Source organism: Rissa tridactyla, chromosome 1 (assembly GCF_028500815.1).
Source record: "Rissa tridactyla isolate bRisTri1 chromosome 1, bRisTri1.patW.cur.20221130, whole genome shotgun sequence".
Classification (NCBI taxonomy): Eukaryota; Metazoa; Chordata; class Aves; order Charadriiformes; family Laridae; genus Rissa; species Rissa tridactyla.
This window is the reverse complement of record NC_071466.1, coordinates 10,770,803-10,877,975: the sequence shown is the minus strand read 5'-3', so window position 1 is coordinate 10,877,975 and position 107,173 is coordinate 10,770,803. Positions and strand designations below refer to the sequence as shown.

Here is a 107,173-nt window from a genome sequence, read left to right as displayed (position 1 = left end):
ACAAGGGGGGAAGAGAGACTTTCTTCATATCGCCGGAACCGGCCAGCCACCTCATCCACCGTTGGTCCCTCTTCACCTTTCCATTCCATTACTGCCAGGGAGTTGGCATATGACGATGGTGCGCTCCGTACAAACTTCCGCCATATGGGCCTTGTGCATCGCACCTCATCAGGGTCTGTGGGTAAGTCTGCATTGTCCAAGTCATAATAAATCATCTCCCGCACGGCTAATTCTCTCAGGTACTGGATACCTCTTTCCATGGTAGTCCACTTGCTTGGCTGACATACAACATCCTCGCTGAAGGGGTACCTCTCCCTCACGCCTAACAGGAGTCGTTTCCAGAGGCTGAGGGCTTGGGTCTTTTTCCTGATCGCCTTGTCAATGCCGCCTTCCCTAGACAGGGATCCCAGCTGCCTGGCTTCCCTACCCTCTAATTCCAGGCTACTGGCCCCATTATCCCAGCACCGGAGCAGCCAGGTGACAATGTGCTCGCCTGAAAGTCGGCTAAAATCTTTTCGCATATCCCGCAGCTCACTCAAGGATAGGGATCGAGTAATTATCTCTGGTTCTGCCTCTTCCTCCTGCTCTCGTGATGGCCCTGGTTCATCATCATCTCTTACTAAGCGAACTGATTTCTTTGTGTACTTCTTCTTCTGTATGGGGGCAACTGATACTGGCATGGGTTGGTTCCCTGGTTCAGTGGCAGTGGCTACCACGGGGGTTGCAGTAGCCGCAGTGTCTGTCGCAAGGATTGCAGTAGCCGCAGTGTCCGTCGCAAGGATTGCAGTAGCCGCAGGGGCTGCCGCAGGGGCTGCAGCAGCCGCAGGGGCTGCAGCAGCCGCAGGGGCCGCCGCAGGGGCTGCAGCAGCCACAGGGGCCGCAGGTCTGGTTTCCATCTCTTCCCCTTGAGGGTGCTGCATAATTCTGAGCAGTGCCTGGTAGATACTGGCCAGGGCCCAGCACAGCGCGGTGAGTTGTGCCTCTCTAGAATAGCCACAGCATTTTCCCTTCAAATATTCTACCACTTTATCAGGGTCCTGTAATTGTTCAGGGGTGAAGTCCCAGACCATTGGAGGTGAGTAGTTCTCTAGGTACCTGCCCATGCTCTCCCACATGCCATGCCACCCCTGACTATCCAGCCTCGGAGCAGATCTCCGGGTGGTAGTCTTAAATAGTCGCTTAACCCTAAACAAGACCTGGAACGTATTCAGGAGACATAGCACTACGAACACGCTAGTTTGAGTATCCCAAGGATATTCAAAATTCTCAAAAGCTGTCATACCTGACCCGAAGGAGAAAAGGGAGGCAAAAGGGCTGGGGAAATTATTAACAAATTCTGAGAGACGGTGTCCAATGTATGGACAGGACAGCAAAACCACATAAACACCCCAAAATAGCCGTCTGAACAGTGATGTTATCATATCATAAACAGATATCGCACAGGACAGCAGAATGATAATCCTCATCCCTGTTCCAGACATGGTAAACAGCATCGCAGGGAGTACATAAGCCATATAGGAATTTATGTAACACAGCCATGAGAACAAACCAAGCAACATGATGACCAGTGACTACTTACCTAATAAAATAAATGCATACAAAAAAAAACCCAAAACCGTTTTTTCCACGTTCTAGTTGGATTCTGTCGTTATCTCAACCCTTCGAGCCCCACGTTGGGCGCCAAAAAAGGACTGTCGTGGTTTAGCCTCAGACGGCAACAAAGAACCACGTGCCGCTCGCTCGTGCCTTCCAAATACAGGAAGAATCGTAAGAAAAGGCAAGACTCTTGGGTTGAGACAAAGGCAGTTTAACAGAACAGCAAAGGGAACAGGCAAACAACAACAACAACAACACGGATAGGGGAATATACAAACGCAATTACGGAACTGCCGCTCCCCCGCTGCTCGCTGCTCGCCGGCCGGACCCGGGCCGCCCCAGCCCGCTTTTAAGCAGCTACTTCCTGCCCCCTCCCCCGGCAGCTCAGGGTGGGCGTGGCTCACATGGCATGGAATACCAGGAAAAGTTAACCCTATCCCCACCGGAACCAGGACAGTTGTCCATCCCACTTCCTCATGTCCTCCCCGTGGTCACGCAGGTAGAAGCACCACAGGGTGCCTCGTGGTGTGTACCTGAGATGCTGGCCCGTATAGGTGGGGAGTAGGACATATTCTCTTCAAGTTGCTGGACCTTTCGGGACAGTTTCTCCACAGCTGGGACAAGGCGGGAAGAGAGACTTTCTTCATATCGCTGGAGCCGGCCAGCCACCTCATCCACCGTTGGTCCCTCTTCGCCTTTCCATTCCGTTACTGCCAGTGAGTTGGCATATGACGATGGTGCGCTTCGTACAAACTTCCGCCACATGGGCCTTGTGCATTGCACCTCATCAGGGTCTGTGGGTAAGTCTGCATTGTCCGAGTCATAATAAATCATCTCCCGCACGGCTAATTCTCTCAGGTACTGGATACCTCTTTCCATGGTAGTCCTCTTGCTTGGTTGACATACAACATCTTCACTGAAGGGGTACCTCTCCCTCACGCCTGACAGGAGTCGTTGGCAGAGGCTGAGGGCTTGGGTCTTCTTTCCAATTGCCTTGTCAATGCCGCCTTCCCTAGACAGGGATCCCAGCTGCCTGGCTTCCCTACCCTCTAATTCCAGGCTACTGGCCCCGTTATCCCAACACCGAAGCAGCCAGGTGACAATGTGCTCGCCTGAAAGTGGGCTAAAATCTTCTCGCATATCCCACGGCTCACTCAAGGATAGGGATCAGGTAATTATCTCTGGTTCTGCCCCTTCCTCCTCTTCTCATGATGGCCCTGGTTCATCATCATCTCTTACTAAGCGAACTGATTTCTTCGTGTACTTCTTCTGTATGGGGGCAACTGATACTGGCACGGGTTGGTTCCCTGGTTCAGTGGCAGTGTCTGCCACAGGGCTTGCAGTAGCCGCAGTGTCTGCCACAGGGCTTACAGTAGCCGCAGTGTCTGTCACGGAATCACGGAATCTTCAGAGTTGGAAGGGACCTCTAGAGATCATCTAGTCCAACTCCCCTGCTAGAGCAGGATTGCCTAAAGCACATCCCTCAGGGCTGCATCCAGGCGGGTCTTGAAAATCTCCAGAGAAGGGGACTCCACAACCTCCCTGGGCAGCCTGTTCCAGTGCTCTGTCACCCTCACCGTGAAGAAGTTTTTCCGTGTATTTGAACGGAACTTCCTATGTTCTAGCTTGTGCCCATTGCCCCTTGTCCTGTCACTGGGAACCATTGAAAAGAGCCTGGCTCCGTCCTCCTTAAACCCACCCTTTAGGTACTTGTAAACATTAATCAGGTCCCCCCTCAACCTTCTCTTCTCCAGGCTAAAGAGTCCCAGCTCTTTCAGCCTTTCCTCGTAAGGGAGATGCTCCAGTCCCATAATCATCTTGGTTGCCCTTCGCTGGACTCGCTCCGGTAGTTCCCTGTCCCTCTTGAACTGGGGAGCCCAAAACTGGACACAATACTCCAGTTGTGGCCTCCCCAGTGCAGAGTAGAGGGGGAGAATGACCTCCCTCGACCTACTGGCCACAGTCTTCAATATGCAGCCCAGGATGCCATTGGCCTTCTTGGCGACAAGGGCACACTGCTGGCTCATGGATAGTTTGCTGTCTACTAGGACCCCCAGGTCCTTCTCCTCAGAGCTGCTTCCCAGCATGTCCGCCCCTAACCTATACTGGTGCTGTCGGTCTGGTCTCCATCTCTTTCCCCTGAGGGTGCTGCATAACACTGAGCAGTGCCTGGTAGATAGTGGCCAGGGCCCAGCACAGTGCGGTGAGTTGTGCCTCTCTGGAAGAGCCCCAGTATTTCCCCTGCAGATATTCTACTCCTCTCTCAGGGTCCTGTAATTGTTCAGGGGTGAAGTCCCAGAGCATTGGAGGCGAGAAGTTCTCTAGGTACCTGCCCCTGTTCTCCCACATGCCATGCCACCCCTGCCTGTCCAGCCTCAGAGCCTCAGAGCTGGGGAGGGACTCTGGATGAGGGAGGGGAGCCATGGGACGAGGGGGAAGGGGTTTCCACTGCAAGAGGGGAGATTGAGCTGAGGTCTGAGGCAGAAATTCTTGGCTGTGAGGGCGGTGAGCCCCTGGCCCAGGTTGCCCAGAGAAGCTGTGGCTGCCCCATCCCTGGAGGGGTTCAAGGCCAGGTTGGCCGGGGCTTGGAGCAAGCTGGGCTGGTGGGAGGTGTGCCTGCCCAGGGCAGGGGGGTGGAATGAGATGATCTTTAAGGTCCCTTCCCACCCAAACCATTCTGTGGTTCTGTGATTCTATATCTATATTTCTCTACGTCACAACCCAGACAACTGCTTGGGGGGCCGTGACCCCTCAACCCTGCAGCTTTGGCAGCCCCGGCCGAGTCAGGTTCCCGCTCTCAGGCTCCTCTTCCCTGGCGCTGGTGGATCTTCCACCCTGCAGGTCCATGAAGGGCCAAGGGGGGCTCAGGACGAGCCACCCTCATGGGGCACCCGTGGCCACCACTGTCCCTGGGGGCAGTGAGTCCACAGGGCCATCAGGCAGCATTGCCCAGGACCAGCACACTCATGAGGAAGACCATGAGGAAGAAGACCCACATGAAGAAGCGGTCCATCACCTTGGCCACCTTCTTCCACTCGCCGGTCCGGCGCTGGGAGGCTTGGTGATGCCGGCAGCAGCCGGCGACGTAGCCCACGTTCCTCAGCAGGCCATCGTGGTGGCACAGGCAGCGGTCCTGGGGACAGCCCCCTGCCTCGGCACCCACCTCCCCCTCCATGGGGCTCTCCCCCGGCCCCCCAGTGTCCTCCCTGCCCGCCCGCCTGCCTGGCACCCGCCGGGGGCTCTTGCAGCTCTCGCCCACCTCGTAGACACAGCAGAGCCAGGCCATGTGGTGGAGGATGAGCCACCTGGCCCAGGGGGGCACGGGCCGGGCCCCCGGGCCGCAGTGGTGGACGTTCATGATGAAGATGGTCAGCGCGGTGGAGGCCGTGATCATGGTCATGGTGGCGATGTAGTACTTCCCTGCGTGGGTAATGGGTGGTGATGCCGCAGCGGGGTGGGGAGAGACCTGTGCCCACCTCCCCCCATCGAAACCCCCCCTGGCATGGGGGGGTGCCCACCACCCCGGTGCAGACGCCCTGGTCCCATGGGAGGGTCCTGGGTGCCATCAAGGCTCACCGATGAGCGGGACGCTCTCCGAGGGCTGCATGCTCTCCGCCACCAGCAGCTGGAAGACGGTGAGGGCCAGCAGCACTGTCACCCCCAGTGAGACCTTCTCCCCGGAGTCGGCCGGCAGGTAGAAGCCAAGGGGTGCCAGGAAGGAGACCATGATGCAGGGCAGGAGCAGGCTGAAGATGTGAACATAGTGACCAAGGATGAGGAAAAGGCTGAGGTACTTAATGCAGTCTTTGCCTCAGTCTTCAGCAGTAGGACCAGTTGTTCCCTGAGTACCCAGACCCCTGAGCTAGAAGACAGGGATGGGGAGCAGAATGAAGCCCCTGTAATCCAAAGGGAAACGGTGAGGGACCTGCTTCAGCACCTGGAGCTGCACAAATCTATGGGGCTGGATGGGATCCACCCAAGGGTATTGAAAGAGCTGGCGGAAGTGCTTGCCAGGCCACTTTGCATCATTTATGAGCAGTCCTGGACAACCGGGGAGGTCCCAGCTGACTGGAGGTTAGCAAATGTGACACCCATCCACAAGAAGGGTCGGAAGGAGGATCCGGGGAACTACAGGCCAGTCAGTCTGACCTCGGTGCCTGGGAAGGTCATGGAACAGATCCTCCTCAGTGCCATTACACGGCACATGCAGGAGAACAGGGTGATCAGGCCCAGTCAGCATGGGTTTGTGAAGGGCAGGTCATGCCTATCAAACCTAAGATCCTTCTACGATAAGGTGACCCACTTAGTGGATGAGGGAAAAGCTGTGGATGTTATCTACTTGGATTTTTGCAAAGCTTTTGACACCGTTTCCCACAGCATTCTCCTGGAGAAACTGGCTGCTCATGGCCTGGACAGGTGTACTCTTCGCTGGGTAAAAAACTGGCTGGATGGCCGTGCCCAGAGAGTGGTGGTAAATGGAGTTAAATCCAGTTGGTGTCCGGTCACAAGTGGTGTCCCCCAGGGCTCGGTGCTGGGGCCGGTTCTCTTTAATATCTTTATCAATGATCTGGATGAGGGGATCGAACGCACCCTCCGTAAGTTTGCAGATGACACTAAGCTGGGCGGGCGTGTTGATCTGCTTGAGGGGAGGTTGGCTCTGCAGAGGGATGTGGACAGGCTGGACCGATGGGCTGAGACCAATGGTATGAGGTTCAACAAGGCCAAGTGCCGGGTCCTGCACTTGGGTCACAACAACCCCATGCAGCGCTACAGGATTGGGGCGGAGTGGCTCGAAAGCAGCCCGTCAAAAAAGGACCTGGGGGTGTTGGTTGACAGCCGGTTGAATAGGAGCCAGCAGTGTGCCCAGGTGGCCAAGAAGGCCAACAGCATCCTAGCCTGTATCAGGAATAGCGTGGTGAGCCGGACTAGGGAAGTGATCATCCCCCTGTACTCGGCACTGGTGAGGCCCCACCTCGAGTACTGCGTTCAGTTTTGGGCCCCTCGCTACAAGAGGGACATTGAGGTGTTGGAGCGTGTCCAGAGAAGGGCTACAAAGCTGGTGAGGGGTCTGGAGGACAAACCTTATGAAGAACGACTGAGGGAGCTGGGGTTGTTTAGCCTGGAGAAGAGGAGGCTGAGGGGAGACCTTCTCGCTCTCTGCAACTCCCTGAAAGGAGGTTGGAGAGAGATGGGGGCTGACCTCTTCTCCCTGGTGACAAGTGATAGGATGAGAGGAAACGGGTTCAAGTTATGTCAGGGGAGGTTTAGATTGGATATTAGGAAACATTTTTTCACTGAAAGGGTTATTAAACATTGGAATAGGCTGCCCAGGGAGGTGGTGGATTCACCATCCCAGGAGGTGTTTAAAAAAAAGGGTAGATGGGGCACTTAGGGACATGTTTAGAAGTGGCTTTTGTCAGGGTAGGTTAAAGGTTGGACTTGATGATCTTAAAGGTCCCTTCCAACCTCAGCGATTCTATGATTCTATGTAGAAGGAGGCGCGGCGGCGGAGGAGCAGCGTGTAGGTGACATCAGGGTAGGGCTCAGAGCAGCAGCCATAGGTGATGACGTTCCTCGTGGCCGGTGTTATAGATTGTGGCCCAATAATTGACAGGAACCAGTCCGATTAATCAAATTAGTTTATTAAGCAAGCGGCAGCAAGCAAAACAGCGCTGGGCGGCCGGGGAGTCTTTGCTCCGCCAACGGCGCACACCCACTTCCCGAAAGTAGTTGATTATATACCCTTCTGGTTCCCGTATATGTGTCAATCCTGGTATATTCTGTGTCTGAGCGACGTGTTGCTAGGGGGTCGGTCTTGTCCCGCCTCCTGATGGTGGTGGGGCTGAAGGCTCCTCATCTTTATCAGTGTCCTTGGGGAGACTCTTTTCAGCTTATCTCACAACTTAGCTCTTCCCTTTGAAGTGTTAAAACACACCAGATGCCTGTGATTTAGGCCTTGAGGTGTCAAAGTGCACCAGATAGCACGCTGGATGCCTGCGATTTAAGTATGTGAAGAGTCGAAACAGTGTAAGTTTTCACCAGCCTTTAAGAAAGCCTGATTTGATTAACAAACATGATTCTATTTATTACAATCCCCCCCCCTCTTTTTTTTTTTTTTTTTTATTTACCATTTTGTTCATCAAATCTTTGGAGTTCAGCGTGACTTAAAGCTAATGTTTCTTCTATTGCTGGTTCCTGATCTAATGACTCGTATTTAGCCCTGAGAAGCATTAAATGGGCAGCTTCCAGTCTGCCCTTTACAATTTCAATTACTCTGTTCAATATACAAGGGCCAAATGTTAATCCCAAAATTAATAGTAGCATAGGTCCCGCAATGGTAGACAATAGCGTAGTCATCCATGGGGAATAATTGAACCAGGATTCATACCAACTTTGCTGTGCTTCTCTTTCTTTCTTTCTTTTTTCTAATCCTTCTCGTAGTTTTGTCATGGTGTCTCTAACTACTCCAGTGTGATCTGCATATACGCAGCATTCCTCATCCAGAGCAACACACAACCCCCCTTGCTGTGCAAACAATAAGACACCTACAAGATTTAGTAAAATTAAAATTAGAGTGTGGCGAGAAGGGTGGAAACCCGGCCGGCTAATAAGTTTAGTTTGAACACTCACTCCAATTACCCAGTCCTTTTCAGTGCTATCACTCCTCCCGGGGCATTTCGTGCGATTCCCTTGGTTAACACTGAGGCAGTCCTCCCAGTGTCTTTGTACAGTCCCACTCTTTGGGTTCTGTTCTCCACAGCTTTGTACTCCTCTGCCTCGCTCGTCAACTCGGTTGCTTTGAGCCACGAGGGGTATCATCTTCTCGGCAGCAGGGGTAGTCTTCAGGGACTGCATCGATTCCAAAATCCTTCCAACACTCATAACATGGGAATTCGTCTGATTCCTTTCCACAAGTTATACAGTCCTCCCGAGTTCTTTTAGTCTGGATCACCATTAATGCCGCTCTTTTTGCTTCTTGATCAGCAAGATTGTTTCCTCTGACTAATGGGCTTAATCCTTTTTGGTGTCCTTTTAAATGTACTACGGCTATTCCCGCTGGTCCTCGTAATGCTTGTAAGACCTGGATTATTAATTCCTGGTGTATTAATCCTTTTCCTTGAGAATTTATTAAACCCCTTTCTTCCCAAATTTTTCCAAAAGTATGCACTACGCCAAAGGCATATTTTGAATCCGTATATATGGTTCCAATTTTACCTTTTAAAAGTTGCAAGGCTCTTAATACAGCATGTAGTTCACAAGCCTGTGCAGACCAACTAGGACTCAGAGGTCCTGATTCTATTACACTAAATGTTTTCCCATCAATGATTGCAAATGCTGATTTTCTCTTTCCTTCAACTACCTGGGATGATCCATCTACAAATAGCTTTTCTCCTTCTCCAAGTTCTTCCTCATCTAAATCTGGTCTGATTTTTGTTTGCTCCTCAATGTTGTAAAGACAATCATGATTTATTTTGTCACTCGGCTCCCCATACAAAAACTGTGCTGGATTCTGCACGCTTGTTACCTCGAGTTCCAGTTTGGGAGAGGAAATTAGGATGCCTTTATATTTTAGGAGCCGGGGCATCTGTTATCCATTTGTCAGCTTTTTGTTGCAAAATTCCCCTGATGTTGTGAGGTGATAATACCCTCAATTCTCCTCCAAAGGTAATTTTATGGGCTTCCTCTACCAAAAGGGCTGCGGCTACTACCACTTGAAGGCAGGTAGGCCAACCCCTACTTACAGGGTCCAGGAGTTTAGATAAGTATCCCACAGGTTTCTTTCTTCCTGCCCATTCTTGTGCTAATACCCCAAATGCGGTCCCTTCATCAACATTGATAAATAGATAAAATGGTTTCTTTACATCTGGCAGGCTCAAAACTGGGGCATTTACTAAATCAGTTTTTAGTGTTTCTAATTGTTTATCATCATCCTCCGACCATTTCAATAATCCATCCTTAGTTAATTTGGTATAGAGGAACTTCACCTTTTTGCTATAGTTCTCAATCCATTGCCTGCAATAGCCAAAGAGACCTAATAATTGCCTAACCTGTCTTTTAGTTCTAGGAGCCGGTAATGACAATATGCCATTCACCCTTTCGGGGTCTAATTTCTTAGTTCCCTTGCTTAGTCTGTGTCCCAGATATTTTACTTCTTTCTCAACAAATTGTAGTTTTGATTTTGATACCTTCAATCCTTGTAAACTCAAAAAATTTAGTAACTTAATACTTTCCTGCCTCACTTTTTCTTCGCTATCACCAGCTAGGAGCAAATCATCCACAGATTGGACCAGTGTGACTCCTTCACTTAACTCATACCCCTTCAGGGTTTGTTCTAAGGCTTGTCCGAACAAGTTCGGAGATTCGGTAAACCCTTGGGGCAATACCGTCCGCCGTAATTGTTTCCGATGGTTATCTGGGTCTTCCCATTCAAAAGCAAAGTAATCTCGGCAATCTTCTTTGAGAGGGCATGCCCAGAATGCATCCTTCAGATCTATTACACTATACCATTGATTATCGGGCCCTATTTGACTCAGGAGGGTGTGTGGATTCGCCACCACCGGGAATCTAGCTATTGTTCTCTGGTTAATTTCTCATAAGTCATGTACTAACCTATATTTTCCATCCGGCTTTTTTTTTTTGTTTTTTTTTTTTTTTTTTTTTTTTTTTTCAGGCAGGATGGGAGTATTAAAAGGAGACATACAGGGTTCTAGCAACCCCTTTTCAAGTAATCTTTGGATCTCAGGTTTCAAACCTAGCCTCCCTTCTCTAGGAAGGGGGTATTGTTTTATTCTGACTGGTATTTCTGGGTTCCTTATTGTTACTGAAAAGGGTTCAATATCTAACTTACCTACTGTTTCCGGGGTGTACCAGACTTCAGGATTTATTTTCTCTTCATCTATTACTTGTAAGGGACACAGTTTAATTTTTTTTAGTGTTTCATTTTTTACTTCTAAGCCAATTCCTAATTCAATCATCAAATCTCGGCCCAATAAATTATAGTCTGCTTCAGGCATGAGTAGCAGGGACCCCACCCCTACCTTAGAATGGGTTTCAAAAAACACATCCTTTATTACGGGTATTCCAAAAGGTTCTCCTTTTGCTCCAATAACCTGTGTAGTCGCCGAGGATATTTTACATCCTTGGGGCAATTTTTGAACGGTAGATCTTTCTGCTCCCGAGTCCACTAGGAACTCAATTTCTTGTTGCTGGGGACCCACTTTTAGTTTTATCAAGGGCTCTCGTGTTTTTTTTTTTTGTTTTTTTTGTTTTTTTTTCCTCGGGTTCCCAGCAAATAGAGCCCCTGACACCCCTAGTCTTTGAACATTTTCTCATCCATCATTCTCTTTCTGCAGTCCTTTTTAACATGCCCTTTTCCTCCACAATAAAAACAAACCACAGTTCCCCATTCTCTCCCTCTTAAAGGTTTTCGGGTCTCCTGTCTTATCTGGCGAGCTTCAAACCCTTTTCCAGGGGTTGACGTCCTTTGCCCTTCTCTGACTGCAGCTACCAACATTCTGGCTTGTTTCTTATGTATTTCCTCCTCCCTGCGGACATACACTTTCTGGCTTCCCTTAACAATTCATCCAAACCCCTATCCTGCCAATCCTCCACTTTCTCCAGCTTCTTTCTAATGTCCGTCCATGATTTAGCTACAAATTGGTTTTTTTCCTACCCCCCTGTTTCTTCTCTCTCAAGTGATATAGATTTACTCTAGTCTCTGACCTTATCCACAAGTGTGCATATTCACTCTCCTCCAGGCTAAAGGGTTCCTTAGAATTAACATAAATATGTAAAGCCTGGCATATCCAATCTTCAAAGGACCCAAAACCGGGCCAATACAGGTGGTCACTTCTAATTTGTTTCCCACCCCAAACTTCCATACAATAACGTATCATTTTTGCTTTATCCTTACCCTGCCTAGAAGGGTAATCATCCCAATATTTAATCATTAATCCTAACAAACTGTCTGGCGGTATCTGGGGTAACCTAACCTTAGGCACCGACCCACCCATGGGATCAGAAGGCTTGCTTTTCTTCTGTCCCATCTTCCGGAGTGCCTTCACACACGCACACAATCTTTTCCCCCTGTTCGTGGCCCAGTCCCTTGCGGGAGATGGGAACCGCACTACTAAGGGGTCCGCACTTGCTTCGTCCTCAAGTGGACGTCTCACACAGGCACACTCCAGGATACCCAACCCCAACTGAACGGATCACCGGCCTATACTTACTCACTCCTGAGTCTTCGTTCGGGTCTTCGTGCACAAAGTTTACAGGGTTGCCGGCTTTTATTTGCTTGCTGCCGAATTTCGAGTTCGTCGGTAGAGGTTTTGGGTGTAAAAACCCCCAACAGGGGCCGCTTACTCAGCGGGGCGCCCCCCTGTGAGGTTTACAGCCAAATTGCCTCTATCCGAGTTACGGCACCAAATTTGTTATAGATTGTGGCCCAATAATTGACAGGAACCAGTCCAATTAATCAAATTAGTTTATTAAGCAAGCGGCAGCAAGCAAAACAGCGCTGGGCGGCCGGGGAGTCTTTGCTCCGCCAACAGCGCACAGCCACTTCCCGAAAGTAGTTGATTATATACTCTTCTGGTTCCCGTATATGTGTCAATCCTGGTATATTCTGTGTCTGAGCGACGTGTTGCTAGGGGGTCGGTCTTGTCCCGCCTCCTGATGGTGGTGGGGCTGAAGGCTCCTCATCTTTATCAGTGTCCTTGGGGAGACTCTTTTCAGCTTATCTCACAACTTAGCTCTTCCCTTTGAAGTGTTAAAACACACCAGATGCCTGTGATTTAGGCCTTGAGGTATCAAAGTGCACCAGATAGCACGCTGGATGCCTGCGATTTAAGTATGTGAAGAGTCGAAACAGTGTAAGTTTTCACCAGCCTTTAAGAAAGCCTGATTTGATTAACAAACATGATTCTATTTATTACAGCCGGCATGCCCAGCGCCTCCCACTCCACGTTCTCCACGAAGTCCGTCAGGTCCCCGGTGTCCAGCCGGTTGCGGAGGTCGATCTGGTTCCCGTTGTAGGTCCAGGAGCCGAAGGTGAGGCGGCACCGCTGCCCATCGAAGGGGAAGTAGGAGACATCCACCTTGCAGGAGCTCTTGGTGATGGCGGGCGAGTCCCACATGATGTGCCCCTCGGAGCGCAGCACCACGTTGGTCTCCACCGAGCCGCCAAAGCCGTCGTCGGCGCTGGGGGAGGGATCGCTGTGGGGCCAGGATGGCCCCGAGCCCCACGTGGGGCAAGGGTCTGCGGGGCCGGGGCCGAGCACTGGTCCCCAACCCCGTGTCCCCTCCCCACGTCACCCCCAGGAAGAGGGGGCTCGCTGCCCCTGGTCACCCCCGTGGTGGCACATCCCAGCTGCCAGGTGGGTGGCACACCAGGCTGATGCCAGCACCTCCTGCCGCCGCCTTCTCACCCAGTCGAGGTGACCGTCTCCCCACATCCCCCACACCAGGACCCCCCTGCTCCCCGTTGGCAACACCCCCAGCCCCAGCCTCAGCCCCCCCAGCTCCGGGAGCAGCCGGGGGGTGGGGGAGGGCGAGCAGCACCCACTCGTTGTAGAGGATGATGATGTGCGGCCGCCAGACGTAGCTGCTGGGGATGCGGATGCTGTCGATGCCGCCGTAAGCGTCCTTGTCCCAGGCGAGGTGGGCGTCCAGCCAGGCCTGACGGACCCACAGGTAGGAGGTGAGGACCTGGTTCACCTTGTCCTGCCGAGGGCAGAGGGTGGGGGAGGGGGACAGGGACAGACCTCGCTGCCCCCCTGTGGAATAAATACTACATTGGCTAAAAACACAAAAGTACAGCATTGTTCACACAGGAAGGAAAAGTAGAAAATCAAGAGGCTTCTGAGGGAGAAAACAGCCGCAGCTGGCATGAAGAATACAACACCTGTGGTTCCCTGATAAGCTACATGAGGTACGGGACGGGATGCAATTATTCCGCGGCTTTACCTTAGGATGTATAGCGGATACGGGAATGGGATGATACCAGGAAACAGATAAGCTGCCAATTAGCAAAACACATCTCCACCCCGAAGGCTACCCGCCTGCAAGGTGCAACCGCTCCTTCTTGAGCCTGCGCCCTGAGCTTCTCGTAAACTAGACCTTTAATTGTGAAGCGAGAAAAATTTACACCACTCATGATAAAAGTATGTATGACTAAAGTCACTCAAACTCCACCTCGAAGATAACAAATAGTAGAAAAATAGCCCGAGAGAGGGGGGATACCCAGGGAAGACACCATCGCAAAGAATTCCATCACTGGCTTCTGGGAGCAGGCGACGGGCTGAGCCTCTCTTCCCCCCATAGGGACGCCTTTGGGTAAGACTTAGATTGTACCGAGGGCTTCCTCGGGAAACTTAGAAATTTCTCTAGAGACTCTCTTTTCTGCATGTATAGCCAGGCTGTTTCGTTAGAACTTTGTCCCGCGTTTTGTAGATGTAACAATACTTTCATTTGCACGTGCTTTGCAGACAGTGTATTTATCACCGGCTGCCCTAAGAACCTATCTATCTGTTGCTTAAATAAACTGCACTTTTTGAAGTAGCTTGTCCTTTTGGTTTCTCACCGAACGCGACCAAAGACTCGAGAGTGGCCGTGCTAGTTCATGAGCACGACTGGACTGAAGGTGCAGTCCAGTAGTAGTGTATCCATCCATCCAGCCAGCCAGCCTGTCCAGGGCCCTCTGTAGAGCCTTCCTTCCCTCAAGCCAATCAACACTCCCACCTAGTTTGGTGTCGTCTGCAAACTTACTGAAGGTGCACACAATCCGCTCATCCAGATCATTGATAAAGATATTAAACAAAACTGGCCCCAAAACTGAGCCCTGAGGGACACCACTGGTGACCGGCTGCCAAGAGGATTTCACCCCACTAATCACAACTCTCTGGGCACGGCCATCCAGCCAGTTTTTAACCCAGCAAAGAGTACACTTGTCTATGCCACGATTCGCCAGCTTCTCCAGGAGAATGCTGTGGGGGACGGTGTCAAAGGCCTTACCAAAGTCCAGAGAGACAACGTCCACAGCCTTCCCCGCATCCAGCAGGCGGCTCACATGGTCATAGAGAGAGATCAGGTTGTTAAGCAGGACCTCCCTTTCCTAAACCCATGCTGGCTGGCCCTGATTCCGTGGCTGCCCTGCACTTGCCGTGAGAGCTCACTCAAGATGATCCTCTCCATGATCTTCCCTGGTACCGACGTCAGGCTCACAGGCCCGTAGTTCCCCGGATCCTCCTTCCGACCCTTCTTGTAGATGGGCGTCACATTAGCCACCCTCCAGTCATCTGGTACCTGCCCTGTTGACCAGGATTGTTGATAAATGATGGAGAGAGGCGTGGTGAGCTCTCTCGCCAGCTCCCTGAGTACTCTTGGGTGAATCAGTCGGGACGGACAAACGACAAGACTCTCCTTGAAGAGTTAAGTTAAGCTCTCTCTTTATTACAAACTTGGCTTTCTTATATATCTAATCTTTTGTTCATGTGTTCTTTCTACGCATTAGCGTAGCTTCCTCAAATAATGTCTGCCCTAGGTTTGTCCATTGCGTTACACTAAATGCCGTAACCGACGTTACTTCTACTCCCTCTTCCTTTCCCCACAATAGCATTTTTCGCAAGGTCACTTCAGGGAGGATTACGCCCTGCCGCTTTAACAGCAGCGTCCATGTGGAGAGTACAGTCTGCTCTTCCTTAGTTAACTTCTCTCCCATGTCCCCAGTGGCTCACCTACTACAGGTGTCTTCTGAAATATGATCCGGATCCGTCAACAGCTCTGCCCGCTGTCTTCAGCTTCACTGGGCTCCGTCCCCACGACTATTTCCAGTCGTCTTCTTCCTCAGTATCACGTCGGGGTCACCAATTGTCGTTTCAGTCGGGACGGACAAACGACAAGACTCTCCTTGAAAAGTTAAGTTAAGCTCTCTCTTTATTACAAACTTGGCTTTCTTATATATCTAATCTTTTGTTGACACTCCGTTCACGTGTTCTTTCTACGCTTTCAATTGGTTAGGTTACATAGCACACGCGCTCGTAGCTACAATACGATTGGTTATTGAAATCCTGTTCGCATTGCTCAAAATCTGGCTTCCTCACAGCCTAACTCTCCTTCTTCTCTGAAGCGATCTTCTTCTTTCTCCTTTTTGTTACCTTGCCCTTATATGACGCAACTCGCGGCCTTCTTACGGCTACACTGCAATCTCTATCTCTTCTGTCAAAGGGTCTACGGGCCCGCCGCATCCCCCAACATGTATGTTATTGCATGCCTTAGTAGACTGCTCTGTGTTATGCCCTGCGAGACTAAAATGAACCCAGCAGAAGCGGTCTCCTGAGCAAGGGGGTGCAATATGGGAAAGCAACGGCAGATCGGCGAGGAGGATTGTAAATACACTCAAGGGACTCGCACCTGGGTGCTGGAAAACACATATATCACACCAATCGTTATTCAGTCTCGGGTGCTGGCAAGAAAAACGTTTGGATGACATAAGCCTGTGATGGACTCACAGACACCTCATCTAGCTGCTTGAGAATCTTGGCCTGTTGTGGAAGAAGATCAAAGCACAGTACCAGCAAGAACAGGGAGTCCGCATGCGCTCTTGCTAACGAGGACTCTTTTGCTGCCAAGGATTCGTGATAACAAGGACTCTCTTGCTGCCAAGGATAAGTTTAACAATGCTACTAGTACCGCTATTTCTGAGTTGTTGCTGGATGTAGATAGTATTCGATATGCGATGTTGCAAAACAGAACTGCTACTGATTTTTTGCTTTCAGCTCACAGACATGGTTGTCAAGATTTTAAAGGACTGCATTGTATGAATCTAAGTGACCACTCCAAATCCATCCATGCCCAGTTGCAGGAACTGCACCGACCGAACCAGCAACTTGTGGAGACCACTGGGTGAAATCTCTTTGCTGGCTGGACTTGGGGGTGGGGTTGGTTGAAGCAAATTATACTCATTGCCTGTGTGGAAGGAATTTGTCTGTTATGTTTAGTATGCTGTTTGCCGTGTGTAATAAGCATTATACGATCAGTTGTAAATGCCGCTTTGCATCGTACCCTCGTACGAGTTGTAGAATATGTTGCTCTAAAAACTATGTGTGTATCCATGAGAACCCGACCTTCACAGAAGAAGCTAAGACGGGATTACAACAATGTAGTCACGTATCAGACAGCCGCTGTTAGCAAAGCTGGATCATGAGTTTGGTGAGACTCGCTGCATACGCTGGCCACGCGTGCAGCGACTCTGGCCTGTACTTTTCTACTCAGTCCAGTGCAGGAGAGTCTGGTGGGACTTGCTGCGTGCACTGGCCACGCGTGCAGTGACTCTAGCCTGTACTTCTCCACTCAGTCCAGTGCAGGATATAAGGGGGCTGTCTCGGGTCAGAGACGGGGAGAGAGACATGAGCGAGGGGGAGAGAGACATGAGCGCACTTTGAAGATACAGGGGATGCCCTGAAGCACTGTGTCTGCCCCCGCCCCCCCCCCCATAAGTTCTATGTTCATTAACCCCAACAGCTCCGAAGGCATTACAGCATGTTGCAAGATAAGATATAGTCTACTACTGCTGCAAGACGCATTGAACACCTTCCTACAAGAATTTCAACTTTATGCCCTGATAGGACAGTGGGATGATGCACTCGCAAAGAGCCTGACTGCACTAGAGTGGGTATTTTTGCCACATACCTTTTCAAAACCAGTAACTACGATGATTGAAATGTTACCGCGATTGTTTTTCCAGGGTCGTTTGTGCTGTCAGCAGCTTTCTGGAATGGATCCAAGCCACATACATGTCCCCACCAAAAAGGATGACCTTGACCCTTGGTTAGCACAAAGTCTTAACCTCCTTAGTACATTATATTGGGCAAATAAATTATTCTTTCCCCTGGCACAGACTATTACAGTCACTTTCACAAATTCCTTTACAGCCGCGCATCCTGCTAGCACCAAAGCCTCTTGATGGCACCTGTTCGGTGTTTGCAGATGGTTCAGGGACACAGTAAAGGCTTTGGACTTATTTCAACAGGAACTGCTAAATGTAGGCAGAATCTCAATGTGTTACTGGTATTGTTCAAAGACTTGAAGGAGCATTTCTAAAACAAGTAGAGAACCAATGGTTATTTAGTCTCTTACTGCAATTACTGTTGCTTTTATGAAAAAGACTGTTTCCTTATTTTATTGTCCAGATACGCTCTCATAGCTGTTTACTTGGCCCGTTAACTGAGGGAAACACAGTTGCGGATTATCACACTGTTGGTAACAACTCCCAACATTATGCAGCAAGCTAAAATGTCGCATGATTTTTTTTCATCAAAATGCGAAGGCATTGAGGAAGCAATTTTCTTTGACACAACAACAAGCACGTGATACTGTGTGAACGTGTGCCGGTTGTCAGCAGCTGGCTCCTCTGCCATCCTTTGCGGGGGTTAACCCACGAGGGCTTACGCCTGATGAACTTTGGCAATCCGATGTTACGCGCATTATGGAATTTGGACATGTTTCAGTTGATTTGTTTTCTCACTTTGTTGTAGCTACTGCTCATACAGGAGAGAAGGCTTGTGATGTTATTCGACGTTGGTTGCAATGCATCGCAGTCGTGGGAGTACCGAAAACTATAAAAACTGATAATGAACCAGCTTATGTGTCCGCTAAAGTACAGGTCTTTTTTTTTTTACAGATATGAGGTATTAAACATGTCACCAGTATTCCTCATTCCCCGACTGGGCAAGCAATTGTGGAGCGTATGCATCATACTTTAAAAACCATGCTTGCTAAACAAAAAAGGGGGAATCCCGTAGGTATGACACCTCAAGAGTGAGTGTATAAAGCAACTCATGTTTTAAGTTTTCTAAACATGTCTTCTTTGTCATCCACAGCAGTAGAGCGACATTTTGTAAGAAGTGTTGAATGGCCTGAACAACCAAAGGTGTATTATAAGCACCCTAAATCGGGGCGCATGCTAACCACAGATAATACTGCAACAAATAGAAGTTGCGAGCAAGACAATTCTGTAATGATTTGTACTTCTCATCTGTCTGTTTGCTTCGGCTCAAAATGCAAGTATACAAGAATGTAATCAATCTTATTGTGTAAAGTTAACGCGAGTAAGGTATAAAACAGCAGTAATATGGATAGGGAATCGGCAAAACGCATTAAAAACACGTCTTTCTCTGTATTGTGATTGGGAGTACAACTCTCGAAGACTTTGTGTTACATCTCTCCCCTGGAATACGTTGCTACATGGCTGAGAAATGGTTAAACACCATCTTCAAGGTGCTTTTGACATGTCGTTGCAAGAAAATATTCGTCCTTTACATGACCAGCTAAAAGCTCAAATACTAAACATTCAAGACTTAATGAACCGCAATGTATTTGAAATATTACAAAAGGATTTCTCGTGGGTAAATCCAAAGAAATTGGCTTTCTGGGCTAAGTTTAGGAATCTGGGTATTTATTGCCTTAGCAGGGTTCTTCTTGATTCTGTTTTTAATTGTGTTTAGTATGATATATAACCTGCTAAGAGCGTCACAACGAGTAGAAGCACGAGTCATGGCCACCTTGTTAATAAATGGTCTGGTGTTAAACAAAAAAGGGGGAGATGGGGCAGATCTACGAGCAGAGGCCTGCGTACGGCCAAAGACACAGTGAGCAGAGCACACAGTAAACACAGAGCCAAGAGAACAGTTCGTACCTTCACTCCATCCTGTGACGACCATATAACGTTCCCGAATCTCGGACAAAGAATAGGGCTAAGTATTCTTCCTTCGCTGGGAACAGCCATGGCATTGAATATGTTGAATAAGATAGGGTGTTGGGCAAGTAAACAGATAAACCTTACAACTGAAATCATATCTAGCTTGCTCACTGATGTTGATAGCATTCGGCATGCTACGTTGCAAAATCGAGCGGCTATTGATTTTTTGCTGTTAGCTCAGGGTCATGGATGTGAAGATTTTGAAGGTATGTGTTGCATGAACCTTTCCAACCACTCATCATCCATTCATAAGCAGTTGCGGGATCTGAAGGATAACATGTCCAAATTAAAAGTGGTCAAAAAGCTTTCGATGATTGGTTAAGCTCATGGGGTATAACGGGATGGTTATCAGATTTACTAAAGCAAGGGCTCATGCTATTGTTGGTTATATTACTATTGGTTATGGTAGCCTCGTGTGTTCTCCGCAAAGTGACTGACATGATAGAAAATGCCATGCATAAGGTCTGGCTGGCTCAAGAAGAAAAAGGGGGGATTGTAGGAATGTGTCTGAGAGAAAATGGTCACGTGAGCCAGCCTCCCTACTATGAGAGATTAGAGCAAGAGCAAAACAGGTGGTAGAAGATGGAATCAGTACATGGCAAAAACGGGAACTGAGAAGGCAGAAAACATGTTGTGCTAATGACTAAGCAATTTACTATGCGAATTCTTGTAACCAATCTGCTGTGTGAACGAACTGCATGGACAGCGCGTGGACAGCGTAACTAGCTAATCAGAAATAAGCGAGTCGCGTGTACGGCGACAACACAGGGTATAAAAGGTGATGATCTGTGCTTAATAAACGGCTTCTGTTGGTTCACATTGGATCGTCTGGAGGCCAGTTATTTCTCCTCACCTAGCCAGCCTCGGAGCAGATCTCTGGGCGGTAGTCTTAAATAGTCGTTTAGCCCTAAACAAGACCTGCAACGTATTCAAGAGACATAACACTAGGAACATGCTGGTTTGAGCATCCCAAGGATATTCAAAATTCTCAAAAGCTGTCATGCCTGACCCGAAGGAGAAAAGCCGTTTCCATCAGAGGTGACACGATAAGGGAATGACTGAGACAAAGAGGCTCCAGCAAAGGCTTGTAGAACATCTCTTATCACACAGACAAAAGGACAAAGTGATTCCTACTGGATTAGCGTCTGGAAGGGTAGTCATACATTTAACCAGGGCTAATGACATTGAGCAATTTTTTTACCAAAAAGGAAAGAAATCAACCAGTCAGATAATCCCTTTAGGTGTAGCATAAAGAGAAGCAAACAGCGGCAGGACATGCGGCAAGAATTTTAGGCGCCTCGCACAGACTGTAAACCCTGGAGTACCCAACCAACAGGAAAGAGGGGAGGGAAAAATTGGGCCGGGATTAGGAAATAAAAAGGTGTGGTGTTTCAAGAACGGAAAGTGTGCCTACTTGCTAGGTCACCCGCTCTTGCAAGAGCGTGAATAAAAATGTGCCTCCCAGAGGATTCTGCCTGAGCCTATTTCATTCGGACCGGAACTTATTTCTCCCACCATTCTGTGTGTCCAGAGAAGGGCAAGGGAGCTGCTGAGGGCTCTGGAGCACAGGCCACGGCGCCGGGCCCTCAGCCGCCCCACAGCCGGGCGCAGCCCCGCCGCAGGCCCCGGCCCCGGCACCGGCCCGGCCCACAGCGGCGGCTGATGGCGGCGCTCGGGGGTTCCCTCACAGGACGCGGCGGTGTTCCCCCGCCTCCGATTATTAACTGCTCCTAATTTTTCAGACAGGCAGAGATGATCTGTTACCGAGCATCCCAAGGGAGATCAAGAGAGACTTCTGGGCCTTGGGATGACTAGGAAAGGGCTCAGGAGCGCAAGTCGTGTTCTCCTCTGTCGTTGCAGGCCCAGGGAAGGATGAGGAAAGCAACAGGAAGAGCCAGCAGATCAATACCTGGCTGCGAGCCTGGTGTCAGCGGCAGGACTTTGGGGTTTTTGATCACAGCATGGTTTGACAGGACAGCAGGCCTGTTGGAGACAGATGGGATACACCTGCCTCAAAAGGGGAAAAGGATCCTTGCACAGGAGCTGGCAGGGCTCATCAAAGGGGCTTTCAAGTAGATTTGAAGGGGGAAAGGGATGAATCCGGCAGCAGAGACACAAGGGTCATTGATGGGTTAGAAGCTACAGCTGCTCCTGGGAATGGTCAGGTAGGAGTGAAGCCTTCTTCCAGCAAAAAGGTGTCAGGACCAGTAGGCCAGCTGAAGTGCTTCCACACCAATGCCTGCAGCATGGGCAAGAAAGAGGAGGAGCTGGAAGCCATTGTGCAGCAGGACAGCTATGACGTAGTCGCTGTCACGGAAACGTGGTGGGCTGACTCGCACGACTGGAGTGCTGCATTAGATGGCTACAAACCCTTCAGAAGGGACAGGCAAGGAAGGAGAGGAGGTGGGGTGGCCCTGTATGTTGGGGAGTGTTGTGAACATCGAGACCTTAATGATGGTAAACACTGGGGTTGAGTGTTTCTGGGTAAGAATGAGGGGGAGGGCCAACAAGGCTGATATGATGGTCTGTTATAGACTGCCCAACCAGGACAGAGAGGCAGGTGAAATATTCTGTAAGCAGGTGGGAGAAATCTCACGATTGCTGGCCCTTGCCCTGGTGGGAGACTTCAACCTACCAGATATCAGCTGGGAACACCATACAGCTGAGAGGGAAGAGTCTTGGAGGTTTCTGGGGTGTGTGGGGATAAATTCCTGACACAGCTGGTGAGGGAACGCACTAGGGAAGGAGCCCTGCTGGACCTGCTGTGTGTGAACAGAGAAGGACTTGTGGGGGATGTGATGTTGGAGGCCGTCTTGGGTACAGTGACCATGAAATGACAGAGTTTTTGATTCTTAGGGAAGCAAGGAAGGGTGCCAGCAGAACTGCCACCATGGGCTTCTGGAGGGGGGACTTTGGTCTTTTCAGGAGCCTGCTGGAGAGAGTCTTCCTCTAGGTTTGGCTCAACACCCAGAGGAGAAGTGAAAAACTGTCTTCTCAATGGAAGACGACAGCGAAGCTGAGCAGAATCGCTGGGCTCACCTACCTGATGGCTGTCTGAGACGTGTCTTCCATTGGTCAGACGACAGGGACAGATGTAACGCTGCCTTGCTCTGTAAAAATGGAATTGGGCCCTGCACTCGGGATCCCTCCCTCCTCCACGAAAGATGAAACTGGAATTTGGACTACTGGGGGAAGCCCCGTCTTACCAAGAAAATACTCAATGGCTTTGGCTAGGCGGTTTTGTGATAAAACACATGGACGCGTGTGCGACGAGCGAGGGAAACAAGCAGTCGACTCAATATGAGTGATAAAGCAAGCTTCAGCTTTATTGCAGCTTCATCAGACTTTTATACTCTTATACTTAGATATGCCTATTTGTCTTACAACTATTGGCTGTGCGCTAAAGATTACATTATTCATACTCCTCCTACATGCAGTTTCTTGGGTCCAGGTTTGTTCCTGTTCTCTCACAGTCTACTTTCTCAAAGTTGTTTATCTGACTTAAGGAAGGTCAGCACGGCCTTCAGCATCTTTCTTATCAGCGTGACTCGGAATTCTCCATGCAGGCAGGCATAGCTTACTTCTGACAATCCTGCATGGCGCCGTGTCCGTTCTCATATAGCCATTCCTCAACACGGGTGACAATTTTTAACCAGATTGAGAAAAGGTGGACAGTCCCCGGAAGACATATGGCAGTAAAGGGGATTGTGAGTTCTTGGCCCACAGGTTGGAAGTTTTCCGGTGCAAAACCCAAGCAGGAGGCTGGAGGGCAACCGTGGTCATACTTCCCATTCCAAAGGCTGCAGATGGGTTATGCTGACGTGCCTCCTGTGGAAGGCGTTAAGCACCTGCTGGTAATCATGGATCAACCCTCAGGAGGAGTAGAAGCTTTTCCTACCAGGAAAGCTGATCCCCCAGGAATGGTCAAAGCACTTTTGTGGGAAATCATTCCCAGATACTGACTGAAATGAAACCAGACGGTCAGACAGGGGTTCTCATTTTTCAGCAGGAATACTAAATAATATCTATAAAAGTTCAGCCTGGAGAAGAGAAGATTGCGGGGAGACCTTGGAGCCCGTTCCAGCCCCTCAGGGGGCTCCAGGAAAGCTGGGGAGGGAGTCTGGATGAGGGAGGGGAGCCATGGGACGAGGGGGAAGGGGTATCCACTGCAAGAGGGGAGACTGAGCTGAGATCTCGGGCAGAAATTCTTGGCTGTGAGGGCGGTGAGCCCCTGGCCCAGGTTGCCGAGAGAAGCTGTGGCTGCCCCATCCCTGGAGGGGTTCAAGGCCAGGTTGGCCGGGGCTTGGAGCAAGCTGGGCTGGTGGGAGGTGTCCCTGCCCAGGGCAGGGGGTGGCACTGGGTGGCCTTTAGAGGTCCCTTCCCACCGAAACCATGCCCTGAAAGGGTGGGGCCCTTCTCCTTCTCCTTTTCCCCTTCTCCTTCTCCCTCCCTTCTTGTTATGGTTTGAGAAACCCACCACAATTTCTTGTCCTTTAGACAACTACTCTCTCACCCGATGTCCCCTCCCCACCCGGGAAGGGGAATTGGGGAAAAACAAGGAAACAGGAGGGTTGCAATAGAAATCGATTTAATAGGATAAAAATAAAGAATTAACATTAATAATGCTAAAGAAGCAGTGTCAATCCTGATATCAATATAAAATACCCAAGGACTACACCCAGCCCCTTCCATCAGCAGGAAGCCGTGCACTCCCAGCAGGGGACAGCCAATGGGGGACACTGCGAGCGCTGCGGCTTCGGGAGGAAGGGAAGGGCTCAGGGCTCCGAGACTACGGCATGGAGTTCTCTGGACCACCGCCATCAAGGGAGAGTCGAACTACACAGCAGACTTTATAATTTATATCGAACGTGATGTTCATGCTATGAAATAGTCCTGTTGGCAGCTTGGGGCAAGTACCCTCCTTCTCTTGCTCTTCCTCATCCCTTGCTGAGTGTCGCCAAGGGGGGCTTTGACTGCCTGTCCTGGTTCCGGTGGGGATAGGGTTAACTTTTCCTGGTATTCCATGCCATGTGAGCCACGCCCACCCTGAGCTGCCGGGGGAGGGGGCAGGAAGTTGCTGCTTAAAAGCGGGCTGGGGCGGCCCGGGTCCGGCCGGCGAGCGGCGAGCGGCGGGGGGAGTGGCGGTTCCGTAATCGCGTTTGTATATTCCCCTATCCGTGTTGTTGTTGTTGTTGTTTGCCTGTTCCCTTTGCTGTTCTGTTAAACTGCCTTTGTCTCAACCCAAGAGTCTTGCCTTTTCTTACGATTCTTCCTGTATTTGGAAGGCACGAGCGAGCGGCACGTGGTTCTTTGTTGCCGTCTGAGGCTAAACCACGACAGTCCTTTTTTGGCGCCCAACGTGGGGCTCGAAGGGTTGAGATAACGACAGAATCCAACTAGAACGTGGAAAAAACGGTTTTGGGTTTTTTTTTGTATGCATTTATTTTATTAGGTAAGTAGTCACTGGTCATCATGTTGCTTGGTTTGTTCTCATGGCTGTGTTACATAAATTCCTATATGGCTTATGTACTCCCTGCGATGCTGTTTACCATGTCTGGAACAGGGATGAGGATTATCATTCTGCTGTCCTGTGCGATATCTGTTTATGATATGATAACATCACTGTTCAGACGGCTATTTTGGGGTGTTTATGTGGTTTTGCTGTCCTGTCCATACATTGGACACCGTCTCTCAGAATTTGTTAATAATTTCCCCAGCCCTTTTGCCTCCCTTTTCTCCTTCGGGTCAGGTATGACAGCTTTTGAGAATTTTGAATATCCTTGGGATACTCAAACTAGCGTGTTCGTAGTGCTATGTCTCCTGAATACGTTCCAGGTCTTGTTTAGGGTTAAGCGACTATTTAAGACTACCACCCGGAGATCTGCTCCGAGGCTGGATAGTCAGGGGTGCCATGGCATGTGGGAGAGCATGGGCAGGTACCTAGAGAACTACTCACCTCCAATGGTCTGGGACTTCACCCCTGAACAATTACAGGACCCTGATAAAGTGGTAGAATATTTGAAGGGAAAATGCTGTGGCTATTCTAGAGAGGCACAACTCACCGCGCTGTGCTGGGCCCTGGCCAGTATCTACCAGGCACTGCTCAGAATTATGCAGCACCCTCAAGGGGAAGAGATGGAAACCAGACCTGCGGCGGCCCCTGCGGCTGCTGCAGCCCCTGCGGCGGCCCCTGCGGCGGCCCCTGCGGCTGCTGCAGCCCCTGCTGCAGCCCCTGCGGCGGCCCCTGCAGCTGCTGCAGCCCCTGCTGCAGCCCCTGCGGCGGCCCCTGCGGCTGCGGCGGCCCCTGCGGCTGCTGCAATCCTTGCGACGGACACTGCGGCTACTGCAATCCTTGCGACAGACACTGCGGCTACTGCAACCCCCGTGGTAGCCACTGCCACTGAACCAGGGAACCAACCCATGCCAGTATCAGTTGCCCCCATACAGAAGAAGAAGTACACAAAGAAATCAGTTCGCTTAGTAAGAGATGATGATGAACCAGGGCCATCACGAGAGCAGGAGGAAGAGGCAGAACCAGAGATAATTACTCGATCCCTATCCTTGAGTGAGCTGCGGGATATGCGAAAAGATTTTAGCCGACTTTCAGGCGAGCACATTGTCACCTGGCTGCTCCGGTGCTGGGATAATGGGGCCAGTAGCCTGGAATTAGAGGGTAGGGAGGCCAGGCAGCTGGGATCCCTGTCTAGGGAAGGCGGCATTGACAAGGCGATCAGGAAAAAGACCCAAGCCCTCAGCCTCTGGAAACGACTCCTGTTAGGCGTGAGGGAGAGGTACCCCTTCAGTGAGGATGTTGTATGTCAGCCAAGCAAGTGGACTACCATGGAAAGAGGTATCCAGTACCTGAGAGAATTAGCCGTGCGGGAGATGATTTATTATGACTTGGACAATGCAGACTTACCCACAGACCCTGATGAGGTGCGATGCACAAGGCCCATGTGGCGGAAGTTTGTACGGAGCGCACCATCGTCATATGCCAACTCCCTGGCAGTAATGGAATGGAAAGGTGAAGAGGGACCAACGGTGGATGAGGTAGCTGGCCGGCTCCGGCGATATGAAGAAAGTCTCTCTTCCCCCCTTGTCTCAGCTGTGGAGAAACTGTCGCGGAAGGTCCAGCAACTTGAAGAGAATATGTCCTACTCCCCACCTGCACGGGCCAGCATCTCAGCTATTAGAAGCAGGCATTTCCCCACTCAAGAGAGAGAGTACAGAGGGTACACACCACGAGGCACCCTGTGGTTCTACCTGCGGGACCACGGAGAGGACATGAGGAAGTGGGACGGACAACCTACTTCGATCCTGCGGACACGGGTACAGGAGTTGCAAGGAAGGACAACCACAAAAGGGGATCCCTCCAGGAAAAGTGCCGCCCCAGTTTCCAGTGGGCCGTTCCCCAGACAAAGCAGAAGGCTTGATCTTGCTTCTGATCCTCTTGAAGGAACTTCCAAGTCATTTCTGCAAGAAGTGAGTAATGGATACTATGACCAGTATTAGGGGGGCCCTGCCTCCGGCCAGGTGGAGGAAAGGGACAACCGGGTTTATTGGACGGTGTGGATTCGATGGCCTGGCACATCAGACCCACAGGAGTATAAGGCTCTAGTGGACACGGGTGCGCAGTGTACTTTAATACCATCAAGCTATAGAGGGGCAGAACCCATTTGTATTTCTGGGGTGACAGGGGGATCCCAAGAGTTGACTGTACTGGAGGCAGAAGTGAGCCTAACTGGGAATGAGTGGCAAAAGCATCCCATTGTGACTGGCCCAGAGGCTCCATGCATCCTTGGTATAGATTACCTCAGGAGAGGGTATTTTAAGGACCCAAAAGGGTACCGCTGGGCCTTTGGCATAGCTGCTTTGGAGACAGAGGAAGTTAAACAGTTGTCTGCCTTGCCTGGTCTCTCGGAGGATTCTTCTGTTGTGGGGTTGTTGAGGGTCAAAGAACAACAGGTGCCGATTGCTACCACAACGGTGCATCGGCGGCAGTATCGCACTAACCGAGACTCTCTGATTCCCATCCATGAGCTGATTCGTCAACTAGAGGTTCAAGGAGTGATCAGCAAGACTCGCTCACCCTTTAACAGTCCCATATGGCCGGTGCGAAAATCTAATGGAGAGTGGAGGCTAACTGTAGACTATCGTGGTCTGAATGAAGTCACGCCACCGTTGAGTGCTGCTGTGCCGGACATGCTAGAACTCCAGTACGAACTGGAGTCCAAGGCAGCCAAGTGGTATGCCACGATTGATATAGCGAATGCATTTTTCTCAATCCCTTTGGCAGCAGAGTGCAGGCCACAGTTTGCTTTCACTTGGAGGGGCATCCAATACACCTGGAATCGACTGCCCCAGGGGTGGAAACACAGCCCCACCATTTGCCATGGACTGATCCAGACTGCACTGGAACAGGGTGAAGCTCCAGAACATCTGCAGTACATTGATGACATCATTGTATGGGGAAACACAGCAGAAGAAGTTTTTGAGAAAGGGAGTAAAATAGTCCAAATCCTTCTGAACGCTGGTTTTGCTATAAAGCGAAGTAAGGTCAAGGGACCTGCGCAGGAGATCCAGTTTTTAGGAATAAAATGGCAAGATGGACGCCGTCAGATTCCAATGGATGTGATCAACAAAATAGCAGCTATGTCTCCACCAACTAGTAAAAAGGAAACACAGGCTTTCTTAGGTATTGTGGGTTTTTGGAGAATGCATATCCCAGATTACAGTCAAATTGTAAGCCCTCTGTATCAAGTAACCCGGAAGAAGAATGATTTTAAATGGGGTCCTGAGCAACGACAAGCTTTTGAACAAATCAAACAGGAAATAGTCCATGCAGTGGCCCTGGGGCCAGTCCGGGCAGGACAAGATGTTAAAAATGTGCTCTACACTGCAGCCGGGGAGAACGGCCCTACCTGGAGCCTCTGGCAGAAAGCACCAGGGGAGACTCGAGGTTGACCCCTAGGGTTTTGGAGTCGTGGATACAGAGGATCCGAAGCCCGCTACACTCCAACAGAAAAAGAGATATTGGCAGCATATGAAGGGGTTCGAGCTGCTTCGGAAGTAGTTGGTACAGAAGCACAGCTCCTCTTAGCACCTCGACTGCCGGTGCTGGGTTGGATGTTCAAAGAAAGGGTCCCCACCACACATCATGCAACCGATGCTACATGGAGTAAGTGGATTGCACTGATCACGCAGCGAACTCGAATGGGAAACCCCAGTCGCCCGGGAATTCTGGAAGTGATCATGGACTGGCCAGAAGGCAAGGATTTCGGAATGTCACCAGAGGAGGAGGTGACGCGTGCAGAAGAGGCCCCACCATATAATAAACTGCCAGAAAATGAGAAGAAATATGCCCTGTTCACTGATGGGTCCTGCCGTATTGTGGGAAAGCATCGAAAGTGGAAGGCTGCTGTGTGGAGTCCTACACGACAGGTTGCAGAAGCCAGTGAGGGACAGGGTGAATTGAGCCAGTTTGCAGAGGTGAAGGCTATTCAGCTGGCTTTGGACATTGCTGAGCGAGAAAAATGGCCAGTACTTTATCTCTACACTGACTCATGGATGGTGGCAAATGCTCTGTGGGGGTGGTTACAGCAGTGGAAGCAGGGCAACTGGCAGCGCAGAGGCAAACCCATCTGGGCTGCTGACCTATGGCAAGATATTGCTGCCCGGATAGAGAATCTGGTTGTGAAAGTACGCCATGTAGATGCCCACGTACCGAAGAATCGGGCCACGGAGGAACATCAGAACAACCAGCAGGTGGATCGGGCCGCTAGGATTGAAGTGGCTCAGGTGGATCTGGACTGGCAACATAAGGGTGAACTATTCATAGCTCGGTGGGCCCATGACTCCTCAGGCCATCAAGGGAGAGATGCGACATATAGATGGGCTCGTGACCGAGGGGTGGACTTGACCATGGACACTATTGCACAGGTCATCCATGAATGTGAGACATGCGCTGCGATCAAACAAGCCAAGCGTTTGAAGCCTCTTTGGTATGGAGGGCGATGGCTGAAATACAAATATGGGGAGGCCTGGCAGATTGATTATATCACGCTGCCACAAACCCGTCAAGGCAAGCGCTATGTGCTCACAATGGTGGAAGCAACCACTGGATGGCTGGAAACATACCCTGTGCCCCATGCCACTGCACGGAACACTATCCTGGGCCTTGAAAAGCAAGTCCTGTGGCGACATGGTACCCCAGAGAGAATTGAGTCGGACAATGGGACTCATTTCCGAAACAGCCTCATAGACACCTGGGCCAAAGAGCATGGTATCGAGTGGGTGTATCACATCCCCTATCACGCCCCAGCCTCTGGGAAGATAGAACGATACAATGGACTGTTAAAAACTACACTGAGAGCAATGGGTGGTGGGACTTTCAAACACTGGGATACGCATTTAGCAAAAGCTACCTGGCTAGTTAACACCAGGGGATCTAACAATCGGGCTGGCCCTGCCCAATCAAAACTTCCACGTACTGTAGAAGGGGATAAAGTCCCCATAGTGCACATGAAGAATATGCTAGGGAAGACAGTCTGGGTTAGTCCTGCCTCAGGCAAAGGCAAACCCATCCGTGGGATTGCTTTTGCCCAAGGACCTGGGTGCACTTGGTGGGTGATGCGGAAGGATGGGGAAGTCCGATGTGTACCTCATGGAGATCTGATTTTGGGTGAGAATAGCCAATGAATCAGATTGTGTGCTGTTAATTGCTAAGTAACACCGTCACTGTATGTCCTCATTGCTATCAGTTGTACTACAAGTAAGGCACAGGGATGATGGGATAAGAACTGATCTCAGCAGCCGGCGCCCAGCAGTTTCCTCAAGATCTACATCTTCAGCCCACGGACTGCGTGCATGAGCCACACCAGGTGCACCAGTCACAAGCTCCGAAAAAAAATACAGCATGCAACAGACCAGCACCACCCAGCATCTCACCTGCCCTGAGAGACTGTTCTAACAGATGGAGCCCAAAGCCGTGGATTAAAAGAACTCAACGGACACTTTGGAGGGATGACCCATAAACTAAGGGTATTATATGTGTGTATATATATATATATATAACAGGGGAAAGTGGTGGCAATTCATTGGAACCTGCTGGGCATGGCATAGATGGTATGGAATAAGGGGTGGATAATGTCCTGGTTCCGGTGGGGATAGGGTTAACTTTTCCTGGTATTCCATGCCATGTGAGCCACGCCCACCCTGAGCTGCCGGGGGAGGGGGCAGGAAGTTGCTGCTTAAAAGCGGGCTGGGGCGGCCCGGGTCCGGCCGGCGAGCGGCGAGCGGCGGGGGGAGCGGCGGTTCCGTAATCGCGTTTGTATATTCCCCTATCCGTGTTGTTGTTGTTGTTGTTTGCCTGTTCCCTTTGCTGTTCTGTTAAACTGCCTTTGTGTCAACCCAAGAGTCTTGCCTTTTCTTACGATTCTTCCTGTGTTTGGAACGCACGAGCGAGCGGCACGTGGTTCTTTGTTGCCGTCTGAGGCTAAACCACGACACCGCCCCACGATGTCACAAAGCGGGCACGTAAACCCCGGCCACACTATAAATGGGGGACGCGGTCCCCACTGGAGCTGTCAGCGGATGCTGGGCACCGCAGTCTGTCATTGTCTGGGCAGACTGCAGCCTCGGCCTCTGACACCCCAGCAGTCTTGCGGGTCCCGTCACTGGGGACCCAGGAGGACACTGGGGAGCCGCATCGCGGTTCTGTGCTGGTGACTCGGAGCACCGCAGCCACACCGGAGTCGGTGCCATGGGGCGCTCTGACGCCGTGTCTCCCCTGGGCCCTCTCCTCCTGATTGTGATGGGGCTCAGCGTGTTCTCATCTGTGCTGCAGAGCAAGCGGCTTCAGGTAGGTGACTGTTGCACCACACTGTGCTGCGGCGTGGGGTGGCGAGGAATGGCGTGGGGTGGTGTGGGGTGCCGTGGGGGGCTGTGGTGTGGGACTGGGAGGTGCTCCCGTCTCACCCAGCTCCTCGGAACCTTGCAGAAGTGGTTTAAGAAGAAGAAGCGTCGGACAAGGAAGACAAGAGCCCGGACAGAGAAGCAGAGCGGTGAGTGGCCCCAGCACCGAGAACCCTGCAAATGGCCTACACACCACGGCAGCCCTGAGCCGGGGCTGTGCCGGCAGCTGCTGGCCGCTCACTCTGTCTCCTCCCTCCGCAGCTTCTCAGCCAGTGGATGGAGGAGTGGAGAAATCCCGGCCCAAGCAGGAGAAGCGGCGAGTGTGGGGGAGACCCCAGATGCTGCCCCAGACCCTCACCCCGTGCCCTGCCCCTGCCTGCGCTGGGCAGCCCTGCCCACCGGCCAAGGAGGGGTGCTGCCCGCGGGTCCCGCTGGGGTCTGGGGTGCAGCGGGGTCTCTTTCTCCTCCTCTGCAGGGCGAGTGCGGAGGCCTTGAACAGGAAGCCCCTCTCCCCATGGGCCCCAATGGCCACCATGAACACAATGACAGACAGAGGCTGCTCTTCCTTCAGCTCCCTCTACTCCTTCCCGGAGCCCTGGCCTGGTGCGATGGCGGAGCTGGCAGCACTCGACCGCTCAGGACCGTGCCATCCCCCCAGGGCTGTCAAGGGGAGGGTGGAGGAGCCAGGGCCAGCCTTCTGCCAGGAGCCCCCCTGGAAATGCCTACAAGGACCAAGCAAGAGCCGGTCCCCAGGGAAAGCAGGGACAGGGCGCAGAGCCCTGTGCACACGCAGCCTTCACCCTGCAGCCCCCCAGCCATGGCCACGGACCAAGGGGAGCTGATCATGGAGCTCCTCCGCTGTTTCGAGTGCACCCAGGAGATGGCCAGGCAGTGCTGTGAGATGCTGAAGGTGCTGCAGGCCCGTTGGCAAGGGGCAGCGGGAGCCTGTGACCAGAACCTCCCCGGGGAGCCCTTCCATCCCCTGGGCAGGATGGCGGCGCAGGAGCAGCTGGGGGCCACAGTGAAGCCCCGGCACCTGGGAGTGGAGTGGCCGTGAGTGGATGCAAACACGGATAAGGCTGAGGATGGGGACATGGACAAGGAGAAGGACACGGGAGCAGACACAAGTGTGAAGGAGAAGGAAAGGAGCAGCCCTGTGGAGCTCGGCAGGGGGAGCCTGGCAGAAGTGAAGAGAAACAGCAAGATGGGGCCGGGCGAGAACAACTCCATGGGGCCAAGCACCAGCAGCCCCCCAGGCTCAGGCAGGAACACCCCCATGGATGCGGAAGGGAGGAGGGACAGGGCGCAGAGCCCCATGACTGTGCTTCCGCCGCCCAGCAGCCCCCTAGCCAAGGCCACGGACGAGAGGGAGCTCTTCTTGGAGCTCTTGGACACTGTCAAGACCTTGGAGGAGGAGAGGCAGCAGCATGGCAAGCCTTTGAATAGGGAGTGTGACCAGGCTTCCCCAGGGCTGTGCCCACTAGGACGGTGCCTGTGTCACTGCTGCACCCGGCTCTGGCACCGCCTGAAGGACTGCTGGAGACGCTGCTGCCGGCCACGCCGTGTCTGCTTCAGCAATTTCCCCCAGTGGGTGGGAAGTGTGGGGCTGGGAACCCCCTGGGGTACCCCTCTTCTGAACCAATAAAAAAGTCAGTATTTTCTCTATCCCTGTGAATGTCAGTAGATCAGTTTTGTCCCTTGACAGGAGCAGAGAATCAGTTTTGGGTAACGACAACAGTAGATGCTACAGTAATGCCCACTCTCCCGTGGAGATGGGGGGGCCCTTGAGCATTACACCCCACCCAGAGAGATAGACAACTTCTATTACCGTTAGAAGATGTCGTACCCTCAGCTCATGCCATGATCTTACTTGACATATTGGAAATTATCCCCGGTACGAGAGTAGATCCAAAGACAATTTCTAGAAAGCTTTGCAGATCCCGGCTGTTCATTGGAAGCTCTGCAGCGCAACAGAACCTAAAGAGCGCTGTCAGCAACCATCAGGCCGTGTGCTTCCCTCAGGCGTGCAAAGACCTGATGCTCATTGACGCGGGTCAAGGCTGTCGCACACCTTTGGTGGCACATCCTGCGTGACACCACAGGGCTGTGACATGGGCACCACTTAATTTACATCCGCTCTAGACGTTTGTGTATTGCCAAAAGGGAGCAGAACCACGAGTGCAGGCTGACGCAGGCTACAGCTCTGCAAGCAAACAGGGCGCACGGACTCCTCTCCTCATGAGCACATTTCCCTGCAAAAGGGTGGGGTTCAGAAAAATCGGAAAGGATAAGAAAGTTCCCAGTTACTAAACGCCTAAAAAAACCCCAACAAAACAACCAAAACCAGCCCAATGAGTGAAAAAGAATCACGGTACAAGCACAGGCCACATCCTTTAACTTTTTGGCCTTCGGTCTAGCTAAACAGTGAAATGGTCTCCGCTGCTGAAGTTCAAGTGCCAAGTCTGGGCAGGGCTGGGAGTGCTCAGCCTGGAGAAGAGGCGGCTCAGGGGGATCTCCTCCACGCACATCAATACCTGCAGGGAGGGTGCCAAGAGGACGGAGGCTGGAGCTGGTCATCACCGCCGTGAGCAGTGGCAGCAGCTCGGGGCGCTGCTGAGTTCATGGGAGGTTTTGGGATGGTGTGAGACCCGTGAAGGGGTAATGCCAAGTCCTCCTGTCCCTTTGCTGAACATCTCCTTCTCTCCCTTTGGGGCGCACAGGCCTCAGACTTGTGCTCCCACACTTTTCTGTGGGCCCAGAAGGCAAATGTGTGGAGCCTCTGAAAGCATTTTGCCTGGAAGGGATCGACTCAAAGGTGTGTCTTCTCAGGGATGCCCGCACCTCCCCTTCTATCCCTTGCTGACCCTCCACCCCCTTCCCTTTCTGTCCGCAAGCCTTCCCTCTTGTGTCTGCTCTTCCCCAGGCTGCTCCTGCCTGCTCCTGTGTCCGTGTCCCTGTCCTTGTTCACGTCTGCATCTGCGTCCATGTCCCTGTCTGCCCCCAGCCCCAGTTGCTCCCTCCCAAGGCACTGGGGTGTCACGCTTTCGGCTGGGGTGGGGATGACTTCCTTGCGAGCAGGTGGTGTAGCGCTGTGTTTTGGATTTGGGATGAAAACAGTGTTGGTAGCGCACTGGTGGTTTTAGCTGTTGCTGAGCTCTCAAGGCCTTTTCTGCTCCTCACGCTGCCCGACCGACAGTGGCCTGGGGGGCACAGGGAGTTGGGAGGGGACAGAGCCAGGACAGCTGACCCCGACTGAGCAAAGGGACATTCCGTGCCATTTGACGTCACGCTCAGTATATAAAGCCGGGGAAAGAAGAAGGAAGGGCTGATGTTCAGAGTGATGGCGTTTGTCTTCCCAAGTCACCGTCACGCTGCCGGAGCCCGGCTTTCCTGGAGACGGCTGAACCCCCGCCTGCAATGGGAAGCAGCCAACGGGTTCCTTGTTTGGCTTTGCTTGTGCGCGCGGCTTTTGCTTTGCGTATTAAACTGCCTTTCTCTCACGCCACGACTTTCCTCCCTTTCCCACTTCCCATTCTGTGTGTCCAGAGAAGGGCAAGGGAGCTGCTGAGGGTTCTGGAGCACAGGCCACGGCGCCGGGCCCTCAGCCGCCCCACAGCCGGCCGCAGCCCCGCCCCAGGCCCCGGCCCCGGCCCCGGCCCCGGCCCGGCCCGGCCCGGCCCACAGCGGCGGCCGATGGCGGCGCTCGGGGGTTCCCTCCGAGGAGGCGGCGGTGTTCCCCCCGCATATCCCTGCAACGTGATCAGGAACTAGTGCTGAAGGGCCGTCTGTGTCTTCTCGCGAATTCTCACTCGCCAAGGGACAGCTTCGGGGCAGGTACGTCCGCAAGGGAGCGGGGGTTGGTGGCGAAAAAAGGCAAAAAAGGGGCTATTCCGGAGCTGCCCGGGGCCGGGGAAAGGCCGGGAGGGCGCAGGCCGGCCGCGAGGGCCGGCAGCTGGCGGGGGGGCGCTGACGGGCCGGGACGGGGCGAGCAGGAACGGCGCTCAATTTAAACGGGGTGTAACGGCCCCCACCGGTCGCTTCCCGAGGGACAGCTTCGGGGCAGGTACGTCCGCAAGGGAGCGGGGGTTGGTGGCGAAAAAAGGCAAAACAGGGGCTTTTCCGGAGCTGGGGAAAGGCCGGGAGAGCGCAGGCCGCCCAGCAGAGCCAGCAGCTCCCAGGGGGGCTGCTGACAAGATGGGGGACACAGCAGATTCCCCGCCCTCCCTCTGCCTAGCTGAAGAAGGTAACTAAGAGGACAGGGGGCTGTGGGAACATGTTCCTGCCCGGCGAAGCAGGCGTGTCTCCCCAGTAACTCCCTGGCCTTCCAGGTACCCTGAAAAACCAGGTACGAGGCTCTGCAAGGGGAACCTAATGCTGACGAGGAAGATAATGCAGTGTCCACAGAGGTGTTGCCAAGGTTAAGCCAAACCACACCTCGCATCAAAACGTCTTCAGTTAAGAAGAAAAGACGGGTCACTGTTGTAGGCGACTCCATCCTGAAGGGAGCGCAAGGCCCGATATGCAGACCAGACCCACTTCTCAGGGAAGTGTGCTCAGGGAAGGGGCCCGGGTTAAAGATACCAGAAGAAAACTTCTCTCCCTGGTAAGCCCCTCAGATTATTAACCGCTCCTCATTTTTCAGACAGGCAGAGATGATCTGTTACCGAGAATCCCAAGGGAGATCAAGAGAGACTTCTGGGCCTTGGGATGACTAGGAAAGGGCTCAGGAGCGCAAGTCGTGTTCTCCTCTGTCGTTGCAGGCCCAGGGAAGGATGAGGAAAGCAACAGGAAGAGCCAGCAGATCAATACCTGGCTGCGAGCCTGGTGTCAGTGGCAGGACTTTGGGGTTTTTGATCACAGCATGGTTTGACAGGACAGCAGGCCTGTTGGAGACAGACGGGATACACCTGCCTCAAAAGGGGAAAAGGATCCTTGCACAGGAGTTGGCAGGGCTCATCAAAGGGGCTTTCAAGTAGATTTGAAGGGGGAAAGGGATGAATCAGGCAGCAGAGACACAAGGGTCATTGATGGGTTAGAAGCTACGGCTGCTCCTGGGAATGGTCAGGTAGGAGTGAAGCCTTCTTCCAGCAAAAAGGTGTCAGGATCAGCAGGCCAGCTGAAGTGCTTCCACACTCATGCCTGCAGCATGGGCAACAAAGAGGAGGAGCTGGAAGCCATTGTGCAGCAGGACAGCTATGACGTAGTCACCGTCACGGAAACGTGGTGGGCTGACTTGCACACCCTGCGGGAGCACAGCACTCGTTCCCTGTGCACCTTGAATATCAAATGTCATATCCACGACCCTCATGGGCAAGTGGTCAGGGGAACGTCGTGGGCCAACTTGGCCAAGAGAGCCCCAAAACTGCGCGTGAACCTCTTCTTTGAAAGAGTCACGAAGCACGATCACCTAGCCAGGATCCTGCTAGCGGAGATGCCAGTCAGCAGCATAAGAGTCTGCGGAGCTACAGTTTCAGAGACCCAGGCTGGAGAATGAGACGCACCCTCACCAACCTCCTCCCAGCCTCCTGGTGTGTTCTGCAGGTACGGGAACCCAGAGTGACATCTCACCGCGGTATCACAAAGCTAAGCAAAGTGATCCTCCGGGCCTTCTGCATAGCAGCGCTCAGCAGGAGGAATTCCTGACCACTTCAGTGTTATGGCCAGAGGGTCATTTTCATAAGCGAGCCACTGCGGTGTTCCACTCTAGCCTGGTTGAGGTTGTTGTCCTTGTCCAGTTGCGATGCCCGTTATGCCAGTCTTCACTGTCAGGCTGATGTCAGGTTGCCCTCATAAAAAGCTGAAACACCCAAAATACTGGTGCTGGGATGTCAGCTGTGAGCAAAAAGAGCTTTTCAGGCAGGAAAACCTCAATTTTGTGAAAAAGCTTTAGGCTTGTTCTAGTAACTGACAACTTTCTTATCCTTTCCGATTTTTCTGAACCCCACCCTTTTGCAGGGCAATCTGCTCATGAGGAGAGGAGTCCGTGCACCCTGTTTGCTTGCAGAGCTGTAGCCTGCGTCAGCCTGCACTCATGGTTCTGCTCCCTTTTGGCAAAACACAAACGTCCAGAGCAGATGTAAATTAAGTGGTGCCCATGTCAGAGCCCTTTGGTGTCACGGAGGATGTGTGTTCCTGGACCCACATTTCCCAGCCATTAGGGGAAATTGCTGAAGCAGATGCGGCGCGGCCGGCAGCAGCGTCTCCACCAGTCCTTCAGGCGGTGGCAGAGCCGGGTGCAGCAGTGACACAGGCACCGTCCTAGCGGGCACAGCCCTGGGGATGCCTGGTCACACTCCCTGTCCACGGGCTCGCTGTGGTGCTGCTCCTCCTCCTCCAAGGTCTTGAAAGCGTCCAAGAGCTCCAAGTAGAGCTCCCTCTCGTCTGTGGCCTTGGCTGGGGGGCGGCTGGGGGGCAGCTGCACGTTCACGGGGCTCTGCGCCCTGTCCGTCCTCCCTTCCACATCCATGGGGGTGCTCCTGCCTGAGCCTGGGGGGCTGCTGGTGCTTGGCCCCATGGAGTTGTTCTCGCCCGGCCCCATCTTGCTGTTTCTCTTCACTTCTGCCAGGCTCCCCCTGCCGAGCTCCACAGGGCTGCTCATTTCCTTCTCCTTCACACTTGTGTCTGGTCCCGTGTCCTTCTCCTTGTCCATGTCCCCATCCTCAGCCTTATCCGTGTTTGCAGCCACCCACGGCTGCTTTGCTCCCACGTGCTGGGACTTCACTGTGGCCCCCAGCTGCTCCTGCACCACCATGGATGGAAGGGCTCCCCGGGGAGGTTCTGGTCACAGGCTCCCGCCCTTGCCAACGGGCCTGCAGCACCTTCAGCATCTCACAGCACTGCCTGGCCATCTCCTGGGTGGACTCAAAAGAGTGGAGGAGCCCCATGATCAGCTGCCCTTGGTCCGTGGCCATGGCTGGGGGGCTGCAGGGTGAAGGCTGTGTGTGCACAGGGCTCTGCGCCCTGTCCCTGCTTTCCTGGGGACCGGCTCTTGCTTAGTCCTTGTTGGCAGTTCCAGTGGGGACTCCTGGCAGAGGGCTGGCCCTGGCTCCTCCACCCTCCCCTTCACAGCCCTGGGGGGATGGCGGGGTCCTGAGTGGTTGAGCGCTGCCAGCTCCGCCATTGCACCAGGCCAGGGCTCTGGGAAGGAGTAGAGGGAGCTGAAGGAAGAGGAGCCTCTGTCTGTCAGAGAGTCCATGGTGGCCAGCGGGGCCCATGGGGAGAGGGGCTTCCTGTTCAAGGCCTCCGCACTCGCCCTGCAGAGGAGGAGAAAGAGACCCCGCTGCACCCCGGAGCCCAGCGGGACCCGCGGGCAGCACCCCTCCTTGGCCGGTGGGCAGGGCTGCCCAGCGCAGGCAGGGGCAGGGCACGGGGTGAGGGTCTGGGGCAGCATCTGGGGTCTCCCCCACACTCACCACTTCTCCTGCTTGGGCCGGGATTTCCTAACTCCTCTATCCACTGGCTGAGAAGCTGTGGAGGGAGGAGACAGAGTGAGCGGCCAGCAGCTGCCGGCACAGCCCCGGCTCAGGGCTGCCGTGGGGTGTAGGCCGTTTGCAGGGTGCTCGGTGCTGGGGCCACTCACCGCTCTGCTTCTCTGTCCGGACTCTTGTCTTCCTTGTCCGACGCTTCTTCTTCTTCTTCTTCTTCTTCTTAAACCACTTCTGCAAGGTTCCGAGGAGCTGGGTGAGACGGGAGCACCTCCCAGTCCTACACCACAGCCCCCCACGGCACCCCACACCACCCCACGCCATTCCTCGCCACCCCACGCCGCAGCACAGTGTGGTGCAGCACAGTGTGGTGCAACAGTCACCTACCTGAAGCCGCTTGCTCTGCAGCACAGATGAGAATATGCTGAGCCCCATCACAATCAGGAGGAGATGGCCTAGGGGAGACACGGCGTCAGAGCGCCCCATGGCACCGACTCTGGTGTGGCTGCGGTGCTCCGAGTCACCAGCACAGAACCGCGATGCGGCTCCCCAGTGTCCTCCTGGGTCCCCAGTGACGGGACCCGCAAGACTGCTGGGGTGTCAGAGGCCGAGGCTGCAGTCTGCCCAGACAATGCCAGACTGCGGTGCCCAGCATCCGCTGACGGCTCCAGTGGGGACCGCGTCCCTCTTTTGTAGTGTGGCAGGGGGGCACATCCCCCCTTTTTGACATCGTGGGGCAGTCAAAGCCCCCCTTGGTGACACTCAGCAGGGGATGAGGAAGAGCAAGAGAAGGAGGGTACTTGCCCCAAGCTGCCAACAGGACTATTTCATAGCATGAACATCACGTTCAATATAAATTATAAAGTCTGCTGTGTAGTTCGACTCTCCCTTGATGGCGGTGGTCCAGAGAACTCCTTGCCGTAGTCTCGGAGCCCTGAGCCCTTCCCTTCCTCGTGAAGCTGCAGCGCTCGCAGTGTCCCCCATTGGCTGTCCCCTGCTGGGAGTGCACGGCTTCCTGCTGATGGAATGGGCTGGGTGTAGTCCTTGGGTATTTTATATTGATATCGGGATCGACACTGCTTCTTTAGCATTATTAAGGTTAATTCTTTAGTTTTATCCTATTAAATCGATTTCTATTGCAACCCTCCTGTTTCCTTGTTTTTCCCCAATTCCCCTTCCCGGGTGGGGAGGGGTCATCGGGTGAGAGAGTAATTGTCTAAAGGACAAGAAATTGTGGTGGGTTTCTCAAACCATAACAAGAAGGGAAGGAGAAGGGGAAAAGGAGAAGGAGAAGGGCCCCACCCCTTCCGGGCATGGTTTGGGTAGGAATGGACCTTAAAGGCCACCCAGTGCCACCCCCTGCCCTGGGCAGGGACACCTCCCACCAGCCCAGCTTGCTCCAAGCCCCGTCCAACCTGGCCTTGATCCCCTCCAGGGATGGGGCAGCCACAGCTTCTCTGGGCAACCTGGGCCAGGGGCTCACCGCCCTCACAGCCAAGAATTTCTGCCCAAGATCTCAGCTCAATCTCCCCTCTTGCAGTGGAAACCCCTTCCCCCTCGTCCCATGGCTCCCCTCCCTCATCCAGAGTCCCTCCCCAGCTTTCCTTGAGCCCCCTGATGGACTGGAAGGGGCTGGAAGGTCTCCGCAGAGCCTTCTCTTCTCCAGGCTGAACTTTTATAGATATTATTCAGTATTCCTGCTGAAAAATGAAACCCCTGTCTGACCGTCTGGTTTCATTTCAGTCAGTATCTGGGAATGATTTCCCACAAAAGTGCTTTGACCACTCCTGGGGGATCAGCTTTCCTGGTAGGAAAAGCTTCTACTCCTCCTGAGGGTGGATCCATGATTACCAGCAGGTGCTTAACACCTTCCACAGGAGGCATGTCAGCATAAACGATCTGCAGCCTTTGGAATGTGTTTCTTTCCCATCTACAAGAAGGGTCGGAAGGAGGATCCGGGGAACCACAGGCCTGTGAGCCCGACGTCGGTACCAGGGAAGATCGTGGAGAGGACCATCTTGAGTGAGCTCTCACGGCAAGTGCAGGGCAGCCATGGAATCAGGGCCAGCCAGCATGGGTTTAGGAAAGGGAGGTCCTGCTTAACCAACCTGATCTCTTTCTATGACCATGTGAGCCGCCTGCTGGATGCGGGGAAGGCTGTGGACGTTGTCTCTCTGGACTTTGGTAAGGCCTTTGACACCGTCCCCCACAGCATTGTCCTGGAGAAGCTGGCGAATCGTGGCATAGACAAGTGTACTCTTTGCTGGGTTAAAAACTGGCTGGATGGCCGTGCCCAGAGAGTTGTGATTAGTGGGGTGAAATCCTCTTGGCGGCCGGTCACCAGTGGTGTCCCTCAGGGCTCAGTTTTGGGGCCAGTTTTGTTTAAAATCTTTATCAATGATCTGGATGAGGGGATTGAGTGCACCCTCGGTAGGTTTGCAGATGACACCAAGCTAGGTGGGAGTGTTGATCTGCTTGAGGGAAGGAAGGCTCTACAGAGGGCCCTGGACAGGCTGGATGGATGGGCCAAGGCCAATTGGATGAGGTTTAATAAGGCCAAGGGCCGGGTCCTGCATTTCGGTCACAACAACCCCAAGCAACGCCAGGGGCTTGGGGAAGAGTGGCTGGAAAGCTGCCCCGCAGAAAAGGACCTGGGGGTGCTGGTGGCCGGCCAGCTTACCATGAGCCAGCAGTGTGCCCAGGTGGCCAAGAAGGCCAACAGCATTCTGGCTTGTATGAGGAATAGCGTGGCCAGTAGGAGTAGGGAAGTGACCGTGCCTCTGTACTCGGCACTGGTGAGGCCTCACCTGGAGTGCTGTGTTCAGTTCTGGGCCCCTCTGTACAAGAGGGACCTTGAAGTGCTGGAGCGTGTCCAGAGGAGAGCTACCAGGCTGGTGAGGGGTCTGGAGACCAAGTCCTATGAGGAGAGGCTGAGGGAGCTGGGCATTTTTAGTTTGGAGAAGAGGAGGCTGAGGGGAGACCTCATTGCCCTCCACAAGTCCCTGAAAGGAGGTTGGAGAGAGGTGGGTGTTGGCCTCTTCTCCCAGGTGAATAATGACAGGACCAGAGGAAATGGTCTGAAGCTGCGGCAGGGGAGGTTTAGATTAGATAGTAGGAAGAATTACTTCACTGAAAGAGTGGTCAGGCACTGGAATGACCTGCCCAGGGAGGTGGTGGAGTCACCATCCCTAGAGGTGTTTAAGAAACATCTAGATGTGGCACTTCAGGGCATGCTCTAGTGGCAGAAATTGCAGGTTGTTTGTTTGTGGGTTTTTTGGTTGTTTGGTTTTGGTTTTGGGTTTTTTTGGTGCGTGTATGGTTGGACTCGATGATCTCAAAGGTCCTTTCTAGCCATGAAGAGTCTCTGATTCTATGATTCCCAGTTAGGCTTACTTCCGCCTCCAGTACAGTCAACTCTTGGGATCCCCCTGTGACCCCAGAAATACAAATGGGTTCTGATCCTCTATAGCTTGATGGTATTAGAGTGCACTGTGCACCTGTGTCCGCTAGAGCCTTATACTCCTGAGGGTCTGATGTGCCAGGCCATCGAGCCCACACCGTCCAATAAACCCGGTTGTCCCTTTCTTCCACCTGGCCGGAGGCAGGGCCCCTCTAATACCAGTCATAGTATCCGTTACTCACTCACTTCTTGCAGAAATGACTTGGAAGTTCCTTCAAGAGGATCAGAAGCAAGATCAGGCCTTCTGCTCTGTCTGGGGAACTGCCCGCTGGAAAGTGGGGCGGCACTTTTCCTGGAGGGATCCCCTTTTGTGGTTGTCCTTCCTTGCAACTCCTGTACCCGTGTCCGCAGGATCCAAGTAGGTTGTCCATCCCACTTCCTCATGTCCTCCCCGTGGTCACGCAGGTAGAAGAACCACAGGGTGCCTCGTGGTGTGTACCTGAGATGCTGGCCCGTATAGGTGGGGAGTAGGACATATTCTCTTCAAGTTGCTGGACCTTTCGGGACAGTTTCTCCACAGCTGGGACAAGGCGGGAAGAGAGACTTTCTTCATATCGCCGGAGCCGGCCAGCCACCTCATCCACCGTTGGTCCCTCTTCGCCTTTCCATTCCGTTACTGCCAGTGAGTTGGCATATGACGATGGTGCGCTTCGTACAAACTTCCGCCACATGGGCCTTGTGCATTGCACCTCATCAGGGTCTGTGGGTAAGTCTGCATTGTCCAAGTCATAATAAATCATCTCCCGCACGGCTAATTCTCTCAGGTACTGGATACCTCTTTCCATGGTAGTCCTCTTGCTTGGTTGACATACAACATCTTCACTGAAGGGGTACCTCTCCCTCACGCCTGACAGGAGTCGTTGCCAGAGGCTGAGGGCTTGGGTCTTCTTTCCAATTGCCTTGTCAATGCCGCCTTCCCTAGACAGGGATCCCAGCTGCCTGGCTTCCCTACCCTCTAATTCCAGGCTACTGGCCCCGTTATCCCAACACCGAAGCAGCCAGGTGACAATGTGCTCGCCTGAAAGTGGGCTAAAATCTTCTCGCATATCCCACGGCTCACTCAAGGATAGGGATCAGGTAATTATCTCTGGTTCTGCCCCTTCCTCCTCTTCTCATGATGGCCCTGGTTCATCATCATGTCTTACTAAGCGAACTGATTTCTTCGTGTACTTCTTCTGTATGGGGGCAACTGATACTGGCACGGGTTGGTTCCCTGGTTCAGCGGCAGTGTCTGCCACAGGGCTTGCAGTAGCCGCAGTGTCTGCCACAGGGCTTGCAGTAGCCGCAGTGTCTGTCACGGAATCACGGAATCTTCAGAGTTGGAAGGGACCTCTAGAGATCATCTAGTCCAACTCCCCTGCTAGAGCAGGATTGCCTAAAGCACATCCCTCAGGGCTGCATCCAGGCGGGTCTTGAAAATCTCCAGAGAAGGGGACTCCACAACCTCCCTGGGCAGCCTGTTCCAGTGCTCTGTCACCCTCACCGTGAAGAAGTTTTTCCGTGTATTCGAACGGAACTTCCTATGTTCTAGCTTGTGCCCATTGCCCCTTGTCCTGTCACTGGGAACCATTGAAAAGAGCCTGGCTCCGTCCTCCTTAAACCCACCCTTTAGGTACTTGTAAACATTAATCAGGTCCCCCCTCAACCTTCTCTTCTCCAGGCTAAAGAGTCCCAGCTCTTTCAGCCTTTCCTCGTAAGGGAGATGCTCCAGTCCCATAATCATCTTGGTTGCCCTTCGCTGGACTCGCTCCGGTAGTTCCCTGTCCCTCTTGAACTGGGGAGCCCAAAACTGGACACAATACTCCAGTTGTGGCCTCCCCAGTGCAGAGTAGAGGGGGAGAATGACCTCCCTCGACCTACTGGCCACAGTCTTCAATATGCAGCCCAGGATGCCATTGGCCTTCTTGGCGACAAGGGCACACTGCTGGCTCATGGATAGTTTGCTGTCTACTAGGACCCCCAGGTCCTTCTCCTCAGAGCTGCTTCCCAGCATGTCCGCCCCTAACCTATACTGGTGCTGTCGGTCTGGTCTCCATCTCTTTCCCCTGAGGGTGCTGCATAACACTGAGCAGTGCCTGGTAGATAGTGGCCAGGGCCCAGCACAGTGCGGTGAGTTGTGCCTCTCTAGAAGAGCCCCAGTATTTCCCCTGCAGATATTCTACTCCTCTCTCAGGGTCCTGTAATTGTTCAGGGGTGAAGTCCCAGAGCATTGGAGGCGAGAAGTTCTCTAGGTACCTGCCCCTGTTCTCCCACATGCCATGCCACCCCTGCCTGTCCAGCCTCAGAGCCTCAGAGCTGGGGAGGGACTCTGGATGAGGGAGGGGAGCCATGGGACGAGGGGGAAGGGGTTTCCACTGCAAGAGGAGAGATTGAGCTGAGGTCTGAGGCAGAAATTCTTGGCTGTGAGGGTGGTGAGCCCCTGGCCCAGGTTGCCCAGAGAAGCTGTGGCTGCCCCATCCCTGGAGGGGTTCAAGGCCAGGTTGGCCGGGGCTTGGAGCAAGCTGGGCTGGTGGGTGTCCCTGCCCAGGGCAGGGGGGTGGAATGAGATGATCTTTAAGGTCCCTTCCCACCCAAACCATTCTGTGGTTCTGTGATTCTATATCTATATTTCTCTACGTCACAACCCAGACAACTGCTCGGGGGGCCGTGACCCCTCAACCCTGCAGCTTTGGCAGCCCCGGCCGAGTCAGGTTCCCGCTCTCAGGCTCCTCTTCCCTGGCGCTGGTGGATCTTCCACCCTGCAGGTCCATGAAGGGCCAAGGGGGGCTCAGGACGAGCCACCCTCATGGGGCACCCGTGGCCACCACTGTCCCTGGGGGCAGTGAGTCCACAGGGCCATCAGGCAGCATTGCCCAGGACCAGCACACTCATGAGGAAGACCATGAGGAAGAAGACCCACATGAAGAAGCGGTCCATCACCTTGGCCACCTTCTTCCACTCGCCGGTCCGGCACTGGGAGGCTTGGTGATGCCGGCAGCAGCCGGCGACGTAGCCCACGTTCCTCAGCAGGCCATCGTGGTGGCACTGGCAGCAGTCCCGGGGACAGCCCTCTGCCTCGGCACCCACCTCCCCCTCCATGGGGCTCTCCCCCGGCCCCCCAGTGTCCTCCCTGCCCGCCCGCCTGCCTGGCACCCGCCGGGGGCTCTTGCAGCTCTCGCCCACCTCGTAGACACAGCAGAGCCAGGCCATGTGGTGGAGGATGAGCCACCTGGCCCAGGGGGGCACGGGCCGGGCCCCCGGGCCGCAGTGGTGGACGTTCATGATGAAGATGGTCAGCGCGGTGGAGGCCGTGATCATGGTCATGGTGGCGATGTAGTACTTCCCTGCGTGGGTAATGGGTGGTGATGCCGCAGCGGGGTGGGGAGAGACCTGTGCCCACCTCCCCCCATCAAAACCCCCCCTGGCATGGGGGGGTGCCCACCACCCCGGTGCAGACGCCCTGGTCCCATGGGAGGGTCCTGGGTGCCATCAAGGCTCACCAATGAGCGGGACGCTCTCCGAGGGCTGCATGCTCTCCGCCACCAGCAGCTGGAAGACGGTGAGGGCCAGCAGCACTGTCACCCCCAGTGAGACCTTCTCCCCGGAGTCGGCCGGCAGGTAGAAGCCAAGGGGTGCCAGGAAGGAGACCATGATGCAGGGCAGGAGCAGGCTGAAGATGTGAACATAGTGACCAAGGATGAGGAAAAGGCTGAGGTACTTAATGCAGTCTTTGCCTCAGTCTTCAGCAGTAGGACCAGTTGTTCCCTGAGTACCCAGACCCCTGAGCTAGAAGACAGGGATGGGGAGCAGAATGAAGCCCCTGTAATCCAAAGGGAAACGGTGAGGGACCTGCTTCAGCACCTGGAGCTGCACAAATCTATGGGGCCGGATGGGATCCACCCAAGGGTATTGAAAGAGCTGGCGGAAGTGCTTGCCAGGCCACTTTGCATCATTTATGAGCAGTCCTAGATAACCAGGGAGGTCCCAGCTGACTGGAGGTTAGCAAATGTGACACCCATCCACAAGAAGGGTCGGAAGGAGGATCCGGGGAACTACAGGCCAGTCAGTCTGACCTCGGTGCCTGGGAAGGTCATGGAACAGATCCTCCTCAGTGCCATTACACGGCACATGCAGGAGAACAGGGTGATCAGGCCCAGTCAGCATGGGTTTGTGAAGGGCAGGTCATGCCTATCAAACCTAAGATCCTTCTACGATAAGGTGACCCACTTAGTGGATGAGGGAAAAGCTGTGGATGTTATCTACTTGGATTTTTGCAAAGCTTTTGACACCGTTTCCCACAGCATTCTCCTGGAGAAACTGGCTGCTCATGGCCTGGACAGGTGTACTCTTCGCTGGGTAAAAAACTGGCTGGATGGCCATGCCCAGAGAGTGGTGGTAAATGGAGTTAAATCCAGTTGGTGTCCGGTCACAAGTGGTGTCCCCCAGGGCTCGGTGCTGGGGCCGGTTCTCTTTAATATCTTTATCAATGATCTGGATGAGGGGATCGAATGCACCCTCCGTAAGTTTGCAGATGACACTAAGCTGGGCGGGCGTGTTGATCTGCTTGAGGGGAGGTTGGCTCTGCAGAGGGATGTGGACAGGCTGGACCGATGGGCTGAGACCAATGGTATGAGGTTCAACAAGGCCAAGTGCCGGGTCCTGCACTTGGGTCACAACAACCCCATGCAGTGCTACAGGATTGGGGCAGAGTGGCTCGAAAGCAGCCCGTCAAAAAAGGACCTGGGGGTGTTGGTTGACAGCCGGTTGAATAGGAGCCAGCAGTGTGCCCAGGTGGCCAAGAAGGCCAACAGCATCCTAGCCTGTATCAGGAATAGCGTGGTGAGCCGGACTAGGGAAGTGATCATCCCCCTGTACTCGGCACTGGTGAGGCCCCACCTCGAGTACTGCGTTCAGTTTTGGGCCCCTCGCTACAAGAGGGACATTGAGGTGTTGGAGCGTGTCCAGAGAAGGGCTACAAAGCTGGTGAGGGGTCTGGAGGACAAACCTTATGAAGAACGACTGAGGGAGCTGGGGTTGTTTAGCCTGGAGAAGAGGAGGCTGAGGGGAGACCTTCTCGCTCTCTGCAACTCCCTGAAAGGAGGTTGGAGAGAGATGGGGGCTGACCTCTTCTCCCTGGTGACAAGTGATAGGGTGAGAGGAAACAGGTTCAAGTTATGTCAGGGGAGGTTTAGATTGGATATTAGGAAACATTTTTTCACTGAAAGGGTTATTAAACATTGGAATAGGCTGCCCAGGGAGGTGGTGGATTCACCATCCCAGGAGGTGTTTAAAAAAAAGGGTAGATGGGGCACTTAGGGACATGTTTAGAAGTGGCTTTTGTCAGGGTAGGTTAAAGGTTGGACTTGATGATCTTAAAGGTCCCTTCCAACCTCAGCGATTCTATGATTCTATGTAGAAGGAGGCGCGGCGGCAGAGGAGCAGCGTGTAGGTGACATCAGGGTAGGGCTCGGAGCAGCAGCCGTAGGTGATGACGTTCCTCGTGGCCGGTGTTATAGATTGTGGCCCAATAATTGACAGGAACCAGTCCGATTAATCAAATTAGTTTATTAAGCAAGCGGCAGCAAGCAAAACAGCGCTGGGCGGCCGGGGAGTCTTTGCTCCGCCAACGGCGCACAGCCACTTCCCGAAAGTAGTTGATTATATACTCTTCTGGTTCCCGTATATGTGTCAATCCTGGTATATTCTGTGTCTGAGCGACGTGTTGCTAGGGGGTCGGTCTTGTCCCGCCTCCTGATGGTGGTGGGGCTGAAGGCTCCTCATCTTTATCAGTGTCCTTGGGGAGACTCTTTTCAGCTTATCTCACAACTTAGCTCTTCCCTTTGAAGTGTTAAAACACACCAGATGCCTGTGATTTAGGCCTTGAGGTATCAAAGTGCCCCAGACAGCACACCAGATGCCTGTGATTTAGGCCTTGAGGTGTCAAAGTGCACCAGATAGCACGCTGGATGCCTGCGATTTAAGTATGTGAAGAGTCGAAACAGTGTAAGTTTTCACCAGCCTTTAAGAAAGCCTGATTTGATTAACAAACATGATTCTATTTATTACAATCCCCCCCCCCTTTTTTTTTTTTTTTTTTATTTACCATTTTGTTCATCAAATCTTTGGAGTTCAGCGTGACTTAAAGCTAATGTTTCTTCTATTGCTGGTTCCTGATCTAATGACTCGTATTTAGCCCTGAGAAGCATTAAATGGGCAGCTTCCAGTCTGCCCTTTACAATTTCAATTACTCTGTTCAATATACAAGGGCCAAATGTTAATCCCAAAATTAATAGTAGCATAGGTCCCGCAATGGTAGACAATAGCGTAGTCATCCATGGGGAATAATTGAACCAGGATTCATACCAACTTTGCTGTGCTTCTCTTTCTTTCTTTCTTTTTTCTAATCCTTCTCGTAGTTTTGTCATGGTGTCTCTAACTACTCCAGTGTGATCTGCATATACGCAGCATTCCTCATCCAGAGCAACACACAACCCCCCTTGCTGTGCAAACAATAAGACACCTACAAGATTTAGTAAAATTAAAATTAGAGTGTGGCGAGAAGGGTGGAAACCCGGCCGGCTAATAAGTTTAGTTTGAACACTCACTCCAATTACCCAGTCCTTTTCAGTGCTATCACTCCTCCCGGGGCATTTCGTGCGATTCCCTTGGTTAACACTGAGGCAGTCCTCCCAGTGTCTTTGTACAGTCCCACTCTTTGGGTTCTGTTCTCCACAGCTTTGTACTCCTCTGCCTCGCTCGTCAACTCGGTTGCTTTGAGCCACGAGGGGTATCATCTTCTCGGCAGCAGGGGTAGTCTTCAGGGACTGCATCGATTCCAAAATCCTTCCAACACTCATAACATGGGAATTCGTCTGATTCCTTTCCACAAGTTATACAGTCCTCCCGAGTTCTTTTAGTCTGGATCACCATTAATGCCGCTCTTTTTGCTTCTTGATCAGCAAGATTGTTTCCTCTGACTAATGGGCTTAATCCTTTTTGGTGTCCTTTTAAATGTACTACGGCTATTCCCGCTGGTCCTCGTAATGCTTGTAAGACCTGGATTATTAATTCCTGGTGTATTAATCCTTTTCCTTGAGAATTTATTAAACCCCTTTCTTCCCAAATTTTTCCAAAAGTATGCACTACGCCAAAGGCATATTTTGAATCCGTATATATGGTTCCAATTTTACCTTTTAAAAGTTGCAAGGCTCTTAATACAGCATGTAGTTCACAAGCCTGTGCAGACCAACTAGGACTCAGAGGTCCTGATTCTATTACACTAAATGTTTTCCCATCAATGATTGCAAATGCTGATTTTCTCTTTCCTTCAACTACCCGGGATGATCCATCTACAAATAGCTTTTCTCCTTCTCCAAGTTCTTCCTCATCTAAATCTGGTCTGATTTTTGTTTGCTCCTCAATGTTGTAAAGACAATCATGATTTATTTTGTCACTCGGCTCCCCATACAAAAACTGTGCTGGATTCTGCACGCTTGTTACCTCGAGTTCCAGTTTGGGAGAGGAAATTAGGATGCCTTTATATTTTAGGAGCCGGGGCATCTGTTATCCATTTGTCAGCTTTTTGTTGCAAAATTCCCCTGATGTTGTGAGGTGATAATACCCTCAATTCTCCTCCAAAGGTAATTTTATGGGCTTCCTCTACCAAAAGGGCTGCGGCTACTACCACTTGAAGGCAGGTAGGCCAACCCCTACTTACAGGGTCCAGGAGTTTAGATAAGTATCCCACAGGTTTCTTTCTTCCTGCCCATTCTTGTGCTAATACCCCAAATGCGGTCCCTTCATCAACATTGATAAATAGATAAAATGGTTTCTTTACATCTGGCAGGCTCAAAACTGGGGCATTTACTAAATCAGTTTTTAGTGTTTCTAATTGTTTATCATCATCCTCCGACCATTTCAATAATCCATCCTTAGTTAATTTGGTATAGAGGAACTTCACCTTTTTGCTATAGTTCTCAATCCATTGCCTGCAATAGCCAAAGAGACCTAATAATTGCCTAACCTGTCTTTTAGTTCTAGGAGCCGGTAATGACAATATGCCATTCACCCTTTCGGGGTCTAATTTCTTAGTTCCCTTGCTTAGTCTGTGTCCCAGATATTTTACTTCTTTCTCAACAAATTGTAGTTTTGATTTTGATACCTTCAATCCTTGTAAACTCAAAAAATTTAGTAACTTAATACTTTCCTGCCTCACTTTTTCTTCGCTATCACCAGCTAGGAGCAAATCATCCACAGATTGGACCAGTGTGACTCCTTCACTTAACTCATACCCCTTCAGGATTTGTTCTAAGGCTTGTCCGAACAAGTTCGGAGATTCGGTAAACCCTTGGGGCAATACCGTCCGCCGTAATTGTTTCCGATGGTTATCTGGGTCTTCCCATTCAAAAGCAAAGTAATCTCGGCAATCTTCTTTGAGAGGGCATGCCCAGAATGCATCCTTCAGATCTATTACACTATACCATTGATTATCGGGCCCTATTTGACTCAGGAGGGTGTGTGGATTCGCCACCACCGGGAATCTAGCTATTGTTCTCTGGTTAATTTCTCATAAGTCATGTACTAACCTATATTTTCCATCCGGCTTTTTTTTTTCGTTTGTTTGTTTTTTTGTTTTTTTTTTTTCAGGCAGGATGGGAGTATTAAAAGGAGACATACAGGGTTCTAGCAACCCCTTTTCAAGTAATCTTTGGATCTCAGGTTTCAAACCTAGCCTCCCTTCTCTAGGAAGGGGGTATTGTTTTATTCTGACTGGTATTTCTGGGTTCCTTATTGTTACTGAAAAGGGTTCAATATCTAACTTACCTACTGTTTCCGGGGTGTACCAGACTTCAGGATTTATTTTCTCTTCATCTATTACTCGTAAGGGACACAGTTTAATTTTTTTTAGTGTTTCATTTTTTACTTCTAAGCCAATTCCTAATTCAATCATCAAATCTCAGCCCAATAAATTATAGTCTGCTTCAGGCATGAGTAGCAGGGACCCCACCCCTACCTTAGAATGGGTTTCAAAAAACACATCCTTTATTACGGGTATTCCAAAAGGTTCTCCTTTTGCTCCAATAACCTGTGTAGTCGCCGAGGATATTTTACATCCTTGGGGCAATTTTTGAACGGTAGATCTTTCTGCTCCCGAGTCCACTAGGAACTCAATTTCTTGTTGCTGGGGACCCACTTTTAGTTTTATCAAGGGCTCTCGTGGTTTTTTTTTTTTGTTTTTTTTGTTTTTTTTTCCTCGGGTTCCCAGCAAATAGAGCCCCTGACACCCCTAGTCTTTGAACATTTTCTCATCCATCATTCTCTTTCTGCAGTCCTTTTTAACATGCCCTTTTCCTCCACAATAAAAACAAACCACAGTTCCCCATTCTCTCCCTCTTAAAGGTTTTCGGGTCTCCTGTCTTATCTGGCGAGCTTCAAACCCTTTTCCAGGGGTTGACGTCCTTTGCCCTTCTCTGACTGCAGCTACCAACATTCTGGCTTGTTTCTTATGTATTTCCTCCTCCCTGCGGACATACACTTTCTGGGCTTCCCTTAACAATTCATCCAAACCCCTATCCTGCCAATCCTCCACTTTCTCCAGCTTCTTTCTAATGTCCGTCCATGATTTAGCTACAAATTGGTTTTTTTCCTACCCCCCTGTTTCTTCTCTCTCAAGTGATATAGATTTACTCTAGTCTCTGACCTTATCCACAAGTGTGCATATTCACTCTCCTCCAGGCTAAAGGGTTCCTTAGAATTAACATAAATATGTAAAGCCTGGCATATCCAATCTTCAAAGGACCCAAAACCGGGCCAATACAGGTGGTCACTTCTAATTTGTTTCCCACCCCAAACTTCCATACAATAACGTATCATTTTTGCTTTATCCTTACCCTGCCTAGAAGGGTAATCATCCCAATATTTAATCATTAATCCTAACAAACTGTCTGGCGGTATCTGGGGTAACCTAACCTTAGGCACCGACCCACCCATGGGATCAGAAGGCTTGCTTTTCTTCTGTCCCATCTTCCGGAGTGCCTTCACACACGCACACAATCTTTTCCCCCTGTTCGTGGCCCAGTCCCTCGCGGGAGATGGGAACCGCACTACTAAGGGGTCCGCACTTGCTTCGTCCTCAAGTGGGCGTCTCACACAGGCACACTCCAGGATACCCAACCCCAACCGAACGGATCACCGGCCTATACTTACTCACTCCTGAGTCTTCGTTCGGGTCTTCGTGCACAAAGTTTACAGGGTTGCCGGCTTTTATTTGCTTGCTGCCGAATTTCGAGTTCGTCGGTAGAGGTTTTGGGTGTAAAAACCCCCAACAGGGGCCGCTTACTCAGCGGGGCGCCCCCCTGTGAGGTTTACAGCCAAATTGCCTCTATCCGAGTCACGGCACCAAATTTGTTATAGATTGTGGCCCAATAATTGACAGGAACCAGTCCAATTAATCAAATTAGTTTATTAAGCAAGCGGCAGCAAGCAAAACAGCGCTGGGCGGCCGGGGAGTCTTTGCTCCGCCAACGGCGCACAGCCACTTCCCGAAAGTAGTTGATTATATACTCTTCTGGTTCCCGTATATGTGTCAATCCTGGTATATTCTGTGTCTGAGCGACGTGTTGCTAGGGGGTCGGTCTTGTCCCGCCTCCTGATGGTGGTGGGGCTGAAGGCTCCTCATCTTTATCAGTGTCCTTGGGGAGACTCTTTTCAGCTTATCTCACAACTTAGCTCTTCCCTTTGAAGTGTTAAAACACACCAGATGCCTGTGATTTAGGCCTTGAGGTATCAAAGTGCACCAGATAGCACGCTGGATGCCTGCGATTTAAGTATGTGAAGAGTCGAAACAGTGTAAGTTTTCACCAGCCTTTAAGAAAGCCTGATTTGATTAACAAACATGATTCTATTTATTACAGCCGGCATGCCCAGCGCCTCCCACTCCACGTTCTCCACGAAGTCCGTCAGGTCCCCGGTGTCCAGCCGGTTGCGGAGGTCGATCTGGTTCCCGTTGTAGGTCCAGGAGCCGAAGGTGAGGCGGCACCGCTGCCCGTCAAAGGGGAAGTAGGAGACATCCACCTTGCAGGAGCTCTTGGTGATGGCGGGTGAGTCCCACGTGATGTGCCCGTCGGAGCGCAGCACCACGTTGGTCTCCACCGAGCCGCCAAAGCCGTCGTCGGTGCTGGGGGAGGGATCGCTGTGGGGCCAGGATGGCCCCGAGCCCCACGTGGGGCAAGGGTCTGCGGGGCCGGGGCCGAGCACTGGTCCCCAACCCCGTGTCCCCTCCCCACGTCACCCCCAGGAAGAGGGGGCTCGCTGCCCCTGGTCACCCCCGTGGTGGCACATCCCAGCTGCCAGGTGGGTGGCACACCAGGCTGATGCCAGCACCTCCTGCCGCCGCCTTCTCACCCAGTCGAGGTGACCGTCTCCCCACATCCCCCACACCAGGACCCCCCTGCTCCCCGTTGGCAACACCCCCAGCCCCAGCCTCAGCCCCCCCAGCTCCGGGAGCAGCCGGGGGGTGGGGGAGGGCGAGCAGCACCCACTCGTTGTAGAGGATGATGATGTGCGGCCGCCAGACGTAGCTGCTGGGGATGCGGATGCTGTCGATGCCGCCGTAAGCATCCTTGTCCCAGGCGAGGTGGGCGTCCAGCCAGGCCTGACGGACCCACAGGTAGGAGGTGAGGACCTGGTCCCTCTCCTCCTGCCGAGGGCAGAGGGTGGGGGACGGGGACAGGGACAGACCTCGCTGCCCCCCTGTGGAATAAATACTACATTGGCTAAAAACACAAAAGTACAGCATTGTTCACACAGGAAGGAAAAGTAGAAAATCAAGAGGCTTCTGAGGGAGAAAACAGCTGCAGCTGGCATGAAGAATACAACACCTGTGGTTCCCTGATAAGCTACATGAGGTACGGGACGGGATGCAATTATTCCGCGGCTTTACCTTAGGATGTATAGCGGATACGGGAATGGGATGATACCAGGAAACAGATAAGCTGCCAATTAGCTGCCCGCTCCATACTCGGAGCCAACATTTTGCCAAATTTTGATGAAATGCTGTCCTTTGTGCGAACTTTGCTCGTTAGAATGTCATTATAATACCAAAACACACCTCCACCCCGAAGGCTACCCGCCTCCAAGGTGCGACCGCTCCTTCTTGAGCCTGCACCCTGAGCTTCTCGTAAACTAGACCTTTAATTGTGAAGCGAGAAAAATTTACACCACTCATGGTAAAAGTATGTACGACTAAAGTCACTCAAACTCCACCTCGAAGATAACAAATAGTAGAAAAATAGCCCGAGAGAGGGGGGATACCCAGGGAAGACACCATCGCAAAGAATTCCATCACTGACTTCTGGGAGCAGGCGACGGGCTGAGCCTCTCTTCCCCCCATAGGGACGCCTTTGGGTAAGACTTAGATTATACCGAGGGCTTCCTCGGGAAACTTAGAAATTTCTCTAGAGACTCTCTTTTCTACATGTATAGCCAGGCTGTATCGTTAGAACTTTGTCCCGCGTTTTGTAGATGTAACAATACTTTCATTTGCACGTGCTTTGCAGACAGTGTATTTATCACCGGCTGCCCTAAGAACCTATCTATCTGTTGCTTAAATAAACTGCACTTTTTGAAGTAGCTTGTCCTTTTAGTTTCTCACCGAACGCGACCAAAGACTCGAGAGTGGCCGTGCTAGTTCATGAGCACGACTGGACTGAAGGTGCAGTCCAGTAGTAGTGTATCCATCCAGCCAGCCAGCCAGCCTGTCCAGGGCCCTCTGTAGAGCCTTCCTTCCTCAAGCCAATCAACACTCCCACCTAGTTTGGTGTCGTCTGCGAACTTACTGAAGGTGCACACAATCCGCTCATCCAGATCATTGATAAAGATATTAAACAAAACTGGCCCCAAAACTGAGCCCTGAGGGACACCACGGGTGACCGGCTGCCAAGAGGATTTCACCCCACTAACCACAACTCTCTGGGCACGGCCATCCAGCCAGTTTTTAACCCAGCAAAGAGTACACTTGTCTATGCCACGATTCGCCAGCTTCTCCAGGACAATGCTGTGGGGGACGGTGTCAAAGGCCTTACCAAAGTCCAGAGAGACAACGTCCACAGCCTTCCCCGCATCCAACAGGCGGCTCACATGGTCATAGAGAGAGATCAGGTTGTTAAGCAGGACCTCCCTTTCCTAAACCCATGCTGGCTGGCCCTGATTCCGTGGCTGCCCCGCACTTGCCGTGAGAGCTCACTCAAGATGATCCTCTCCATGATCTTCCCTGGTACCGACGTCAGGCTCACAGGCCCGTAGTTCCCCGGATCCTCCTTCCGACCCTTCTTGTAGATGGGCGTCACATTAGCCACCCTCCAGTCATCTGGTACCTGCCCTGTTGACCAGGATTGTTGATAAATGATGGAGAGAGGCGTGGTGAGCTCTCTCGCCAGCTCCCTGAGTACTCTTGGGTGAATCAGTCGGGACGGACAAACGACAAGACTCTCCTTGAAGAGTTAAGTTAAGCTCTCTCTTTATTACAAACTTGGCTTTCTTATATATCTAATCTTTTGTTCATGTGTTCTTTCTACGCATTAGCGTAGCTTCCTCAAATAATGTCTGCCCTAGGTTTGTCCATTGCGTTACACTAAATGCCGTAACCGACGTTACTTCTACTCCCTCTTCCTTTCCCCACAATAGCATTTTTCGCAAGGTCACTTCAGGGAGGATTACGCCCTGCCGCTTTAACAGCAGCGTCCATGTGGAGAGTACAGTCTGCTCTTCCTTAGTTAACTTCTCTCCCATGTCCCCAGTGGCTCACCTACTACAGGTGTCTTCTGAAATATGATCCGGATCCGTCAACAGCTCTGCCCGCTGTCTTCAGCTTCACTGGGCTCCGTCCCCACGACTATTTCCAGTCGTCTTCTTCCTCAGTATCACGTCGGGGTCACCAATTGTCGTTTCAGTCGGGACGGACAAACGACAAGACTCTCCTTGAAAAGTTAAGTTAAGCTCTCTCTTTATTACAAACTTGGCTTTCTTATATATCTAATCTTTTGTTGACACTCCGTTCACGTGTTCTTTCTACGCTTTCAATTGGTTAGGTTACATAGCACACGCGCTCGTAGCTACAATACGATTGGTTATTGAAATCCTGTTCGCATTGCTCAAAATCTGGCTTCCTCACAGCCTAACTCTCCTTCTTCTCTGAAGCGATCTTCTTCTTTCTCCTTTTTGTTACTTTGCCCTTATATGACGCAACTCGCGGCCTTCTTACGGCTACACTGCAATCTCTATCTCTTCTGTCAAAGGGTCTACGGGCCCGCCGCATCCCCCAACATGTATGTTATTGCATGCCTTAGTAGATTGCTCTGTGTTATGCCCTGCGAGACTAAAATGAACCCAGCAGAAGCGGTCTCCTGAGCAAGGGGGTGGAATATGGGAAAGCAACGGCAGATCGGCGAGGAGGATTGTAAATACACTCAAGGGACTCGCACCTGGGTGCTGGAAAACACATATATCACACCAATCGTTATTCAGTCTCGGGTGCTGGCAAGAAAAACGTTTGGATGACATAAGCCTGTGATGGACTCACAGACACCTCATCTAGCTGCTTGAGAATCTTGGCCTGTTGTGGAAGAAGATCAAAGCACAGTACCAGCAAGAACAGGGAGTCCGCATGCGCTCTTGCTAACGAGGACTCTTTTGCTGCCAAGGATTCGTGATAACAAGGACTCTCTTGCTGCCAAGGATAAGTTTAACAATGCTACTAGTACCGCTATTTCTGAGTTGTTGCTGGATGTAGATAGTATTCGATATGCGATGTTGCAAAACAGAACTGCTACTGATTTTTTGCTTTCAGCTCACAGACATGGTTGTCAAGATTTTAAAGGACTGCATTGTATGAATCTAAGTGACCACTCCAAATCCATCCATGCCCAGTTGCAGGAACTGCACCGACCGAACCAGCAACTTGTGGAGACCACTGGGTGAAATCTCTTTGCTGGCTGGACTTGGGGGTGGGGTTGGTTGAAGCAAATTATACTCATTGCCTGTGTGGAAGGAATTTGTCTGTTATGTTTAGTATGCTGTTTGCCGTGTGTAATAAGCATTATACGATCAGTTGTAAATGCCGCTTTGCATCGTACCCTCGTACGAGTTGTAGAATATGTTGCTCTAAAAACTATGTGTGTATCCATGAGAACCCGACCTTCACAGAAGAAGCTAAGACGGGATTACAACAATGTAGTCACGTATCAGACAGCCGCTGTTAGCAAAGCTGGATCATGAGTTTGGTGAGACTCGCTGCATACGCTGGCCACGCGTGCAGCGACTCTGGCCTGTACTTTTCTACTCAGTCCAGTGCAGGAGAGTCTGGTGGGACTTGCTGCGTGCACTGGCCACGCGTGCAGTGACTCTAGCCTGTACTTCTCCACTCAGTCCAGTGCAGGATATAAGGGGGCTGTCTCGGGTCAGAGACGGGGAGAGAGACATGAGCGAGGGGGAGAGAGACATGAGCGCACTTTGAAGATACAGGGGATGCCCTGAAGCACTGTGTCTGCCCCCGCCCCCCCCCCCATAAGTTCTATGTTCATTAACCCCAACAGCTCCGAAGGCATTACAGCATGTTGCAAGATAAGATATAGTCTACTACTGCTGCAAGACGCATTGAACACCTTCCTACAAGAATTTCAACTTTATGCCCTGATAGGACAGTGGGATGATGCACTCGCAAAGAGCCTGACTGCACTAGAGTGGGTATTTTTGCCACATACCTTTTCAAAACCAGTAACTACGATGATTGAAATGTTACCGCGATTGTTTTTCCAGGGTCGTTTGTGCTGTCAGCAGCTTTCTGGAATGGATCCAAGCCACATACATGTCCCCACCAAAAAGGATGACCTTGACCCTTGGTTAGCACAAAGTCTTAACCTCCTTAGTACATTATATTGGGCAAATAAATTATTCTTTCCCCTGGCACAGACTATTACAGTCACTTTCACAAATTCCTTTACAGCCGCGCATCCTGCTAGCACCAAAGCCTCTTGATGGCACCTGTTCGGTGTTTGCAGATGGTTCAGGGACACAGTAAAGGCTTTGGACTTATTTCAACAGGAACTGCTAAATGTAGGCAGAATCTCAATGTGTTACTGGTATTGTTCAAAGACTTGAAGGAGCATTTCTAAAACAAGTAGAGAACCAATGGTTATTTAGTCTCTTACTGCAATTACTGTTGCTTTTATGAAAAAGACTGTTTCCTTATTTTATTGTCCAGATACGCTCTCATAGCTGTTTACTTGGCCCGTTAACTGAGGGAAACACAGTTGCGGATTATCACACTGTTGGTAACAACTCCCAACATTATGCAGCAAGCTAAAATGTCGCATGATTTTTTTTCATCAAAATGCAAAGGCATTGAGGAAGCAATTTTCTTTGACACAACAACAAGCACGTGATACTGTGTGAACGTGTGCCGGTTGTCAGCAGCTGGCTCCTCTGCCATCCTTTGCGGGGGTTAACCCACGAGGGCTTACGCCTGATGAACTTTGGCAATCCGATGTTACGCGCATTATGGAATTTGGACATGTTTCAGTTGATTTGTTTTCTCACTTTGTTGTAGCTACTGCTCATACAGGAGAGAAGGCTTGTGATGTTATTCGACGTTGGTTGCAATGCATCGCAGTCGTGGGAGTACCGAAAACTATAAAAACTGATAATGAACCAGCTTATGTGTCCGCTAAAGTACAGGTCTTTTTTTTTTTACAGATATGAGGTATTAAACATGTCACCAGTATTCCTCATTCCCCGACTGGGCAAGCAATTGTGGAGCGTATGCATCATACTTTAAAAACCATGCTTGCTAAACAAAAAAGGGGGAATCCCGTAGGTATGACACCTCAAGAGTGAGTGTATAAAGCAACTCATGTTTTAAGTTTTCTAAACATGTCTTCTTTGTCATCCACAGCAGTAGAGCGACATTTTGTAAGAAGTGTTGAATGGCCTGAACAACCAAAGGTGTATTATAAGCACCCTAAATCGGGGTGCATGCTAACCACAGATAATACTGCAACAAATAGAAGTTGCGAGCAAGACAATTCTGTAATGATTTGTACTTCTCATCCGTCTCTTTGCTTCGGCTCAAAATGCAAGTATACAAGAATGTAATCAATCTTATTGTGTAAAGTTAATGCTAGTAAGGTATAAAACAGCAGTAATATGGATAGGGAATCGGCAAAACGCATTAAAAACACGTCTTTCTCTGTATTGTGATTGGGAGTACAACTCTCGAAGACTTTGTGTTACATCTCTCCCCTGGAATACGTTGCTACATGGCTGAGAAATGGTTAAACACCATCTCCAAGGTGCTTTTGACATGTCGTTGCAAGAAAATATTCGTCCTTTACATGACCAGCTAAAAGCTCAAATACTAAACATTCAAGACTTAATGAACCGCAATGTATTTGAAATATTACAAAAGGATTTCTCGTGGGTAAATCCAAAGAAATTGGCTTTCTGGGCTAAGTTTAGGAATCTGGGTATTTATTGCCTTAGCAGGGTTCTTCTTGATTCTGTTTTTAATTGTGTTCAGTATGATATATAACCTGCTAAGAGCGTCACAACGAGTAGAAGCACGAGTCATGGCCACCTTGTTAATAAATGGTCTGGTGTTAAACAAAAAAGGGGGAGATGGGGCAGATCTACGAGCAGAGGCCTGCGTACGGCCAAAGACACAGTGAGCAGAGCACACAGTAAACACAGAGCCAAGAGAACAGTTCGTACCTTCACTCCATCCTGTGACGACCATATAACGTTCCCGAATCTCGGACAAAGAATAGGGCTAAGTATTCTTCCTTCGCTGGGAACAGCCATGGCATTGAATATGTTGAATAAGATAGGGTGTTGGGCAAGTAAACAGATAAACCTTACAACTGAAATCATATCTAGCTTGCTCACTGATGTTGATAGCATTCAGCATGCTACGTTGCAAAATCGAGCGGCTATTGATTTTTTGCTGTTAGCTCAGGGTCATGGATGTGAAGATTTTGAAGGTATGTGTTGCATGAACCTTTCCAACCACTCATCATCCATTCATAAGCAGTTGCGGGATCTGAAGGATAACATGTCCAAATTAAAAGTGGTCAAAAAGGTTTCGATGATTGGTTAAGCTCATGGGGTATAACGGGATGGTTATCAGATTTACTAAAGCAAGGGCTCATGCTATTGTTGGTTATATTACTATTGGTTATGGTAGCCTCGTGTGTTCTCCGCAAAGTGACTGACATGATAGAAAATGTCATGCATAAGGTCTGGCTGGCTCAAGAAGAAAAAGGGGGGATTGTAGGAATGTGTCTGAGAGAAAATGGTCACGTGAGCCAGCCTCCCTACTATGAGAGATTAGAGCAAGAGCAAAACAGGTGGTAGAAGATGGAATCAGTACATGGCAAAAACGGGAACTGAGAAGGCAGAAAACATGTTGTGCTAATGACTAAGCAATTTACTATGCGAATTCTTGTAACCAATCTGCTGTGTGAACGAACTGCATGGACAGCGCGTGGACAGCGTAACTAGCTAATCAGAAATAAGCGAGTCGCGTGTACGGCGACAACACAGGGTATAAAAGGTGATGATCTGTGCTTAATAAACGGCTTCTGTTGGTTCACATTGGATCGTCTGGAGGCCAGTTATTTCTCCTCACCTAGCCAGCCTCGGAGCAGATCTCTGGGCGGTAGTCTTAAATAGTCGTTTAGCCCTAAACAAGACCTGCAACGTATTCAAGAGACATAACACTAGGAACATGCTGGTTTGAGCATCCCAAGGATATTCAAAATTCTCAAAAGCTGTCATGCCTGACCCGAAGGAGAAAAGCCGTTTCCATCAGAGGTGACACGATAAGGGAATGACTGAGACAAAGAGGCTCCAGCAAAGGCTTGTAGAACATCTCTTATCACACAGACAAAAGGACAAAGTGATTCCTACTGGATTAGCGTCTGGAAGGGTAGTCATACATTTAACCAGGGCTAATGACATTGAGCAATTTTTTTACCAAAAAGGAAAGAAATCAACCAGTCAGATAATCCCTTTAGGTGTAGCATAAAGAGAAGCAAACAGCGGCAGGACATGCGGCAAGAATTTTAGGCGCCTCGCACAGACTGTAAACCCTGGAGTACCCAACCAACGGGAAAGAGGGGAGGGAAAAATTGGGCCGGGATTAGGAAATAAAAAGGTGTGGTGTTTCAAGAACGGAAAGTGTGCCTACTTGCTAGGTCACCCGCTCTTGCAAGAGCGTGAATAAAAATGTGCCTCCCAGAGGATTCTGCCTGAGCCTATTTCATTCGGACCGGAACTTATTTCTCCCACCATTCTGTGTGTCCAGAGAAGGGCAAGGGAGCTGCTGAGGGCTCTGGAGCACAGGCCACGGCGCCGGGCCCTCAGCCGCCCCACAGCCGGGCGCAGCCCCGCCGCAGGCCCCGGCCCCGGCACCGGCCCGGCCCACAGCGGCGGCTGATGGCGGCGCTCGGGGGTTCCCTCACAGGACGCGGCGGTGTTCCCCCGCCTCCGATTATTAACTGCTCCTAATTTTTCAGACAGGCAGAGATGATCTGTTACCGAGAATCCCAAGGGAGATCAAGAGAGACTTCTGGGCCTTGGGATGACTAGGAAAGGGCTCAGGAGCGCAAGTCGTGTTCTCCTCTGTCGTTGCAGGCCCAGGGAAGGATGAGGAAAGCAACAGGAAGAGCCAGCAGATCAATACCTGGCTGCGAGCCTGGTGTCAGTGGCAGGACTTTGGGGTTTTTGATCACAGCATGGTTTGACAGGACAGCAGGCCTGTTGGAGACAGATGGGATACACCTGCCTCAAAAGGGGAAAAGGATCCTTGCACAGGAGTTGGCAGGGCTCATCAAAGGGGCTTTCAAGTAGATTTGAAGGGGGAAAGGGATGAATCCGGCAGCAGAGACACAAGGGTCGTTGATGGGTTAGAAGCTACAGCTGCGCCTGGGAATGGTCAGGTAGGAGTGAAGCCTTCTTCCAGCAAAAAGGTGTCAGGACCAGTAGGCCAGCTGAAGTGCTTCCACACCAATGCCTGCAGCATGGGCAAGAAAGAGGAGGAGCTGGAAGCCATTGTGCAGCAGGACAGCTATGACATAGTCGCTGTCACGGAAACGTGGTGGGCTGACTCGCACGACTGGAGTGCTGCATTAGATGGCTACAAACCCTTCAGAAGGGACAGGCAAGGAAGGAGAGGAGGTGGGGTGGCCCTGTATGTTGGGGAGTGTTGTGAACATCGAGACCTTAATGATGGTAAACACTGGGGTTGAGTGTTTCTGGGTAAGAATGAGGGGGAGGGCCAACAAGGCTGATATGATGGTCTGTTATAGACTGCCCAACCAGGACAGAGAGGCAGGTGAAATATTCTGTAAGCAGGTGGGAGAAATCTCACGATTGCTGGCCCTTGCCCTGGTGGGAGACTTCAACCTACCAGATATCAGCTGGGAACACCATACAGCTGAGAGGGAAGAGTCTTGGAGGTTTCTGGGGTGTGTGGGGATAAATTCCTGACACAGCTGGTGGGGGAACGCACTAGGGAAGGAGCCCTGCTGGACCTGCTGTGTGTGAACAGAGAAGGACTTGTGGGGGATGTGATGTTGGAGGCCGTCTTGGGCACAGTGACCATGAAATGACAGAGTTTTTGATTCTTAGGGAAGCAAGGAAGGGTGCCAGCAGAACTGCCACCATGGGCTTCTGGAGGGGGGACTTTGGTCTTTTCAGGAGCCTGCTGGAGAGAGCCTTCCTCTAGGTTTGGCTCAACACCCAGAGGAGAAGTGAAAAACTGTCTTCTCAATGGAAGACGACAGCGAAGCTGAGCAGAGCCCCTGGGCTCACCTACCTGATGGCTGTCTGAGACGTGTCTTCCATTGGTCAGACGACAGGGACAGATGTAACGCTGCCTTGCTCTGTAAAAATGGAATTGGGCCCTGCACTCGGGATCCCTCCCTCCTCCACGAAAGATGAAACTGGAATTTGGACTACTGGGGGAAGCCCCGCCTTACCAAGAAAATACTCAATGGCTTTGGCTAGGCGGTTTTGTGATAAAACACATGGACGCGTGTGCGACGAGCGAGGGAAACAAGCAGTCGACTCAATATGAGTGATAAAGCAAGCTTCAGCTTTATTGCAGCTTCATCAGACTTTTATACTCTTATACTTAGATATGCCTATTTGTCTTACAACTATTGGCTGTGCGCTAAAGATTACATTATTCATACTCCTCCTACATGCAGTTTCTTGGGTCCAGGTTTGTTCCTGTTCTCTCACAGTCTACTTTCTCAAAGTTGTTTATCTGACTTAAGGAAGGTCAGCACGGCCTTCAGCATCTTTCTTATCAGCCTGACTCGGAATTCTCCATGCAGGCAGGCATAGCTTACTTCTGACAATCCTGCATGGCGCCGTGTCCGTTCTCATATAGCCATTCCTCAACACGGGTGACAATTTTTAACCAGATTGAGAAAAGGTGGACAGCCCCCGGAAGACATATGGCAGTAAAGGGGATTGTGAGTTCTTGGCCCACAGGTTGGAAGTTTTCCGGTGCAAAACCCAAGCAGGAGGCTGGAGGGCAACCGTGGTCATACTTCCCATTCCAAAGGCTGCAGATGGGTTATGCTGACGTGCCTCCTGTGGAAGGCGTTAAGCACCCGCTGGTAATCATGGATCAACCCTCAGGAGGAGTAGAAGCTTTTCCTACCAGGAAAGCTGATCCCCCAGGAATGGTCAAAGCACTTTTGTGGGAAATCATTCCCAGATACTGACTGAAATGAAACCAGAGGATCAGACAGGGGTTCTCATTTTTCAGCAGGAATACTAAATAATATCTATAAAAGTTCAGCCTGGAGAAGAGAAGATTGCGGGGAGACCTTGGAGCCCGTTCCAGCCCCTCAGGGGGCTCCAGGAAAGCTGGGGAGGGACTCTGGATGAGGGAGGGGAGCCATGGGACGAGGGGGAAGGGGTATCCACTGCAAGAGGGGAGACTGAGCTGAGATCTGAGGCAGAAATTCTTGGCTGTGAGGGCGGTGAGCCCCTGGCCCAGGTTGCCGAGAGAAGCTGTGGCTGCCCCATCCCTGGAGGGGTTCAAGGCCAGGTTGGCCGGGGCTTGGAGCAAGCTGGGCTGGTGGGAGGTGTCCCTGCCCAGGGCAGGGGGTGGCACTGGGTGGGCTTTAGAGGGCCCTTCCCACCCAAACCATGCCCTGAAAGGGTGGGGCCCTTCTTCTTCTCCTTTTCCCCTTCTCCTTCTCCCTCCCTTCTTGTTATGGTTTGAGAAACCCACCACAATTTCTTGTCCTTTAGACAACTACTCTCTCACCTGATGACCCCTCCCCACCCGGGAAGGGGAATTGGGGAAAAGCAAGGAAACAGGAGGGTTGCAATAGAAATAGATTTAATAGGATAAAACTAAAGAATTAACATTAATAATGCTAAAGAAGCAGTGTCGATCCCGATATCAATATAAAATACCCAAGGACTACACCCAGCCCATTCCATCAGCAGGAAGCCGTGCACTCCCAGCAGGGGACAGCCAATGGGGGACACTGCGAGCGCTGTGGCTTCGGGAGGAAGGGAAGGGCTCAGGGCTCCGAGACCGCGGCAAGGAGTTCTCTGGACCACCGCCATCAAGGGAGAGTCGAACTACACAGCAGACTTTATAATTTATATTGAACGTGATGTTCGTGCTATGAAATAGTCCTGTTGGCAGCTTGGGGCAAGTGCCCTCCTTCTCTTGCTCTTCCTCATCCCTTGCTGCGTGTCACCAAGGGGGGCCCTGACTGCCCTGTGATGTCACAAAGCGGGGCTCTGACTGCCCCACGATGTCACAAAGGGGGACGTGCCCCCCTGCCACACTATAAAAGGGGGACGCAGTCCCCACTGGAGCTGTCAGCGGATGCTGGGCACCGCAGTCTGGCATTGTCTGGGCAGACTGCAGCCTCGGCCTCTGACACCCCAGCAGTCTTGCGGGTCCCGTCACTGGGGACCCAGGAGGACACTGGGGAGCCGCATCGCGGTTCTGTGCTGGTGACTCGGAGCACCGCAGCCACACCGGAGTCGGTGCCATGGGGCGCTCTGACGCCGTGTCTCCCCTGGGCCCTCTCATCCTGATCGTGACAGGGCTCAGCATATTCTCATCCGTGCTGCAGAGCAAGCGGCTTCAGGTAGGTGACTGTTGCACCACACTGTGCTGCGGCATGGGGTGGCGAGGGATGGCATGGGGTGGTGTGGGGTGCCGTGGGGGGCTGTGGTGTGGGACTGGGAAGCGCTCCCGTCTCACCCAGCTCCTGGGGACCTTGCAGAAGTGGTGGAAGAAGAAGAGTAAGAAGAAGCGTCAGACAAGCAAGACAGGAGCCCGGCCAGAGAAGCAGAGCGGTGAGTGGCCCCAGTATGGAGCACCCTGCAAACGGCCGACACCCCACGGCAGCCCTGAGCCGGGGCTGTGCAGGGGGCTGCCGGCCGCTCAATCTGTCTCCTCCCGCTGCAGCTTCTCGGGCAGTGGATGGAAGAGTGGAGAAATCCCGGCCCAAGCAGGAGAAGCGGTGAGTGTGGGGGAGACCCCAGATGCTGCCCCAGACCCTCACCCCGTGCCCTGCCCCTGCCTGCGCTGGGCAGCCCTGCCCACCGGCCAAGGAGGGGTGCTGCCCGCGGGTCCCGCTGGGCTCCGGGGTGCAGCGGGGTCGCTTTCTCCTCCTCTGCAGGGCGAGTGTGGAGGACTCAAGTAGGAAGCCCCTCTCCCCACGGGCCCCGCTGGCCACCATGGACTCTCTGACAGACAGAGGCTCCTCTTCCTTCAGCTCCCTCTACTCCTTCCCAGAGCCCTGGCCTGGTGCGATGGCGGAGCTGGCAGCGCTCAACCGCTCAAGACCCCGCCATCCCCCCAGGGCTGTCAACGGGAGGGTGGAGGAGCCAGGGCCAGCCCTCTGCCAGGAGCCCCCACAGGAACTGCCTAGAAGGACCAATCAAGAGCCGGTCCCCAGGGAAAGCAGGGACAGGGCGCAGAGCCCTGTGCACACGCAGCCTTCACCCTGCAGCCCCCCAGCCATGGCCTCGGACCAAGGGGAGCTGGTCATGGAGCTCCTCCACTGTTTCGAGTGCACCCAGGAGATGGCCAGGCAGTGCTGTGAGATGCTGAAGGTGCTGCAGGCCCGTTGGCAAGGGGCAGCGGGAGCCTGTGACCAGAACCTCCCCGGGGAGCCCTTCCATCCCCTGGGCAGGATGGAGGTGCAGCAGCAGCTGGGGTCCACAGTGAAGCCCCAGCACCTGGGAGCGGAGCGGCCGTGGGTGGATGCAAACACGGATAAGGCTGAGGATGGGGACATGGACAAGGAGGAGGACACAGGACCAGAGAGAAGTGTGAAGGAGAAGGAAAGGAGCAGCCCTGTGGAGCTCGGCAGGGGGAGCCTGGCGGAAGTGAAGAGAAACAGCAAGATGGGGCCGGGCGAGAACAACTCCATGGGGCCAAGCACCAGCAGCCCCCCAGGCTCAGGCAGGAGCACCCCCATGGATGTGGAAGGGAGGACGGACAGGGCGCAGAGCCCCGTGAACGTGCAGCCGCTCACCAGCAGCCCCCTAGCCAAGGCCACAGACGAGAGGGAGCTCTACTTGGAGCTCTTGGACACTGTCAAGACCTTGGAGGAGGAGAGGCAGCACCACAGCGAGCCCGTGGACAGGGAGTGTGACCAGGCGTCCCCAGGGCTGTGCCCGCTAGGACGGTGCCTGTGTCACTGCTGCACCCGGCTCTGCCACCGCCTGAAGGACTGCTGGAGACGCTGCTGCCGGCTGCGCCGCGTCCGCTTCAGCAATTTCCCATAATGGGTGGGAAGTGTGGGGCCGGGAATCCCCTGGGGTGCCCCTCTTGTCAACCAATAAAAAAGTCAGTATTTTCTCTATCCCTGGTGCTGTGGTTCATCCACCCTTCCCGCAGCTGGGGGTGTTACCCCCTCAGTGCCCAACGCCAGTGCGACAGGCTGGCACCCACGAAACTCGGGGGGAGGTGGTGGCTGATACACCCCGATGGGTGTGTTGGCGCCTGACCCCTGTCCCAGTTGAAGTGGCTGCAGGTCCCCCTGGACAGAGGGAGATGGCCAGGAGAAGGACCCAGAGGGAGACGGCCGGGACAGGGACCCCGGCGCAGCTGGGGATGCTGAGGATCGGGCCCTGCTCCTGGCTTAAGGATGCGGAGGAGAAGTGATCCCCCCGTCAGGTGCTGCCCGTGGGCCCTGCTGGGGTCCAGGGCGCAGAGGGGTCTCTTCTCTCTCCTCCTCTGCAGGGCGAGTGCGGAGGCATTGAGCAGGGACAGGGTGCAGAACCCTGTGTACATGAAGCCTTCACCCCAGAGCGCCCCGCCCCACCCCACCGCCCCCCAGCCATGGCCTCGGACCAAGGGGAGCTGGTCGTGGGGCTCCTCTGCTCTTTCGAGTCCACCCAGGAGATGGCCAGGCGGTGCTATGAGATGCTGAAGGTGCTGCAGGCCCGTTGGCAAGGGGCAGCGGGGGCCTGTGATTGGAACCTCCCCGGGGAGCCCTTCCATCCCCTGGGCAGGATGGAGGCGCAGCAGCAGCTGGGGGCCACAGTGAAGCCCCAGCACCTGGGAGCGGAGCGGCCGTGGGTGGAGCTCTACAGACCCCGATGGCTGCGGGTGTTTAGAGCATCGAGGGGTTGAGTCGTAGTCGGGTTTTCTGCTGCGTTCAGGCTGTTTCAGCCACTTACCAGCCCGATCTCCAGCCGAAACAGGGCTGAGTTTTGGTTTTGGTGCTGAGCTTTCGCTGACGGCCTCACGCAAGAGCATTAACTTGGGTTTGGCTGAGCATCTGCCTGCACCCAAGTGCGGTTCGCTCACACAGCAGGGCTGCACCCCTCACCGTCCCCTACCCGCGCAACAACCTGCACCCGCCCCTGAACGTGGCGGCTTCCCCTTGTGCGGCTCCAACGGCAGCTTCCCCTTCAAATTCCCCCACTCCAACCCGGCGAGAGCCCTGCAGCTGCTGTGGGACCCTGCCAGCCACCCGCGGCACCCAAGTGCTGCCCCACACCCGCCATGGGTGCTATGATGGACCCCAGCACTGACCTGCCCTGCCCTGGGTGGGCTCCACGAGCCCCGCACTCTGTCACCAAAGGCATCGAGGGCCAGACCCCTCCGTCCCTCCTGGGCACCATCCTGGCCCCAGCCAGCACCCGGAGGGGACGGGGTGGGGGCTGCCCCGCTCCCCTGGGACCCTCAGCAGGGCTGCCGGACACTGGAGTGGCGTCTCGGGGGGCTGCAGCAGACCCGGCCCCTGGCCAGGCAGGGTGGCAGGCACCGGTGGGGACACAGGAGGAGCGGAAGGTGTCCATGTGTATATATATATATGGTCCAGAGGAGGCCCCGGAGATGCTGGGAGGGCTGGAGGCCCTCTGCTGTGAGGACAGGCTGAGAGAGTTGGGGCGTTCAGCCTGGAGAAGAGAAGGCTCCATGGAGACCTTGGAGCCCGTTCCAGTCCCTCAAGGGGCTCCAGGAAAGCTGGGGAGGGACTCTGGATGAGGGAGAGGAGCCATGGGATGCGGGGGAAGGGGTTTCCACTGCAAGAGGGGAGATTTTGCTGAGATCTCGGGCAGAAATTCTTGGCTGTGAGGGTGGTGAGCCCCTGGCCCAGGTTGCCCAGAGAAGCTGTGGCTGTCCCATCCCTGGAGGGGTTCAAGGCCAGGTTGGCCGGGGCTTGGAGCAAGCTGGGCTGGTGGGAGGTGTCCCTGCCCAGGGCAGGGGGTGGCACTGGGTGGCCTTTAGAGGTCCCTTCCCACCCAAACCATGCCCTGAAGGGGTGGGGCCCTTCTCCTTCTCCCTCCCTTCTTGTTATGGTTTGAGAAACCCACCACAATTTCTTGTCCTTTAGACAACTACTCTCTCACCCGATGACCCCTCCCCACCCGGGAAGGGGAATTGGGGAAAAACAAGGAAACAGGAGGGTTGCAATAGAAATAGATTTAATAGGATAAAACTAAAGAATTAACATTAATAATGCTAAAGAAGCAGTGTCAATCCCGATATCAATATAAAATACCCAAGGACTACACCCAGCCCATTCCATCAGCAGGAAGCCGTGCACTCCCAGCAGGGGACAGCCAATGGGGGACACTGCGAGCGCTGCGGCTTCGGGAGGAAGGGAAGGGCTCAGGGCTCCGAGACTACGGCATGGAGTTCTCTGGACCACCGCCATTAAGGGAGAGTCGAACTACACAGCAGACTTTATAATTTATATCGAACGTGATGTTCATGCTATGAAATAGTCCTGTTGGCAGCTTGGGGCAAGTACCCTCCTTCTCTTGCTCTTCCTCATCCCTTGCTGAGTGTCGCCAAGGGGGGCTTTGACTGCCCCACGATGTCACAAAGCGGGCACGTAAACCCCGGCCACACTATAAATGGGGGACGCGGTCCCCACTGGAGCTGTCAGCGGATGCTGGGCACCGCAGTCTGGCATTGTCTGGGCAGACTGCAGCCTCGGCCTCTGACACCCCAGCAGTCTTGCGGGTCCCGTCACTGGGGACCCAGGAGGACACTGGGGAGCCGCATCGCGGTTCTGTGCTGGTGACTCGGAGCACCGCAGCCACACCAGAGTCAGTGCCATGGGGCGCTCTGACGCCGTGTCTCCCCTGGGCCCTCTAATCCTGATCGTGACAGGGCTCAGCATATTCTCATCCGTGCTGCAGAGCAAGCGGCTTCAGGTAGGTGACTGTTGCACCACACTGTGCTGCGGCGTGGGGTGGCGAGGGATGGCATGGGGTGGTGTGGGGTGCCGTGGGGGGCTGTGGTGTGGGACTGGGAGGTGCTCCCGTCTCACCCAGCTCCTCGGAACCTTGCAGAAGTGGTTTAAGAAGAAGAAGAAGAAGCGTCGGACAAGGAAGACAAGAGCCCGGCCAGAGAAGCAGAGCAGTGAGTGGCCCCAGCACCGAGCACCCTGCAAACGGCCTACACCCCACGGCAGCCCTGAGCCGGGGCTGTGCCGGCAGCTGCTGGCCGCTCACTCTGTCTCCTCCCTCCGCAGCTTCTCAGCCAGTGGATGGAGGAGTGGAGAAATCCCGGCCCAAGCAGGAGAAGCGGCGAGTGTGGGGGAGACCCCAGATGCTGCCCCAGACCCTCACCCCGTGCCCTGCCCCTGCCTGCGCTGGGCAGCCCTGCCCACCGGCCAAGGAGGGGTGCTGCCTGCGGGTTCTTCTGGGGTCTGGGGTGCAGCGGGGTCTCTTTCTCCTCCTCTGCAGGGCGAGTGCGGAGGCCTTGAACAGGAAGCCCCTCTCCCCATGGGCCCCAATGGCCACCATGAACCCAATGACAGACAGAGGCTGCTCTTCCTTCAGCTCCCTCTACTCCTTCCCGGAGCCCTGGCCTGGTGCGATGGCGGAGCTGGCAGCACTCGACCGCTCAGGACCGTGCCATCCCCCCAGGGCTGTCAAGGGGAGGGTGGAGGAGCCAGGGCCAGCCTTCTGCCAGGAGCCCCCACTGGAAATGCCTACAAGGACCAAGCAAGAGCCGGTCCCCAGGGAAAGCAGGGACAGGGCGCAGAGCCCTGTGCACACGCAGCCTTCACCCTGCAGCCCCCCAGCCATGGCCACGGACCAAGGGGAGCTGATCATGGAGCTCCTCCGCTGTTTCGAGTGCACCCAGGAGATGGCCAGGCAGTGCTGTGAGATGCTGAAGGTGCTGCAGGCCCGTTGGCAAGGGGCAGCGGGAGCCTGTGACCAGAACCTCCCCGGGGAGCCCTTCCATCCCCTGGGCAGGATGGCGGCGCAGGAGCAGCTGGGGGCCACAGTGAAGCCCCGGCACCTGGGAGTGGAGTGGCCGTGAGTGGATGCAAACACGGATAAGGCTGAGGATGGGGACATGGACAAGGAGAAGGACACGGGAGCAGACACAAGTGTGAAGGAGAAGGAAAGGAGCAGCCCTGTGGAGCTCGGCAGGGGGAGCCTGGCGGAAGTGTAGAGAAAAAGCAACGTGGGGCCGGGCGAGAACAACTCCATGGGGCCAAGCACCAGCAGCCCCCCAGGCTCAGGCAGGAACACCCCCATGGATGCGGAAGGGAGGAGGGACAGGGCGCAGAGCCCCATGACTGTGCTTCCGCCGCCCAGCCACCCCCTAGCCAAGGCCACGGACGAGAGGGAGCTCTTCTTGGAGCTCTTGGACACTGTCAAGACCTTGGAGGAGGAGAGGCAGCAGCATGGCAAGCCTTTGAATAGGGAGTGTGACCAGGCTTCCCCAGGGCTGTGCCCACTAGGACGGTGCCTGTGTCAGTGCTGCACCCGGCTCTGGCACCGCCTGAAGGACTGCTGGAGACGCTGCTGCCGGCCGCGCCGTGTCTGCTTCAGAAATTTCCCCCAGTGGGTGGGAAGTGTGGGGCTGGGAACCCCCTGGGGTGCCCCTCTTCTGAACCAATAAAAAAGTCAGTATTTTCTCTATCCCTGTGACTGTCAGCAGATCAGTTTTGTCCCTTGACAGGAGCAGAGAATCAGTTTTGGGTAACGACAACAGTAGATGCTACAGTAATGCCCACTCTCCCGTGGAGATGGGGGGGCCCTTGAGCATTACACCCCACCCAGAGAGATAGACAACTTCTATTACCGTTAGAAGATGTCGTACCCTCAGCTCATGCCATGATCTTACTTGACATATTGGAAATTATCCCCGGTACGAGAGTAGATCCAAAGACAATTTCTAGAAAGCTTTGCAGATCCCGGCTGTTCATTGGAAGCTCTGCAGCGCAACAGAACCTAAAGAGCGCTGTCAGCAACCATCAGGCCGTGTGCTTCCCTCAGGCGTGCAAAGACCTGATGCTCATTGACGCGGGTCAAGGCTGTCGCACACCTTTGGTGGCACATCCTGCGTGACACCACAGGGCTGTGACATGGGCACCACTTAATTTACATCCGCTCTAGACGTTTGTGTATTGCCAAAAGGGAGCAGAACCACGAGTGCAGGCTGACGCAGGCTACAGCTCTGCAAGCAAACAGGGCGCACGGACTCCTCTCCTCATGAGCACATTTCCCTGCAAAAGGGTGGGGTTCAGAAAAATCGGAAAGGATAAGAAAGTTCCCAGTTACTAAACGCCTAAAAAAACCCCAACAAAACAACCAAAACCAGCCCAATGAGTGAAAAAGAATCACGGTACAAGCACAGGCCACATCCTTTAACTTTTTGGCCTTCGGTCTAGCTAAACAGTGAAATGGTCTCTGCTGCTGAAGTTCAAGTGCCAAGTCTGGGCAGGGCTGGGAGTGCTCAGCCTGGAGAAGAGGCGGCTCAGGGGGATCTCCTCCACGCACATCAATACCTGCAGGGAGGGTGCCAAGAGGACGGAGGCTGGAGCTGGTCATCACCGCCGTGAGCAGTGGCAGCAGCTCGGGGCGCTGCTGAGTTCATGGGAGGTTTTGGGATGGTGTGAGACCCGTGAAGGGGTAATGCCAAGTCCTCCTGTCCCTTTGCTGAACATCTCCTTCTCTCCCTTTGGGGCGCACAGGCCTCAGACTTGTGCTCCCACACTTTTCTGTGGACCCAGAAGGCAAATATGTGGAGCCTCTGAAAGCATTTTGCCTGGAAGGGATCGACTCAAAGGTGTGTCTTCTCAGGGATGCCCGCACCTCCCCTTCTATCCCTTGCTGACCCTCCACCCCCTTCCCTTTCTGTCCACAAGCCTTCCCTCTTGTGTCTGCTCTTCCCCAGGCTGCTCCTGCCTGCTCCTGTGTCCGTGTCCCTGTCCTTGTTCACGTCTGCATCTGCGTCCATGTCCCTGTCTGCCCCCAGCCCCAGTTGCTCCCTCCCAAGGCACTGGGGTGTCACGCTTTCGGCTGGGGTGGGGATGACTTCCTTGCGAGCAGGTGGTGTAGCGTTGTGTTTTGGATTTGGGATGAAAACAGTGTTGGTAGCGCACTGGTGGTTTTAGCTGTTGCTGAGCTCTCAAGGCCTTTTCTGCTCCTCACGCTGCCCGACCGACAGTGGCCTGGGGGGCACAGGGAGTTGGGAGGGGACAGAGCCAGGACAGCTGACCCCGACTGAGCAAAGGGACATTCCGTGCCATTTGACGTCACGCTCAGTATATAAAGCCGGGGAAAGAAGAAGGAAGGGCTGATGTTCAGAGTGATGGCGTTTGTCTTCCCAAGTCACCGTCACGCTGCCGGAGCCCGGCTTTCCTGGAGACGGCTGAACCCCCGCCTGCAATGGGAAGCAGCCAACGGGTTCCTTGTTTGGCTTTGCTTGTGCGCGCGGCTTTTGCTTTGCGTATTAAACTGCCTTTCTCTCACGCCACGACTTTCCTCCCTTTCCCACTTCCCATTCTGTGTGTCCAGAGAAGGGCAAGGGAGCTGCTGAGGGCTCTGGAGCACAGGCCACGGCGCCGGGCCCTCAGCCGCCCCACAGCCGGCCGCAGCCCCGCCCCAGGCCCCGGCCCCGGCCCCGGCCCCGGCCCGGCCCGGCCCGGCCCGGCCCACAGCGGCGGCCGATGGCGGCGCTCGGGGGTTCCCTCCGAGGAGGCGGCGGTGTTCCCCCCGCATATCCCTGCAACGTGATCAGGAACTAGTGCTGAAGGGCCGTCTGTGTCTTCTCGCGAATTCTCACTCGCCAAGGGACAGCTTCGGGGCAGGTACGTCCGCAAGGGAGCGGGGGTTGGTGGCGAAAAAAGGCAAAACAGGGGCTATTCCGGAGCTGCCCGGGGCCGGGGAAAGGCCGGGAGGGCGCAGGCCGGCCGCGAGGGCCGGCAGCTGGCGGGGGGGCGCTGACGGGCCGGGCCGGGGCGAGCAGGAACGGCGCTCAATTTAAACGGGGTGTAACGGCCCCCACCGGTCGCTTCCCGAGGGACAGCTTCGGGGCAGGTACGTCCGCAAGGGAGCGGGGGTTGGTGGCGAAAAAAGGCAAAACAGGGGCTTTTCCGGAGCTGGGGAAAGGCCGGGAGAGCGCAGGCCGCCCAGCAGAGCCAGCAGCTCCCAGGGGGGCTGCTGACAAGATGGGGGACACAGCAGATTCCCCGCCCTCCCTCTGCCTAGCTGAAGAAGGTAACTAAGAGGACAGGGGGCTGTGGGAACATGTTCCTGCCCGGCGAAGCAGGCGTGTCTCCCCAGTAACTCCCTGGCCTTCCAGGTACCCTGAAAAACCAGGTACGAGGCTCTGCAAGGGGAACCTAATGCTGACGAGGAAGATAATGCAGTGTCCACAGAGGTGTTGCCAAGGTTAAGCCAAACCACACCTCGCATCAAAACGTCTTCAGTTAAGAAGAAAAGACGGGTCACTGTTGTAGGCGACTCCATCCTGAAGGGAGCGCAAGGCCCGATATGCAGACCAGACCCACTTGTCAGGGAAGTGTGCTCAGGGAAGGGGCCCGGGTTAAAGATACCAGAAGAAAACTTCTCTCCCTGGTAAGCCCCTCAGATTATTAACCGCTCCTCATTTTTCAGACAGGCAGAGATGATCTGTTACCGAGAATCCCAAGGGAGATCAAGAGAGACTTCTGGGCCTTGGGATGACTAGGAAAGGGCTCAGGAGCGCAAGTCGTGTTCTCCTCTGTCGTTGCAGGCCCAGGGAAGGATGAGGAAAGCAACAGGAAGAGCCAGCAGATCAATACCTGGCTGCGAGCCTGGTGTCAGCGGCAGGACTTTGGGGTTTTTGATCACAGCATGGTTTGACAGGACAGCAGGCCTGTTGGAGACAGACGGGATACACCTGCCTCAAAAGGGGAAAAGGATCCTTGCACAGGAGTTGGCAGGGCTCATCAAAGGGGCTTTCAAGTAGATTTGAAGGGGGAAAGGGATGAATCTGGCAGCAGAGACACAAGGGTCGTTGATGGGTTAGAAGCTACGGCTGCGCCTGGGAATGGTCAGGTAGGAGTGAAGCCTTCTTCCAGCAAAAAGGTGTCAGGATCAGCAGGCCAGCTGAAGTGCTTCCACACTCATGCCTGCAGCATGGGCAACAAAGAGGAGGAGCTGGAAGCCATTATGCAGCAGGACAGCTATGACGTAGTCACCGTCACGGAAACATGGTGGGCTGACTTGCACACCCTGCGGGAGCACAGCACTCGTTCCCTGTGCACCTTGAATATCCAATGTCATATCCACGACCCTCATGGGCAAGTGGTCAGGGGAACGTCGTGGGCCAACTTGGCCAAGAGAGCCCCAAAACTGCGCGTGAACCTCTTCTTTGAAAGAGTCACGAAGCACGATCACCTAGCCAGGATCCTGCTAGCGGAGATGCCAGTCAGCAGCATAAGAGTCTGCGGAGCTACAGTTTCAGAGACCCAGGCTGGAGAATGAGACGCACCCTCACCAACCTCCTCCCAGCCTCCTGGTGTGTTCTGCAGGTACGGGAACCCAGAGGGACATCTCACCGCGGTATCACAAAGCTAAGCAAAGTGATCCTCCGGGCCTTCTGCATAGCAGCGCTCAGCAGGAGGAATTCCTGACCACTTCAGTGTTATGGCCAGAGGGTCATTTTCATAAGCGAGCCACTGCGGTGTTCCACTCTAGCCTGGTTGAGGTTGTTGTCCTTGTCCAGTTGCGATGCCCGTTATGCCAGTCTTCACTGTCAGGCTGATGTCAGGTTGCCCTCATAAAAAGCTGAAACACCCAAAATACTGGTGCTGGGATGTCAGCTGTGAGCAAAAAGAGCTTTTCAGGCAGGAAAACCTCAATTTTGTGAAAAAGCTTTAGGCTTGTTCTAGTAACTGACAACTTTCTTATCCTTTCCGATTTTTCTGAACCCCACCCTTTTGCAGGGCAATCTGCTCATGAGGAGAGGAGTCCGTGCACCCTGTTTGCTTGCAGAGCTGTAGCCTGCGTCAGCCTGCACTCATGGTTCTGCTCCCTTTTGGCAAAACACAAACGTCTAGAGCAGATGTAAATTAAGTGGTGCCCATGTCAGAGCCCTTTGGTGTCACGGAGGATGTGTGTTCCTGGACCCACGCTTCCCAGCCATTAGGGGAAATTGCTGAAGCAGACGCGGCGTGGCCGGCAGCAGTGTCTCCACCAGTCCTTCAGGCGGTGGCAGAGCCGGATGCAGCAGTGACACAGGCACCGTCCTAGCGGGCACAGCCCTGGGGATGCCTGGTCACACTCCCTGTCCATGGGCTCGCTGTGGTGCTGCCCCTCCTCCTCCAAGGTCTTGACAGTGTCCAAGAGCTCCAAGTAGAGCTCCCTCTCGTCTGTGGCCTTGGCTAGGGGGCTGCTGGGGGGCAGCTGCACGTTCACAGGGCTCTGCGCCCTGTCCGTCCGCCCTTCCACATCCATGGGGGTGCTCCTGCCTGAGCCTGGGGGGCTGCTGGTGCTTGGCCCCATGGAGTTGTTCTCGCCCGGCCCCATCTTGCTGTTTCTCTTCACTTCTGCCAGGCTCCCCCTGCCGAGCTCCACAGGGCTGCTCCTTTCCTTCTCCTTCACACTTGTGTCTGCTCCCGTGTCCTTCTCCTTGTCCATGTCCCCATCCTCAGCCTTATCAGTGTTTGCAGCCACCCATGGCTGCTCTGCTCCCAGGTGCTGGGGCTTCACTGTGGCCCCCAGGTGCTCCTGCACCACCATCCTGCCCAGGGGATGGAAGGGCTCCCCGGGGAGGTTCCAATCACAGGCTCCCGCCCTTGCCAACGGGCCTGCAGCACCTTCAGCATCTCATAGCACTGCCTGGCCATCTCCTGGGTGGACTCAAAAGAGTGGAGGAGCCCCATGATCAGCTCCCCTTGGTCCGTGGCCATGGCTGGGGGGCTGCAGGGTGAAGGCTGCGTGTGCACAGGGTTCTGCGCCCTGTCCCTGCTTTCCCTGGGGACCACTCTTGCTTGGTCCTTGTAGGCAGTTCCAGTGGGGGCTCCTGGCAGAGGGCTGGCCCTGGCTCCTCCACCCTCCCCTTCACAGCCCTGGGGGTACAGCGGGGTCTTCAGCAGTTGAGCGCTGCCAGGTCCACCATCACACCAGGCCAGCGCTCTGGGAAGGAGTAGAGGGAGCTGAAGGAAGAGGAGCCTCTGTCTGTCAGAGAGTCCATGGTAGCCAGCAGGGCCCATGGGGAGAGGGGCTTCCTGTTCAAGGCCTCCGCACTCGCCCTGCAGAGGAGGAGAAAGAGACCCCGCTGCACCCGGAGCCCAACGGGACCCGTGGGCAGCACCCCTCCTTGGCCGGTGGGCAGGGCTGCCCAGCGCAGGCAGGGGCAGGGCACGGGGTGAGGGTCTGGGGCAGCATCTGGGGTCTCCCCCACACTCACCGCTTCTCCTGCTTGGGCCGGGATTTCCTAACTCCTCTATCCACTGGCTGAGAAGCTGCAGAGGGAGGAGACAGAGTGAGCGGCCAGCAGCTGCCGGCACAGCCCCGGCTCAGGGCTGCCGTGGTGTGTAGGCCGTTTGCAGGGTGCTCGGTGCTGGTGCCACTCACCGCTCTGCTTCTCTGGCCGGGCTCCTGTCTTGCTTGTCTGACGCTTCTTCTTCTTCTTCTTAAACCACTTCTGCAAGGTTCCGAGGAGCTGGGTGAGACGGGAGCACCTCCCAGTCCCACACCACAGCCCCCCACGGCACCCCACACCACCCCACGCCATTCCTCGCCACCCCACGCCGCAGCACAGTGTGGTGCAGCACAGTGTGGTGCAACAGTCACCTACCTGAAGCCGCTTGCTCTGCAGCACAGATGAGAATATGCTGAGCCCCATCACAATCAGGAGAAGATGGCCTAGGGGAGACACGGCGTCAGAGCGCCCCATGGCACAGACTCCGGTGTGGCTGCGGTGCTCTGAGTCACCAGCACAGAACCGCGATGCGGCTCCCCAGTGTCCTCCTGGGTCCCCAGTGACGGGACCCGCAAGACTGCTGGGGTGTCAGAGGCCGAGGCTGCAGTCTGCCCAGACAATGCCAGACTGCGGTGCCCAGCATCCGCTGACGGCTCCAGTGGGGACCGCGTCCCTCTTTTGTAGTGTGGCAGGGGGGCACATCCCCCTTTGTGACATCGTGGGGCAGTCAAAGCCCCCCTTGGTGACACGCAGCAGGGGATGAGGAAGAGCAAGAGAAGGAGGGTACTTGCCCCAAGCTGCCAACAGGACTATTTCATAGCATGAACATCACGTTCAATATAAATTATAAAGTCTGCTGTGTAGTTCGACTCTCCCGTGATGGCGGTGGTCCAGAGAACTCCTTGCCGTAGTCTCGGAGCCCTGAGCCCTTCCCTTCCTCGTGAAGCTGCAGCGCTCGCAGTGTCCCCCATTGGCTGTCCCCTGCTGGGAGTGCACGGCTTCCTGCTGATGGAATGGGCTGGGTGTAGTCCTTGGGTATTTTATATTGATATCGGGATCGACACTGCTTCTTTAGCATTATTAATGTTAATTCTTTAGTTTTATCCTATTAAATCTATTTCTATTGCAACCCTCTTGTTTCCTTGTTTTTCCCCAATTCCCCTTCCTGGGTGGGGAGGGGTCATCAGGTGAGAGAGTAATTGTCTAAAGGATAAGAAATTGTGGTGGGTTTCTCAAACCATAACAAGAAGGGAGGGAGAAGGAGGAGAAAAGGAGAAGGAGAAGGGCCCCACCCCTTCCGGGCATGGTTTGGGTGGGAAGGGACCTTAAAGGCCACCCAGTGCCACCCCCTGCCCTGGGCAGGGACACCTCCCACCAGCCCAGCTTGCTCCAAGCCCCGGCCAACCTGGCCTTGATCCCCTCCAGGGATGGGGCAGCCACAGCTTCTCTGGGCAACCTGGGCCAGGGGCTCACCGCCCTCACAGCCAAGAATTTCTGCCCAAGATCTCAGCTCAATCTCCCCTCTTGCAGTGGAAACCCCTTCCCCCTCGTCCCATGGCTCCCCTCCCTCATCCAGAGTCCCTCCACAGCTTTCCTTGAGCCCCCTGACGGACTGGAAGGGGCTGGAAGGTCTCCGCGGAGCCTTCTCTTCTCCAGGCTGAACTTTTATAGATATTATTTAGTATTCCTGCTGAAAAATGAGACCCCTGTCTGACCGTCTGGTTTCATTTCAGTCAGTATCTGGAAATGATTTCCCACAAAAGTGCTTTGACCACTCCTGGGGGATCAGCTTTCCTGGTAGGAAAAGCTTCTACTCCTCCTGAGGGTGGATCCATGATTACCAGCAGGTGCTTAACGCCTTCCACAGGAGGCATGTCAGCATAAACGATCTGCAGCCTTTGGAATGTGTTTCTTTCCCATCTACAAGTAGGGTCGGAAGGAGGATCCGGGGAACCACAGGCCTGTGAGCCTGACGTCGGTACCAGGGAAGATCATGGAGAGGATCATCTTGAGTGAGCTCTCACGGCAAGTGCAGGGCAGCCATGGAATCAGGGCCAGCCAGCATGGGTTTAGGAAAGGGAGGTCCTGCTTAACAACCTGATCTCTTTCTATGACCACGTGAGCCGCCTGTTGGATGCGGGGAAGGCTGTGGACGTTGTCTCTCTGGACTTTGGTAAGGCCTTTGACACCGTCCCCCACAGCATTGTCCTGGAGAAGCTGGCGAATCCTGGCATAGACAAGTGTACTCTTTGCTGGGTTAAAAACTGGCTGGATGGCCGTGCCCAGAGAGTTGTGATTAGTGGGGTGAAATCCCCTTGGCGGCCGGTCACCAGTGGTGTCCCTCAGGGCTCAGTTTTGGGGCCAGTTTTGTTTAAAATCTTTATCAATGATCTGGATGAGGGGATTGAGTGCACCCTCAGTAGGTTTGCAGATGACACCAAGCTAGGGGGGAGTGTTGATCTGCTTGAGGGAAGGAAGGCTCTACAGAGGGCCCTGGACAGGCTGGAGGGATGGGCCAAGGCCAATTGGATGAGGTTTAATAAGGCCAAGGGCCGGGTCCTGCATTTTGGTCACAACAACCCCAAGCAACGCTAGGGGCTTGGGGAAGAGTGGCTGGAAAGCTGCCCTGCAGAAAAGGACCTGGGGGTGCTGGTGGCCAGCCAGCTTAACATGAGCCAGCAGTGTGCCCAGGTGGCCAAGAAGGCCAACAGCATTCTGGCTTGTATGAGGAATAGGGTGGCCAGCAGGAGTAGGGAAGGGATCGTGCCTCTGTACTCGGCACTGGTGAGGCCTCACCTCGAGTGCTGTGTTCAGTTCTGGGCCCCTCTGTACAAGAGGGACCTTGAAGTGCTGGAGCATGTCCAGAGGAGAGCTACCAGGCTGGTGAGGGGTCTGGAGACCAAGTCCTATGAGGAGAGGCTGAGGGAGCTGGGCATGTTTAGCTTGGAGAAGAGGAGGCTGAGGGGAGACCTCATTGCCCTCCACAAGTCCCTGAAAGGAGGTTGGAGAGAGGTGGGTGTTGGCCTCTTCTCCCAGGTGAATAATGACAGGACCAGAGGAAATGGTCTGAAGCTGCGGCAGGGGAGGTTTAGATTAGATAGTAGGAAGAATTACTTCACTGAAAGAGTGGTCAGGCACTGGAACTGCCTGCCCAGGGAGGTGGTTGAGTCACCATCCCTAGAGGTATTTAAGAAACGCCTAGATTTGGCACTTCAGGGCATGCTCTAGTGGCAGAGATTGCAGGTTGTTTGTTTGTGGGTTTTTTTGGTTGTTTGGTTTTTTTTGGTGCGTGTATGGTTGGAGTCGATGATCTCAAAGGTCCTTTCCAGCCATGAAGAGTCTCTGATTCTATGATTCCCAGTTAGGCTTACTTCCGCCTCCAGTACAGTCAACTCTTGGGATCCCCCTGTGACCCCAGAAATACAAATGGGTTCTGACCCTCTATAGCTTGATGGTATTAGAGTGCACTGTGCACCTGTGTCCGCTAGAGCCTTATACTCCTGAGGGTCTGATGTGCCAGGCCATCGAGCCCACACCGTCCAATAAACCCGGTTGTCCCTTTCTTCCACCTGGCCGGAGGCAGGGCCCCTCTAATACCAGTCATAGTATCCGTTACTCACTCACTTCTTGCAGAAATGACTTGGAAGTTCCTTCAAGAGGATCAGAAGCAAGATCAGGCCTTCTGCTCTGTCTGGGGAACTGCCCGCTGGAAAGTGGGGCGGCACTTTTCCTGGAGGGATCCCCTTTTGTGGTTGTCCTTCCTTGCAACTCCTGTACCCGTGTCCGCAGGATCCAAGTAGGTTGTCCATCCCACTTCCTCATGTCCTCCCCGTGGTCACGCAGGTAGAAGAACCACAGGGTGCCTCGTGGTGTGTACCTGAGATGCTGGCCCGTACAGGTGGGGAGTAGGACATATTCTCTTCAAGTTGCTGGACCTTTCGGGACAGTTTCTCCACAGCTGGGACAAGGCGGGAAGAGAGACTTTCTTCATATCGCCGGAGCCGGCCAGCCACCTCATCCACCGTTGGTCCCTCTTCGCCTTTCCATTCCGTTACTGCCAGTGAGTTGGCATATGACGATGGTGCGCTTCGTACAAACTTCCGCCACATGGGCCTTGTGCATTGCACCTCATCAGGGTCTGTGGGTAAGTCTGCATTGTCCGAGTCATAATAAATCATCTCCCGCACGGCTAATTCTCTCAGGTACTGGATACCTCTTTCCATGGTAGTCCTCTTGCTTGGCTGACATACAACATCTTCACTGAAGGGGTACCTCTCCCTCACGCCTGACAGGAGTCGTTGCCAGAGGCTGAGGGCTTGGGTCTTCTTTCCAATTGCCTTGTCAATGCCGCCTTCCCTAGACAGGGATCCCAGCTGCCTGGCTTCCCTACCCTCTAATTCCAGGCTACTGGCCCCGTTATCCCAACACCGAAGCAGCCAGGTGACAATGTGCTCGCCTGAAAGTGGGCTAAAATCTTCTCGCATATCCCACGGCTCAGTCAAGGACAGGGATCGGGTAATTATCTCTGGTTCTGCCCCTTCCTCCTCTTCTCATGATGGCCCTGGTTCATCATCATGTCTTACTAAGCGAACTGATTTCTTCGTGTACTTCTTCTGTATGGGGGCAACTGATACTGGCACGGGTTGGTTCCCTGGTTCAGTGGCAGTGTCTGCCACAGGGCTTGCAGTAGCCACAGTGTCTGCCACAGGGCTTGCAGTAGCCGCAGTGTCTGTCACGGAATCACGGAATCTTCAGAGTTGGAAGGGACCTCTAGAGATCATCTAGTCCAACTCCCCTGCTAGAGCAGGATTGCCTAAAGCACATCCCTCAGGGCTGCATCCAGGCGGGTCTTGAAAATCGCCAGAGAGGGGGACTCCACAACCTCCCTGGGCAGCCTGTTCCAGTGCTCTGTCACCCTCACCATAAAGAAGTTTTTCCGTGTATTTGAACGGAACTTCCTATGTTCTAGCTTGTGCCCATTGCCCCTTGTCCTGTCACTGGGAACCATTGAAAAGAGCCTGGCTCCGTCCTCCTTAAACCCACCCTTTAGATACTTGTAAACATTGATGAGGTCCCCCCTCAACCTTCTCTTCTCCAGGCTAAAGAGTCCCAGCTCTTTCAGCCTTTCCTCATAAGGGAGATGCTCCAGTCCCATAATCATCTTGGTTGCCCTTCGCTGGACTCGCTCCGGTAGTTCCCTGTCCCTCTTGAACTGGGGAGCCCAAAACTGGACACAATACTCCAGTTGTGGCCTCCCCAGTGCAGAGTAGAGGGGGAGAATGACCTCCCTCGACCTACTGGCCACAGTCTTCAATATGCAGCCCAGGATGCCATTGGCCTTCTTGGCGACAAGGGCACACTGCTGGCTCATGGATAGTTTGCTGTCTACTAGGACCCCCAGGTCCTTCTCCTCAGAGCTGCTTCCCAGCATGTCCGCCCCTAACCTATACTGGTGCTGTCGGTCTGGTCTCCATCTCTTTCCCCTGAGGGTGCTGCATAACACTGAGCAGTGCCTGGTAGACAGTGGCCAGGGCCCAGCACAGTGCGGTGAGTTGTGCCTCTCTGGAAGAGCCCCAGTATTTCCCCTGCAGATATTCTACTCCTCTCTCAGGGTCCTGTAATTGTTCAGGGGTGAAGTCCCAGAGCATTGGAGGCGAGAAGTTCTCTAGGTACCTGCCCCTGTTCTCCCACATGCCATGCCACCCCTGCCTGTCCAGCCTCAGAGCCTCAGAGCTGGGGAGGGACTCTGGATGAGGGAGGGGAGCCATGGGACGAGGGGGAAGGGGTTTCCACTGCAAGAGGGGAGACTGAGCTGAGATCTCGGGCAGAAATTCTTGGCTGTGAGGGCGGTGAGCCCCTGGCCCAGGTTGCCCAGAGAAGCTGTGGCTGCCCCATCCCTGGAGGGGTTCAAGGCCAGGTTGGCCGGGGCTTGGAGCAAGCTGGGCTGGTGGGAGGTGTCCCTGCCCAGGGCGGGGGGGTGGAATGAGATGATCTTTAAGGTCCCTTCCCACCCAAACCATTCTGTGATTCTATGATTCTACATCTATATGTCACCACCCAGACAACTGCTCGGGGGGCCGTGACCCCTCAACCCTCCAGCTGGGGCTGCCCCGGCCGAGTCAGGGTCCCGCTTTCTGGCTCCTCTTCCCTGGCGCTGGTGGATCTTCCACCCTGCAGGTCCATGAAGGGCCAAGGGGGGCTCAGGACGAGCCACCCTCATGGGGCACCGGTGGCCACCACTGTCCCTGGGGGCAGTGAGTCCACTGGGCCATCAGGCAGCATTGCCCAGGACCAGCACACTCATGAGGACGACCATGAGGAAGAAGACCCACATGAAGAAGCGGTCCATCACCTTGGCCACCTTCTTCCACTCGCCGGTCCGGCGCTGGGAGGCTTGGTGATGCCAGAAGCAGCTGGCGACGAAGCCCACGTTCCTCAGCAGGCCATCGTGGTGGCACAGGCAGCGGTCCTGGGGACAGCCCCCTGCCTCGGCACCCACCTCCCCCTCCATGGGGCTCTCCCCTGGCCCCACAGTGTCCTGCCTGCCCGGCACCCACTGGGGGCTCTTTCAGCTCTCGCCCACCTCGTAGACACAGCAGAGCCGGGCCATGTGGTGGAGGATGAGCCACCTGGCCCAGGGGGGCATGGGCCAGGGCCCCAGGCCGCAGTGGTGGACGTTCATGATGAAGATGGTCAGCGCGGTGGAGGCCGTGATCATGGTCATGGTGGCGATGTAGTACTTCCCTGTGTGGGTAATGGGTGGTGACGCCGCGGCAGACCCCTGCCCCACCTGCCCCTGCCGCGGCAGACCCCTGCCCACCTCCCCGCATCGAAACCCCCCCTGGCATGGAATCCATCAGGTCCCCGGTGTGCAGCCGGTTGTGGAGGTCGACCTGGTTCCCGTTGTAGGTCCAGGAGCCAAAGGTGAGGCGGCACCGCTGCCCGTCGAAGGGGAAGTAGGAGACATCCACCTTGCAGGAGCTCTTGGTGATGGCGGGTGAGTCCCACGTGATGTGCCCGTCGGAGCGCAGCACCACGTTGGTCTCCACCGAGCCGCCAAAGCCGTCGTCGGCGCTGGGGGAGGGATCGCTGTGGGGCCAGGATGGCCCCGAGCCCCACGTGGGGCAAGGGTCTGCGGGGCCGGGGCCGAGCACTGGTCCCCAACCCCGTGTCCCCTCCCCACGTCACCCCCAGGAAGAGGGGGCTCGCTGCCCCTGGTCACCCCCGTGGTGGCACATCCCAGCTGCCAGGTGGGTGGCACACCAGGCTGATGCCAGCACCTCCTGCCGCCGCCTTCTCACCCAGTCGAGGTGACCGTCTCCCCACATCCCCCACACCAGGACCCCCCTGCTCCCCGTTGGCAACACCCCCAGCCCCAGCCTCAGCCCCCCCAGCTCCGGGAGCAGCCAGGGGGTGGGGGAGGGCGAGCAGCACCCACTCGTTGTAGAGGATGATGATGTGCGGCCGCCAGACGTAGCTGCTGGGGATGCGGATGCTGTCGATGCCGCCGTAAGCGTCCTTGTCCCAGGCGAGGTGGGCGTCCAGCCAGGCCTGACGGACCCACAGGTAGGAGGTGAGGACCTGGTTCACCTTGTCCTGCCGAGGGCAGAGGGTGGGGGACGGGGACAGGGACAGACCTCGCTGCCCCCCTGTGGAATAAATACTACATTGGCTAAAAACACAAAAGTACAGCATTGTTCACACAGGAAGGAAAAGTAGAAAATCAAGAGGCTTCTGAGGGAGAAAACAGCCGCAGCTGGCATGAAGAATACAACACCTGTGGTTCCCTGATAAGCTACATGAGGTACGGGACGGGATGCAATTATTCCGCGGCTTTACCTTAGGATGTATAGCGGATACGGGAATGGGATGATACCAGGAAACAGATAAGCTGCCAATTAGCTGCCCGCTCCATACTCGTAGCCAACATTTTGCCAAATTTTGATGAAATGCTGTCCTTTGTGCGAACTTTGCTCATTAGAATATCATTATAATACCAAAACACACCTCCACCCCGAAGGCTACCCGCCTCCAAGGTGCGACCGCTCCTTCTTGAGCCTGCGCCCTGAGCTTCTCCTAAACTAGACCTTTAATTGTGAAGCGAGAAAAATTTACACCACTCATGGTAAAAGTATGTACGACTAAAGTCACTCAAACTCCACCTCGAAGATAACAAATAGTAGAAAAACAGCCCGAGAGAGGGGGGATACCCAGGGAAGACACCATCGCAAAGAATTCCATCACTGACTTCTGGGAGCAGGCGACGGGCTGAGCCTCTCTTCCCCCCCACAGGGACGCCTTTGGGTAAGACCTAGATTATACCGAGGGCTTCCTCGGGAAACTCAGAAATTTCTCTAGAGACTCTCTTTTCTACATGTATAGCCAGGCTGTATCGTTAGAACTTTGTCCCGCGTTTTGTAGATGTAACAATACTTTCATTTGCACGTGCTTTGCAGACAGTGTATTTATCACCGGCTGCCCTAAGAACCTATCTATCTGTTGCTTAAATAAACTGCACTTTTTGAAGTAGCTCGTTCTTTTGGTTTCTCACCGAACGCGACCAAAGACTCGAGAGTGGCCGTGCTAGTTCATGAGCACGACTAGACGGAAGGTGCAGTCCACTAGTAGTGTATCCAAATCGTAACACTTTAATACACATTAAACGCCATTGGGCTGATAGTGCTGAATTGGGCATCCCTCAGGATTTAAACCCAGCCGCACCTGGCCTCCCACCTTGGTGAGGAGTGTTAGAACACAAGGGGGTTCCTTTTCTGCCAAAACCGCTTTGCCCCTTTTCACGCGACACCCCCGACCCGCCCCCTGGGCCCCAGCCTGGCGGCCTCTGCAAGGGTCCCGAGGGCTGGGCTGCCTTTGGGGGGTTGCGCTGGTCTGGGGGGGCTGGGCAGGGTCGAGCTGGATGCCAGCGGTCCCAGCTCATTTTGGGGAGGGCTGTGCTGCTTTGGGGGGGGTTGGAGAGAGCTGAGCCAGTTTCCAGTGATCCCAGCTCATTTGGGGGAGGACTGGCTCATGTTAAGCTGGCCGGCCACCAGCACCCCCAGGTCCTTTTCTGCGGGGCAGCTTTCCAGCCACTCTTCCCCAAGCCCCTGGCGTTGCTTGGGGTTGTTGTGACCGAAATGCAGGACCCGGCCCTTGGCCTTATTAAACCTCATCCAATTGGCCTTGGCCCATCCCTGCAGCCTGTCCAGGGCCCTCTGGAGAGCCTTCCTTCCCTCAAGCAGATCGACACTCCCTCCTAGCTTGGTGTCATCTGCAAACTCACTGAGGGTGCATTATTGTTACACATAATAACAGATGATCTGATAAAGACAGTAAACGCAATAACAGACCTTGTCTCTCTCTTCGGGTGGGGTGTAATGCACAAGGGGCAAGGGCCCCGCCATCTCCACAGGAGAGTCGGCATTACTGTAGCACATACTGTTGTCATTACACAAAACTGATTCTCTGCTCCTGTCAAGGGACAAAACTGATCTGCTGACAGTCACAGGGATAGAGAAAATATTGACTTTTTTATTGGATCAGAAGTAGGGCACCCCAGGGGGTTCCCGGCCCCACACCTCCCAGCCATTAGGGGAAATTTCTGATGCAGATGCAGCGCGGCCGGCAGCCGGCTCTGGCCATGGGCTGTCTGGCCATGGTAGTCTGGCCATGGGCTCGCCGCGCTGCTGCCTCTCCCCCCACTACTTGAAAATGCGCAAGAGGTCAAGTAGACCTCTTGCGTGGTCCTTGTTGGCAGTTCCAGTGGGGGCTCCTGGCACAGGGCTGGCCCTGGCTCCTCCACCCTCCCCTTGACAGCCCTGGGGGGATGGCGGGGTCCTGAGCAGTTGAGTGCTGCCAGCTCCGCCATCCCACCAGGACAGGCCTCCGGGAAGGGTAAAGGAAGCTGAAGAAGAGGAGCCTCTGTCTGTCATGGAGTCCATGGTGGCCAGCGGGGCCCGTGGGGAGAGGGGCTTCCGGCTCAAGGCCTCCGCACTCGCCCTGCAGAGGAGGAGAAAGAGACCCCGCTGCACCCCGGAGCCCAGCGGGACCCGCGGGCAGCACCCTGCCTCGGCCGGTGGGCAGGGCTGCCCAGCGCAGGCAGGGGCAGGGCACGGGGTGAGGGTCTGGGGCAGCATCTGGGGTCTCCCCCACACTCACCGCTTCTCCTGCTTGGGCCGGGATTTCTCCACTCCTCCATCCACTGGCTGAGAAGCTGCGGAGGGAGGAGACAGAGTGAGCGGCCAGCAGCTGCCGGCACAGCCCCGGCTCAGGGCTGCCGTGGGGTGTAGGACATTTGCAGGGTGCTCGGTGCTGGGGCCACTTACAGCTCTGCTTCTCCGGCTGGGCTCTTGTCTTCCTTGTCTGACGCTTCTTCTTCTCCTTCACTTCTGGAAGGTCCCCAGGAGCTGGGTGAGACGGGAGCCCCACCCAGTCCCACACCACAGCCACCCACACCACTCCACGCCATCCCTCGCCACCCCACGCCGCAGCACAGTGTGGTGCAGCACAGTGTGGTCCAACAGTCACCTACCTGAAGCGGCTTCCTCCGCAGCACAGATGAGAACACGCTGAGTCCCATGACAATCAGGAGGAGAGGGCCCAGGGGAGACAAGGCATCAGAGCGCCCATGGCACGGACTCCAGTGTGGCTGCAGTGCTCCGAGTCACCACCACAGAACCGCGATGTAGCTCCCCAGTGTCCTCCTGGGTCCTTGTTTTTCCCCCAGTTCCCCTTCCCGGTTGGGGAGGGGTCATCGGGTGAGAGAGTAGTTCTCTAAAGGACAAGAAATTGTGGTGGGTTTCTCAAACCATAACGAGAAGGAGAGGGAGAAAAGGAGAGGGAGAAAAGGAGAGGGAGAAAAGGAGAGGGAGAAAAGGAGAGGGAGAAAAGGAGAGGGAGAAAAGGAGAGGGAGAAAAGGAGAGGGAGAAGGGCCCCACCCCTTCAGGGCATGGTTTGGGTGGGAAGGGACCTCTAAAGGCCACCCAGTGCCACCCCCTGCCCTGGGCAGGGACACCTCCCACCAGCCCAGCTTGCTCCAAGCCCCGGCCAACCTGGCCTTGAACCCCTCCAGGGATGGGGCAGCCACAGCTTCTCTCGGCAACCTGGGCCAGGGGCTCACCGCCCTCACAGCCAAGAATTTCTGCCTCAGATCTCAGCTCAATCTCCCCTCTTGCAGTGGAAAACCCTTCCCCCTCGTCCCGTGGCTCCCCTCCCTCATCCAGAGTCCCTCCCCAGCTTTCCTGGAGCCCCTTGAGGGACTGGAACGGGCTCCAAGGTCTCCGCGGAGCCTTCTCTTCTCTTCTCCAGGCTGAACGTTTCATCGAATCACAGAATTTCAGAGTTGGAAGGGACCTCTAGAGATCATCTATCCAACTCCCCTGCTAAAGCAGCATTGCCCACAGCACACTACTCAAGACTGCAGCCAGGCACGTCTTGAAAGTCTCCAGAGAAGGAGACTCCACAACCTCCCTGGGCAGCCTCTTCCAGTGCGCTCTCACCCTCACCGTGAAGAAGTTTTTCCTCATGTTTGATCGGAACTTCCTCTGTTCCAGCTTGTGCCCGTTACCCCTCGTCCTCTTACTGGCAGCCACTGAAAAGAGTCTGCCTCCATCCTCCTTCAGCCCACCCTTCAGATACTTGTAAACATTAATAAGGTCTCCCCGCAGCCTTCTCTTCTCCAGGCTGAACAACCCCAACTCTCTGCTGCTCTGCCCTCTCCCTGACGCTCCGCAGCCTTTCTGCTCCCTCTTTGACCTCTGCCGCCAGGCCGAGCGGATCAGCCGCCTGCTCGCACCTCACGCACCCGGCATCCCTTCTACCCTCCGCTACCCGGCAGAGGTGAAGGCGCTCCCTGCAGACACAGCCCGGGGGGGCTGCAGGCGTCCAGGGGGGCTCTGTCTGCGTGGCCGCGTCTCCTCTGGAAAGTGCGCAACACGCGGGAGGCTGCGCCTTTCGGGCACAGGCCATGGCTGAGCTCCCCCGCCTCGCCCTGCCTCGGCGTCCCGCGCGAGCTCAACTCCCGCGCGAAATCCCGCGCGAGCTCAACTCTCGCGTGACCTCCCGCGCCCTGGCTGCTCGCCCCGCTCCCGCTCCCGCTCCCGCTCCCGCTCGCCGCCCTCCCCGGGGCCGCCTTTGACGGGGGTGGGGTCTGGCCGCGGCGGCTGCAGGCCCCGCCCCCGCCTCGCCCCCCGCCCTCGCGCCAGCTGCGGCCGAGCTGCGGGTGCCCGCGGGCGAGCTGCGCTTCCCCGCCGCTGCCCGGGCTTGTGCCGGCCTCAGCACAACCCGCCTGGGTGATGCTGCCTCGAAGGGAGCCGGGAGAGACCTGGGAGCCGCCCCCCCCCGGCACTGCCTGGTGGCCCCCGCAGCCCCCGCCCTCTCTCCCCAGCTGTGGCTGAGCCCGTCCTCGCCGGACGGGGGCTGAGATGGGGCTGGGGACCCCCCTGCCGCTGCCGGGACCTGGCTGTGCCTGGGGGCCCTGCTGGGACCCCCCTGAGCGGAGTCGGCGCAGGGCTGGGGTCTCGGTGGGACCCCCGTCCGCGCTGCCCTGCGCTTTCCATGCTGCCTGGCCCCTTTGCCTTCCTCCTCGGCCCCTGGGGCTGCCCTGGCCGGGCTCCCTCCTCGCCCCGGGGCTCCCCGCGGGGACAGCGGCTCCTTCCCCTCGCCATGTCCCCCCAGCCGGGTCCCTGCACTCAGCCGGGGGCGGTGCTGCTGCCCCCCCGCGCTCCCCTCGCTACGGCCATCCCTGCTGCCAGCGTCTGTGCGCCATCCCAGCCAGCCCGAGGGCACTCCGTGTCCCCCGCACCCTGTTCCGGCTGCCCCAGCGCCTCCGGCTCTCATCCCCAGGTTCCCCCATCACCCACGGGTGTCCCCCCGGGTTTGGCCACTCTCCCCCTCCCCACCAGCTGATCGGTCCCCTCCACCGGTGACAAGATGGCATGAGCCCCGAGGCCTCCGACAGCCAGTCCGTGGGGTGTGGGGCAGGGATGGGGACGAGGGGCCCAGCCCCCCCCGGCACAGGCTGTCGGGCAGGGTGAGCGCGGACCAGCCGCCGTCGCTGTCGCAGGAGAAGAGCCAGAGGTCACTCAGCCAGAGCTGATGGAGTCGTTATTTTATTGAGGACGGATCAGTAAATGCAGGGGGGTGAGATATTCCGTAAGCCCGGATGGATCGGCAGGAAATGCTCCACTATTTACGGCACGCAGGGTTTGGGTGGGATACAAAGGTCCATGCTCTGTCACCGAAGGTGTCGAGGGCCAGACCCCTCCGTCCCTCCCGGGCACCATCCTGGCCCCAGCCAGCACCCGGAGGGGACGGGGTGGGGGCTGCCCTGCTCCCCTGGGACCCTCAGCAGGGCTGCCGGACACTGGAGTGGCGTCTCGGGGGGCTGCAGCAGACCCGGTCCCTGGCCAGGCAGGGTGGCAGGCACTGGTGGGGACACAGGAGGGGTGGAAAGTGTGTATGCATATATCTATATGGTCCAGAGGAGGCCCCGGAGATGCTGGGAGGGCTGGAGGCCCTCTGCTGTGAGGACAGGCTGAGAGAGTTGGGGAGGTTCAGCCTGGAGAAGAGAAAGCTCCGTGGAGACCTTGGAGCCCCTTCCAGTCCCTCAAGGGGCTCCAGGAAAGCTGTGGAGGGACTCTGGATGAGGGAGGGGAGCCATGGGACGAGGGGGAAGGGTTTTCCACTGCAAGAGGGGAGATTGAGCTGAGATCTGAGGCAGAAATTCTTGGCTGTGAGGGCGGTGAGCCCCTGGCCCAGGTTGCCCAGAGAAGCTGTGGCTGCCCCATCCCTGGAGGGGTTCAAGGCCAGGTTGGCCGGGGCTTGGAGCAAGCTGGGCTGGTGGGAGGTGTCCCTGCCCAGGGCAGGGGGGTGGAATGAGATGATCTTTAAGGTCCCTTCCCACCCAAACCATTCTGTGATTCTATGATTCTACATCTATATGTCACCACCCAGACAACTGCTCGGGGGGCCGTGACCCCTCAACCCTCCAGCTGGGGCTGCCCCGGCCGAGTCAGGGTCCCGCTTTCAGGCTCCTCTTCCCTGGCGCTGGTGGAGCTTCCACCCTGCAGGTCCATGAAGGGCTAAGGGGTGCCCAGGACGAGCCACCCTCATGGGGCACCCGTGGCCACCACTGTCCCTGGGGGCAGTGAGTCCACTGGGCCATCAGGCAGCATTGCCCAGGACCAGCACACTCATGAGGACGACCATGAGGAAGAAGACCCACATGAAGAAGCGGTCCATCACCTTGGCCACCTTCTTCCACTCGCCGGTCCGGCGCTGGGAGGCTTGGTGATGCCAGAAGCAGCTGGCGACGAAGCCCACGTTCCTCAGCAGGCCATCGTGGTGGCACAGGCAGCGGTCCTGGGGACAGCCCCCTGCCTCGGCACCCACCTCCCCCTCCGTGGGGCTCTCCCCCGGCCCCACAGTGTCCTGCCTGCCCGGCACCCACTGGGGGCTCTTTCAGCTCTCGCCCACCTCGTAGACACAGCAGAGCCGGGCCATGTGGTGGAGGATGAGCCACCTGGCCCAGGGGGGCATGGGCCAGGGCCCCAGGCCGCAGTGGTGGACGTTCATGATGAAGATGGTCAGCGCGGTGGAGGCCGTGATCATGGTCATGGTGGCGATGTAGTACTTCCCTGTGTGGGTAATGGGTGGTGACGCCGCGGCAGACCCCTGCCCCACCTGCCCCTGCTGCGGCAGACCCCTGCCCACCTCCCCGCATCGAAACCCCCCCTGGCATGGAATCCATCAGGTCCCCGGTGTGCAGCTGGTTGTGGAGGTCGACCTGGTTCCCGTTGTAGGTCCAGGAGCCAAAGGTGAGGCGGCACCGCTGCCCGTCGAAGGGGAAGTAGGAGACATCCACCTTGCAGGAGCTCTTGGTGATGGCGGGTGAGTCCCACGTGATGTGCCCGTCGGAGCGCAGCACCACGTTGGTCTCCACCGAGCCGCCAAAGCCGTCGTCGGCGCTGGGGGAGGGATCGCTGTGGGGCCAGGATGGCCCCGAGCCCCACGTGGGGCAAGGGTCTGCGGGGCCGGGGCCGAGCACTGGTCCCCAACCCCGTGTCCCCTCCCCACGTCACCCCCAGGAAGAGGGGGCTCGCTGCCCCTGGTCACCCCCGTGGTGGCACATCCCAGCTGCCAGGTGGGTGGCACACCAGGCTGATGCCAGCACCTCCTGCCGCCGCCTTCTCACCCAGTCGAGGTGACCGTCTCCCCACATCCCCCACACCAGGACCCCCCTGCTCCCCGTTGGCAACACCCCCAGCCCCAGCCTCAGCCCCCCCAGCTCCGGGAGCAGCCGGGGGGTGGGGGAGGGCGAGCAGCACCCACTCGTTGTAGAGGATGATGATGTGCGGCCGCCAGACGTAGCTGCTGGGGATGCGGATGCTGTCGATGCCGCCGTAAGCGTCCTTGTGCCAGGCGAGGTGGGCGTCCAGCCAGGCCTGACGGACCCACAGGTAGGAGGTGAGGACCTGGTTCACCTTGTCCTGCCGAGGGCAGAGGGTGGGGGGGGGGACGGGGACAGACCTCGCTGCCCCCCTGTGGAATAAATACTACATTGGCTAAAAACACAAAAGTACAGCATTGTTCACACAGGAAGGAAAAGTAGAAAATCAAGAGGCTTCTGAGGGAGAAAACAGCCGCAGCTGGCATGAAGAATACAACACCTGTGGTTCCCTGATAAGCTACATGAGGTACGGGACGGGATGCAATTATTCCGCGGCTTTACCTTAGGATGTATAGCGGATACGGGAATGGGATGATACCAGGAAACAGATAAGCTGCCAATTAGCTGCCCGCTCCATACTCGTAGCCAACATTTTGCCAAATTTTGATGAAATGCTGTCCTTTGTGCGAACTTTGCTCATTAGAATATCATTATAATACCAAAACACACCTCCACCCCGAAGGCTACCCGCCTCCAAGGTGCGACCGCTCCTTCTTGAGCCTGCGCCCTGAGCTTCTCCTAAACTAGACCTTTAATTGTGAAGCGAGAAAAATTTACACCACTCATGGTAAAAGTATGTACGACTAAAGTCACTCAAACTCCACCTCGAAGATAACAAATAGTAGAAAAACAGCCCGAGAGAGGGGGGATACCCAGGGAAGACACCATCGCAAAGAATTCCATCACTGGCTTCTGGGAGCAGGCGACGGGCTGAGCCTCTCTTCCCCCCATAGGGACGCCTTTGGGTAAGACTTAGATTGTACCGAGGGCTTCCTCGGGAAACTCAGAAATTTCTCTAGAGACTCTCTTTTCTACATGTATAGCCAGGCTGTATCGTTAGAACTTTGTCCCGCGTTTTGTAGATGTAACAATACTTTCATTTGCACGTGCTTTGCAGACAGTGTATTTATCACCGGCTGCCCTAAGAACCTATCTATCTGTTGCTTAAATAAACTGCACTTTTTGAAGTAGCTCGTCCTTTTGGTTTCTCACCGAACGCGACCAAAGACTCGAGAGTGGCCGTGCTAGTTCATGAGCACGACTAGACGGAAGGTGCAGTCCACTAGTAGTGTATCCAAATCGTAACACTTTAATACACATTAAACGCCATTGGGCTGATAGTGCTGAATTGGGCATCCCTCAGGATTTAAACCCAGCCGCACCTGGCCTCCCACCTCGGTGAGGAGTGTTAGAACACAAGGGGGTTCCTTTTCTGCCAAAACCGCTTTGCCCCTTTTCACGCGACACCCCCGACCCGCCCCCTGGGCCCCAGCCTGGCGGCCTCTGCAAGGGTCCCGAGGGCTGGGCTGCCTTTGGGGGGTTGCGCTGGTCTGGGGGGGCTGGGCAGGGTCGAGCTGGATGCCAGCGGTCCCAGCTCATTTTGGGGAGGGCTGTGCTGCTTTGGGGGGGGTTGGAGAGAGCTGAGCCAGTTTCCAGTGATCCCAGCTCATTTGGGGGAGGACTGGCTCATGTTAAGCTGGCCGGCCACCAGCACCCCCAGGTCCTTTTCTGCGGGGCAGCTTTCCAGCCACTCTTCCCCAAGCCCCTGGCGTTGCTTGGGGTTGTTGTGACCGAAATGCAGGACCCGGCCCTTGGCCTTATTAAACCTCATCCAATTGGCCTTGGCCCATCCCTGCAGCCTGTCCAGGGCCCTCTGTAGAGCCTTCCTTCCCTCAAGCAGATCAACACTCCCTCCTAGCTTGGTGTCATCTGCAAACTCACTGAGGGTGCATTATTGTTACACATAATAACAGATGATCTGATAAAGACAGTAAACGCAATAACAGACCTTGTCTCTCTCTTCGGGTGGGGTGTAATGCACAAGGGGCAAGGGCCCCCCCATCTCCACAGGAGAGTCGGCATTACTGTAGCACATACTGTTGTCATTACACAAAACTGATTCTCTGCTCCTGTCAAGGGACAAAACTGATCTGCTGACAGTCACAGGGATAGAGAAAATATTGACTTTTTTATTGGATCAGAAGTAGGGCACCCCAGGGGGTTCCCGGCCCCACACCTCCCAGCCATTAGGGGAAATTTCTGATGCAGATGCAGCGCGGCCGGCAGCCGGCTCTGGCCATGGGCTGTCTGGCCATGGTAGTCTGGCCATGGGCTCGCCGCGCTGCTGCCTCTCCCCCCACTACTTGAAAATGCGCAAGAGGTCAAGTAGACCTCTTGCGTGGTCCTTGTTGGCAGTTCCAGTGGGGGCTCCTGGCACAGGGCTGGCCCTGGCTCCTCCACCCTCCCCTTGACAGCCCTGGGGGGATGGCGGGGTCCTGAGCAGTTGAGTGCTGCCAGCTCCGCCATCCCACCAGGACAGGCCTCCGGGAAGGGTAAAGGAAGCTGAAGAAGAGGAGCCTCTGTCTGTCATGGAGTCCATGGTGGCCAGCGGGGCCCGTGGGGAGAGGGGCTTCCGGCTCAAGGCCTCCGCACTCGCCCTGCAGAGGAGGAGAAAGAGACCCCGCTGCACCCCGGAGCCCAGCGGGACCCGCGGGCAGCACCCCTCCTTGGCCGGTGGGCAGGGCTGCCCAGCGCAGGCAGGGGCAGGGCACGGGGTGAGGGTCTGGGGCAGCATCTGGGGTCTCCCCCACACTCACCGCTTCTCCTGCTTGGGCCGGGATTTCTCCACTCCTCCATCCACTGGCTGAGAAGCTGCGGAGGGAGGAGACAGAGTGAGCGGCCAGCAGCTGCCGGCACAGCCCCGGCTCAGGGCTGCCGTGGGGTGTCGGCTGTTTGCAGGGTGCTCGGTGCTGGGGCCACTTACAGCTCTGCTTCTCCGGCTGGGCTCTTGTCTTCCTTGTCTGACGCTTCTTCTTCTCCTTCACTTCTGGAAGGTCCCCAGGAGCTGGGTGAGACGGGAGCCCCACCCAGTCCCACACCACAGCCACCCACACCACTCCACGCCATCCCTCGCCACCCCACGCCGCAGCACAGTGTGGTGCAGCACAGTGTGGTCCAACAGTCACCTACCTGAAGCGGCTTCCTCCGCAGCACAGATGAGAACACGCTGAGTCCCATGACAATCAGGAGGAGAGGGCCCAGGGGAGACAAGGCATCAGAGCGCCCATGGCACGGACTCCAGTGTGGCTGCAGTGCTCCGAGTCACCACCACAGAACCGCGATGTAGCTCCCCAGTGTCCTCCTGGGTCCTTGTTTTTCCCCCAGTTCCCCTTCCCGGTTGGGGAGGGGTCATCGGGTGAGAGAGTAGTTCTCTAAAGGACAAGAAATTGTGGTGGGTTTCTCAAACCATAACGAGAAGGAGAGGGAGAAAAGGAGAGGGAGAAAAGGAGAGGGAGAAAAGGAGAGGGAGAAAAGGAGAGGGAGAAAAGGAGAGGGAGAAAAGGAGAGGGAGAAAAGGAGAGGGAGAAAAGGAGAGGGAGAAAAGGAGAGGGAGAAAAGGAGAGGGAGAAAAGGAGAGGGAGAAAAGGAGAGGGAGAAAAGGAGAGGGAGAAAAGGAGAGGGAGAAAAGGAGAGGGAGAAGGGCCCCACCCCTTCAGGGCATGGTTTGGGTGGGAAGGGACCTCTAAAGGCCACCCAGTGCCACCCCCTGCCCTGGGCAGGGACACCTCCCACCAGCCCAGCTTGCTCCAAGCCCCGGCCAACCTGGCCTTGAACCCCTCCAGGGATGGGGCAGCCACAGCTTCTCTCGGCAACCTGGGCCAGGGGCTCACCGCCCTCACAGCCAAGAATTTCTGCCTCAGATCTCAGCTCAATCTCCCCTCTTGCAGTGGAAAACCCTTCCCCCTCGTCCCGTGGCTCCCCTCCCTCATCCAGAGTCCCTCCCCAGCTTTCCTGGAGCCCCTTGAGGGACTGGAACGGGCTCCAAGGTCTCCGCGGAGCCTTCTCTTCTCCAGGCTGAACGTTTCATCGAATCACAGAATTTCAGAGTTGGAAGGGACCTCTAGAGATCATCTATCCAACTCCCCTGCTAAAGCAGCATTGCCCACAGCACACTACTCAAGACTGCAGCCAGGCACGTCTTGAAAGTCTCCAGAGAAGGAGACTCCACAACCTCCCTGGGCAGCCTCTTCCAGTGCGCTCTCACCCTCACCGTGAAGAAGTTTTTCCTCATGTTTGATCGGAACTTCCTCTGTTCCAGCTTGTGCCCGTTACCCCTCGTCCTCTTACTGGCAGCCACTGAAAAGAGTCTGCCTCCATCCTCCTTCAGCCCACCCTTCAGATACTTGTAAACATTAATAAGGTCTCCCCGCAGCCTTCTCTTCTCCAGGCTGAACAACCCCAACTCTCTGCTGCTCTGCCCTCTCCCTGACGCTCCGCAGCCTTTCTGCTCCCTCTTTGACCTCTGCCGCCAGGCCGAGCGGATCAGCCGCCTGCTCGCACCTCACGCACCCGGCATCCCTTCTACCCTCCGCTACCCGGCAGAGGTGAAGGCGCTCCCTGCAGACACAGCCCGGGGGGGCTGCAGGCGTCCAGGGGGGCTCTGTCTGCGTGGCCGCGTCTCCTCTGGAAAGTGCGCAACACGCGGGAGGCTGCGCCTTTCGGGCACAGGCCATGGCTGAGCTCCCCCGCCTCGCCCTGCCTCGGCGTCCCGCGCGAGCTCAACTCCCGCGCGAAATCCCGCGCGAGCTCAACTCTCGCGTGACCTCCCGCGCCCTGGCTGCTCGCCCCGCTCCCGCTCCCGCTCCCGCTCGCCGCCCTCCCCGGGGCCGCCTTTGACGGGGGTGGGGTCTGGCCGCGGCGGCTGCAGGCCCCGCCCCCGCCTCGCCCCCCGCCCTCGCGCCAGCTGCGGCCGAGCTGCGGGTGCCCGCGGGCGAGCTGCGCTTCCCCGCCGCTGCCCGGGCTTGTGCCGGCCTCAGCACAACCCGCCTGGGTGATGCTGCCTCGAAGGGAGCCGGGAGAGACCTGGGAGCCGCCCCCCCCCGGCACTGCCTGGTGGCCCCCGCAGCCCCCGCCCTCTCTCCCCAGCTGTGGCTGAGCCCGTCCCCGCCGGACGGGGGCTGAGATGGGGCTGGGGACCCCCCTGCCGCTGCCGGGACCTGGCTGTGCCTGGGGGCCCTGCTGGGACCCCCCTGTGAGAAATAAGTTCCGGTCCGAATGAAATAGGCTCAGGCAGAATCCTCTGGGAGGCACATTTTCATTCACGCTCTTGCAAGAGCGGGTGACCTAGCAAGTAGGCACACTTTCCGTTCTTGAAACACCACACCTTTTTATTTCCTAATCCCGGCCCAATTTTTCCCTCCCCTCTTTCCCGTTGGTTGGGTACTCCAGGGTTCACGGTCTGTGCGAGGCGCCTAAAATTCTTCCCGCATGTCCTGCCGCTGTTTGCTTCTCTTCATGCTACACCTAAAGAGATTATCTGACTAGTTTATTTCCTTCCTTTTTGGTAACAAAAAAATTGCTCCATGTCATTAGCCCTGGTTAAATGTATGACTACCCTTCCAGACGCTAATCCAGTAGGAATCACTTTGTCCTTTTGTCTGTGTGATAAGAGATGTTCTACAAGCCTTTGCTGGAGCCTCTTTGTCTCAGTCATTCCCTTATCGTGTCACCTCTGATGGAAACGGCTTTTCTCCTCTGCAAAAGCAACACCTGCCTTTCTTACAATTTCCCCCTTTCCTTTCTCATAATCTTATTGTCTTTTGCATTTCCAGGGCATGGTTCCATATGAGGCCTCTGGAGCCGACAGCGTGATGTTACATTCTTCTTCTTCTCGACAGTTTTTATTGTCTTCTAGATGAAGCATTTTCCCAGGGTATGGGGGAGGGTCTACTTCCATTCGTTTCGTGAGGGCAGTTTCAATTAATCGTTGAACTAATCCTCGCACACAGGGAATGATACAGCGTCCGACAGCCGCTAACATTCCCGCTACCGTTATAAGAGAAGTCAATATTGATACCACCATACCTTTCCGTTTCCCAAACCGGGAATCCAGCCAACTTGTCAGTGAGGTGTCTATTCCAGAGTTCTCAGCTAACTCATCAGCTAGACTGGTGAGCCCTTGAAGGGCTTTAGTTATAGCACCATCTGGAGCTGTATTGTTGGGGATGAAGGTGCAGCACCGGTTCCCTAACATTACACACACACCTCCCTTCTCTGCTAAGATCACGTCCGGGGCAATCCTATTTTCCCATGCCATCCGCTGGTTGCATCCAATCGTTCAGCTATTCCTTTCAATGCATCTCTGGTATAATTAATAAACCTCTGTCGGTTATAGTACATATAATTTATCCAATCTACATTTTTGCTTATAGTTATCCACCAGAAAAAGACAGACTCGAATCCTGCTCCTGTCTGATTCCTTGCTTTGTGTTCATCTGGGACTCCTCTAGGGACTCCAATGGGATCTATATATATCCGTTCATCAAAGGATACACCCACACTTCTTTCTACTCTACTGCCTGAGCTCAGGGTTCCTGTTCCTTTTTCAAATGCTAGGGTGAATGGTATTGCCAATTGTACCATTCCACATGTACCTTTCCAGTTAGCCGGCAACACAGATCGCAAGGTCTTCCCTCCACAATACCACCAGAGATCCACCCAAGGCACTCGTATCGCTGAGTAGTTTCCTTTTACATCCTTGGTCCCATTCAGAGTTTCAGTGCACAGGGTAAATCCCCCCCCAGGTTTGGTAGCATTCACACCCTGCCGTGAGAGGCACGCTGGATGGTTACCAATTGCTGTGGAAAATGCTGGTGGCACTTTAACATCTCTAGATTCCAAGGCAGGAAACAGTAAGGAAAGTGAATGACAAGCCTCGTTTCCCCAGGCCGTCCTTTCTTGGTATAATGCTATCATACACCACATCCCTAGGGAATCTTTCGTCCACCCTAAGGGAAAAGGGACAATCTGTGCTGTGGGCCTTCCTGAGGCACAAGCAGAGCAATTGCTTTGGTTCAAACTATTAACAGTATATTTTACCCATTCTACCCAAGCATTCGTCTCACCGTACCCTGTCTCAATCTCAAATGTTTGTCTAAGATCTGTAATCTCAGCAACCGTTACCAAAGCTGGATCATTCAGTGGTTCCCACTGTTGTATTACTGGGAGTTTTAGTAGTCATAGCTGTCCCTTCTGCTTAACTGCTATTTTCCAGTAGGTCTATTCTAAATCTTCCCCTTGGCTCTCTTCCAGACACATCTGCTCCTATTCCATACCTCAGGTTAGCTGTATCGTCCCTCTGGGTTATAGTTATCAACCGAGGAGTCCATTCAAAAAGGCCACGCTCTGGGGAAGGTGATCCTTTGTAAAAATGTATTTTCTTTTTGAGAGGGTAATAATAAGAAGACTTGAACCACTTGTCGTCAATGGCCCACCCTCCAATTTGGGTGGTCCACCACGCTTCACTCCATCGATCACAAGGTGCAGCCTCCTGATATCCCTCTGCGACCCTCCAGATTTCTGGGAACAGGTAACTGTTTTCACCACTCAACCGTCTTTGGGCCTCTAGCTTCCCACACTTCAGTACTTGACAGGCATCAAAGCGTACAGTCTGTGGGGTATCTCCTTTAGTGATATTTATGATAAGCCTAACCGGGTAATCTGGGTGTGCACTTCGTAGGTGATCTAGGTGTACACTCCAGCTTCCTAGTGGGAAGCTCAACACCGCCCCTATGACCAGTATCATCGCAAAACGCTTCTTAAAATTCATGGCATGCACAGATTTATGTCTCCCAACTGGATCATCCCGCCCCAACCCACGGCTTATTGTCTCTTTAGGGTTACTCGCAGTGGGCTGTCAGTAGAATGTACAGTCCACCGTTCTACCGGATCTGTTGGCGGGGGTTCAACTGCTCCTTTTTGCTGAGTGTAGTGAGCCCATCCTTTTTCTGCTGCCCTTACTGCGGTTTCAGTAGTGAGGAGGACTTGGAATGGTCCTTCCCACTCCGGTTGTAGCTTACTCTCCGTCCAGGATTTGACTAGTACCCAGTCCCCTGGTTTATACGGATGGACGACAAATTCCAACGGCGGAGTTTGAGCAAGAAATCCTTTATTTCTGAGGAGAGAGAAAGAAGACGACAACCCCAGTATACGGTTCTTAAGAAACATATCTTTAGTTTCAAAAGTGGGCAAGTCTTCTCTGTTACCCATATAAGGTAGTCCAAAAAGCGTCTCATAGGGCGAGAGACCTGTATCTTTTCTAGAAGCCTGGATCCTCAACAATGCTATGGGTAAACATTTAGTCCGTGGTAATTTCGACAATTGTCTCTTACTGAATTGTCTCTTAATGGTCTGGTTCATCCTCAACTTTTCCTGATGACGGGGGATGCTAGGGGATATGAAATTCCCACACCATCCCTAAACTTTCCAGAATTCCTTGAAGGATTTTAGATAAAATGACTGCCGCGATCTGAGTTTCTATTCTCCACTAACCCGTATCTGGGAATAATCTGTTCGAGTATTATCTTAATTACCCCTGCTGCAGTAGCTGACACCAAGGGGTAGGCTTCCACCCATCCAGTAAGACGGTCCACTAGGACTAAAAGATCTTTTCGCCTGCCTGTTGGTGGTAGTTCACTGAAGTCTACCTGTATACTTTGGAATGGTCTCAAGCCGGGCTCTCCTCCTCCCAAAGATTGCTTTCTCAAGGCTTTCTTGTTTACTTTCTTACAAATAGCACATCCCTCACAAATTTGTTTGGCTATTGTGTATATGCCAAAGCACCTGTACTTCCACAAAACTATTCGCACGTTGCATGCGTTCCCCAATGGCTTCCCTGTTGTAACACTGTCACTGTTTCTCTCATTGTTTGTTGACCATTTCCCTTCCGTCAGGCAGAATCCATTTACCACCTTTCTCCACTGCCCCTGCTTCTGTCATTGCTTCTCCTGCCCCAAGGCTGCCTCTTTTGCCACCTTGTCCGCTAATCTGTTTCCCCTTGCGGTAATGAATTGTCTCTCTGGTGACCTTTAACATGTAAAGCTGCTATTTCACTTGGTATTAATATATTAGCTAACACCTGCTGTGTAAGTTCTTTGTGTAAAAGTTCTTTCCCTTTGCTGTTTATTAGTCCTCGTTCTTCCCAAATTTTACCAAAGGTATGCACTACCCCAAAGGCATAGCGAGACTCTGTGTATATTGTTCCTTCTCCTTTCTCCAGTTAATTTAAGTGCCTGGTTTAAGGTATACATCTCACATATTTGAGCGGACCGTGCACTAGGTAATTTTTCAGATGCTTTTACTTGTTGGTGTCGCGTAAAAAGGGCTGTAGTTTCCATATTTGTCTGTCAGAGTCCCGGACTTTCACTGATTTACTATCAGAGTCCCACCACAGGACTTTCACTGAATCAGATTCACAAATAATCGAAATTAGTTGTTTTATTGAGAGCGACAGAACAGACTTGAGATTGCCGTTGATAAATTCACTAACTACAATAGCGCTAATTACTTCAGGTTAACATTGCTAGCAAAAATAATGATAGTACAGCAACCCGGGGTAACATTCACCAGAGGGTGAAAGGCGCAGCGCTTACCCAGAAAGGCGTCCCTGCCTGGGGCGGAGGGAGAGAACACAGCCCGTCGACTGGTCCGTCACGTATCAAGTTTCTTCTCTCCCAATTTAACAGTCATTTTCTCCATCCTTTTATCCCCAGACTTACAAGGTTTCCCTCCCCTAGGTGACGTGTAGTATGATTGGGGTGGAGAGACGAGTGCTGTAGTCATATATGTTTAGCATGATCTCTAAAAGCTTCATTAGCATATACAGGGGCGTCAACTTTAATATGCATTTCACAGGTAAGGAGGCAAAGGTCAATTACCAGACATGGCAGCCTCTCAAGGAAACAAAGAGCTACACGAGGTCTCTTGATTTTACTGTCTCTGCTGATGAAAAGCAGGGCTGTCCTGGCTCCCCAAGACTACCCCGTCATTTATGTAGCCTGTGATAGCCAGACAAGCCTTCACTCCCCTGGGTTGCACAAGAGATAGCAAAGCCAGTCTTAATTGCTCTTTGAGCACAGAGACTTCACCTCATTATCCACATTCCACAGTCGACTCACTCCATGCACCACCGCATAGCCATTACACCTCTCTCCTTCTATCCCTCTTGAAGGACCGTCTACGAACAAATGAAGACCCCCAGATAGGGGTTCTTCCCTTAAGTCAGATCGTGTCCTAGTCTGGTACTCAATTACATCTATGCATTCGTGTGTAAGTTCTTCATCCTTTGCCTCTATTTTTTTCACAAAAAGCTCACTGGGTTAAGGCAAGGGCGGGTAGTTAAAATCAAATCATCCTTTTCAATTAAAATTCCTTCATACTTCAGTATTCTTGAATTGGTTAGCCGTTTTCCCGTGGTTTGGGCTAAAATGATTTTTACTTGGTGAGGGGTGCTAACTTCTATCATTCCCCTGGCCACCCTCAGGAGACCAGATCTGAGAGTTTAGATGAACAGGCCACTGGCTGCCGCTTATCCCCCCCCACTCTTGAGTTCCTAACGCAGCCCCTTTGTCTACAGTTACAAATAGTTGAAAAGATTTCTTCAAAGAAGATAAGGCTAAAACTGGAGCTCTGATTAGGCTCTGTTTTCAATCTTACACTAAATCCTCCTCTTCTTCTGTCCAAACCAATACATTCGGATCTTCAGCTAACAGTTTGGAATATAGTCCTTTAGTCTTTTGAGCATACTCCTCTATCCACAGTCTACAGTACCCAGTCAGCCCCCAAAGTTTTCTCAGTTCCCTCTTGGTCTTTGGCAGAGGTAAGTCTACTATTCCTTTGATCCTCTCAGGATTTATAGGATTTATTTTTTCGACTCCCTTCACTGACTACATGTCCCAAGTACTTCACTTCTGTTTCCACCTATTGCAATTTTTTTTATTTTTTTTTTTTGAGACCCTCAAACCTTACTGTCCCAAAAAGCTCAGTAACTCATTCGTGGCTTCTTTTACCCTGCCTTCTTCCTCCCCAGATACCAATAATCATCCACATACTGAAGCAGGGCTACTCCCGATGGAGGGCTGGATTGTTCAAGCACTTGTTCTAACACTTGCCAAGCAAATTAGGGGATTCTGTAAATCCCACAATGATAACACCCTACCGGTGAACCTCGAGCTGCTGGTAGGAGCGGTCGGGGCAGTCCTCGTCCCCTGTTATTCACCCCTCTCCCTCGCCCCCAAGTAACAGCCTAAGGGGTCCCACTTCGGGGATTCAATTTCTTTGTCGATTGAAACATCACCGACGGTCTGGGCTGCGAACATATAAAATGGATTTGGGCGTTCCTGAATCTATTCACCTTGACCCAGCAAAAAACATATTCACCTTCTTCAACTTCCTTATTAGTCCTTATTATTCACATACATGTTTAAAGTCTGACAGACCCAGTCTTCATCAGATCCAAATTTGGGCCAAAATACACTAGGAGGTCTTATGGGTTCTTTGGTCCAAACAAATTCAAATGCAAATGCAAACGTGTCCCACCTGGGACACCTCTGGGATCCTCTAAGACAGACACAGGACCCCTAGGACACCCCTGAGACCCTTCCCAGGATGTCCACGGCCCCCCCGTCCGCCCCCGGCTCCTCCGGTATGCGGTCCGAACAAAACAAATCATTTTCTTTTTATCTTTATCCCTTGTACAAGAAGAATCATTCCGAAACCTCAGCATTCTCCCCTAAAGGACTGTCTGGGGCAATGTTCCCGGGGTCTTTCTTAGTATCCCCTTTTTCATCCCTAGGCCTAGAATCCTTATTTCCCATTCTGAACAGAGACTTTTCTTACACCCCTTCCTTTCGCTTCGTCCTTCTCCGGCTGCGCCCCTCGCGGGACTACAGAACCGCGGACCCCGACTCCACACTCGCTTCGTACCGCAGTACGTCTCAGTCACTCACACACAAGTCTCTTAGAATGTCCCGACCACCAAGGCAATACTTTAACGGTCCGATTTTTCTTACCTTGGTCCGTGCACGGAGTTGCCTGGTCGTACTCTCTGTGCCGACTGCACCTATCCCTTTTCCCCCTGTGGTTCACAGAGTCTGCTGTACAACTGGGTCTCGAGATCTTAGTCGATTCCTCCCGGAATCCCTGCGACGATCCACGAGACCGTTGAAAACAACGGGACGCGTCTTCCCGTCCTTCAGCAACACGGACTCCCAAGAAGATGACTTCTGCTCCCGGACGAGCCCCCAAATTGTGAGAAATAAGTTCCGGTCCGAATGAAATAGGCTCAGGCAGAATCCTCTGGGAGGCACATTTTCGTTCACGCTCTTGCAAGAGCGGGTGACCTAGCAAGTAGGCACACTTTCCGTTCTTGAAACACCACACCTTTTTATTTCCTAATCCCGGCCCAATTTTTCCCTCCCCTCTTTCCCGTTGGTTGGGTACTCCAGGGTTCACGGTCTGTGCGAGGCGCCTAAAATTCTTCCCGCATGTCCTGCCGCTGTTTGCTTCTCTTTATGCTACACCTAAAGAGATTATCTGACTAGTTTATTTCCTTCCTTTTTGGTAACAAAAAAATTGCTTAAAGTCATTAGCCCTGGTTAAATGTATGACTACCCTTCCAGACGCTAATCCAGTAGGAATCACTTTGTCCTTTTGTCTGTGTGATAAGAGATGTTCTACAAGCCTTTGCTGGAGCCTCTTTGTCTCAGTCATTCCCTTATCGTGTCACCTCTGATGGAAACGGCTTTTCTCCTCTGCAAAAGCAACACCTGCCTTTCTTACACCCCTGAGCGGAGTTGGCGCAGGGCTGGGGTCTCGGTGGGACCCCCGTCCCCGCTGCCCTGCGCTTTCCATGCTGCCTGGCCCCTTTGCCTTCCTCCTCGGCCGCTGGGGCTGCCCTGGCCGGGCTCCCTCCTCGCCCCGGGGCTCCCCGCGGGGACAGCGGCTCCTTCCCCTCGCCATGTCCCCCCAGCCGGGTCCCTGCACTCAGCCGGGGGCGGTGCTGCTGGCCCCCCGCGCTCCCCTCGCTACGGCCATCCCTGCTGCCAGCGTCTGTGCGCCATCCCAGCCAGCCCGAGGGCACTCCGTGTCCCCCGCACCCTGTTCCGGCTGCCCCAGCGCCTCCGGCTCTCATCCCCAGGTTCCCCCATCACCCACGGGTGTCCCCCCGGGTTTGGCCACTGTCCCCCTCCCCACCAGCTGATCAGTCCCCTCCACCGGTGACAAGATGGCATGAGCCCCGAGGCCTCCGACAGCCAGTCTGTGGGGTGTGGGGCAGGGATGGGGACGAGGGGCCCAGCCCCCCCCGGCACAGGCTGTCGGGCAGGGTGAGCGCGGACCAGCCGCCATCGCTGTCGCAGGAGAAGAGCCAGAGGTCACTCAGCCAGAGCTGATGGAGTCGTTATTTTATTGAGGACGGATCAGTAAATGCAGGGGGGTGAGATATTCCGTAAGCCCGGATGGATCGGCAGGAAATGCTCCGCTATTTACCGCACGCGGGGTTTGGGTGGGATACAAAGGTCATGACGTCGGTTTCCCATATGTATCTTAAATGTCACAGGTATGCAAAGGTACGGTGTCTCTCAGCCTCGAGGGGTCCCCTTGAGAGGGGTCCCTGCTCCAGGGGACAGTCCCCACCTGGGCAGGGGGAGCTCCACAGACCCCGATGGCTGCGGGTATTTAGAGCATCGAGGGGTTGAGTCGTAGTCGGGTTTTCTGCTGCGTTCAGGCTGTTTCAGCCACTTACCAGCCCGATCTCCAGCCGAAACAGGGCTGGTTTTTGGTTTTGGTGCTGAGCTCTCGCTGACGGTCTCACGCAAGAGCATTAACTTGGGTTTGGCTGAGCATCTGCCTGCACCCAAGTGCGGTTCGCTCACACAGCAGGGCTGCACCCCTCACCCACCGTCCCCTACCCGCGCAACAACCTGCACCCGCCCCTGAACGTGGCGGCTTCCCCTTGTGCGGCTCCAACGGCAGCTTCCCCTTCAAATTCCCCCGCTTCAACCCGGCGAGAGCCCTGCAGCTGCTGCAGGACCCTGCCAGCCACCCGCGGCACCCAAGTGCTGCCCCACACCCACCATGGGTGCTATGATGGACCCCAGCATTGACCTGCCCTGCCCTGGGTGGGCAGCAGCCCCAGAGCTCCACGAGCCCCGCACTCTGTCACCAAAGGCATCGAGGGCCAGACCCCTCCGTCCCTCCTGGGCACCATCCTGGCCCCAGCCAGCACCCGGAGGGGACGGGGTGGGGGCTGCCCTACTCCCCTGGGACCCTCAGCAGGGCTGTCGGACACTGGAGTGGCATCTCGGGGGGCTGCAGCAGACCCGGCCCCTGGCCAGGCAGGGTGGCAGGCACCGGTGGGGACACAGGAGGAGCGGAAGGTGTCTCTTTATATATATATATAAATATATATATGTGGTCCAGAGGAGGCCCCGGAGATGCCTGGAGGGCTGGAAGCCCTCTGCTGTGAGGACAGGCTGAGAGAGTTGGGGGCGTTCAGGCTGGAGAAAGAAAGGTCCGTGGAGACCTTGGAGCCCCTTCCAG

At 54.2% G+C, this 107,173-nt stretch overlaps 1 protein-coding gene and 2 long non-coding RNA genes across 3 annotated transcripts; all 3 read right to left on the bottom strand.

Moving 5' to 3' along the window:
* Positions 1–4,531: 4,531 nt before the first annotated feature.
* LOC128901949 (neuronal acetylcholine receptor subunit alpha-10-like) lies at positions 4,532–69,750 on the bottom strand. The gene is made up of 12 exons (XM_054184146.1): positions 69,736–69,750; positions 53,668–53,819; positions 53,039–53,303; positions 50,343–50,347; positions 47,540–47,624; positions 45,628–45,805; positions 45,290–45,471; positions 13,160–13,311; positions 12,537–12,795; positions 7,085–7,180; positions 5,173–5,350; positions 4,532–5,016 (listed from the first exon to the last, which is right to left on the bottom strand). Exons 1-12 carry the CDS (start codon positions 69,748–69,750, stop codon positions 4,532–4,534), a joined length of 2,052 nt encoding a protein of 683 aa, XP_054040121.1.
* A 17,019-nt stretch (positions 69,751–86,769) lies between these two features.
* On the bottom strand, positions 86,770–88,564 carry LOC128915828 (uncharacterized). Its single transcript, XR_008468758.1, has 4 exons — positions 87,877–88,564; positions 87,671–87,733; positions 87,504–87,558; positions 86,770–87,344 (listed from the first exon to the last, which is right to left on the bottom strand). It is a non-coding gene; the product is annotated as an uncharacterized LOC128915828 (long non-coding RNA).
* A 5,865-nt stretch (positions 88,565–94,429) lies between these two features.
* On the bottom strand, positions 94,430–97,428 carry LOC128904047 (uncharacterized). The gene is made up of 4 exons (XR_008464386.1): positions 95,765–97,428; positions 95,559–95,621; positions 95,392–95,446; positions 94,430–95,232 (listed from the first exon to the last, which is right to left on the bottom strand). It is a non-coding gene; the product is annotated as an uncharacterized LOC128904047 (long non-coding RNA).
* Between the last annotated feature and the right edge of the window lie 9,745 nt (positions 97,429–107,173).

Bases quoted from the DNA above. Each gene is read 5' to 3' on its own strand.
- LOC128901949 (XM_054184146.1), bottom strand. The intron at 12,796-13,159 runs GTGGGTGCTGCT...TCCCTCCCCCAG, and splicing joins ATCATCATCCTCTACAACGA to CGCCGACGACGGCTTTGGCG. The intron at 7,181-12,536 runs CCGGCTGTAATA...CAATCTATAACA, and splicing joins AGTGGGAGGCGCTGGGCATG to CCGGCCACGAGGAACGTCAT.